General features: G+C 39.5%; 6 protein-coding genes across 22 annotated transcripts; 2 read left to right on the forward strand and 4 right to left on the reverse strand.

The window, feature by feature from the left end:
- Nucleotides 1-8387: 8387 nt before the first annotated feature.
- Nucleotides 8388-16575, reverse strand: MEIG1 (meiosis/spermiogenesis associated 1). Its single transcript, XM_014855949.3, has 3 exons — nt 16458-16575; nt 11967-12133; nt 8388-8651 (listed from the first exon to the last, which is right to left on the reverse strand). The coding sequence occupies exons 2-3, from the start codon at nt 12102-12104 to the stop codon at nt 8523-8525; spliced, it is 267 nt and encodes an 88-aa protein (XP_014711435.1). The 5' UTR covers nt 12105-12133; nt 16458-16575; the 3' UTR covers nt 8388-8522.
- Nucleotides 16576-19175: 2600 nt separating this feature from the next.
- DCLRE1C (DNA cross-link repair 1C) lies at nt 19176-55028 on the forward strand. 7 transcript variants are annotated; one of them, XM_014855917.3, is made up of 14 exons: nt 19176-19381; nt 23372-23423; nt 25657-25741; nt 29388-29447; nt 31336-31391; nt 32192-32293; nt 32664-32736; nt 32918-33058; nt 35422-35523; nt 37261-37397; nt 37934-37988; nt 41560-41648; nt 42358-42452; nt 53280-55028. In XM_014855917.3, exons 1-14 carry the CDS (start codon nt 19273-19275, stop codon nt 54203-54205), a joined length of 2082 nt encoding a protein of 693 aa, XP_014711403.2. In that variant the 5' UTR covers nt 19176-19272; the 3' UTR covers nt 54206-55028. The 7 variants fall into 7 exon arrangements, with proteins under 7 accessions (XP_014711403.2, XP_044617914.1, XP_044617915.1 ...); XM_044761982.2 differs by lacking the exons at nt 19176-19381; nt 23372-23423 and adding exons at nt 24578-24593; nt 25360-25394; XM_044761980.2 differs by lacking the exons at nt 19176-19381; nt 23372-23423; nt 31336-31391 and adding exons at nt 24527-24593; nt 25360-25394.
- Nucleotides 55029-57365: 2337 nt separating this feature from the next.
- On the reverse strand, nt 57366-81296 carry SUV39H2 (SUV39H2 histone lysine methyltransferase). 6 transcript variants are annotated; one of them, XM_070501171.1, is made up of 7 exons: nt 81101-81276; nt 78365-78510; nt 64069-64740; nt 62104-62250; nt 60473-60602; nt 59606-59698; nt 57366-58426 (listed from the first exon to the last, which is right to left on the reverse strand). In XM_070501171.1, the coding sequence occupies exons 1-7, from the start codon at nt 81123-81125 to the stop codon at nt 58386-58388; spliced, it is 1254 nt and encodes a 417-aa protein (XP_070357272.1). In that variant the 5' UTR covers nt 81126-81276; the 3' UTR covers nt 57366-58385. The 6 variants fall into 6 exon arrangements, with proteins under 6 accessions (XP_070357272.1, XP_070357273.1, XP_070357276.1 ...); XM_070501172.1 differs by having other exon boundaries at nt 59563-59698; XM_070501175.1 differs by lacking the exon at nt 81101-81276 and adding an exon at nt 80726-81083.
- A 3877-nt stretch (nt 81297-85173) lies between these two features.
- Nucleotides 85174-114980, reverse strand: HSPA14 (heat shock protein family A (Hsp70) member 14). Its single transcript, XM_014855921.3, has 14 exons — nt 114840-114980; nt 113401-113481; nt 113242-113324; nt 104656-104704; nt 104422-104527; nt 103275-103365; nt 102251-102355; nt 101039-101200; nt 99577-99732; nt 97320-97422; nt 91300-91512; nt 90712-90885; nt 88637-88707; nt 85174-87775 (listed from the first exon to the last, which is right to left on the reverse strand). The coding sequence occupies exons 1-14, from the start codon at nt 114894-114896 to the stop codon at nt 87697-87699; spliced, it is 1530 nt and encodes a 509-aa protein (XP_014711407.1). The 5' UTR covers nt 114897-114980; the 3' UTR covers nt 85174-87696.
- Nucleotides 107543-113456, reverse strand: MSANTD7 (Myb/SANT DNA binding domain containing 7). Of its 3 annotated transcripts, none has more exons than XM_044761913.2 (4): nt 113401-113456; nt 113242-113324; nt 110458-111184; nt 107543-109671 (listed from the first exon to the last, which is right to left on the reverse strand). In XM_044761913.2, exons 3-4 carry the CDS (start codon nt 111017-111019, stop codon nt 109148-109150), a joined length of 1086 nt encoding a protein of 361 aa, XP_044617848.1. In that variant the 5' UTR covers nt 111020-111184; nt 113242-113324; nt 113401-113456; the 3' UTR covers nt 107543-109147. The 3 variants fall into 3 exon arrangements, with proteins under 3 accessions (XP_044617848.1, XP_070357278.1, XP_070357279.1); XM_070501177.1 differs by having other exon boundaries at nt 110458-111751; XM_070501178.1 differs by having other exon boundaries at nt 110458-112966; nt 113401-113455.
- A 254-nt stretch (nt 114981-115234) lies between the features above and the next one.
- Nucleotides 115235-140786, forward strand: CDNF (cerebral dopamine neurotrophic factor). Of its 4 annotated transcripts, none has more exons than XM_070500952.1 (5): nt 115235-115355; nt 127378-127595; nt 133155-133282; nt 134347-134488; nt 139485-140786. In XM_070500952.1, the coding sequence occupies exons 2-5, from the start codon at nt 127430-127432 to the stop codon at nt 139661-139663; spliced, it is 615 nt and encodes a 204-aa protein (XP_070357053.1). In that variant the 5' UTR covers nt 115235-115355; nt 127378-127429; the 3' UTR covers nt 139664-140786. The 4 variants fall into 4 exon arrangements, with proteins under 4 accessions (XP_070357053.1, XP_070357055.1, XP_014711409.1 ...); XM_070500954.1 differs by having other exon boundaries at nt 127423-127595; XM_070500953.1 differs by lacking the exon at nt 115235-115355 and adding an exon at nt 115375-115502.
- Nucleotides 140787-143654: the final 2868 nt, after the last annotated feature.

The following is a 143654-nucleotide window of genomic DNA, read 5'->3' on the forward strand; positions in this document are numbered from 1 at the left end:
GAGCTCACATCCGTGCCCATCTTCCTCTACTTTATATGTGGGACACCTACCACAGCATGGCATGCCGAGCAGTGCCATGTCTGCACCCAGGATCCAAACTGGCAAACCCCGGGCCACCAAATCGGAATGTGTGAACTTAACTGCTGCGCCACCGGGCCAGCCCAACCCCAGCTTTTTAACAGTGCTTCCCATTAGAAAACTGACCCTATAGTCTGAGATACTCTCTGATTTCAGCAAAGGTCACAATGGTGCCCAGTGCAAGCTCCCAAGATGATGACTCATTAGTCCATCATGGAACACACCTGCAAGACAAAAATGGCAGGGCCACAGGTTACTTCCAACCTCTAGAAGCTCTGGGATGGGCTAGTCTACCTTCACCACCATTACAGCACAGTATGGCCTCACCCTTGCCCCATCACTGCATTTCCCTTTGGAGTTTCTTGGTGTCCTTTCTTGCCTGTCAAAGAAGTTCTAATAATGTTGAACTTCAAAAAGATGGAGGCTGCCCTCTCCTTCTAGGAGGTTTCTTGGACCCTATAAAAATGTCTCCACTTCTTTCTCTACTAGCAGTGACACAAAGTAAGGATTATCGGGAGAGCAGCTTGCCTTAAGTTAGAAAAGGATTATTCCTTCCTTAGGGCCATGGGTGTCTATCTGTCTCTGACTTAACTAAGAGGTAGGGGCCATTCTAGTGCTTTCTCAAACAGCCAGCAGGCTCCTATTTCCCAGGAGCTTTTCCTAAAGGTCTACCTTACCGGTCTCTTCTCTCTCTCTCCCCTCTCCTTTCCTCCCTTCCCGCCTCTCCTTCCTCTCCTCCTCCTCCTTGCTCTCCTCTCTTCCTTCTTCCCTCTCTACCTCTTTCTAAGTATATATATGCTAATAATGTTAATGAAAGGAATCAGTCGTGCTTATATGCCTAGATTTTAAGTCATGAAAGAATTTGATCTTTATAGTCACTCATCTTGATTAAATACATCCAGAAACCTGAATTTATGAACCTTAAAAATTAAGGAGCCACTGATTTCTAACAGTTATTCCTGCTAAATATAAAATCCACGGTCAGTCAAATTGCTCACTGAGTCCTACACTTTTCTTCCTTGATAGATATCAGAATGAAGGAAGCTGCTTTTCGCAAGAGGTAGAAATACAGGACCAGATTCGGTTACCACTTCTCTGAATTGAAGAATATGTTGACTTTCACGCCTTCTGAGAACGACTTCAGGCATCGCTTCCTATGCCTGAAATGGCAGTAGTGAGAAACCTATGCATCCAGCACTTTCAACAGGAAGTCACAAAATTCCCTGTGGGATGGTTTTCGTTTTGCATAATTTATTTGTGTCTTGGTCAAGAAGTCTCCTTCTGAGATACTTGCAAATTGCCTATTACCTTTAAGGCAATATGGCCATGGAGCAAAGATGTTGAGCAGTAGCTAGGAATGGGCATCCAGATGGCTCTCATAGTGGATTTCACTAGTGTAAACAATTTTCATTGTTGTTTTATAGATTATGTGCAATAACGAAAGGAACTTAGGTAAACCAGTAAAAATCACCCCATGAAAGGCGTAAAATAAAATAAATTAAGCATAATCAAAATACATTTTCCTCAATGCAAAAAAATCTGTATAGCTATAGTTTAGTATGAATAGAAAGGATCTAGTGTGTGCTTTGAATCCAGTGTGTCTGGGGCCATATCCTGGCTCTACCATTCAATGAGCTCTGCGGCACAGAATCTCTCTGTGCCATGCTGGGTTATTGTGAGAATTTGTGAGTCTCAAATGTTAGCTATAGTCCTTTTGATTAGAAAGAAATACACCAAAATTGCAACATATTTTTTTCTTTGGGCATGGAACCATAAATGACTTTTAATTTTCCTACTTAGGAAAATTTCCTAAATGGTCTTTAGTGAGCAGGTATCATTTCCAAATGAGGAAAAAAATCCAATGATTTCTAGTTCATTCTGGTAAGAAGTTATTCCTACTTTTATATCATGGGGCTCAACTAAAGTCTTAATAATAGACTTCTATTTGTGAGTCATTAGTAGAATGTATTATTCATCCATCTATTCACCCATCCGTACTAGAACGACAATGGTGGGAGATACAGAGACAGATAAAAAGTGTAGATTTCTGCTTCTTGGTGTTCACAGTCTTGTTAGGAGGCTCGGCATGGATAAGAAAACAGGTTTTTACGACAGCATGTGATCAGTGCTGAAATCAAAATGCTGTGAGTTGGGTTCTATTCAAGATGGCAAGGTAGGAACATCCCAAACTCACCTCCTCCCACAGACACACTGAGTCCACAACTGCATATGGAACAATTTCTTCTTAAAAAAACAAAAGCCTGGGGCTGGCCAGGTGATGCAGCGGTTAAGTTCACATGTTCTGCTTCGGTGACCTGGGTTCGCTGGTTGGGATCCCGGGTGCAGACATGGCACCGCTTGGCAAGCCATGCTGTGGTAGGCATCCCACATATAAAGTAGAGGAAGACGGGCACAGATGTTGGCTCAGGGTCAGTCTTCCTCAGCAAAAAGAGGGGGATTGGTGGCAGATGTTAACTCAGTGCTAATCTTCCTCAAAAAAGAAAAAAGAAGCAAAAGCCTGGCTGAGTGACAAGTACACAGTGGGCAAACGAAAAGAAAACCTCATTGAGGCAAGTACGAGAGGCTGGGACACAATGTTGTGATAAACCCCACTCCCAGCACAGCAAGGCACAACTGGGAAGGAACTCAGACCCGGAGCTTCTCCCTGAGAAGGAAGGGGTTCAGACCCCACCTCGAGCATCCCAGTTTTGAGGATGCACATTTGAGAGACAAGCCCCCAGAACATCTGGCTTTGAAAACCAACAGGGCTCATGTCCCAAGACCCACAGAAGCAGCCATCTGAGAAGCTGCTCATAAACAGCTCTGGCTGAGACTCACCCCAGCGCTCAGCTCAGAGGCAGCTGGTTACCCAGACTTAGGTGAACAAGGCTTGCCTGCTTATGTTAAGTCCTCAGCTGGCGGGGCAGGTATCTAACTTAACACGCACATTCAGGAGCCTGCTGGAACACTCTCAAAGTCAGAGTCCGGCTGGCACCTTTCTTCCTGCTCTCCCTCTGCGTGACCCTGAGCACTGGTGTCTCCTGGAGGGACCTTTATACCATCTGTTTTTTTTGGCTGCCACACAGCGGACACTGCTTGATCACCTGCCTATGGTGGTGGTGGAGCTTGCATTCCTGGGCTCAACAGCACTGTAGCCATCTGGGATACAGTTCTTGGTAGGCTGTCACCCCCAGGGCACTGCACAGACCAGAGCACACACCCAAGTCTTTCTGTGGAGGAGGCCTCTGCCTTTCCTGGAGCTTTGACTTCAGGGGCAGGCTTCAGGTTTTATACATATTTAGTGGCCTAGGAGCTTCTCTCTAGAAAGTAGGCTGTGGACACCATCTTGGTCCTCTCCCTCTGCCCTGATCCAGCTCACTGCTGCCCCCAGGAAAGAGTTTATGCAGTCTTCTGGAGCACTGATTTCTGCAACTGCCACTCAGGGAATGCCTCCAGATTGCCTTGATGACCAATGGGGCTTAAGCTTGCAGTCTGCAGAACAGTATATATTTGTGTATTTTGAAAAGCTGAAGCCTGGGGATCTGGCTTCCAGTCAGCCTGAATCTAGGTGTTGAGATCTTCCCCTTTGGGATGCTGACAGGTCTCGGCACACCCTTGATAGTATGAGTTATTAAAAATAAAATATGCTGCTTGGACAAACACAAAGTTTTGAGAGACAACCAAGAACTGAGGCAGAATTGAACAACACAGTTCATCTTCTACATGAGGCCACACCTTCAAGACGGGGGTGGGTGGTTGTTTGATCTACTGTATAAAAACAAATACACAGAGTCAAGCAAAATGAAGAAATGCAGGAATATGTTCCAAAGGTAAGAACAAGATAAAACCTCAGGATAAAACCTTAATGAATTGGAGATAAGTAATTTACCTGATGGAGTTCAAAATTGCAGGTGTACAACATTATAATTAGACATCTGTACACACTACAAAGTGTCACCTCCAAAAGTCCAGTTACAATCCATCACCCTACTGTTGATCCCCTCCACTCCATTCGTGTACCCTCCAAACCCCTTTCCCCTCTGGTAACCACGAATCTGTTCTCTGTATCTGTGAGTTTTGTTGTGTGTTTTCTTTTGTTTTTAGACTCCACATATGAGTGAAGTAATACTGTACTTGTCTTTCCTGTTCTGACTTATTTCACTTAGCATAATACCCTCAAGGTCCATCCATGTTGCTCCAAATGGCAAACTTTTGTTCTTTCTTATGGCCGAGTAGTATTCCGCTGTGTATTTATACCATATCTACTTTACCCAATCACCTGTTGATGGATACTTAGGTTGTTTCCATATCTTGACTATTGTAAATAATGCTGCAATGAACATAGGAATGCATATAACTTTTCAAACTATATAATAATAATAATAATAATTTTTAAAAGAGTTCAAAGTAATCACCATAAAGATGCTCACTGAACTGAGTAGAAGAATGGATGACCACAGTGAGAAATTCAACAAACAGATGAAAAATATAAGAAATTGCCAAATAGAAGTCCCAGAACTGAAGGATATAAGAATTGCACTGAAAAAATACTCTAGAGGGGTTCAGCAGCCAACTAGATGAAGTAGAAGAAAGGATCAGTCAACTCGAAGATAGGGCAGTGGAACTTAGAGCAGCAAAAAGAAAAAAGAATGAAAAGAAGTAAAGATAGCTTAAGGGACTTATAGGACAACATCAAACAGCCTAACTTCACATCATGGGCTCTCAGAAGAATAGGGAGAAAAAGGGGCAGAAATCTTATTTGAAGAAATAAGGGCTGAAAACTTCCCTGACCTGGGGAAGGAAACAAACTTCCACATCCAGGAAACCCAGGGAGTTCCAAATAAGATAAACCCAAAGAAACCCACACCAAGACACATTATAACTAAAACATCAAAAGTTAAACACAGACAGAGAATATTAAAAGCAACCAGAGAAAAACAATTTGTTACATACAAGGGAACTTCCATAAGATAATAAAGAGATTTTTCAGCAGAAACTTTACATGCCAGAAGGGAGTGGCTCATTATATTTAAAGAGCTGAAAGAAAAACCTTTCGACCAAGAATACTCTTCCCAGCAAAGTTACCAGCTAGAAGCGAAAGAGAGATAAAGAGTTTTCCAGATAAGCAAAACTTAAAGGAGTTCATCACTAGTAAACTGGCCTTACAAGAAATGGGTGTTTTTTTCCCTAAGATTGGCACCTGAGCTAACATCTGTTGCCAATCTTTCTTTCTTTTTTCTTCTTCTCCCCAAAGTGCTCCAGTACCTAGTTGCATATTCCAGCTGTAGGTCCTTCTGGTTGTGCTGTGTGGGACGCCACCTCACTGTGGCCTGATGAGCGGTGCGATATCCATGCCCAGGATCTGAACCAGTGAAATCCTGGGCCACTGCAGCAGAGTGCACGAACTTAACAACTCGGCCACAGAGCCGGCCGCACAAGAAGTGTGAAAGCAACTTCTTTTAGCTGAAAAGAAAAAGGGTGTTATTAGTAACAAGAAAACATATGTAAGTATAAATCTCACCAGAAAGGTAAATATATAGTAAAGGTAGTGGATTAATCACTTATGAAGCTAGTGTGAAGGTTAAAAGGCAAAAGTAGTGGGGCCAGCACAGTGGTGTAGTGGTTAAGTTTGCATGCTCTGTTTCAAAGGCCTGGGGTTTGCTGGTTCAGATCCCAGGTGCGAACATTGTACCGCTTATGAAGCCATGCTGTGGTAGGCATCCCACATATAAAGTAGAGGAAGATGGTCATGGATGTTAGCTCAGGGCCAGTCTTCCTCAGCAAAAAGAAGAGGACTGGTGGGTGGATGTTCGCTCAGAGCTAATCTTCCTCAAAAAAAAAAAAAGATAAAAGTAGTGAAAATAGTTATGATTTCAATTATTAGTTAATGGATACACAAGATAAAAAGATGTAAAATGTGACATTAAAAACAAAAAGTGACGGGGGCTGGCTCCGTGGCCGAGTGGTTAAGTTCGCGCACTCTGCTGTGGCGGCCCAGGGTTCGGATCCTGGGTGAGGACATGGCACTGCTCGTCAGGCCACGTTGAGGCGGCGTCCCACATCCCACAACTCGAAGGACCTGCAACTAAGATATACAACTCTGTATGGGGGCGGGGGGGGGGGGATTGGGGGAGATAAAGCAGAAAAAAAAAAGATTGGCAACAGTTGTTAGCCCAGGTGCCAATCCTTAAAAAAAAAGTGTGGGGGAGGGTAATGTTCAGCTTTAGAATAGGATCAAATTTAAGTTGTCGTTAATTTAAACTAGACCGTTATAGATATTAGTTGCTGTATGGCCTATCCATTTTCTAAAAAAGATTGGCCTGATGTGAAAGCATCAGCTGTGCTCTCCGCAAGACGAACTGGGAAAACACAAATCACACAGACTCAGGGAACCAAAACTGTGTCTGATGGTCCCGGGGGCCGTGTGTCTGAAGTGAGTCTTGCTGCAGAAAGATAATCTGGCATTTAGAACATTCGAGCTAATTACTAAAAATGCTCCAGGCAAAAACTGCCTACCAACTTGTTTGGAATGGCTCTTACCTGTAACAAAATGTGTTCCATGGTCAAAAATGGCAGACCATGACTGAAGCTCACGTTGACTCCAACTCTACGGGTGGTTATTTGCTTCACTGCTCTGTGTAAATCTATGTTTCCTCTTACCGCCATAACAAGTGACCACAAACCGAGTAGCATAAAACAGCACTAGTTTATTCTCATATAGTTCTGGAGGCCAGAAGTATGAAATGGATCTCATTGGGTAAAATCAAGGTGTTGGCGCGGCTCTGCTCCTTCTGGAGACTTCGAGGGGGAATTCATTTTCTTGCTTTCCCAGTTTCTAGAAGCTCTATGCATCTATGCATTCTTTCCCTTTTGGCTCCTTCCCTGCATCCCTCAGACCTCGGCTTCCATCATCGCATCTTCTCTAACTGACTCACATGCTGCCCTTTTTAAGGACCTAGTGACTACCTTGGGCCCACCCAGGTATTCCAGGATAATTTCTCCATCTCGAGTTCTTTAACTTAATCACGTCTGCAAATTTTTTTTGCCAGGTAAGGTACCATATCCACACGATCCAGGGATAAGGATGTGGCTGTCTTTGGGGGCAATCATTCTGCCTATCACAGTGTGTTTAAAAGAAAGTAGTATCCAATTCAGAATACTTCTTATGCTCAGCACCTGGGGGTCTGCCAAATCTGGAAGATGATGGAAATCATGACTAGAGAGGTACAGATGAATGACTTGAAAGTGCCAAGTAAGGATCTCAAGCAGTAGTGGGAAAGGCATAAAACAGGCTTGCCGATCTATTTACCCTTCCCCTTATGTGTTTGTTCAGAAAAATAAAAAAGTGCTGAAGATGCACGACTTTGAATTGATAAGCTAATGGAACTTCCTTGTGAGAACAGTTCTGGAAGACAGGAGCCCAAGTTGAATGAATTGATGGATATGAGCCCTTTACCCAAAATTCTATCTAAAGGTCAGAGCTTATAAATGGTAACAAATGAAAAAATCATATCAGTGAAAAAAGCTGCAATAAAAGGATATCTTTCATCTATTTAGTCTCAAAGCCCTCATGACTCCCTCATGTGGAGGGACTTCTTAAGTCTTAGAGGTCAATGCAATCATTGACCTTCCTCGCTTATTAGCACTTAGGCTGTTTCTGCGGTGATTCCAGGCACCATTGTAATATAAGTTGTCTGGGTGGGGAACACAGAAGCCCACCCTGGGACAAGGCTTCAAATACAAGGAGTTGACTCGGGTGGAAGGGTCCTTGGCAGGAGCGTGGGGGCAGTGGCAAGGAAGGGGGCCATGCAATAGATTATGCAGCAGCCAGATGCGGCTGCAGGTGACGGGAGCTAACTCCTGCTGGGGATGCTCTGGGTACCAGTGTGAAACACACACCTCAGTCTGATTCCTCCCGAGGTGGCAGGCTGCTGGGCCCTCTATACACTTCTGCCACATCAGTCATTGGCTGAGGGGTGCTCCCAGGGGCTGTCCTTCTTTGGCATTTCCCATCTACTCAGCAAGAGGCAAAGGACACCAAGGCAAGAGAAAGCCCTTGAGCCACACAATGCAGATGTGGCAGTTCACAGCGATGGTCTTGTAAAGTGGTAAAGGCTGGGGTGTGTGTTGGGGGGTGAGGGGGGCACTAGCATAACCACTGGAACGGTTTCCAATGGGTCTGTTTTTTCCCTGCCTAATGGTTATGCTAGCACAGTTAAAGCGTCAGGAAGAACAGGACCAAGACTAAGATGGATACCACTTTAATGCTTCTGCAGTTATATTTTAGAATAGAACAGGATTAAGTTTGATGGCTTTTGTGTTTCCAAACATTCAACTGAAGTTTTGCATTTTGAATTATTTTGTAGAATGACAAACATTTACATAAGGTAGGATGAAACAATGAATTCTTAAAAGATGACATCAAATAATACAAAGAAGAAAGGCTAGTAAGCATAAATTTTCACTTTGTGGACTTCCTTGTCGTCACATTCCCTCTGTTTGTTGTAGTAATAGAAAGTATTGTCCCTTCTCTGAAGTTTCTTCACATATCCTGTCTCTGGCCACCGATCTATCTGCACATATCAAAAAGCAGAATACAAACTTTGAAATGCCAGTTTTATACAATATTTTACTATCAAATAGTTAAAAGTACAACTCATGTCAAAAAATCCAATGTAAGGGCCTGGCCCCATGGCCAAGTGGTTAAAGTTCCATGCACTCCACTTCGGTGGCCTGGGTTCATGGGTTTGGATCCCGGGGGTGGACCTACTCCACTCACTGGCTATGCTGTGGAGGTGCCCCACATACAGAGTAGGGGAAGATTGGCATGGATATTAGCTCAGTGCTGGTCTTCCTCAAGCAAAAAAAAAAAGAGGAAGATTGGTAATGGATGTTAGCTCAGGGCGAATCTTCCTCAGGAGAAAAATATTAAATTTAAAAATACTGGAGCTCTTAGACACACAAACACACACACACACGAGACACATCAGAAGTTACAACCTTATACTGCAGAATAACTAGTTCAGTGCTTCTCTCTAGACCCCAATTTCTAGATTGAAATTTCTACTCAGTAGCCCAGTTAAAACATTCAAAATTATCTAAACTTTATTTTTCTTATGTTTACAAATGATCTCAAACATTATTGCTTCCTAATTTCTAAAAGTAATTCCCCAGGAGGAAATTAGGGCTACGCCCTGGCCCCATTCTGAAAGCCCCTCCTGCTGATTATTGACGCTATAGCAGTGACTAAAGGAAGCATCTAGACTGGAGAAAGCTAAAGGTACATGTGTATCTCCTCATGTCCATAGTTCAAGTTTACCTTGAAACTCAATTTTAATAGACATTCGAGGTCATGAATATAGTCCTCAGCAATCTTTTCTCACCTTCTCTCTACCAGTCTTTCTTGAATGTCATATTAATTTGCTTACTTTATGGTTTGGCTCGATCTAGTTTGGACATTTTTCTCCCCTTCCTTGCTGAATTCATGTTATGCCTTCTTGGTCAAGTCAATGCACTTCTCTTGTTGTTAGATAAGTTCCTTCTGGATTGTCTGAGATGTACCCTATCATCGTCAAAAACCCATTATTCAGGTTTCACGGTCTAGAAAATCAAATCCTGTTCTTCAACACCATCTATACAAGCGGCGCTGGGCTTCTCACACTTCCCACTTATAAATCACAGCTCTCAAGTGGAATAGGAAAACCCCATGAAGACAAAGGAACGCACATCCTTTATTTTCTAACAACTCATTTTCATTTTCTTCTCTTGTCTCATTTATTTAGGAATTAGCAAAAAGAGATAGCAGCGTATCTGATAAGCCTTGCCAGGCTTTCCTGCACACACATTATAGAAAAGAGTAATGCTTCCTATCGCTTCAGTCGAGCCAACCTTTTGTTGCTTCCATTGCCCTCTGCAGAGAAAGGAAGGTGTCCTCAAGATGCCGTTACAGCGCTCTTCCTTTGGGAGCCAGCAGCAGGTTCTCTTTCATTTACTAGGGCCCCGAAAACCATCTCTTTCAGTGGAGAAACAGTACAACTGCTGCTGCTTCAGAACACCCACAGCCCCTTTATATGGGATGAGCCTCCAAACAGCTATATTGGTTCTGTGTTCCTCAATCTCTAGGCATTTTCCTTTGATACCTCTTTGCTATTTCATAATTTTTTCTTCTTGGCTTTTTAGTCCATTGCTCCCATTCAATCTAGGAAACTTCATTCCTTAGTGTATGGTGGAGTGGAATGATAATGGTCCTCATATCCAGTTCTCAGTAGGGAGGGAGATGGGCATGCCCTAATAGCGCTCATGAGGGTGAGTGCCGCTCAAGCCATGCAGACCACCGGATGCTGGTAAGAGACATGCCCATCAAGCAAGCTTTCAGTTACCATCCTATCCATCCTTTAAGGCCCACTGCAAATGCCTCTGGGAGCATAAAGGCTTTTTGGAGAATTGTCCTCATACGGAAGCAATTTTTGTCTTCCTCTAAGTTCCTGTACTTTTTTTTTTAAGGTACATATCTGTGGACTTGTATAAGATTTATTTTTCTTTTCATTATAAATCTTCTATTCCAAGAACATAAGCATAATAAAAGCTATCATTCATTAAACACTGTTCATTGACTCAATAAATTATTATTGAGCACTATGACAATGTCAGGCACTTCACACACACGATTTCATTTCATTCCTGTGACCATTTTCTACAGCAGGCACTGTCATTGCCATTTTACAGCTGAGCTCAGTGAAGTTCAGATCCTTGTTCAGGATTACCCAGCTAATGAGAGGGAAAGCCAGGATGCAAATCCTGGACAGACTAATTCCAAATCCTGTACTCTTCCCACGGGTCCTCTCAATTTCTTGAGGTCAGGCACTCACTTACTGAGATTTTTATCCCCTAACGTGCTTGGCCCAGAAATTTGCACGTGGTAAATACCCCAAAATTTATACTGAATGCAAAACCTTTCCATAATTGCCAAGTCATACAGTGAACACTCATACGTTTGATCTTCCCTATGCCACACACACACACATACACCTCTCAGTTGTTTATTGGGACTTCCTCTTTAAGGATGTTGTGTTCTCTTAAATCTGATTTCATCTCAGTGACAACAGTGTTGAACATGGGTGTGTAGATGCAACATGGAGATGCCTATATAATCACATTGCCTATATGATCCCAGATCTTATGCATCTTTTAGGGGCATCTCAATCGTAATGCAAGGTATGAAGCTTATTTTTGAACAGCACTAAAACTGCTAATGGTTGTGTTTTATGTGTTTAAAAGCCATAGATGATACAGCAATGAAGACTACCTTTTGGTAATGGGGACAGAGTAAAATGTTAGTAGATGTTAGAAGATGAATATATGAAAATCACAGTCATCAAATCTTCATTTGATCGGTATTTTTAACTTCATTCTTCACCAACCATGATAATATCTGTTAAATTAATGTCCATTAAGTTCAAGTGTTTATTACATTTTAGCTCTGTATTGCCTCCATGCTGTGGTGGCGGCTCACACAGAAGAACTTAGAAGTGTCTACAACTAGACTATGCAACTATATATTGGAGTATAGGGATGGAGGAAAAAAAGGAAGATTGGCAACAGATATTAGCTGAGGGTGAATCTTTCCCAGCAGAAAAAAAAAAAAAAAGATTCATTTAACACAGCCCAGTTGCTCAACAAAAGCTGGATAGTTCTTAATGTTTCCATGCTGAGCCACCATCTCTTCCTCTAGTCTGCCTGAAAATCACTCTTGTGGGCCTCAGTCTCCTATCAATAAAATGAGAAAGCTGGAGTAGAATTCCCTTCACTTATTCTCTGGTCCTTTTTTTTAAGTTCTTTTCACCATCTAACTCATTTTGAGTTCAGCTTTGTAGAGGCATAAATCTTACCATAGAAACTTGTTTCACTTGTTTATATTCAATTTCATCCCGATATCCTGCTTGTTGAAATCTGTACAGATTTTCTATCTCTTCTGACCATTTTTTGGCACGACTTATTGATTTTGGTTTCACATCAGAACTAGCCATGGCTACAGAAGTCTTTTTACCAGTTATTTCTGAAAGATGTTAAAATAACATTAATCGATAACATGACAGTGGTAATTTTGTAAGTCCTTTTAAGAATAAACAATACTAACATTTTTAAAAATTAGAGAGTCGAGGATCCCATTAAATACATTAAATTTTAAACATTCAATTCCAAGATTGGGAAGGATTCATGCTCTATTTTGGAGATAAAATAAATCCTGAAAGATACATAGAGAACTGCTTACTTCTTCATCAAGTAAAATTGCATTCAGACTCATGGAGTCATGTCCTAAATACTGTATACTAAATCTGGCATTCCCAGCAATAGTTTACACCTCTCTGAAATCACACTCTTACTTTTAACTGCTCAATAGATTGCCAAAATGTCCCAACACCATGCCATTTGAGTATATTCAAAACTGCATCTCCCCGCCCATCAAGGGACGAATGGATAAAGAAGATGTGGTATATATACACAATGGAATACTACTCAGCCATGAGAAATGATGAAATCTGGCCATTTGTGACAACATGGATGGACCTTGAGGATATTATGCAAAGTGAAATAAGTCAGAGGGAGAAAGTCAAATACTGTATGATCTCACTTATAAATAGAAGATAAAAACAACAACACACAATCACATAGAGGCAGACATTAGATGGGTGGTTACCAGAGGGGGAAGGGGAGGGAGTAGGGCAAAAGGAGTCTTTGGGTGGTGAACATGATGTAATCCACACAGGAATTGAAATATGATGATCTACACGTGAAATTTATATAATGTTATAAACCAATGTTATCACAGTGGAAAAAAAAAACTGTATCCCTCCCCCCCCCCCCAAAAAAGGGATGTAAGATCAGTCTTCTCAATCTCCTCCCCTTCTTCTTCCTGGGAAACAACAGTTTCTTCTTTTTCCTTTTCTTGACCGCTTGGAGACATCCCAGTCACTGCAGTCCATTTACTCAGATCTCTGTGGCCCTGCTCTTGTGACAGCCCAGTGTGGGAAGACAGACTAACACAGAGTCCATGAAAGCTGTTTGGCTGTCATGATACTAAGATCACTGATTTTAAAACAATGTAGAAGGTCACCAATAGTCTTTGAAATGCAAATATTCAACTCTAGTTTATGTAATTGTCTATTCACCAAACTTCTATAGCCATTTTATTAAAGACATAATCTTGTACTTGTTTTCTCAGCTGCAGCTTATTTTATTACCAAAATCTATTAGTCACTCAACTGAAATAAACTGCCTAGGATTTTCACCACGATTCCTTGAAATCATTCTTCCATTAAAATATATTTCTATTGGCTGAAATACATTAAAGTCAGACCTTATAAAGCAGATCCTGTAAATGCATTCATATTTTTTGAATTTTTTCAATTACAATGACAAATACTCATTATGTTGGAAAGACAACAAATACATTAAAGCACACAAAAAAAGGCAAAATAATCACACCAATTAGAAATATCCATCCTTAACATCAGGTGAATATCATCTCAGATATTTGATGTTAGAAGGATAAACTTAAAAAGTTTTATAAAAAGGAGTGTTACAATAAATGCTTTTACAAGTAATAGCTTTAGCTTTACTTGGATTTAACAGGTAGAAAAACAGGAAATAAAATTGACAGAATTGCTGAATTTCAGATAAATTTTCTTCAATATGAAAGCTGTAGCCTAAAAGTTCCCTCAATGGTTCATAAAAGAAGATAATGAATGGGGCCAGCCAGTGGCTTAACAGCTAAGTTTGTACACGCCGCTTCGGCAGCCTGGGGTCCATGGGTCTGGATCCAGGTTCAGACCCACACACCACTCATCAAGCCATGCGTGGCAGTGTCCTACATACAAAATAGAGGAAGACTGGCACAGATGTTAGCTCAGGGACAATCTTCCTCAAGCAAAAAGAGGAAGATTGGCAACAGATGTTAGCTCAGGGCAAATCTTCCTCACCAAAAAAAAAAGATAATGAAGACTGTTACGAGGCTAAGAGTCATTTGTTTGAACTCCATGTATAAACCACACACGAGAACTGATGGACTCTTTTCTATGAAAAATAAAGTAATTGGTCTTATGCTTCCTCCTACCTCCTCTAGATTTTTGTTACATTACTTATTTAACATTCTAAAGGTTAGGCATTTACATTCTACTCTGAAACCATAATTTTCAGCGGTTTGGACTTAGCTCCAGATTTAATTGAATTAAAATGAAGTTATTTGAGGCATACAGTTCACTCTGATGAAAGGAGCAACTACCCAAGGGGATATATCATTAGTATTTGCATTTTTTCCAATGTTCATACCAACGTGTATATTGACTAAACCAAAGAAAATTAAAGTATTGTTAATATCTGACTTTTTAAAAACTTGATCCTTATTTATTAATTTAGGTTTAGGCTCATGTTGTATTATAAGGCAATACACTGTGATGTTATTGCATGTGCTGTATGTATTGTTATTGTATGAATTTGTTATTGTATTGTAAAATTTGGAATACCTGACAAAACAATAAGTAAGCCATATTTCAGTGAAATCGTTCAGTTCCATTCATTTTCATGGGAAGTCCGTTCCCATACAATATACTAGAATTGACCAAAAAGTGAGTTGGACATATGTGGTACAGCCTGATAATTCATTAACATATATAATTATATATAATATATATATTCCATAGAAAAAATGACACTAAGAAACATGAAAGGAAAAAAGTGCAAATTCACTATATTAAAAATACTTCCAAATTAGTCATGTTTTTATGAATTTAGTAAATTGATGAATTTCATGAATTTGGTGGCTGTATTACTTATGTTGCTTTTATAGATGAAGCACATTTAAAGTACATCTAAAAGTAGTGCTACAATTCTAATTTTTGTTTTACCCAAGCCTTCTGCTTTAGGCTTGGCTTTTTGATACATAATAAAATACTTTTATTTATTCATCTTCATTCAAAAAGTATTTTCCTGAATGTCATGCATGTAATCTTTTGTCACTTTCAAACAAAAACAATCTTGTCAACTATACATATGAAAATAATATAATTAATAGAAGAGCAGAAAATATGCTACATTCAGTTGAATTACTGGGGAAACCGCCATTTTCTTGGAAGAAATACACATCTTCTGAACGTATCAGGCATTTCAAAACTTCGTTTTCTCAAAACAGAAAAAGGGAACATGCATGCATTTTCACCGAAATAGGAACCCCAGTGGCTGCTCTAACTATGCCATACAGTGGCAGTGCAAATTTCTTTTTTTTTTTTTGTCTCATAACTAACTTTCTACTTATCAAAAACAGAATGAAACTAAAATTAGGAAAGATCAAATTTCATTGGCTCTGGGAAATTGAGTGGTAATATTAATTCTGCTAATAACATTCAGCACTTTGAAATTCAGTGGTTTCTTTACTGATAGTTATGGCAAAAATAGTTCACATAAAATACATTCGATCTCTATAATACTAAGCTGTTTCTGCAGAAACAGGAAATGGCAATGCCTGACTTTCTCACTGTGCAAAAATCGAATTTTATTAAACAGTATTAGGGTTTCTATGGGTATTTAAAAACCCACCAATATCAAATCCTTAACAATCTAAAGTTCTAATCTCATGGTAGCAGCCTTTGAGGTAGCCAGCTATCTCAAACTCCCTTCTGTGCAGACTCTTTTCAGCTCCTTTTCGCTCTGAAAAGTGCTTTTCACTTTTAGACGTCTTAAAACCCCGACAGCTTTAGTATCCTTAATCTTCCATTCCTTTCCCCATTTTTTCTGTTCCTAGACACAGCAGGCTATGGCAGAGAAGCCCTTTAAGCATGTAACCTTGCTAAAGTCAATTAACATCCCGGGGCCTCAGTTTCCTGAACTGCAAAAACGTCTCATTAGGACGGTCCCTAGAGTCCTCACACTTCCCAAAGTTCTTGGATGTTCAGTAGAAAAACAAAATTGGCTCCCAAAATACACCCTTGTGATGCATGGTCCAGGTGTGCGAACCTGCATCTGTGCAGCACAGACCACTCCTTTGGGGCGCCCACGGCTGACTGACGTGCCTACTCCGGCCCCTCAAACGTTTTTTCTGCCAGAAATCACCACTCGTGTCTGTGAGGTAAAATCTGCCTAGAGAAGGCCGAGATGGAGAAAGTATTCCAAAAACTGGGCATCAAGGGCCCATCTGCGCGAGAACTCTGAAAGGAGACCCCAGAATCGCAGCCTCTAAAGTCGAAGGGGGCGCGGGGCGGCCCAGAAACTACTGGAGAATCAGACTCCGAAACTGAAGAGGGACCAAGAAAAGACCCTGCCTGGAAAGGATGAAGGAAACAGCACAGAAGCAGGCAGGACGACTCGCCGAGACGGCGAGCGAGCACCTGAGCGGAAGGGGCGGGGCCAGGACTTCCGGGGCGGGGTCGGGGGGGCGCTTCAGCGGCTCGGCTGCTCGTCCGGAGTCCGTCTTCCTGCGGTCCTCCTGGCTCAGCTGACCCGGAGAGGCCGGGGCGCCCCGCCCGGGAGCTGGCAGGAGAGCGCGGCGGTTCTCTGTTCTCCACTCGGGATCCGTCGGCTGGGCAGCGACAGGCCAACCGTCGCGGCTTCCGCGACCCTCGCGTCTCCTAGCAACGCGTGGCGGCGCCCCGCTCACTCAGGCCCCGCCCCCTGCGAATGCGCTTTTCTGCGCACGCGCCAGGGTTGGGCAGGATGTGGCGGGTACAGTATGGCGAGTCCAAGTTGATCCCTGGTTGGGAGGGATCCTTGAAAGGCTCATCCCTAAGCAGAGGTGGAGAGCGAAGTGCTTTATTTGCTGCTGCTTCAGTCGTAGACGGAATTCCCTAAAAAGGCAGATCAGAGAACCGAGACCATTGGCGATTCTGGTCCCAGATAGTAACTACCTAACTGTCCCACCCTCCTCCTCATTTTATTGGGATTAAAGGAACCAATCCATAGGGTTGAGCATAGTGCCCGGACAATTAGTAAATTTACAGTAAACGACTTCTACAGCTTAATTTTTTCTATCATTACTTCATTATTATATATAAAATATTGACGTGACAACTCTCAAATTCATTTCCTCAGTCCAGATCTCTCTCTCAACTCAACCCAACATCCACTTGGTTGTCCCAAACGATTCCTTCCAAACGCCCTCACTGCCCTAACCTGCGCCTTCACAGCCTATCCCTTTCAGTTGATGGCCCCTAGAGTCCATTCTTTCTCTTACCTTCCAGATCCATCCATCAGCAAAACCTGTTGACTTTACTGCTTCCGCTCAAGTCCAGGCCACCATCATTTCCCCCCTCTGGGTATTGCAATAGCCGCCAACAGGTCCCTCATCTCCCATAGTCTGTTCTCAACACAACGATCAGTGAGATCCGTTTATAACAGTCAGATTGTCACTCCTCTGCTTAGAATCCTGCAATGGCTCTCCATCTTAGAGAGTAAAAACCAGTGTCTTTACAAGGCCAACAAAGCCCTACAAGATATGGCACAACCCCTCCTTCCTTGCCCTGTAGCCCCAGATCCCACTTCTGCAGCCACACTGGCCTCCTGCCCATTTCTTGACTAGCTCCCACATTGAGGCCTTATTTATAGCTGCTCCCTCTGCCGGGAATGGTCTTCCTCCAGTTTTCCCTTTGGCTAACTTCCTCATCTTCACTTCTTTGTTAATATCTCAGCTCACTCATCCCCATCCCTCTATGTTGCTCTTCCATCGTGGAGTCTATCCGCCTAACTATGTTCTAGTGTTTCTTTTTCCAATAGCACATATTGCCTTCCAATGTACTATTTAAATAGCTTATTTCTTAATTTTGCTTGTCTTCTGCAGGAATGTAATTCCCATGAAGATAGATCTTATTAACTAAATTCCTAGAAAAGTGCCTACTATTCAACAGCAGGTTGCACCAACAGTGTTAACAGAATATCAATATATATCAAATAAATGTGGTTTGCCACCATCACAGCCAATGCCAGTATGATGCTGTGGAAGTAGTATAGCACAGTGGCTAGGAGCATGGCGTCTAAGGCATGACCTTGGATTTGAATCTGGGTTCTATTACTTCCTAGCAACATGATCTTGTACATGTTACTTAATCACAGTTTCCTTAATTGTAAAATGAAGACAAAAACTGTACCTATCCGATAGAGTTGTTGTGAGGATGAAATGATAAAAATGAGCCACTTAGCACAGTATCTGGAACTATGTAAATGATAGATAGTATTATTTCCACTAGAACGTGCACTCCATTACCACATGGGTTTTTCTTTGCCTTGCTCACTGCTGTATCTTTAGTGTCTAGAATGGTGTCTGGTACATAGCAGATGGTCAGGGACAGTTTGTTGAGTGAATAAGTGAATTCTCACCATCACATTTCCTGGAGTATTGTGGCAGCTTTCTACCCAGACTCCTTGCCCCAGACTGCTTGAGTGTTCTTTTTAAATTTGAACCCAGCGGTTCTCAGAGTTTAGGATCTATCTGAATGCCCTGGAGGGTGTGCTAAGACAGACTGCTGCGCCCCACATCCAGAACTTCTGATTCAGGAGCTCTGGCCTGGGGTAGAGAATTTTCGTTTCTAACAAGATCCCAGATACTGTGGGTGATGCTCTTCCAGGGTCCACACGTTGCGGAATACTGTTTGCAAAGAGTTCCTGGACCCAAATCCAACATGGGAGGAAGGAGAGCCATTCCGGGACTGTGAGCAGAGGAGTGACATAATCTGATGTCTTTTAAACCGATCACACTTAAAATTGTTAACCCTTAGTGGTAAGGACAGTACCTTGTTTTTATTTTAAAAACTTAAGACAATGCCTGTTGTATATTTTACACTGCTTTTTGTTATGGGTTGAATTGTGTCCTCCCCAGCGCGACACAGTGTTGTGTCAGGGTTTCCTGCAGGAGCCACCCTCTTCGCGCTAGCTACACCCTTGATCCCACGCGGCTGCCTCAGCCCTGAGCACAACGGCGGCCCCACGCCAGCTCAGCTCGCGAGTTTAAACCCCTAGGTCGCGGGTGGCGGGAACTAACCAGATGCTCCTTAGCACCGCCCCCTGGCTGCAGGGCTCCTCTGATTGGACGCGGCTGCCTCCGGGCGGCCAATGGTACGGCGGCGGCGTGTTCCCGGAAGTGGCGGCTAGGTCAGGGCCACCTCGGCTTCCGAGGCTGGCTTGGGGTCCAGTCAGCTGGGGTTGGCCGGCGCTATGAGTTCCTTCGAGGGACAGATGGCCGAGTATCCCACCATCTCCATCGATCGCTTCGACAGGGAGAACCTGAGGGCCCGTGCCTACTTCCTGTCGCACTGCCACAAGGGTGAGTGAGCTGCGCGCCGCCCTCCCCGGGGCCGGGGGCTGCGGGTCCTGGCCACGCGCGGAGGTCGCCCAGGGGGCCTGAGCGAGGGTGCGCGCTTCGGAGTCCGGGGGAGAGACCAGCCGCTGCGCCTTGTCCCGGCCTGGCTCTCCAGCCTCTCTGAGGCGTTACAGATTTCTTGATCTGTACGGGGACATAGCAACTGCCAGTTGCGCACCGACCCACGCGGATTTGATCAGGTGCAACTATTCCGTTCTTTTGGAAGCTCTTCCTATTGGAAGCGGCCAATAGTCAGAGGTTGACGAGGATTACTTAATCTTCTTCCACATCCTCGCTACCGTGTTGTAAAGAAATTTCAGAGGAAATTCTGCCGTGCTCCCAAACATTTATCTGCAATCGCGCGCGCACACACACACTCGCTCACTCAAATCAAACATCCCATCTGTAAGCTCGACGAAGTGCAAGCTCTCCCTCCTTTTAGATGTTCTGTCCACTTGCAAAATGAAAGGTTCGTTTTAGTCTGGAGGCAGGATGTGGCTTACCTTATAACAGCCAGGTCAGGCAACCAGAATCCTAAAATTTCACAGCTGAACACGGTTAGGGATTAAGCCAGAAGTGTCCCCCCTAATGATAGGGTCTGCAGGCTTGATGCTCCCGGCTGAGGCTGGAGTGTCTCTCAAACGTTTCAGCCAGTCTCCAGTGCTGGAGTACCACTAATTTCACAGCCATTGTCCATTTTTAACATCTCTTATGCTAAGTCGTCACTAACTTTAGCAATGAAAACTTCAAATATCATTATGCTAATCAACACAGCCTAATTGGCGTTGATCAGAGATGAAGATAAACTGAAGCTCTCTAGTAGCTGCCTCTTGGAGTGCTGGCTTCCAGAAAAACTTGAGTACGATGTTCCCCACTACTCTTTTGGGGAGTGAATCAGAGTGTAACAAACATACCACATACCCATCACATGTTCTAATTTTAAAGTAAATTACAGATATCAAAACCCTGCCCTTCCTCCCAGGGCTGCTGTGAAGACCAGTGTTGCCTTGTGTTTGGAATCAATCACTTTAACCTAGTGTAAGTTGTTGAAGTTTCTGCTTTTGGGAAATGCCTCTCTTTTCTTGCTCAAAGCTGCCAGTTCTCTCTCTAGTGAGGAGAATCTGGACCTTCCCTCTCTGTTTGTTAAATAGCCCAGGGAGCCTCTTGGAGGGTTTTCCTGCCTATTCTGGAGAATAACCTTTTTGTCTTTGTTTTGGTTTTCGTTATGAATCTGCTGCTGGAGGAGCATGCACCTGTTTTGACTTTCTGTGTTGAGTCTCACTCGAGTTTCCGAACTCAAAACGTGATAGCCACGATTAAAGAGTGGCTGAAGGCTTGCCCTTCGTGTCTAGGAGTAGTGAGTGTGGGGGAAGGATTCATCTAAAGGAATTTGTGGAATCTTCATCATTAATTCATACATTAAGCAAGAGATGACTTCCTACTACCAAGCAGATGATAATAACTTGTTTTCTAATCACATGTGGGTCCGTTTACTCAACCTGGACATAAATTCATCAAGGGCGAGAACCGAACTTCTGCTTTCGGTGGTTTCTCACATTGCCATCTGGTGGTTTTTAGCCTTTCTGAGAAACAGACTCAGTGCTATGAACTGAATCGTGTCCTCCCATATCTTGAAATTCTAACCCCCAATGTGGCTGTATTTGGAGATAAGGCTTTTAGGAGGTAATAAAGGGTAAATGAGGGTGGGTCCTAATTCGATAGGATTGGTGGCCTTATAAGAAGAGGAAGGGAGATCTCTCTCTCTCCACACACACACCGAGGAAAGGCCATGTGAGTGCATGGTAATAAGGTGGCTGTCTGCAAGCCAGGAAGAAGGTCTTTCCGGAAACTGACCCTGGCACCTTGATCTTGAACTTTAGCCTGAATAACTGTGAGAAATAAACTTGTTGTTTAAGCCACTGAGTCTAAGGCATTTTGTTATACCTGAGATGACTAAAACAGAATATCTGACATAATCCATAGTCTCTTTTGCTAGAAAAAGTTCACATAAACAAAGGCTTGTCAATTTTGTTTATCTTTTCAAAGAACCAGCTCTTAATTTCACCCATCTTCTCTATTGTCTTTTTAGTCTATATTTCAGTTATTTTTGCTTTAATCTTTGTTATTTCCTTCCTTCTACTAATCTAGGGCTTCATTAGTTCTTTTTCTAGTGCCTTGGGGTATAAAGTTAGGTTGTTGGAGACTTTTTGTTTCTCAAAGTAGGCATTTATTGCTATGACCTTCCATCTTAGAACTGCCTTTGTTGCATCCTACCAATTTTGGTATGTTATATTTCCATTTTTGTTTGTCTCAATGTATTTTTTTAATTTCTCTTTTGATTTCTTCTTTGACCCATTGGTTGTTCAGTAGCATGTTGTTTATCTCCACATATTTGTGAATTTTCCAGTTTTCTTTGTGTAATGAATTTCTAGTTTCATACCATTGTGGTTGGAAAAGATGCTTGATATGATTTCAGTCCTCTTAAATTTATTAAGACTTGTTTTGTGGCCTAGAGTACGGTCTATACTGGAAAATGTTCCCTGTGCACTTGAGAAGAATGTGTATTCTGTTGCTTTTGGATGGAATGTTCTGTATATGTCTGTTAAGCACATCCGGTCTAACATGTCATTTAAGGGCAATGTTTCCTTATTGATTTTTCTGCTTGTATGATCTTTCTATTGATGTAAGTAGGGTATTAAATCCCCCTACTATTATTGTATTACTGTCTGTTTCTCCCTTTACATCTGTTAATATTTGCTTTATATATTTAGGTGTTCCTCTGTTGGGTGCATAAATATTGACAAACGTTATTATATCCTTTTGTTGGTTTGATCCCTTTATCATTAGGTAATACTCATCTTTGTTTCTTATTACAGTCTTTGTTTTAAATTCTGTTTTCTCTGATGTAAATATAGCGATTTCAGTTTTCTTCTGGTTTCCAAACTTAGAACTGGTTTGACTTAACCAAAGAATTTAGACCTGTTTGGTTATTTAAGTCTTTGCATGCTAAAGATTCAGAATATATTAGAATGCACTATGTATTTACTGTACTATTTTTTTTTTTTGAAGAAAGTTAGCCGTAAGCTAACTACTGCCAATCCTCCTCTTTTTGCTGAGGAAGACTGGCCCTGAGCTAACACCCATGCCCATCTTCCTCTACTTTATATGTGGGACGCCTACCACAGCATAGCTTTTGCCAAGCGGTGCCATGTCCACACCTGGGATCTGAACCAGTGAACCCCGCGCTGTCGAGAAGCGGAACGTGCGAACTTAACCGCTGTGCCACCAGGCCAGCCCCTTTAATGTACTATTTTGTTTAAATTTTACCTTTCCTTCATTGTTGTCTTTGTGTGTCTGTTTATTTGGAGGGCTGTAGAGCAAGCCTCTGTAGGTAGTAATAACCCATCTTTCAATCTAGGCATCACAGTAGGCTGAGAAGATAATGAAACTCTTCTTATTCTGGCCTAATCCCGAATGATTTCCGAGAGCATTCCATGGAAGTGAACTTGAATTTTCAGAGAGATTGTTTTAAGAATGGAATTGAATGGGTTGTAAGAGTATGGCCTGAAGGTGGTTAGAGGGAAATGAAAGATGAGAGTGAAGGAAGGTGCTGGAAGCAGTTCCAAATGAGACCCTGGTCACTCATTCTTCTGTGGCTTCTCAGAGTGACTTAGACTCTGCCCTAAGATGTAGGGGATCATTCGCCTTTACTTGGCTTCTGGTGGCTGAGAGATGCTCACCCTTTAGTGGTACCTGTCCTGTTTTCAGATGCACTCTTCACTTGCATTGGAGAGTCCATAGCACATATGAATCATTTCTCTTATCAAAGTGAACCTCGCATACATTTTCTCTTGAAAAAAGAGGCTTAAAAAGAACAAACAACTCAGTTTCCTTGGGCCAAGGAATCTTCTGAAAAAATAATGTGTTTATGATTTTTGATTGTTTTATTTTTAGATCACATGAAAGGATTAAGAGCCCCTACTTTGAAAAGACGGTTGGAGTGCAGGTAATTTGTTTTGCTGCTTATTTGTGTTTTCTTAAGTAAACATTTTAATTGAGCTATAATGTCTATGCAGAAAAGTACATACATCATAAGGGAACAATCTGATGACCTTTTACAAGTGAACACATCTGTGAAGCCTCTGCCCAGATCAAGAAATAGAAGAGTGCCAATATCCCAGAACAGAACCCTGACCCTCCCCCAAGGGTACCCTCCATTCTGACTTTTGTCATCATGGTTTAGCTCTGGCTGTTTTTGAACTTTATATAAATAGAGTCATACCAAATAGACTCTTCTATTTGTTTTATTTCACTTAACATTATATATGAATGGTTCATCCATGCGATTGGGTGCAGCAATAGCTTGTTTATTTTCATTTCTGTAAGTGTGTTTGTGAAAATGGTTGTTCCATTATAAAGAGTCATATAATGTTGTTTATCTTTTCTTGAAGCTGAACAATTGCATTCTTTTCCTGCAGCCATTGCCTAAATCCAAATTCCAAATTCTCAGGATATATATTTGGAAAGGACCTTATTGACTTTTTGACTTTTGAATTGATCTATGTCTGGCTTCTCTCCTAAGTGATATCAATAGTCTGTATTCCTTTTTTTTTTTTTTAGTAAGATTAGCCCTGAGCTAACATCTGCTTCCAATCCTCTTTTTGCTGAGGAAGACTGGCCCTGAGCTAACATCCATGCCCATCTTCCTCTACTTGATATGTGGGACGCCTGCCACAGCATGGCTTGCCAAGTGGTGCCATGTCCGCACCCGGGATCTGAACCGGCAAACCCCGGGCTGCTGAAGTGGAACGTGTGAACTTAACTGCTGTACCACTGGCCGGCCCCAATAGTCTGTATTCTTGATAATGATAGTTAATATTTATTAAGTATATACATGTATATGCCAGGCACTACATATTTATTAGTTCAGCAGTTTCTTTGAGTGCCTATGATGAGTCAAACACTGTCCTGATGTTGAAGATAGAGTAGTGAGCAACACAGATGAAAACCCTCTCTTCTTGGAGCTGATGTTCTCTTTAGAGCCTCTTGATAATCTTTTGAATAGATACTATTATTATTTCTATTTTACAGATGAGGAAACTGAGGAACCAGAGAGGTTAAATTAGTTGCCCAAGGTCACGCAGCCAGTAAGTGGCAGGACCAGGATTTCAACCAGGTCTGTCTGATTTTAGAACCTGTGGATTAGTTATCTATATTGCTGCGTAACAAGTTACCCCAAAACTTAGTGACTTAAAACAACTAATCATGTGTTCTCTTTCTCAGTTTCTGTGGGTCAGGAATTCTGAGGGGGCACAATGGGGACGTCTGGTCTCTGCCCGAATGAATGTCGTATGGGGGCTGACATTATCTGAAGGCTCACTCATTCAATGACTGACTCCTGAGTTGAGAAGACTCAAGTAGCTGGGGTTCCTTGGGCCTCTCCGTCTCTAAAAATGTCTCTTCAGCGTGGTGTTTTCAGGCTAGCTGGACTTTTTAAATGGAGACCCAGGGCTTAAAAAGTATACATCCTAAGAGAGAGTTAGCAGGTGGCCATATTGCCCAGAGACCTAGCCTTGAAAGGCCTGCAACGTTACTTCTATCACATTCTGCTGGTTAAGGTAACGAAGATCTGCCCGGGTCCAAGGGGAGGTTCAAACAGACTCTTCCTGTCGATAAAGGAATCTCTGTGTCCATTCTGTAAGAAGAGTGTGTATAGATGGGATATATTTTAGTATGACTATCTTTGGAAAATACAGGCAGCCATAGACTATGTTCCTAACTGCTAAGCTATACTGTTGAATTTTTAAAGTTTATTATGAAATTGATTTTTGGGCACTAAAAACCAGAATAGATTTATATGAAATAAAACGTAGAAGTCTTCTGTCTCCCGCACCTCCTTTCATTCTCCAGAGGTAGCTTAATGTTTGGTCTTGTTTTTCCAGACATACCTGATCCTGTACCAACACGCATCTTTCATGTAAGAATGGTGAGGGATACCCTCCTTAGGAGGTCAGAGGACACAATGTTTTCTCTCACCTTTCCCATCATCCTTTACTCTCTCAATGGGACTGAGACAGTCATTGGGGTGGCATGTTGGGAATGACTGTAACCCTTTTTGTGCCAGCCCAGTTTCTGAATAGCTTGGGATAACTGATATGTGATGAAACGTATTTCCTGACCCCCCAGATGGCATGTTGGATTGCACTGAAACCGCTTCGTTTTCTGTCTTTTCCTTTCAGCTTGAAGGTTTACTTATACTGTTCACCGGTTACTAAAGAGTTGTTGTTAACCAGCCCGAAGTACAGATTTTGGGAGAAACGGATTGTAAGTTTTATCTTTTGAATGACACTAATTCTGTTTTTCAAGTAGGAAATATTTTTTGAGGTGGATTGAACAAAGTATTAGAGTTAGTCAAAGCCTGGTTCCAAACACACTGTATTTATCCACATTAATTACAATGTTGATATTCAGTCTTTTGTAACTCAACCGTTTAGAAGAGGTTGACATCTTATTGTTGTTGACGTTGTTGTTGATTTGTCTTTCCGGTCCCTCAGCTGTTTGATCTAGCTTCTCAGTTTTGTGTTATCTCATTGAGTTTGTTGCTAAGTTGCATTTTAATACTTTAAAGTGTAAAAGATTCATTAGCATAATTGATGAATCCTTTTACTTAGGTCATGGGATAGGTTAGGAAAAGTAAACATCTGGGTTATAACAAGAACGGGATAACCAGAATAAAGACAGGATGTATAACTTTGCTTTCCGGCAGAATAAAATGGGTCTATGCAACAGAAGGTAGATTGTAAGGGGAGAAAAGCAAGCATGGTATGTAGAAAATGCAAAGATGGCAGAAAAAGTTCTAGGATAACAGTAATTACTATAAATATGAATGGAGTTAATTCAACTCTTGATCAAAAGACAAATTCGCAATTTAGGTTAAAAAAATAAGAAAGATCCACAAGTTGTAGTCCACAGGAAACAAGTAAAACAAAAGGATAAATGCAGGTTGAAATGGAAAGAAAAACAGGAGGAGATATACTGGACAATTAGAAGCTAAAAAGACCAGAGTGGCAATTTTTATATCCTACAAAATAGAATTGAAGGCAAAAAAAAATTTCCAAGTTTCTAAGAGGATGTTATTTATTGTTAAAAGGAACAATGGATCAAGAAGATACAAACAAATATGGAATTAACAAAATAGCCTCAAGCTGGATAAAGTAGTAAGTGATCACCCAGTGCTTGATGAGGGAAAGAACCACAATCAAATTAGGGTTTGTTATATGGATTAAACCTTAGGTGATTGTGGGAGCTGGTGGAGAAGTCTGAACAGGTGTTATCGAGTCTGCTTGTTTGATGTTTGACTGCTAACAGCTTTCGACTCCCACCTCCTTCTTCCCGTTGCCCCACTTGTGGGCAAGCTGACACTCCTCCCTTGTCACCGACTGTGAAGTTCGAACCACACAAGCCCCAGGCCACTCCATAACCACAATAAAAACTAGGGCCACTCCCTCCTACTCTCTCTCAGGTTGTAAGAGTCACTTGCCCCCAGCCTGGTACTGCCCTCTCTCCCTAGAAAGTCCCGTGATGTGAGTAATGCCGTGTTTTCATACCCTCTTGATGCGTTCATGGCATCTTCAGTCTCGACCTCCACCTTATCAGTTGGAGTGGGGTCCATTTCTCTTCCGCAGAGGGCCACAACAGCAAGGCTGTAACCTGGGCCTTGGTATTAGGCTTGAAGTTGCTGTGGGTCAGCCTGGCCAGCAGTCGGAAAGGAAAGCTGAGAAAGAGATGGAGAAGAGCAGAGACAGGCTGGAATCTACAAGGACAAACTGGAACCCGTGTCTGTTTCTCAATCTTCCCAGCCTTGGTAATGCTGCCACCCGTTTTGCCACTGAGTCACACAGCCGGCCCAGGACTCCAGAAGGTGAAGGAGGACGTGCAGCAGAAGATGCAGTTGCTGCAGTCCTGCCCCTGCCCTGTGTCACTGAGTTAAGCCAGCAGATCAACAATGTACACGAGCCGTTAGAATTTCTGGTGCCCTTCAGAGCGTTAAAAAATGGCTCCTGGTTCACGTCTGCCTTCCAAATGTCACTCTGATGTTTCTTGTGGCCAACCCTAACCTGGAAGGATACATGGAGAGGACTTCCAGGATTGTCCCAGCTCAGCTCAGTTGTTGTAGTAAGAGCCCTTCTCACAATCTAAGGGGGAAAAAGGCAACTCAACAGCTGTAGCTGGAGAGCTTACCACACCACTCCCAGGAACTGGAAGATGAAGGAGGTAGGAAATAAATGAAGATGAAGATTTGAATGACATAATTGATAAATGTGCGCTAAGAGAAATACAGAGCTTTAAACCCAACAGAGAAAACTAGATCTTAGGTTGAATGTGGAACATTTACAAAAATTGACTGTGTACTATGTCACAAAAGAAGTTTTAAGAAATTCTTGTGATCCGTTTTCTGACCATAATGCAATGATGTTGGAAATCAGAAATAAAAGGAGAGCTAAAGTCATCCTTTGCATATGGGAACTGAATGCATACAAGAAACAACACTTAGGTTAAAGAGGAAGTTATCAAGAAAAACATACAGTACTTAGAACTGATGGGCAGTGAAAACATGACATGTCAAAATGTGTGGCATACAGCTGAAGTAGTACTTGAAGGGAAATTGATAGCATTAACTACACTTCTTAGAAAACGAAGACTAGAATTAAATGGAATAGATTTTCAACTCAATGAGAAGGAAAAGGAGATCTAAGCATATGTGAAAGAAGGAGATAATGAAGATAAAAGAACCAATTCGTGATATAAGGACTCACACCTGCCACAGAAAATGAAAGGGAGGCATAACAAAACTAAAACAGGACTTTAGAGGAACAGAGAGAAATTTCTGCCAAGATCAATTAAAAAAAAGGAGATGCACATAAAAATACAGAATGACAAAAAGTAAAATAACTGTTAATAACAGGCAGTACATTTTGAAAAAAAATTAATATGGTAGTTCTGGAAAAGTAGGAAAATACCAAATTGAGCAAGAAAAGGGGAAAACTTGAATAAATCAGTAACCATCAAAGAAATTAAGACAATTTTCAAAGATCCCTTCTTCAATAAAGCCCCAGGCCCAGATGGTTTTACACGTGCCTTTTGCCAGATATTCAAAGAACAAATAATCACTGTGCTGGATGAGCTCTTGTAGGATATAAGAAAAAGATAAGCTGCTCAACCCGCCTGGCAAAATAGATAATGATAGCACGCGGGGAAAAAAGGCCATTTCATATGTGAACACGTGCGAACATCTTGATGTAAGAGCTAACTGAATCTAACAGTATTAAAAAATAATGCATCATGAATACAATCTCTTTATTCCAAAGATGCAAGGATGGTTCCACACCTGAACTTCAGTCCCTGTAAGTTTTATGACATCAGTGGACTAAAAAGATGAAAAATTATGTTCCTTCTTTGGTCAGCTACTTATCGAATGGCTGTCTGTGCTAGCTGCTGTCTTAGTGAAGCATGCGAGCCCACCGTGGAGCCCTCTGCCGCAGCTCGAATCTGTGAATTAAGCCAACATGTCGCGGACTCATCCAGACTGTGTCCTGCAACAGAAAACCTAAACACGTGGAGCACAGGACTGCATGTTACACAAAGAGTCAAGTTCAAAGGGAGACGGGGAGGCGCAGGGAGGAAAACTGAGTTCATGGCAGTCGAGTTGCCGTGTCCAAGAATATACAAGGTTCTAAGGCCTTTAATTCACATTGCCACGTCAGCCTCAAGAAAGGTGTTATTTTAGCTTTATCGTGTTTTCAAGCAGTTAAACAGTTTCTTATAGTGAAATCGGAAATTGTCACCCAGAAGTCTGAACCGTCTTCTCTTAGTCCGCTTTCTGTGTTTGAGCTGTGAAGGCATGTAAAGCCGTGACAGACTGAAAGTATATAATGCGATGTATACATGATCTCTTATTTTATTTTAATAGATATCAATTGAAATCGAAACTCCTACCCAGATACCTTTAGTCGATGAAGCATCAGGCGAGGTAACTAAATATTAACTAGCGTGTTTTTTAAATTATCATTTAGTGCTAAAATGATTGTTTATTTGTCTCCTTGACTTTGAATGCTACTTAATCATAAATAAAAATTATAGTAATTGAGTGAGTTTGTAGGGGGAAAAAACCACTTGTGACCTGTTTATTTTCTATCTCTGAAGGATCGGGTATGACTTCTGTCAGAATTGCTCCTCTTTAATATCACGTGCCAATGATGCAACTCCAAATCTTGATATTATTACCACGCAATGTTGTTGTCACATTTATTAAGTTTATTATAATGTTCAGGGTATAAAACGGTGCTTGATAATTTTGCAGCAAATTTATGCATATGGTGATTCTTTTTCTGAATTATTTTCATTTTCAAGAAAAAGATAACTGTCCACATGGATCCAATTTATTTTTTGTCCTTAAATTTAGAAGCAGGTACTTTTGTGTTGTGAATGTATTGTTTTCATAGAAAGTGGGATTATGGACACACCCATTATTTTTTTAACCTCAAATTGTACCTAGGGCTAGGAGGTGTTTTCCTATTTTATGGCAAACCTAGTTAATATTTGTTCCATAGCCCGATCGTCACCTGCTTTGTTGACATATTTAGCTCTGAAGGATGTCCTGTGTTGTGTAACTGATCAGACAGGTGACTTTTCCCATTTCCTCTTTGGGGAAGATCAGGCATTTGAAGTACCCTTCAACAAATTATTGTCCAAGGGGACACTGCCGAGCCAGGTTAGGATGGGTTAAAAGGTGGGAAAAAAAGGATGACCTGCTCCTTCCTAAGTGCCATCCTGCACTCAGCTAACACTTTTTGGCATCTGCTCTAATTGCCTCGCTGCCTGGTCACCTATGTTGGTGAAAGGCATTCTCAAAATTGGGCAACAGGCAGCTGTCCTTGGGCACAATCTTGCTGTCCCACTCTCATCTTTTATGTTTTTTCGTGTGCACTGTGACTTTTGTGCTGTGTGCCCAGCTTCAGCCATTGGGATCCCCCCTCCCCCCCATTTTAAGGGGCCTTTGAAGGAGTTCCCATTATTGAGTATCGAGCTGGTGTATCTGGAACTCTGCCCCATAATTCCTCCAGGCTGTGCCCTCAGAGGACAGTCTGATGTGCAGTATGGTGTCTTGAGTGCAGGCTACATAAGGCTTTTTTTTTTAAATAACAACTTTATTGAGATATAATTCACATACCATACAATTTACTCCATTTAAAGTATACAATTCAATGGCTTTTAGTATATTCACAGAGTTGTGTATCCATCACCACAATCAATTTTAGACCATTTTCATCACCCAAAAAGAAAGCCTGTACCCATTAAGCAGTCACTCTCTATTCCTCCTCCCACCAGCTCCTGGCAACTGCTGTTCTCGAAGTCTGTGGATTTGCCTGTTCTGGACATTTCATATAAATAGAATTGTACAACATGTGGTCTTTTGTGACTGATTCTTTTCACTTAGCATAATGCTTTCAAGGTTTATCCATGTTGTAGCATCTATCAATATTTCATTTCTTTTTATGGCCAAATAATATTCCATTGTACGGATATACTGCATTGTGTTTATTCATTCATCAGTTGATAGGTATTTGGGCTGTTTCTTCTCTGGCTAGTGTGAGTAACACTGCCGTGAACATTCGTGTCTAAGTTTTTGTGTGGACGTAAGAGTGGAATTACTGGTCTTATTGTAACTCCATGTTTAACCGTTTGTTTTGTGGGCGAGGTTTCCAGTTGTTTCTGGGGTTTGGAGCATGAGGAAATGAGGAGAAAAGGCATCCCACATTCTTGAGAAGTACTACATATGTTTTATTAAGGAGGGCTTGATTTAGCTGGGTCCTAATGATTATTTCTATTTTATTGTTTTTTCTTTATTTTCTTTTTAGAAGGAAGAGATTGTTGTCACTCTCTTACCAGCTGGTCATTGCCCAGGATCAGTTATGTAAGGGGGCTCATCTCTTTTGCCATTTTATTATATGTAGCTATGTATTATAATTGTAGAAATACATTTTTAGGGTCTAGAAAATAATACATATAGGGGGATTTGATTATTTTTTACTGCAGTTTCTTTAATCTTTGTTTCCACATTGAACTTGGGAGATTGAGGTGAAGGTCAATTTGAAAGGTGGCTTTTGGGGCCGGCCCAGTGGTGCAGCAGTTAAGTGCGCACGTTCCGCTTCTTGGCGGCCCAGGGTGCGCCGGCTCCCATCCCGGGTGCCGACATGGCACCACTTGGCAAAAGCCATGCTGTGGTAGGCGTCCCACATATAAAGTAGAGGAAGATGGGTATGGATGTTAGCTCTAGGCCAGTCTTCCTCAGCAAAAAGGAGGAGGATTGGCAGTAGTTAGCTCTGGGCTAATCTTCCTCAAAAAAAAAAAAAAGGTGGCTTTCTTAGAATGGAAGTCTTCCATAGCTGTTCTCCATTGGCTTTGCATTTTTCTATGATGTGGATTTCTCTCTCCATGAGCAGGAGTAATCTCAGTGTATGGTGGAGAGCGCTAACATATTTCAGGGGACATCTCTTGCAAGTCAGTAGTATCTCCATTGTGTTATTTTTTCCTACCCCAGGGGAGAGGTGGCAGCTGAGTAGCTGGTGTGGTTTAAAGCTCCTGAAATTCCGTAGAACTCTCTGTCAGAGTGGCTATGTTGGGCAGGAAACACTTGCTATGGATTTAGTATATATTTGCTTTGTTAGGTTTTGTATGAGACTTAGAAGTCACTGAGATCTATTTCCTTTTCAGGTTTTTATTTCAGGGCAATAACGGAACCGTCTTGTACACAGGAGACTTCAGATTGGCAAAAGGAGAAGCTGCCAGAATGGAGCTTCTGCACTCTGGGGGCAGGTACCCGGCTTTATATAATTCTCAAATTGAGAATGCATCATTTTAAAAGTTTTATTGCTCCCCCCCAATACAAAGCTTTGTTTCCATTAGAAATCAAACTTGATTGTAATGTTTGTAACGGTAAAGCAAACTTTTCTTCTTGAAACGGGTGATGGTAACATTCTGGAGGCTGATTGCTCAAAATTCACTGAACTGTATGTGCAAAATCTGTGTATTTTATTGTATGGAAAGCATTTCCCAACAAAGTCAATGTAACACAAAAAATTCCAAATGGAGTGGAACAGCCTGTGAAATAGCTGTTTAAACTTTATACATATTTTATTTCACATTCGATGATTAGCACTGATTTTTGTTTTGTTTTGTTTTTCAGAGTGAAGGACATCCAAAGTGTGTACTTAGATACGACTTTCTGCGATCCGAAATTTTATCAAATTCCTAGTCGGGTACGCCTCCCTGGAGAAAGGGGGTGATCATATGGGCATGGCCATATTCTAGTCGGAAGTTTATAGGAGAACAGATCAGATCCTAATTGTCCCATTGGCATTAGTATCTGTGAATGTTGGGAATGGAAAGGACAAGTGATGTTCTTAAAAGTGTTAAATACCCTTTCAAAATCCCGCCCAGGAGGAGTGTCTGAGCGGAATAGTGGAGCTCGTCCGCAGCTGGATCACCCGGAGCCCGTACCATGTCGTGTGGCTGAACTGCAAAGCCGCTTACGGGTATGAGTATCTATTCACCAACCTTAGTGAAGAATTTGGAGTCCAGGTACGGTGACGGCTCTTTCCTTCCACCCTCCCAACTTCTCCTTTCCTCACCCTCCCCACCCCCCAAAACCGAAAGCAGTAACAGACAGAGGCCCCCTATCCAAACATGTGTGTAGCACAGGTTGGTGGCCCCTCTGAGGTCATGGCATCTTTGTTTATTCACTTCCTCGTGGGAGAAATGGACAGTGGCCCAAATGGCTTAAGGAGAGCCCTTGGGTGAAATGTCCCACAGAGGAAGGATTTTTTCAAAACTGTGGGTTGTGAAATGTATTTAGTGATTGTGACCAGCATTGAAAATAAATTTAAGCTAGAAAATATCTGAGCGTGTTGCTTGCAGTCAGAATGATTGCGTTATATGAAAATTTCTGTTGGGACTCAAGCACACACGTATACATATGTGTATGTATATGGGTACTGACTTGCTGTGGAAAATTTATTTCTTACTGTGGGTCATGGTCAAAAGTGTGAGGCACTGAGCCTCCACAGTGGGTCCATATCAGATCGTGCTGGGAGGGAGTTTTCACCTGCCCTTCCAGCTGGTTCAGTGCTGGCCCCTCAGGACCCTGAGCAGCACAGCCCAGAGTGTGCGTGAGTGGCTGACACGGAGCGTGTGGCTTCTGCTCCTTTCCCCTAAGAGAAGATGGATTTTTGGTAACAACTCTGAACAAAATGAAGTGCTGGAACTAATTTGACATTTAAGTTCTACTTCGTTTTGTATCTTTTCATGTAGATCCCCCTGCTAACAAACTGGAGCCAAGAATTTAATTCTATACAATGTAGTTTAGTAAAATAAAAAAGATCTAGTTTTTCAGTGTTAGGAATTTAGAAAATTTCTCCCACCCTCCCTCCTGAAGTCTTTACTTCCTAAGTCTTCCTTTCCTTAATTTCTTCCTGCCTTAAGTCCTTCTCTCCAAATTTCTTGGTGTAAAGTTGCCGATTCTCCATTTTGAAAAGGATTCACTTTCATTCTGAGATCGTCTTTCCTACGTTTTTTGGTGTAAAATGGCCTTTTAAATTAAATCATAGTGCTAACAGGCTGTGTATGCACATGGACACACACTTTTCTATACTTTCCACTATTTTTTTTTCTTCTCTTGGAAAAAGACAAAGGTAGCAACCACTTATCAGTCCCAAATTTGTCTTGTAAATTTTAATGGTGTGTGAAATCGAAAAGACCGGAAGCTCCTGGCCTGGAGGCCGTGCAGGAGGACACCAGGGCCGGGAGGGTTTCGGGGATGGCGGGAGAGCAGGTCTGCCAGTCACCCTGGAGCGAGCCCTGTCTTCACTCTCTTAATCCCTTTGTAAGGGAGACGAGTAATTTTAGATCAGGAATTTAAAACAGGAGAGCAGTGAGATTTTTGACTAAAGGACCTCAGAGATGATCTCTGGCAACTTTTTCAGGCTTTCTTATTTTTGTGAGGAGGAAAGTTTCTATCTCTCTCTATCCATCTCAGAATTTACCCCTTTTTATCTCCTTCTTAGGTCAGAAAAGCAAATTCATTGTTGCTTCTTGTCAGTCGTTAGTAAATGGGTTGTGAGTGGAACAGGTTGCAAGATACGTAAACTATTACAATCGGATTCTTTTTAACACCTGTCTTGGTGTTAATTACCACCGCAATTTGACATTATTTTAATCCGTTTTGTGATTCAGACTTCAAAATGAGAATACTTCTGTTTTGTGCCATTTCATAATCCTAACATCAATTTAGGTACTTGTGATTTACTTTGAGGTACCCAGAAGAGAAGCTTCAAGTAAAACTGACACACTGGTTCTAACTCTTCAAAATGTGTTAGCCTTAAAATTCTAAGGCTTTTTTTGTTTTTCTCCATCTGACCTCCCCCTTTTAATCCAATAGAGGTGTGTGGTAAGGGGGATCTGGTCTCCTTCCTAGTCCAGCTGCCCCTCTACCAGCCGCCTTATATGGCATGTTGTGTGAACGTCTTCAAGACTCAGTCATTCTTGATTGTCTTCATCTTCTGTGTTGACCGCTATATACCCAATATTTAGAATAAAGCTTGACATATGGTAGGTGCACAATAAATATTAACTGAATGATTCTTGATGGACTGAATGATGGTATTAACGTGATCCAGTGAAATCTACCAAGTGAATATCCAAAATTTTTTATTACCACCAGCAGCAGGCAGTGACGCTGGCTGGTGGGAATATGATCTGCGTCCTTTGCCTGTTGACATCCTGGCAGAATACTGATGTGCATTGAAATAGCCAAACACTAGGTTTCAAGAAAGAAGACAAAGTTAGTTCACTGACTGGGTGGTTTGCCCCTGCATAATTACGCTTGAACAATTTTTTTATAGGAAATACAATTCAAATAATATACTTATACATGTTATTTTCCTCAGGTTCATGTGGACAAACTCGACATGTTTAGAAACATGCCTGACATTCTTCGTCATCTCACGACAGACCGTCGCAGCCAGATCCATGCGTGTCGGCATCCAAAGGTACCTAGTTCATTGTTGTTCTTCCTGTTTGTGTGATCCATGAAAAACAGAATTTTAGGTCCAGAAGGAACCTCAGAAATGCCAGTTTCTAGGTTCTTTTTACAAATGTAAAAACTAAGACTGAGAGCCTAAGGTCATGCAACTCTACGTTGCTGTATCCATTACCGTAAATTTCATGCTTATTAAATAGACTCCGATACTCATAGGTTTTTAGTGAAATCTATTCATACACATTTGATACATGCTTATTTGTAATGAATGATATATTTTTAATGAAATTAGTAATACGTTAGAGCTTTTAATTTAAGAAAACATATTCACAATCCATCGCTATTTTTGAGGCTCATGGCAGGTGTACATTTATAAACTTTATTTTTCTTCTGCTCACTTGAGATAAATATCTAGCTAGAACTTTGCTTCGAACTGTGAAATAGTTACACGTGTTGCTGGTCCAGTTTCAAATGAATGTTGCTAGTGTCTTTGCAACTCAATGATAATCCATTTTCTAACGTCACCCTAGAACTCCCTTACTAAATGCTCTTCTGTTATTAAGTACCAGGTATTAAGTTTTGAATTTGCCTTAAACATTTTTTTCGTTTTAATTTATATAGTCATTCAACATCACTAATACTAATTAGTGATCTTCAAATGCAGTGGTATGTGTGATCGTAGTTTTCTTCTAAATTTTAAAATATCTTAGCATTTAAATGCTGAGTAATTTTTTATTTTAGTAAACATTGCGTCTATACATTTAGATAATTATTGTGGTGGTAATATTGGCTCCTTTGGCCAAAAACCTAAAGTAAAGTTGCTCAGCCCTAAAATAAAGTGTAATTAAAAAAAAAAGAATTCTTATCCATAGCATGGAATATTCCACTTCAGACCACTGCAGGCCCCACGCCCCGTGCCCCATAAATCTTTTAATTGGCAAATTTCTTTTGCTCTGAATTTTCTCACATCCCACAAAGTAGCTTAATTTGTAACTGTGACTCCTGCTCCTGTTGTTTCCCACCTGGCTGCTTGCCTTGAAACTACTTCTAGCAGCTTAAGACATTTCTTAGGTCACAGGCCTTCAAAATAGTGAACAGAACACACCCTGCAGACCGTGAAGCTCTGTCACCCGCAGCCTCACACGGACAGCACCTAAGGCACCAGGTGACATGTCATTTGGATGGAGTGCTAATGGTTTTGAAGGGTTCCCATCCAAACCTAGTGTCTTGGGGAAAATAGCCCCATTGTTTGTCACCGTTTGAAAAACACTTTTGTTAGTTTTTCTCCAACTTTATTTTGAAAAATTTTAAAACAGTAGAGTTGTAAGACTAGCATGAAGAGCGCCGTGTACTCTTCATCTGGATTCCTCAGTTTGTTAACACTTGGCCATATTCACATTTGCCCCGTGTCCCAGTAGTGCATTTTGTAGCCTGTGGAGGTGGAGTGGGGGCATCCAGGATTTCGCTAAGAATCGTGTGTTGCACCCATCTGACCTTTTTAGTCTCTCTTGATGTCAGTCAAGTCTCTAGCCTTTTCCTTTTCTTTCATCCCCTTGATATTTTTGAAGAGTCCAGGACATTTGTTTTGCAGAACGTTCCTCCATTTGGAGTTCTTGGATTGTTTCCTCATATGTCCCTTTTTTTTCAGGTCTGAAAACGTCCCTGCGTTTGTTTTTGAGACCCTGCCTCCAAGCAGATTTGTTGAACATGTTGAACTGTTTTTCTATATTTTTAAAATCTTTTTCAGGCAGAGGAATATTTTCAGTGGAATAAATTACCGTGTGGCATCACTTCCAAAAATAGAATTCCGCTCCACACCATCAGCATTAAGCCATCCACGATGTGGTTTGGAGAAAGAAGCAGAAAAACAAATGTAATTGTGAGGTAAGAAAGCAGCGTCATAGGTCTTTTGAGGGAAATCTGGCTCTGAGGTAAATCGTCTGATTTATTTCAGTTAAATGCAATCTAGCCTAAGCCCAAGAAGAGGACATATTATAATTGTGGAAAATAACTTCTCAAATTTGAACTCAAGAGGTGCTACTTCCAAACCTAGCTAATGGCTAATACATTAGCCCGCATCCCCTGAGGTCCACTCTAGTTAGGCAGATAAGATGGCTGGAGACTGAGGGTGTCTTGCTTGGTGGGGAGTTATGAATTGGTGTCATAGGGGATAGAAGCCCATGGTGCAGTAGAGGAGTGCCATAATCATCCTATTTCAGCAACATTCCCTTCACATTGGCTATTCAGAATGTCTGCAGACATTTATATTTCTAGAAAGAGTTCCTTTCTGTCCGAGGAAGAACTTCGTGATTGTAGGGTGATTTCATACTGGAATAGCCTAAATGGGAAGGCTCAAAATTTGGGACTTAGCTTAGTTTTGATAAGTGACCTTTGAATTTTGTTTTTCCATTTCCCCTTAGGACTGGAGAGAGTTCGTACAGAGCTTGTTTTTCTTTTCACTCCTCCTACAGTGAGGTAAGAGGACTTCATGTACTCGGAACCCGATTGCCAATGCCTGGCAGCCTTCATGGTATAGACGACAGTGCCCTTGGCTTCCAGGGGCATCTCTTTTTCTATTGCTTAAGATTTGTTGAGGCTTTTCCTGAAGAAATACAAGGAAAATATCTAAATGGATGAGCTATATTTACTAAGTACAAAGGAAATTGCTATTATCACCTGTTTTCAGCCTAAACATTGAAGAATATGTATGATTAAGCTTTTCTTCCCATCTTGCTTCCTAAATATGCTTTAACTTCCCCACTTCAGTTGTTCTGTTCACCCATCATAAAAGAATTCTAACTCTTCTAAGGATTACTACAGGTAAAATCTCATTATAGGCAGCCTTAAGGTACTGTCCAGATTCATGGCTCTTCCAAAATTTGATTGCACTGAAAGCCATTTAAAAAATAGTCCTGAATATTCAATTCAGTAGTGGGGAAGAAGAAAGATGATTGAGATGCAGACTGTGTGCTTAAGAAAGATATAGTAGAGTAGAAAGAGGGCTTAAAATAGTTTCATTCTGGTACTTTTTATAGACGAAATTGACCTACTAGAATGGGAACTTGATGTGTGTAATTTTTTTGCAAAATGCTCATACATTTCCAAAGTAAATGCTAGCATCTTACAAGTACAGAGATTCAGTAATCTCAAGTATTGGAGAAAAAGCAATATAAAAGCAGACTTTTTATGATACTTTGTCATATATAATTTTAGTTTTTCCATTTCTGCACATAAAAATCCATTTCCCACATGACTGTTATTTCTGTATTTGGAACACGTGGATATAGCTCTATAGCTCTGAAACAGTGAACCGTGGATGTGTTAATGATTTGAACAGGTGGAATCTTCCAGAGCTCCAGGCATTGGCATTCTTATCAAGTCAGCCATAGTATTGTAAATGATTTTTAATCATATTATCAAAGTACCACAGTGACATCTCTATTAAATAACTGACCTTAACTTTCAGGTACAAATAGGTTATCTGAGAGCAGCGTGGAAGTAGTTCATTTTGATGGTATAATTTAGTTAATGTTTTCTTCGTCAGTTTATCCTGAATCTTAGGTTGTTTCAGAGCCCCTTCCTGGTGATGTGTCCCGTGGGTTGGCATCTGGCTCAGCGTCAGGGTCCCTTCCTGGTGATCCCCTAGTGGACGAGTGTCCTTTCTGTCTCAGCCACAGGGAGGGCGTCTAACCGGGAAAAAGGGTGGGCTTGTTCCAGTTTTTCAGTCAAAATCTTCCTGTCTTATTTCTCTTCTTCCATGTAGTCAGCTGCCAAGTTGGGAAGCACAAACCTTCCTGGGATTTTATAAGACTACCTCCCAATAAGGAGCCACTTCCCGGCTTCTTGAGTCCGAGGAAGCGGCTGGCTGGCCTCTCGCCGCAGCCTCCTTAGATGAGCGGTGGTGCGGCGCCCGCCCGTGGTGGCGTTACTCCCCGCTCTACTTAGTCACCGTCCTTCAGAGCGTCTGGTGAGACAGAGAGGCTCTCCTGAAAACTGCTGGAATTAATAGGCCTGCGTCCTCTGTATTACACTCATTGGACTACACTTCAAAATGTAAATAGTAGCTTTAAATTTCCTTTCGGTTTTTTTCTGCATACAGTTGATCGTCATTATGCGTGGATTCCTTGTTTACAAATTTGCCTTCTCGCTAGGATTTGTAACCCCAGAGCCAGCGCTAGCGGCGCTTTGTGGTCGTTCGCAGATGTGCACAGCAGGGCGGTGGAAACTGAGTCGCCCGACCTGTGCATTCCCAGCTCCGGTCGAGCGAGGGGGCGCCCTGCCTTCGTGTTCAGCTCTCATATTCTTGTATCCTCAAGTTGTCCTTTTCGCGGTCTATTTAGTGCCGCATTTTTCATATTTTTGTGCTCCTTGTCAGTGATTTTACTGTTTAAAACAGCCCCCAAGCGTGGTGCTGAAGTGCTGTGTTCCTAAGGACAAGAAGGCTGGGATTTGCCTTATGGAGAAAATACATGTGTTTGAGAAACTTGTTGAGGCCTGAGTTATCATGCTGCTGGCTGGGAGTTCGCTATCAATGAATCAACGATATATATTAAATAAGATGTCTTTAAATAGAAACGCACATAGAACAAAGTCATGTATTGATCGGTTGACAAAGATGCTGTGAGCGGGGTGCCCAGGAAGCCTGTGCTTCCCCTGGGAGCAGTAGTTCCGTGTTCACTGATTCAGTGTTGAGGTGACTTTATGGAAGGTAACTACTGCGAATAACCAGAAGTGACTGTGTTAATGAATTGTTCTAAGGCGGGCCTTTGACGAAAGGGCGTCGGCTCACACAAGTGAGAGAAGCTGCCCGTCTATTGGGTGTCTCTCTTCTCCCTGTGGCCGCTTCACCTCCGAGTGGAAGAAGTGAGTCTTTTATGGTACAGGCTGGACCTTACTTTCTTTATCCCGATTCCCTTCAAAAGCCTCAGATTCCTCCCAGCCTCAACTTTGGGTGGATTATGCAAATCATATAGGTTGTGGTCAGGTAAATAGTGGTTTCTATTTGCATGCCTGCCCTGAAAGTACAAAAGAAATTGTTTATGAAAAATATCTGAAGAATGGGTCTTCCTGTCTCTTCCCATCTTAATTAAGGGCGCCATTTTATTTTAATATGGATTATTGATAATTCCTGGGTTCCTTCCCCTTTTGATTTGGTCCTTTATTTGAAAAAGGCAGGTACTAAGAATTACTTTGTGCCTCAGTCTCCCCCTTTGCAGAAAGGAATAAAAATCTTCGTGCTACCATGACCCACTTCGTAATGGATGACTTTCTTGGCTCTTTAACCATGGGCCGGGTACCAGGCTAGGCACTTCACGTGCATTATCTCGTTTGTACTTTCAGATGAAGAATCTAAGACTTAGAGACTTAGGTAACGTGACCAAGATCACAAGCTCACCAAGACCTAATAAGTGACAAAGCTGATGCCACCTGGGTTGTAGAGATGTCTTGAGGAATAGTGACAGAGTTCCTCTGTTTAGCATTCTGAGCTTTGCAGAAAATCAAGGTAATGCATGATTGTCCTTGTTTAGATCGGAATAAACCATTCAAACAAATCAAGGAAGCTTGAAGATGCAGTGCACTTGGTATTGCTGGCAATTATTTGTCCGAGGAGAGAAATGCAACTCTTAAGACCTTGAGTTCTTGTATGGATTAAATACTCAGTTAAATTCTAACTTACTGGAAGGGGATTTGTTAAATCTGGCTCACCTTCTAAGACAAGGAGGCTAATGTCATTGAAAGAACTACAGAATCCTTGAATCCCATTCATCAGTGATCCTCAGCCCTTCCTGTGGAGCAGAATCCCATGAAGAACGATGTACTGACTCCCTGGCCCCACTGTGCTCAGTGTTAAAAGGATCTCGGGGGGCGGGGCCTGAGCATTGGGTGTCTTTTTCCTAAGAGGGGACCCTGTGTGCAGCCGGCCCTGAGAACCACAGCCGGGAGCGAGTTCTGCATCTCCTTCCCCTGGCCTCCCTTTAGCTGCTTCTCTAACACCCACATTTTTCACCCTACAGATAATTGGTGCTTTGTATGTTCCTCCTTCTAGATTAAAGATTTCTTGAGCTACATCTGTCCTGTGAATGCATATCCAAATGTCCTGCCAGTGGGCACAACTAGGGATAAAGTTATAGAAAGGTAAGTAGTTACTCCTTGTGGAACTTGGGTTGTTGAACGGGATGGATCCAGAGAATAGTTTTGGGCCTGAGAACAGGGGCAAGGACGTAAAATGGATGTGGCTGTAATTACGTTTCTGGTTGGGAGCATAAAGGCTTTCTTCAAGCGGGTGTGTTAGATATAATCCTAAAGGCTGCTGGGAATCTGGCATTCTGCAGTTGGCAGTGAGGCCCTCGAAAAAGGGCAGGAGACCCTCAAATCTTATTTCTGTGCCCTTTCATATTTTACCTTCACTGTGTCTTACCTTTCAGCCTCTAGAATGAAGAGATCAAATTGGTGAGGTTCTTGCAAGAGAGCAGTAACCCCCATTCAACAGGGAAGGAGACGCAGCTGGCCGGCCTGTGTTCCCTGAGTGCCAGAGGGTGTCAGCGTTTTCCTTGACAGTGTTTTAGGACAGGGACCTGCTTTTCTGCAGTGCAAGAGCAGAGATACAAGCTTCGCTTTCCCTCAATCCTACTACTAGACAGATACCCACCACCTTGTATTTAAGTGCTTACATTTACCAGTTTATTATATTGAAGTGAGTTTTAATTACTAAACATTGCTTTTCTGTTTTTAAAAGTAGTTATGTGATTTCCCCCATGGTCAAGTTTTTATAATCTCTGTAAAGAACGCTTACACTCCAGCAGCTTTGCCAACAGGAAGAATAAAGTATTCATGTTCATTTCAGCTTAAAGCCTTTATGCCGCTCTTCCCAAAGCATTGAGCCAAAGTATAAACCACTTGGAAAACTGAAGAGAGCTAGAACAACGCAACTAGACTCAGGTAAGAAGAATGACCCTGGTTCAGAGGTGGGGGTTCCCTCAAGGCCGCTTTTCAGGGTGCTCTTGTCTGGCGACAGCTGCACTGGGTAGAAGTGGGCCTGGGACCCACTGTCCCTCAGATTTGTCACATGGTCTCAGGAAGCGCTTTGCCTTCCCGTTTCTAACCTGTAGAGTCAGGAGCCTGCTCTCTTTCCCAGGTTGAAGACACGTGGCGAAGGGAACTGTGCCTGTGTTGAATCGTGTTCTTAGCTTTCTGGAAATAGGCCCTGTGGTTTGTCTAGGCCATAAGGAGAGGCCGAGCTGTTATCCATGAACATTTCCTTCAAGACACTGGTAGATGCTGAGAATAGGAACTTTTCTTGTCCTCCTTCCCATCAGATTGATCAGTAGGGCTTAGACAAGTGGGTTTTCTCCAGACTTCCCTACCTTCTTTCGTTGCTACTTTCATTTTCCAGCGAAGAGCAGAGGCGAGCTCTGAGGGAGAAATCAGAACTTCCGATTCTGAGCAGCGCTCTCCTGCTGTACAGCAGCCAGCTTTCGTGGTTAGGATTCTGGATTTTCCCTGCTTTGCTGGAGAGCCAGTTATGTACCTTAGCGCTGGTACGTGACGAAAACATAGCAGATAAGAAAGATACTGTTTATTGAGCACCTATTGTGTGGCAGCTGTTGTGCTAGGTCTTTCACAGATATTAGAGCTAAACCTCAAAATAAACCCACAAGGGACATCGTCCCAATTTGACCAACGGGGACACTGAATCTTAGAGTGAAGTAAATCCCCAAGGTCCAGCAGGAAGGAAGCTGTGGGCCTGGGGTTCTCATCTGGACCTGGCTTTCCCATCTCCACTCCTGCATTTCCTCCCGTTTAGAATCTAATTGAAAAACATTTAGACGCCAATTCCAGGACTGACACAGTAAGCCTTTCACTGGTGTCTGAAAGAAAGCGCATTTGTTTTTGTTTCAAGAATGGAAAGGTTCTAGAAAAACAATTCCATTAATTTCAAATGTCAAATCTATCTTGTCATGCATCTTAATCCTTTTCATATACAAACTTAATTATAGGTTTTTTAAAAACAGCTTTACTGAGGTATAATTGATATACTATAAATTGCATTTAAAGTGTCCAATTTGATACATTTTTACATATGCATATACTTGAGAAACCATCACCATAATTAAGATAATGAAAATGTCCCTCAGCCCCAGGTCTTCTTGTGCTACTTTGTAATTCCTCCCAACTGCTCCTCCATGTCCCCCCCCCATGCCAAGGCAACCACTGATCTGCTGTCACTATAGATTAGTTGGCATTCTCTAGAATTTTCTATAAATAGAATCATGCAGTATGTCTGGCTTATTTCACTCAGCGTTATTTATTTTGGGACTCATTTATGTTGTTGCACGTATCAACAGTTCATTCTTTTTTATTGATAAGTAGTATTCCACTGCATGGATCTACCACCATTTGCTGATCTGCTCCTCTGTTGATGTACATTTGGTTGTTTCCAGTTTTTGGTTATCACAAATAAAGCTGCCATGAACATTCGTGTATCAATCTTTGTATGGACGTATGCTTTCATTCCTCGGCGTGGTTCATGTGGTAGCTGTATCTTTGAGAAACTGCCAGATCGTTTTCTGAGGTGTTGGACAATATGCATTCTCGCCAGCTGTGTCGAGGAGTTCCATTGCTCTATGTTGTTGTCAGTATTGGTGTGGGCAGGCTTTTTAATTTTAGATATCTAATGTGTGTGGCAGTATCTCCTGGTTTTAATGTGCGTTTTTCTAACGACTGATGAGGTTGAACATCTTTTAATGTTCTTATCTGCCATCTGTGTGTCTTCATGGGTGAAGGGTCTGTTCAAATCTTTACCCATTTTTAATTGTTTAGTTGCTTTCTTATTACTGAGCTTTGAGAGTTTCTGGATACAAGTTTTTAATCAGTTACATGCTTTGCAAAGATTTTTCTCCCCGTCTATGGCTCATCTTTGCAGTCTTAACAGTCTTTTGAAGAGGAGAAATTTTTAATTTTGATAAGGTCAATTTGGTAATTTTTACTTTTTTTGGTATTGTAACTGAGAAATCTTCGCTTAACCCAAGGTCACAAAGATTTTCTTCTGTGTTCTGGTAGAAGTTTTTCTAGTTTTAAGTTTTACATTTAGGTGCATGATCCGTTTTTGAGTTATTTGAAAATGGTATGAAGTACAGATACAAGGTAATTTTTTTTTTTTGCACATGGACATCCAAACATTCTGGAACCATTTATTGAAAAGACCATCTTTTCTCCACTGAATCTTCTTTGCACTTCTGTTGAAAATCAATTGACAATATGTGTGGGGGCCTAGTCTGGACTTTGTGTTATGTTCTATGATCTCTGTCTTGATCCCATACTGCCCTGTCCTCATTATTGTAGCTTTATAAATCTTGAGGTTAACTGATGTAAGTTCTCAACTTTTTTGTTCTTTTTCAAAATTGTTTCGGCTATTCTAAGCCTTTGCATTTCCATATGAACTTTAAAATCAGCTTGCCAATTTGTACGAAAATATTCACCATTGGTATTTTGATTGGGATTGTGTTAAATCTGTTGATCAATTTGGGAAGAATTGACATCTTAATAATATTGAGTTTTCAGATCCACGAACATGCTGTATCTCTCCATTTACTTAAGTCTTCTTTAATTTCTCTCAGCAGTGTTTTGTAAATTTCAATGTATAGGTCTTGCAAATCTTTTGGTAGATTGACTCCTAGTATTTCGTTTTTTTTTATTCTATTGTACATAGTATTCCTTTTTAAATTTCAATTTCTGATTGTTGCTATTACATAGAAATACAGTTGATTTTTGTATTTTGATGTAACTTGCAGCCTTGCTAACCTCACTTATTATAGTGGCTTTCTTGTAGATTCCACTGCATTTTCTACATAGATGATCATGTTGTCTGTGAATATAGACAGTTTTACTTTTCCTTTCCAATCTAGATGCTTTTTTCTTTTTCTTGCCTGATTGAACTGGCTAGACGGCTACTACAATATTGAACAGAATTGGCAAGGGTGGACATCATTGCCTTGTTCCCGGTCTTCGAGGGAAAGCATTCATTCTGTCACCATTAGGTATGATGTTAGCTGTAGGTTTTTCATTGATGCTTTTCATCAGGTGGAGGAATATTACCAATATTCTGAGAGTTTTATCAAGAATGGATATTGGATTTTGTCAGATGCTTTTTCTGCATTTATTAAGATGATCATATAGTTTTTCTTTTTTAGTCTGTTGATATGGTGAATTACACTGATTGATTTTCAAGTATTAAACCAACCTCCCATTTCCAGAATAAACCTCATTTGGTTGTGACTTATTTATCCTTTCTAGCTATTATTCAATTTGATTTGCTAAAATTGTGTTTCGGGGGCCAGCCCAGTGGCACAGTGGTTAAGTTCACACATTCTGCTTCAGCGGCCTGGGGTTCGCCAGTTCGGATCCAGGGTGTGGACCTACGCACCGCTTGTCAAGCCATGCTGTGGTAGGCATCCCATGTATAAAGTAGAGGAAGATGGGCATGGATGTTAGCTCAGGGCCAGTCTTCCTCAGCAAAAAGAGGAGGATTGGTGGCAGATGTTGGCTCAGGGCTAATCTTCCTCAAGAAAAAAAATTAATTAATTAAAAAAAGTTTTTCATCTATGTTGAGGAGCCTTTATATTGGTCTGCAGGTGTTTTGACTTTTTTTCATGAATTGTATTTGTGTAGTTTTGGTATTGGGTTACTGTTGGCCTTGTTGTTGTGACATATCCCTTTATTCTCCATTTTCTGGACCAGTTTATGAAGGATTAACATTATATCTTTCTTAAAGGATTGGTAGAATTCACCAATGAAGTCATCTGGGCCAGGAATTTTCTCTGTGGGGAGGTTTTAAACTATAATTTCTTTAATAAGTAAAGGGCTATTCGGGTTATTTTTTCTTGAATAGCTTTGGGAATTTGTATCTTCCAAGGAATTTGTCCATTTCATCTAAGTTGCTGAATTTTTGGGCATAAATTTGTTCATAATATTCCCTTATTATTCTTTTAATATCTGCAGAATCTAGTGATGTCATCTCTCTCACTCCTGATATTAGTTATTTTAATTTGTGTCTTTTCTCATTTTTTCTTGATCAGTCTGTTAGACGTTGGCCAATTTTGTTGATCTCAAAGAGCCAGCTTTTTTTTTGTTTTGTTTTGTATTCTATTTCATTGATTTCCACTCTGATCTTTCTTCCTTTCATCTGCTTGCTTTGGGTTTATTTTGCTCTTCACTTTTAAATTTCTTAATGTGGGAGCTGAAGTCACTGATTTCAGACTGCCTTTTTTTTCTCCCTAATGCGTGCATTTAGTGCTATTCCCTCTTTAGTCATTATTTCATAAATTTGTTTTCCTTTTTAATTAGTTCAAAATATTTTCTAAGTTTTCTTTTGATTTCTTCTTTGATGCATGGATTATTTAGAAGTATGTTAGTTGCTGAATTTTGGAGGATTTTGCGGAGATATTCTGTCATTTAATTTTATTGTGGTCAGAGAAAGTACTGTGTATGATTTTTGCTGACCTTTATGGTCCAGAATAATGGGCCATCTCGGTACATGTTTCATGTGTACTCAGAAGAAATATGTATACTGCCATTGGATGGAGTGTTCTGTAAATAATTAGGTAAAGTTAGTTGGTAATGTTCAAGTCCATGTCCTTGCTGATTTACTTATTCTGTCTACTTGCTCAATTATTGAGAGAAAGTCACTGAAATCTCCAGTTCGAATTCTGGATTTGTCTATTTCTCCTTGCAGTTCTTCCACTTTTTGCTTCATCTGTGTGACGCACTATTATTAGGTACACACACGTTTATGTCCTCTTGAGGAACGGACCCCTTTGTCCTTAGGGAATGACTCTGTATCCGTGGTAATATTCTTAGCTTTGAAATCTTCATCAGATATTAACATAGCCACTCTGGTTTCTTCTGATTAATCTTAGCATGGTACATCATTTTCCATCTCTATATTTTTATCCTAATTGTCTTTATATTTAAGGTGGGTTTCTGTTTTTAAAGATTTTATTTTTTTCCTTTTTCTCCCCAAAGCCCCCTGGTACATAGTTGTATATTCTTTGTTGTGGGTCCTTCTAGTTGTGGTAAGGTGGGTTTCTTGTAGGCAGCATATTATATGGGTCTTGTTTTCTTATAAGCAATCTGGTAATTTCTGCCTTTTAATTGGACTTAGACCATTTAGGTTTAATGTGATTATTGATATGGTTAGATTTAAATTTACTGTCTTGCTATTTGTTCCATCTGTTCTTTATGTCTTCTGCCTCCTTTTTTTTTAAAGATTGGCACCTGAGCTAACATCTGTTACCAATCTTATTTTTATTTTACTTTTTTCTTCTTCTGCCCAAAGCCCCCCAGTACATAGCTGCACATTCCAGTTGCAGGCCCCTCTGGCTGTACTATGTGGGACGCCTCCTCAGCATGGCCTGATAAGTAGTGCTAGGTCCGCACCCAGGATCTGCTCTGGCAAAACTCAGGGCCGCCAAAGCGGAGCACGCAAACTTAACGACTTGGCCACAGGGTCGGCCTCTCTTCTGCCTCCTTTTGATTGAATATCGATAGATTCCACTTAATCTCTTGTTGGCTTATTAGCTATAACTTTTTTTTTTTTTGAGGAAGATTAGCCATAAGCTAACATCTGTTGCCCATCCTCTTCTTTTTGCTGAGGAAGATGGGCCCTGAGCTAACATCCGTGCCCATCTTCCTCTGCTTTATATGTGGGATGCCTACCACAGCACGGCTTGCCACGCAGTGCCGTGTCCGCACCCGGGATCCGAACTGACGAACCCCAGGCCGCCGAAGCGGAACGTGCGCACTTGACCGCTGCGCCACTGGGCCGGCCCCTATTAGCTACAACTCTTGTTATTTTAGTGGTTTATAGTATGTATCTTTAACCCTTCAGAGTGAAAAGATAAATATTATTCAACTTCAATTATGGTATAAGAAGCTTAGAACAGGGGCTGGCCCCACGGCTGAGTGGTTAAGTTCACGTGCTCTGCTTTGGCAGCCCAGGGTTTCGCTGGTTTATCCCCTAGGCATGGGCCTAGCACCGCTCATCAGGCCACGCGGAGGCGGCGGCCCACATAGCACAACTAGAAGGACTTGCAACTAGAATATACAACTATGTACTGGGGGGGGGGGGAAGAAGAAGGGGGGAAAAAAAAAGATTGACAACAGAAGTTAGATCAGGTGCCAATCTTAAAAAAAAAACTTAGTACAGTATAGTTCCATTTCTCTCTCTCCCAGTCTTTGTGCTATTATTGTGATACATTTTACTTCTCTTATAAACTCCACATTACTTTTGTTTTTGCTTTAAACTGTCAATTTTTTAAAGCTTTATTGAAGTATGATTTATATGCCATAAATTTCATCCTTATTAGGTGAAGAATTCCATCACTGTTACTATAACGGACTTGTGCAACCATCACCACTGTCTAATTTCAGAACATTCCATTACTCCAAAAAGACACTGTGCCCATTTAAAGTCTCTGCCTATCACCAACTCCAGGCTTAGGTCACCCCTAATCTATGGTGTTTCTCTACAGGTTTGCCTCTTCCGCACATTTCATAGCATGGAACCATACAACATGTGGTCTTTTGTGCCTTGCATCTTTCACTTAGCATAAAGTTTTCAAAGTTCCTCCATCTTATAGTATGTGTCAGTACTTCATTCCTTTTCATTGCCAAATAATATTCCATTGTCTGAATATACATTTTATTTATCCATTCACCAGTGTGGGTTGTTTCTGCTTTTTAGTTAATAAATAATGCTGCTATGAATATTTGTTTTTGTGTAGACATATATTTCACTTACTTTGGGTAGATAACAGAAGAGTAGAATTTCTGGGTCATATGGTATCTTAGTCTGCTTGAGCTGCCATAGCAAAACACAATAGACAGGGGGCTTAAACACAGCAATTTCTGACAGTTCTGGAGGCTGAGAATTCCAGGATCAAGGTGCTGGCAAAGCAGGTTTCATTCTGAGGCCTCTTCTCTTGGCCTGGAGGTGGCTGCCATGTTGCTGTGTGCTCACGTGGCCTCTCCTGGGTGCACGTGCCAGGGGGTAGGTAGGAGAGTGTGCTCTCTGATGTCTCCTCTGCTAAGGACACTAATCCTGTCAGATCAGGATCCCATCCTTATGACCTTACTTAATTTTAATTACTTCCTTAGAGGCTCCATTTCCAAATACAGCCACACTAGGGGTGAGGGCTTCAACATACAGATTTTTGGGTGGGGGACGCAGTTAGTCCATAACACAGTAAATCTGTTTTAACATTTTAAGAAACTGACAAACTGTTTTCCACACTGAACACATCATTTTCATACTTACCAGCAATATATAAGGATTCCAGTTTCTCCATATCCTAGCTCGTTTTTTTTTTTTTGAGGAAGATTAGCCCTGAGCTAACTGCTGCCAATCCTCCTCTTTTTGCTGAGGAAGACTGGCCCTGAGCTCACATCCGTGCCCATCTTCCTCTATTTTATATGTGGGACGCCTACCACAGCATGGCTTGACAAGCGGTGCTATGTCCACACCTGGGATCTGAACTGGCAAACCCCGTGCTGCTGAATCGGAACGTGCGCACCCAACCGCTGTGCCACTGGGCTCACTTTTTATTGTCTTTTTGATTATAGCCATTCTAGTGGGGGTAAAGTGTCTCTCATTATAGTTTCAACTTGCATTTCTCTATTGATGTTGAGCTTTCTTCCTGTGCTTTGGGCCATTTATTTGTCTTCTTTGGTAATAGTCTATTTAAATCTTTTGCCCATTTGTAACTTGGCTTATAGATCTTACTGAGTTGTAAGAATTCTTAATATAGTCTAGATGTAGGTCCTTTGTCAGATATGATTTGCAAATACTTTCTCCCAGTCTATAGCTTGCATTTTCACTTTCTTGATGGTGTCTTTTGAAGTGTAAACTTGTAAATTTTGATGAAGTCTAACTTATCTAATTTTTCTTTTATTGCTTGTGCTTTTGTTGTCATTTTTAAGAAACTATTGCTTAATCCAAGATCATGAAGATTTACTCCTGTTTATCACTTCTGGATCAGTTTTGACTATTCCTTATTATTTCCTCATTTTTTATACACACACACACATGAAATACACATATACACACACGCACACACATATACACACACACATGAAATACACATACACACATATATACACACACATGAAATACACATACACACATACACGAAATACACATACACACACACACACATGAAATACACACACACACACATGAAATACACACATACACACACGCACACACACACACATACACACACACATGAAATACACATATACACACACGCACACATACACACACATATATATGTATATACACATGTATACACATACATTTAAACTTTTTATTGGAAACTTTTTGTTATTCTTCAAAAACACCAATTTAATGACTGCATACTTTGCATTATGACTATATAATGGTATATTTAATCTTTGTCATTACACATTTAGGTTATTTTGAACTTTTCAGTTTTACAAATAATATCCCGATGAGTAACATTATACACATAAGTGTGTTTCACATCTCTCCTATGATTATATATCAATTCATACAGACATCAATCGTGCATGACAGTGGAAAGTATGAATTATTTATGACATTTGTCCCTTCTTTTATTGGGTTTAAGTATGTTTAAAAGCATGTAAATGCTATTAGGGACTTCAGCACTTTTATATTTATTGTGATATCTTCTCAGTGTTATATGCCTTTCCATTTTCATAAAGAAAAATTTTAAGTTTTTTATTCTTGTAACATAGAAAAAATACATAATGTCAGAATAAACTAATAGTATAGAAACTTTACTTGTTTTTCAGATACATACAGATGAGTTAATGTGAAAATGTTTTAACAGATTAAAGTGTTTTACAGTTGAAACACACCATGATACTGGCATAGTCGCTGATCCAGAAGGACAGGAAACTGTCCAACTAGAGATGATACAAAAATATTTCCTAAAAGGTAACTTTGGCATGCTAGTAGAGGAGCTAAAACAAATGTATAATTCATGGCTTAAAATAAAACCTTACCTCGGAGACTAGGATGATGACAAATACAGTAGCTAGACATCTTAGTCACCTTAAGTCTTTTAGAAAAGAAGGATCTGATAAACAATTGCCTGTTTAAACAATTATAAATCGTAATAGAACCCTGTACTTTAAAACTTGGGTTTGATTCGTGGCTCTGCCTATCTAGTTTCTTGTCCTATGTGTTGTCACACACCTTCTCTGAGCCTGTCTCATTGGTGAAGTGGGAGCTGGATGATGGTCTCTGTTCTTTTAGTGGCTTTTAAAAACATAATGTTTAGCTACACTCTTTATCACTGGGAAAATAGTTACATTTGTAAGAAGTAGGTAGCTAGAAGTTAACACCAGATTGAGCACTAGAACAATAAGTGGCTCATGCTAGTCTCATGAGCATTTAATTTCCTTCTTAGGTAGGTGCCATGAGAGGGCAAGAAAATGTTTGTTTTCCTCCCAATTCCATGCCTTCTCAATTTAATTTACGTGAATTTCATATATTACGTTATGAGAATTTCATCCTCCAAGTAAGGTTTCCTCATTTTTTTTTTTTTTTAAAGATTTTATTTTTTCCTTTTTCTCCCCAAAGCCCACCACCCCCACCCCCCCCCGGTACATAGTTGCATATTCTTCATTGTGGGTCCTTCTGGTTGTGGCATGTGGGATGCTGCCTCAGCGTGGTTTGATGAGCAGTGCCATGTCCGTGCCCAGGATTCGAACCAACGAAACACTGGGCCGCCTGCAGTGGAGCGCAGACTTAACCACTCGGCCACGGGGCCAGCCCCTAAGGGTTCCTCATTTTAAGAATTCAAGTGGACTGGGCGCACTATATGCTAATGTAGCATGCTTAAGAAAATCAGTAAAATGAATTTTGTTGACTTTTAGTTCTTGTCATTAAATGTGGCTTATTCAGTATTTTAGTTAAAGTTGATCTAATCCGTGTCCCACTCCTGCCGCCCCCAATATCTATCACAGCCTTGTGCACTTAGCCAGCTCTGGCTGCTGTAACAAATACCAGGGACTAAGTGACTTAAGCACCAGATGTTTATGTCTGTTCTGGAGGCTGGGATGTCCAACATCAAGGTACTGAGATTCGGTTCTTGGTGAGGGCCCACTTCCTGCCTTGTAGGCAGCTGCCTTCTCATTTCCTTCGTCCATGGGCACAGAGAAAGTGAGAAATGTGTCTGCCTCTTCTTACAGTGATGTTAATCTCATCCTGAGGGTCCCACCCTCATGAGCTCATCTAAACCTAATTATCTTCTAAAGGTCCTACTTCTAAATACATCTCCTTGGGGCTAGGGCTTCATATTGTGCATTTTGGGAGGATACAAAGCAGGTATCAATAAAAAGGTAGCCCACCTTCAGGGATTCAGTAGGTCTGGAATGAGGTACAGAAAGCTGTATTTTTTTTTTTTTAAAGCTCTTCAGATGATGCTAATGACCAGTCAGGTTTGAAAATCACTGAAGGCATTGTGTCCTTATTTGGGGAACATAGATCTATATTCTCAACTCAGTCTGGCATTATAAGAAATTGAAGGATGGTTAATTGTTCAGAACATCCCAAGAAGAAGGGGCCTTTTACTTTCTCCTGGAAGAGTGAACTCCCTATTATTTGCAATTCCACAAATTAAAAATGTAGCTAAATACTACAATCTGGATTTTTAATGAAAAGCACAGTTAGCTCCCTTTGCATTCTCCGTTTCCTATAAACCTGCTTTGTTTGTCCCACAGAGGTGGAGGAAGATGATCTCTTTGATGATCCTCTGCCAGTCCCTTTAAGGCACAAGGTTCCAAACCAGCAAACTCTTTACCCTGAGGCATTTCCAGTGACCGCAGTATCACAAAACCAGCCTGAAAACCTGAGAGAAAGCACAGGAGGCTTCGAAGGAGAGAGTACGCAGACCTCCCTTTGGGCCAACTTTATAGATTGTGAGGAATCCAACAGTGAAAGTGAAGAAGAACTACAAATCCCAGCTTCCTCTCAAGGAGATCTGGGTCCCGTCACTCATCACCAGCCAAAGGCTGATATGGAAGTACCACAGTGGGAAGTATTCTTTAAAAGAAATGATGACATCCCAGATGATGGTTTGGAAAACTTCCCTTCCTCCACAGAGGCGGGAGGCTCTCAGTCACCAAAGCTTTTCAGTGACTCCGAAGGGGAATCAACTCACATCTCTTCCCAGACTTCTTCTCAGTCAACACACATATCGGAACAAGGAAGTCAAGGCTGGGACAGCCAATTTGACACTGTTTTGTTATCTTCCCAAGAGAGAAACAGTGGGGATATTACCTCCTTGCACAAAGGTGGCCACAGACCAAGACTCAAAGAGAATGTTCCCGCCTCTCAGGTGGAACAAAATGTATTTTGCCTAAAGGATACTTACTGTGATTTGAAAAGCAGGCATCAAGATGTAAATATAGTTCCTGGTGTTGGAGAACCAACCACTCTAAGCAGTGGGAAACATATACCTCAGGAAAGAAGGCTGCTGCATCCTAGCACCAACGCAGACTCACAGAGCTCCTCTGATTTTGAAATTCCCTCAACTCCAGAAGCTGAGTTACCTGAACAAGAGCATTTACAGTATTTATACGAGAAGCTGGCAACAGGCGAGAGTATAGTAGTTGAAAAAAGAAAAAGCTCACTCTTAGATACTTGAGAATTAAAAATACTTCATTCCGGAGCAACCACTAAAAAACCTATACAAAGAGGTAATAGTCAAAATCATAATAGATAAATTAAAATGGAATACTTAAAAATGCTCATAGAATGTAAAAGAAGGCAGTAAAGGGGAAACAAAGGAATAGAAAACAAATAAGGTATGGTAGAACTAAATCCAAAAATGGTCTAAACACACAGGAAAAAAACATAATTATGTGCTGTCTATAAGAAACTTCCTTCAAATGACATAGGTAGGTTAAAAATCAAAGGATGGAAAAAGATATACCATGTAAACACTACTTAGAAGAAAGCTGAAGAGGCTATGTTAATATCAGACAAATTTCCTAATGATAAAAGTTTCAGGTCACCAAGAAGCCTTAATCCTAAATGGGTATGTACCTAACAACAGCTTCAAAATATACAAAGCAAAAACAACTGAAAGAAAAGACAAACTAATGCACAATTATAACTGGGGACTTTAACATTCCTCTCTCAGTATCAGCAAGGAGACAGAAGAGCTGAACAGCACCATCAACCAATTGGATCGGACACAGAACACTCCACCCAACGGCAGAACACATGCTTTTCAAGTACACATGGGACATTCACCAAGACAGACCCTATCTTGGGTCATAAAAACATTGTAAATTGAAAGAATAAACTTGGATCTATTACCGTAAACTGATGGCTACAGGAAAAAATCAGCCCCTTATTTATCTCAAATGATGTTACATCACTTAAGAATATTTGTGTGAATATAGTGGTAAAATTATAATTAGAAAAATTAGGACCTAAAAGAAAATAATTAAGTGGCAAAAGTATGAGTGTGTTCTGTGAGTCCTTCAACTTCCTTATAGTTACATGTGGACGTAATAAAGTTAAATATTCATCAACACTTTGGTATGCTGACATTCAGAGGTTGAGGAAGCAAAAGCAGAGATTTCACTTAAAACAAGTTTAGGTGGCGTCTCTAAAACACTTTTTGGGATCAATCAAACTAATAATGATATGCATTACCACCACGCTGTATGGTAACTGGACCAAAAGTAAGTATTGGATCCACAAAACTAATTAGAGTTACAAGACTTAGAGTCAGTGGGAGAGGAAAATAAAGTGGGTGCTCAGAGGAACCAATGCCAAGAGGACCCAGGAAGCCAGCCCTCTCATCCCCCCAGAAGGCAATGTTCTATCCCCAAATGTTGGGAGAAGGACAAGTAGCCCTCGTCCATTTACATGGGAGAAAAACTGGACAGTGACACCTAGACTTCAAATTTCAGCTAAGAAACTGGCACAAGAGGAGGGATGAGGGGGCGGAACTGACACGGTTCTTGAGGGAGAGGGCGGAGGGGAGGGCCTGGTCAGTTCCCCTTTGATTGGCCTTTGAGGAATATGTTGAGTCACAGTTTAAGGTAAGTGTCTGCCCTAAATTACTCAGCACTAAGTTTTATTACCATGTACACTATGTACACCAAGAGAGAGTGCTCTGAGCTTAGTCAGGTACCTGGGGGGCAAAGGAACAGAAGGCCCAACACAAGGAGTTTTAAGTGAACCCTCACCCCTTTTTTCTAGCTCAGCTGCTGCTCTGAGCTTTTGATGACACACCTCTACCCACTCAGTGTGAGAGGGGCAGGATTCCAGTTATATACATTTCATTTTTCCATCTCCCCTATGAGGACTACCACCTAAATTCAAAGTGAATATGAAATCACTGGAGAGAACCAGCAGGGACTGCAAACCATGGGTTGATATCTAATAACAACTACAATAGGCCTATTACAGAAACCAAGAGACTTCATTTTTTATTTATAGCTCTAAATGTTACACTTCATTATCATAAATCATGTAATAAATGTAACTATATACATTCGTATATGTTCACTGACATTTAAGATTTCATCTTAATAGTACAGCTTATGATCCAAGGTAGGTGTTCAAAACATGCCTGTAAACATTCTTCTGAATATATTCTTGGCATTTTATAATCACACCATCAATTTAATATTACATACTGCCACATTTTCATTGATTTATTATGTGAGTCTGGCATAGTAAATGCTGGCTGAAGAAATTTAAGGGCTAACAGCACTAGAAGACACTTTGATCAAAAAACTTCTAGTGATCACCAAAGATTTTAATGTACAGGTTTATAGTACAGAATAACTATAGCAAATGCTTATATATGGTGCTTACTCTGTGACAATGCTTAATTCTTTTACACACTGTATATTACCTCCTTTAATCCTCACAACCACCCTCTGAGGTAGATAGATAGATTATCCCCATTTGCAGATAAGGAGGCTAAGGCACAGAGAGGTTAGTTCACAGAGCTAGTAAGGGGCGAAGTCAGAACTCAAACATAGGTAATTCAGGCCCCAGAGTCCACGCTCTTAATCACTATGCAAAAATGCCTCTCAGAAAGAGCATAAAAACAGGTAGGATTAATTGAAGTAAAAATAAAGTAGCCACTGTAAGAACTGTAAAGTGTAAAAGGAAAAATGAAAAACAAAAAGTTTCAAAATACCAAGATATATCACAGAAGAAACCCAGTGGCTAGCCACATTTCCCTTAGAGAGGAATCCAAGACTTCGAAGTTTGTTTAAACTAACAGTAGAAACTGATTTTTTAAAAAGTCTGCCTAAAGCTGGTTAAATACGTTAAAAATAGTCAGATTCAGTTTACTGCCTCTGAGCTGGGTGATCTCTGGCGTGCTATCGTTACCTAGCCAGTCTAAATTTGTTTCCTTCAGTGTCCTATAGTGACTTTGACAGCACCCACCTCGTCGATTTATGAGAAGCACATGAGTGCATATAAAGGGCCTAAGACTGGCCCACAGAGTGTTAGCTCTACTTCTTAAATTCCTTTGCACTTCCAGGCAGTACTTAGCACAATATGTTTAAGTCCCTAATAATGCTAAAACATTTTAGAAGTATCCATTCCACATTATGTTAAGTGTAAAATTCTACTTTAATATTCAAATACACAACCCATGACAATGATAACTCTCTTAAAACGAAAGTAACCTTTAAAGGAATGGTAATAAACCTTTGGTTAAGCTCAATAGCAGGTAGTCAGGAATACATCAGTATTTTTCCGCTCCTTTTGTAGCCTTACTGGAGATAACAGTAAAATATTCAGAAATAAAGCTAAGTCATGATAAATAGAAAGTCAAATGCCAAATTACATTTATTTTGCTAAAGAAAAACTGTTGAACTATAAGAAAAATAAGTACAGTCTAGATTTTGCATATATAGGGAGAAAACCCTGAGATTACCAATTGTGTATCACAATACTCTCATGTAGATACTGAAGACGATGGTGTTAACGTAGCTTGTACAGTGGATTAATTTACAGGTTAAACTTGATCTAAATATTATCTTTGAATATTTGCTTTATATTGAGAGAACAAATTCTGGCAACTTAGGAAACTAATTTAAAGCAGCTAAATGTTGACTTAAAATGGTTAAAGCTCCTAACAGCTTCATTTACATAGTTTCTATTATTTTACTGTTTAAGTTCAGCTTTTTGATAACATAAAGGTAACATGGGTAATTAAAATCTCAAAGGCCCATTAAATTTCTATTAATAAGGATAAAGTTTACTGAAAACAGCCAGTTTCCCTTTGCCCTCCAGTTTACATATTTTAACACAAAAAGTAGAAAAGATCAAATTACTAGACGGTAAAACACTGATTTTTTTATAAAAAGAATGTTGACATTACATCTTTAAACCTGTGAAAAAATTATGCAAAATAATCTTGGCCACCGGAGCAACCTGTAAATCTGTGACACTTTCTTACCACACAATGTATTTTTTCCATAAACAAAACATAAGAAATGGACTAAAAAATGTATTTTTCCTTGACACCTGCAAATTTCAATTAGCAGATATACTCTGAGGCTCAAACATGTAAACAATTTACCCTATAAAACAGGAAAGTCACATGGTAGCAATATAATGAATTATAAAGTGTAGCTTCTTCCAAAAAAAGAGAGGTTAAAGATTAAGAAGATATCTGAAGTGCTGCATTCTTGAAGTCAGTTCAGGTTTACCCACACTTATTGCTGGTCATTAAAGCCTGGGGCGCTGAGCGTAGGTAGACGTTAATTCGGCATACTGAAAGGTACATTTACTTGCTTCATTTACCTTCACGTTGGACACCATAATTAGAAATCCCAGAATCAGAAAGAGATGAAAACAGTTTTTCCCAATTGAGGTTTTACTATACAGGATAAAAAAGAAAAAAAAACAATGAATATATTCCATTTCAGTCTTCATAGTTCAAGTAATAAATGGTTTCATAAATTTAGGCACATATTTTGGCCAAGCCAAGTTTAGCTTTATCACATTTAAAAAAATTCATGTATAAAATAAGTATCCATTCAAAATACAGATTACTTTTTAAGAAGAGCCTGCAGGAAATACAAAAATAATTTAATTTGATGGAAAGGAAATGTTAAAACTGCCTGAAATTCAGAAGCTGTTATGTTAGTGTACTGTGTGAAAACTTATCATTAGGTACAGCTGCTCTCAGGGGTGTCTTGTCTCACTGTTCAGACCAGAGGCACTGTGTGGCTCTAATTCATATTCGCGAGGGGCCCTTATGATGCTTCATTTCCCCTGCCCGGCACTCCAGAAAACCTTCCTGGTCCCACCTCCCCACCGTTTCAGAGAAGCATATTCTAAACTTTTAGAGCATTTTGGAGATTTTCCTTCTATGGAATTAAAAAATCTTTAAGAATTACTGGTTCAGACATACATTCATCATAATGGTCTAGATTGCTTCAAAATATGAAATCAAGCTGTAATTAATTTTTTTAATATTTAATTTTAGACTTTAAATTTCTGTATCAAGATCCCAATGTTTTAATGAAAGAAGTAGAAAATAGAGTATAATTCAGTATCACCTATTTATCTCAAATACAAGTACAGTGAGTAGTAAGTAGGTACACAGGAATGGCAGTAACAAAAATAGAACTTGTATATTTGCCCAAATTGAATTAACTCTCTCTAAATTCAAGGTGTATGGCAAGTTGAATGTTGGGTCTTAGCAACTGTTACATTATCAGTTTAACACAAACTCTGAAGGAGGCATTTCTCTATTCACATAGACTTCTTTAGTATGTATATGCTGATCTGTAAATGGTTTTCCTTTCAGGTTTGGTATCTAACCAGTAAATATGTATGTTTCACATTAGTCTTTGTGACTCTATTCCTCTCTTCAGAAGCATCACTAATACATGTGGCCCATAGTTTGAAACATGAATTTAAATTAACGTAGTGTATAATCTTGATAGTATGAAAAGAGTCCCAAATACTTATTTTTTAAATATTAATATTAGAAAAAAAGAAAACTACAATTATCATCAGCTCTATTTCCTGAAAATTCAGTTGAGGTAACCTCTGCAAGTCACAGCTCCACATTTGCATACAGTTCTGACCCTCTTTTTGGCTGGGCTGTGGTCAATAGAATCTGAAGATATATCTCCAGAACCTGAATACATAAGAAAAGAGAAAGAGGGTTAAGACAATTCAGAATGAGTTTCAAATTTTCTATCAGTTTTAAATAAATGTGAATATTCAGAGACAAATCATTATGAATTGTTGTGAAAGGATGTTGTTGGCTAGTAAGAGGGAAAGTGTATGTTATTAGCCCATATTTACAAGAATGGAATAAAACTTACTGGGAAAATTCAATATACAATCATTCTTTTCATACATTACTTAAGAGCCATAAATTGAGGTCAAGTAGTAACAATATGCAAAGGGCATCATACTTAGAAAAACAAAGGAAAGAAAACACTTATACTGTCACAGTAAAGCAAATGGAATTAAACGTTCTTTTTAAAATCCAAATTCAAGTAGGAATGCAATAAATCCATATGTGATTTAAATCATACTTTCAATCTTTTGAATATACATCCCTTAGTAAATATTCATAATGTAGGTTTACAATTTTTTAAATACAAATAGTATTGAGAAAAGATGTTGTAGTACAATTAACAAGCTTCCATAATGTAAGTTGTGAAAAAGCAGGTGGCAACGTGATAGAGAAGCGAGAGCATTACTCAGCCCAAGGTCAGGCAGGCATGGATTCTAGTTTTAGCTCTGTCAGATTAGCTTTGTGACCTTGAGTAAAAAGACAAACTCTTATGGCCTCATTTTTTCAGTTTTAATATCAGTTTGGTTCAGATGATCAAAGGTCTTTTCCTACTGATTAGATTCTTCATACTGAAACCACCAATGAAATTGTACTTGAAAACCATACCTTTCATCTGATAATCAAAAGTGAGCTCTTCTCCGGCATTTATGGTTCTCGTGGAAAATAATGCTATTCGGGGAAGACGAGTATCGAGGTTATCAATGAAAACATTGAACACCTGAAGATTTGGGTCACACTAAAAAGGAACATCAGAACCCATTTAAGTAAAAATGACATGAATGAGCTCTTCTACATGCCATATAAAATCTTCAATTTCCCAGAGTATTAGTTTTTTAAGTTCTACTGGAAATTAAGTTGCTTATTGTTTAGAAGTCTTTGAGGAATGCACATTTTTAAAAATAGGGTTTTCACTTATAGAAAATTTCAGACATACATAAAACTAGAGAAAATAACATAATCTACATGTGCAGCTCCCAACAATTAACATTTTTGCTAATGTTGTTTCACCTAGTCCTAACTTTTTAATTTTTCTGGAGGATTTCACTGCCAATCCCAGATACTATCATTTCACCTGTAAATATTTCAGTAAGGCATATTTAAAGAACTAGAGTAACTGTATTAAAAAAATCAAATGAGCACTGTAGAACTGAAATTTCATATTGCATGAGGTTTCATTCCTTAAAATTTGTTTGGAATTGTTGGATATTTTGAGAACTCTACACCAAATTCTGGAATAAGCAAGAAAAAAGATCCAGTGAGTCATACTAAGAAATCAAATAAGTGTTTAATTTGTCCTTGAATACAGTATCTTAAATTTATTATTTAAGAAAAAATTTATTATATATAAGAAAAAATTTAAAGTACAAGTTTAAGTAAATCAGAAAACTAACAAGGGAGTCAGAAGGTCTCTAAGATTTCACTACTAATCATAAACCAGTTTCTTGGTATAAAATCCATCAGAAGTTTAACACGGTCTACTCCCTTATATGGTTAGCTATATAACTTACTCTCTGAGACCCATTTTCCTTGTAATCTATAAAATGGAGATAACGTCACTTTTGTGAGCCTAATACTATGTTATCCACCTGGCACTTAGTAGGTGCCCGATTAACTACTAACCTCCTTATATTTTTGAAAATAGTTTTTATAAAGTATAAGATTCTGGAGTTAAGGTTCCAGTTGTATTCTAAGCTCTTTTCAAACATGAATTAAGAATACCAATTTATAGTTTAGAAAAACAGTCCTAAATACTTCAATACTCTACAAATTCTTAAATTTTATAAAAATGCTAACAAGTTTACATTTTAAGAAACAACAGCCATCCTTAGCTGTATATCCTAAACTTAAGCTGTGTTAACTTCTGTAAGAAACCTATATAGTTGTGTGTGATTCTTAAACATTTTACCTCCTGATTCCTCTGCTTGTCAATTTCCTTCTCTATATGAGGATAATACCTATCTTATAAAGTAGTTGGAAACTTTAAATGAAGTCACATATGTAAAGACTCCTGCAACATGCACGGTATTTGGTAGGCATCTTGATGAATTTTCCTAACACAGCAATAATACCATGACTTAACAGAAGAGGCCCTTGTATTAAAATACTTCGGAAATATTAAAAGGGTACGTAGTTTAAAAAGAATTATTCCTCAATGGAATAATGGAATGGAATTCAACAATGGAAAATCATTAAATCAGCACTAAATTAGTGCTGTCTATACTTTAAGTATTTCTTACACTGTGATTCACAAAATGAGACACATTTCCATATCGAGCTGCATCCACTGTGAATTCATCAGATTCATAGTCCAGATCAAAGAGATATGTGATTCCTTTGTTGTCATATAACTGCCCCCGTCTTTCAGCTTCTTCACTTGTGATTACCTAAAAAGAAAAAACTATAGTATATTTATACATAGTATAGGGTGTAGTTTATTTATACGTAGCTATTGCTGAACTGAAGAAACTCATCCATAAGTTAATTGATATATTAACGCCTACAAATGTGTAAAAAGAAAGAAATTAAAGTGTCATCAAAACAAACATTCATACAAACTACTTTAGAAGAGTTCGGTGGAAAGAGGTGGGAAAACAAAGGGAGGAGAAACGATGGTGCAAAAAAATTATGACTGTTTAAATAGGAATTAGGACAAGCCAACAATTAACAAGTTGAAACAGTGTACTACCTTTCATTCTAATTTGTTGAGATGTTCAAAAAGCTAGACAACTACAGCTCCTGGCTAGACAACTACAGCTCCTGGCTAGACAACTACAGCTCTCTGCAGGACATAACACAATGTAAAGGACTAATGACAAGTATACTGTATATGCTCTAAAGGCCTATTTTTCCTATAACTAATCTGTGTGCAGTTATAAATGGAGGTTTGTTCCAAATACAGGAGAGAAGCTATGTTAAATTTGCAGTCAACTGTGTGGAAAGTTCTGTTTTGTAGAAGAGGTTGTTTCCATGAAATTCTGTAGCTCAAAACCATCATCTACAGTTCTGCTCTTAAGCACACAGCTTTACCACCTGCTCAGCTTAGGAAACCAAAAATGTCTAAAGTGATTCGTGGTGTCAACCAAATTTAGCTGCTGCACTCATTAAGCCAAAAGAGAGAATACTTTGATTATAGAAGATCTAGTATTCTGAATAGTGATTTATAATAATCTGCCATTGTCTAAAACTGTAAGGATCAAAATAAGGATCCAATTTAATCTCAGATTTCTATACAATATACATAAATATAGGTTATCCAACTCCAAACAACTTTTAAAATGTCAGATTTGACAACCCCAGATATGCAGTCACACTCATATTTTTGTAGTCACAGCTGAACCCAGGTTGAGGAAGTGTGGTACAGTGGTGAAGTGCACTGATTTTGGAGCCTTAGTTTTGAATCCTGGCTCTTCTTTACTACTACTGTGTGACCTTGGGCAAGTTGCTTCATTTCTCTGGGCCTCAGTTTCTTCATCTATAATAATGGAGATAATGCTACTACCTCACAGAGTTGTTCAGAGAATTAATGAGTTAATAAGTTAATACATAAGGTGCTTAGAAGAGTATGTGGCACATGGTTAATATTATTTTTTGTATATATACGTTATATGTCTAAAAATAAATTTGCTTAGTATTTGGTGATTTAGAGAATAGTCTTTGTAGCCGACTTGCAGATACAGAGTTTGGATTTTCTTGTGGATGCAATGAATGCTTTTATGTATATTTTACAATACTTGCTCATATAGCATTGGTCTACTCTACAATATCCTTCACATTCATACAAAAGTTGAATTTTGCCAACTATACTTAACCATATTTGGTAAAATGGATGAAGTAAATTACAATTTAAAAGTTTCAAAGTCAGCATGTGTTTAGATCTGATTTTCTGTTTAGACTTTTGTGTAAAAATAGTTGTCATATTTTAAAATTTACAAATGCCAGTTTCAATGACCATGAATGGGTGTTTGTTGAAAGATGACTGTATCCATTTCATTTGTCATTCTATATATTTTTTGCTCATATTCAAGTTCATATTTCTAACTATGCCAGTGAACCCTTCTTCTCAAACTAGAAATATCCACTTATTTCCAAATGATAATATCAAAATCATAATACCACATATTTGTTACTGAGGTAAAAAGGTAACTTTTCAAAAGCGTAAACCTTCCATGCACATTATTTGCTATGTGATAAATTGAACATACCTCTCCAACATATTCCATGACAAAACTCATTCTTTTAATCTTCACAAGGGTTTTTACACCCCAGCCACAGCCATTGCTAGTTCGAAAGATGCAAAGTGAATACTGTGTGCCTTTTTGTACAATCCTATTGGGACAATCAGGTCCACATTGACACCTTGAGTTGCATTCATAAATGGGGGTACCAGGTGGGATTTTAATTTGTCGGTTTTTATTATAAGCCAAAAGAACTCCAGCTTCAGCAGGACAACATTTCTCAAAGAAGCAATCTGTGCACGAACAACCAAATGTAGCTTCATTTACTAAGCTGATTCCAGGAGCTGGTTTGTATTCATTAACGTAGTAGAAGTCTGAAGGTGGGCCCTCTAAGTCAACAGTATTTTCAACAAAAATCATTCCTTTATGATTCTTTTTTCTGTTGAGTTCATCTTGCCATCTCTGCAGAGCTATCCTTTGTTTAGCCTTCTTTACAATGTATTCAGCAATGGCAGGTTTCAAAGCTTTGTTATTGTCTTTTAGAGTTATTGCTCTGCCTTTCTTTACCTGAGATAAATAATTACGCTTGTCATTAAGGAATTGCTGAAGTAGTAATGGGCACTTGAGATTTTGCAAAGGTTCCCAAGTATTTGTAGAATCTGGCCATCCTTTCCATTTTACAAGATAATATTCCATATCCTTAAAATATAAAAGAAAATGCAAATCAGATTATGACAGTCTCAATTATTTAAAATAATTTACTATCTTAAGGAGTAAGGTATCCATTATCATTTTTCTTAATAAAGTTCAGAATATATAGTCACAGATTTCTAGCAGAAGAAGTTCAAATCCTAAAAAAACATGATTTTTCTTTATATTACATAAAATATATATAGAATTTAGATGTGGCATAATATATTTGACCATAGGCAAAAGAGTTACACCTAGAGAAAGATAAAAGTACTGAAATTCATGAATATTTTACCAAACAGTGATTATGTTAAACAAAAAAGTATTTCTTGATCATGGAAATAGGTAGTCCCCGAACAATTTAGGATCTAGATTAGTGGTTTACTTGGCCAGCAAAAATGTATGCATCCTCTAAAGTCTGTAATTTAATATTTTATGCTGGATATGAGGAGGTTCTATTTCTCAGTGTCATGGCACACATCCCCTAGATGTTCCAGAGACACACTGTCGCATACAGTCATTCCTAGCCGTGTGTATCTATGGAGCACCTGAAATGTGGCTGTTCTGAATTGAGATATGCTTTACGTGTAATGCACACTGAATTTCAAAGACAGCACAAAAAACAAATGTAAAATATTGTTTAACTTTTAAAAATGTTGACTACAAATTGAAATAAAATTTTGGATTTATTGGATTAAACATATTATTGAAAGCAATTTCAGCTTTCTTTTTGTTTAATGTGGTTACTAGAAAATTTAAAATTACACATATGTAGCTTGTAGTATATTTCTATTGGACAGCACAATCCCAGAGAACTCTTCCCTTAGTTAGATTCACCTGTGATTGGATTAGGGAGCAGGCACTCAAGCCACCAAAGGTCAAATATTTTGCTTTGCCCCTCAGACTGCTGTTGGCCCCCACGGTGCCTGGAGTCCTGCCCTCCTACCCCAGTGACTTGACTATGTTTTCTTCCCTTAAAGTCAGGGAATGCCATGTTCCCCTTAAAAAAGGTAGTCAAGTGTGTATAACAAAAAAATTCTGCAATAAAGTCTCTCAGTTTTTTCTTTGTCCTGTGGGGTGACTAATACATCGACGTGCCCTAGGGTAAAATGCCTTCTGAAAGTGATTAAACTGCATTCTGTAGTTTTTAGTTATTTTGATTCACAGATATTAATAAAAATTTAATTGGGATACATTTGCTTTCCCGTCAAATTCTTAATAAAGATTTTATGATAAAGTAAGGATGCCCATGCTGGCTGTTTTACTATCCATAATGTATTAGTACCAGACGCCCTGGAAGGTCTCGGTAATGTGGTATTAGCCATGCTGCTGAGGCTCCAATTGGGCTGAGGAGCACCGACGCAGCTCTGCAGGAGCAAGTCACTCAGCTAAGTGAGAAGCTTATCTTCTCCCCAGTGTCTTCATCTCAGTGTTTCACGATATTCCACTCAATAAGCAGGAATGCTTGTGAATTAAAAGAACTTTGCTTCTTTATGAAAATGGTCAAAATACGTTTTCTCTGTTAAAACTATGTGGTTAAATTATGGTGTGAGGACATGCACAAAAACTGTACTTCCATGGAGATATAGATTGTGATTCCAGGAAAAAAGGCCTAGACATATATTTAAATATTAGTCAAATTGACTCCCTAAGATGTAACATGGATTTCTTCCTCCTGTCAGGTAACTCCTACAATTTGGGACGGTTGTTAGGTATCTACTCAACAATAATGAAATCCACTTGACAGTATCTAACATATCTACTGCTCTTAATTATAAAAGTTTTTAATTTTTCTGATTCCAGAATAAAGCAATGAACCCTGGGTCCTCTTTTTTTCTGCTACAGTTTTTCCTACCAAAGCCCTGGGTTATGCCAAAGTTGCCAGCAAACAATGAGAGAAACAGGAACACGGCTTCAAGTCAGATAATTAAACTAAATTATCATTTAGCAAAACTAAAACACTGTGCTACTGGTTTGCTTCCAAAATAGCGTATTGTATTGTTTAATGATAAGTCACTTGCATTTTTAGTGACTAAGTTTTGTATGTTAATCACATTGGTACCCACTTAATTTATGGATGGTAAAGATATTTATGAAACATGAATGCTTTTAGCACATAGTATAGAAATATTAGTAATATTTTATTTCTACTACTTTGTAGACTTTATTTTATAAGCATACTTTACTATTAAAATCCAAAAAAGATATTTCCAGTTTTAAAAATAAGATAATTTTATACAGAAAAATCAGTTTGACTTAAGAAACAAATTCAATTAATTCAATATCCTAAAATTCCAAATAAAAGCCAAAAATTTCATAAGCCTCATATATTATAAATCAGTATCTTATTCTGATATGCAGTCAACTCTTGATTACCTATAGAAATGGAGCACAGTCATAAAAATGATCCAATAAAATCACTCCTGTATAATTTGGAATGCATCATATGAAGTTTTTCTTAAAGACATTTTCCCCCACTATGTTTGGCTTGGGTTAAATTCAAATATTTTCATATCTACAATAAGTATATGAAAGTTTTCGGTCATTAGGAGGTATGATGAAATGGAAGGCAATACTAGGCTTTAGGAGTAAAATCTTATTGGGAAAAGAAGGCAATAATATGTAAAATAAGTAGCAATGCAAGGTAGCACAATTTTAAATGCCAAAACAAAGAAGACAATCAATACAACTGGAATATAAAGAGGGAAATCAACAGAGGTCCGACAATCAGAACAGGTCACAGAGGAAGGAGAACAAACTACACCGTGAAAGACTGCTAGGACTTGCTGGGTAGGGAACAGGGCAGCCAGGATGAAAAACACCAGCAAAAGCTTGGAGCTAAGATTTGCACGAAGTATCCAGACAACAGTGAAGAGATGGATTTGGCTAGCTTTAAAGTTTAGAACATTGAAGTGAAAGATAAAACCGTTATGGCAAGGCAAGAGCAAATTTTAGACAGCCTCGAACACCGGACTGAGGGCTCTGAACTTCTGTAGGCCAATGGTTTTTACAATTCTTGGAAACCATGGTGTTTCTGTGGGAAGCTTCATTACATTTAATTCCATCTTGTTGATTAGGAACAATTTTACCAATCTTCTAATTGCCAAGCCAAGGGCTCTTCTGACTTACGCATTGATATCTTGATTCTCCCTTGTTCCTCTTCTGCCTTCTTCACTGAGACTGCTATCCCTGCCCTTCACTTAAAAACAACCAGATACTCAGGGCTCTGTCCGTGGCCCCTTTCCACACTAAAGAACTGTTTATTATCCTTTCGAAAATCTGAAGTAAGCTCTGGACCTTTCCCTAACAAAAGTCACATATGTAATATTTTGGGTAATTTCAGGATATTTGGATTCCAGGTTAGGAATTCCTGCTCTAAATGCCTCTCTGGGCAACCTCATCACTCCAATGGTTTTAATTACATGCTGATGACTCCCAAAATTTTATTGCAACCCCACATATCCAACAGCAGACTGGATGTCCGAGTTCTTAAATTAACCTATCCACATGGAACTCCCCACTCTCCTTCCATTTTAAATGGATTCCTTCTGTATTCTCCCCATCAAGAGGAATCTTACCCTGTCTACGTAGTCACACAGGTTGCAAACCAGAAGATCAGCCTTAATTCTTTCTTCTCCTCAATTCCTCATCAAGTTTCTTTAGATGCTTAGTCCTGTCCATCTCTATTATCATAGCTCTAGTTACTTCAGGCTTTCGATTCTTGCCTGGATTATTACATTAATCTCCCAACTGGTTTCTCCGCCTTGAGACTGACAACTCTCCAAACTATCCTTCTTTGTTAAAGTGTAGAGTTTCCATATAAAAAAATTATCCACCGTACCAGTCATTTTGTTATATTCTTGCTTAAAACTATGAATGGCTCCCCGATTGCCTACAGAATTAAGTTCAAACCTCCTTACAACAAAGATCATTCTTGATTGGGACCGTGCTGCCTCTCTAGCTCAATCCTCCAGTATGGCCCCATTCACACACCACCCTCTAGCTACAATGACCTGCGCTGGTACTTGAGCTGCCAGGCCTTTTCATACCTTCCTGCTGCTTTGCTCACAAAGTTCTCTCTAATTAAAATGGCCTCTTTCATTTACCTAATGAACACTTATTTATTTCAGTTTCATCTTTTATGTGTAGAAAAACCAACTCATCTTTAAAATTCAGCTCAAGTGTCATCTCTTCTGACAAGTCTTTCCTACCTCTCTTGCCCAAAGAGGACTGATCATTGCCAACCCCACCGTATTCCCATTTCCAATCTAAACTATAAGAGATTTGTAGGAAGGGATGGAATCTTATTCTTTGTAGCCCCAGAACCAAGCACAATTGCCTACCATATCTTAGGCTTTAATTGCATGTTTCTGAATTTATAACAAAAAATATGTTTACCAACATGTGTGCAATATGAAAATCACTAGTAACCACATTCATGCGTTGCTTAACGACAGGGATATGTTCTGAGAAAAGTGTCCTTAGGCAATTTTGTCATTGTGCAAACGTCACAGAGTGTACTTACACAAGCCTCGATGTACAGCCTGCTACACACCTAGGCTATCCAGTACTAACACCGTCATGCATGTGGTCTGGCGTTGACTGAAATGTCATTATGCAGCGCATGACTGTATATGAGTCCTTAAAAGAAATACCAGCTGATACACTTAACCTGGAGATAGTAATTCGTGGTTTTTCAGTATTTGTTCTATCTGCTGTCTATAGCCAATAAATGGTAGTAAGCACAAAAACTTTTAAAATATCTATACGGGAGGAAAACAACAACAACAAAAATCTATCTTCCCACTAGCTAATTTTTTCCTGCAGGTTTTGAAATAATCATCATATTCAGTGTTAGTGATAACAACAGCCTGCATCTGATCACGAAAACACCAGTGTTCTGTGGCAGCACAGTTTGAGAACTATTATGGTCTTTGGAAAGCTAATGATTTTCACTTCAGTAACTGACAGAGAGTAGGAACCGTGAGACCTGGGGTAGAGGTCCAAGAGCAACACAAATGAGCAACACGTCCTTGGGAAAGTCCTTTCTTGGAGCTTTCTTGATCTCTAAAATTTGGGTTTTAGTCTAATGATCCCTATTCTTATTCCAGTTCTTAACAAACCACTCTAAATGCAATCATTCTTTTACGAATATTAATCCATGGTTAGATGTGGAATATTCTGTTAGTATGTAGCATGTAGTATAGTGGTGGTTCTAGAGAGACAGAATTACCTGGATACTGTAAGAAGTCAAAGTTTTGGGTAATAGTTCTTTCTTAATATGTGCTTACTAAGGGAGAAGCCCCACCAGTATGCCTGGGGATTCTAGTTCTTCACTAATGAGCTAAGCATGTTAATAGAGAGTACCCATGTTTTTGTCAGAAATTTTTCTGTAGGAAGGAGTGACATGGCAAGAACATGGTGCAGAAAAATCACAGAGCACTGCGATTAACTACTATAGTATAGAACCTTTAAGTTCAACTGGACCCTGACATGACCCCTGCTGTTCCCCAGTTAGTATTCTTTCCATTTCCCAAGTTGGCTATTTCAGACCTCCTCCACCTGCTCAAGGCCTCTATCCCACTAGCTCCCCCATTTTTTTCAGTAATACAGGACCTCTGTTCCTAATGTAGAGAGAAAACAGAAATCTCCAGGAACAAATTCCACTCATCCATGGACATTAAGTAGAGAAGAAGGTGGAGGCAGATGCAACAGAAGAGGGAGACTTCCTCCATCAATTACCCCTCCTCTTCCAGCTCTCCCTCTCTACTGGTTCTCGCTAGCATTGAAACCTCGCTCATTTTTAAAAAGCAAATTAAACTAAACCTCCTTAAAGATATAAATATGTAAGGAATCTCTAAACGATATGATATATTAATAAAAGTTGAGAGACTGGAGACCAAGATAACAGGGTGGAAGATTTCTTTTCAGTATAAAGCCTTTTATAACATTCAATTTTTTAAACCACATGCATATATTATTCTAAAAAATGTAAAACTATAAGGACCCTTACAGCCTACACATCTTTTCCCCTTTCTTCAAAGCTAAAATTCTTGAAGTAGTTGTGCAAGCTACTTGACTCTACTTTCTTACTTCTGATTTATTCTTTACTTCATTCTATTTTGGCTTCTTCTCTCCATGCCACAGAACCTGCTGTAAGGGCACCCACGACCCTCGCATGGCTCAGTCTCATGCAGGCCTGGCAGTTCTCCTGTGACCCGCTGGGCACTGCTCTCCTGCTGTAAGGGCACCCACGACCCTCCCACGGCTCAGTCTCATGCAGGCCTGGCAGTTCTCCTGTGACCCGCTGGGCACTACTCTCCTGCTGTAAGGGCACCCACGACCCTCCCACGGCTCAGTCTCATGCAGGCCTGGCAGTTCTCCTGTGACCCGCTGGGCACTACTCTCCTGCTGTAAGGGCACCCACGACCCTCCCACGGCTCAGTCTCATGCAGGCCTTACAGTTCTCCTGTGACCCGCTGGGCACTGCTCTCCTGCTGTAAGGGCACCCACGACCCTCCCACGGCTCAGTCTCATGCAGGCTTTACAGTTCTCCTGTGACCCGCTGGGCACTGCTCTCCTGCTGTAAGGACACCCACGACCCTCCCACGGCTCAGTCTAATGCAGGCTTTACAGTTCTCCTGTGACCCGCTGGGCACTGCTCTCCTGCTGTAAGGACACCCACGACCCTCCCACGGCTCAGTCTCATGCAGGCTTTACAGTTCTCCTGTGACCCGCTGGGCACTGCTCTCCTGCTGTAAGGACACCCACGACCCTCCCACGGCTCAGTCTCATGCAGGCTTTACAGTTCTCCTGTGACCCGCTGGGCACTGCTCTCCTGCTGTAAGGGCACCCACGACCCTCCCACGGCTCAGTCTCATGCAGGCTTTACAGTTCTTATGAGACCCGCTGGGCACTACTCTCCCGCTCTAAGGGCACCCATGACCCTCCCACTGCTCAGTCCAATGCAGACCTTACAGTTCTTCTGTGACCTGCTGGGCACTACTCTCTCTTGCTTGCATTCTCTTTTCCTCAGGCTTTCATGATTTACTCTTCTGGTCTGCTTCCTACTTTTTTTTGCCAGTTGTCTGAGTCTCTTTGGCTGTTCTTCCCATGAGTACCCCTTGCTATTCCTCAGTCTTTGTTCTTCTTTCACATTTTCTTTGCTTGAATTATTGGAATAGCCCCTTACCACTTTCCATCCGTTCATAGCACAAGAGCTAGAGTAATATCTCCAACACATCCATCTCACCATGTCGTTCTCCTGCTCAGAACTACAAAATATTTCCCTATTGCCCATAAGAAGTCCAACATTCTTTTCTTAACCTAAAAGGAGTGGCACTTTCTGGGTCTGTCCCTCCTTCTAGCTTCATTTCAATCCCTCTTGCTGACCATATTCCACTCACACTTTCTATTCCTTGAAGAAGTCAGGCTTTCTTCTGCCTCAAGACCCTTTCCCATTTATCTTTTCATCCTTTAGCACCAAATTTAAATATCGGTTCCTCACAGATACCTGCCTAGTCTCTCCAGGATAAGTCTGAGCCTTCTCTACATTAGCACTTACCTCAACTATAATTAAGTACTTTGTGCAATTATATTTAAGCTTTTTCTATCATCATGAGAAGATAAATACCATGATTTCTGGAGTTTCTCTGTCATTCATTGCTGAGATCCCTAGTGCCTAGCACAGGATATGGTAGATGGCCAATAAATATCTACTGAGTTAATGAATGGGTAACTGTATACATTCTCAGGGCTTCAGTTGCTATCTTTTTGCCAATTACTTCAAGAGCCATGTTTCCAGTTAGTTCTCACTCTTGATTTAGAGCCACATTTCCAACTATCTACTGGTCATCTCATACTTAAATGTTTTCAACCTTCTTCTCCAAACCCAATCTAGTCCCCCTGTCCTAATCCTGCTATATTCCTGGGTCTTGGTGAACAGTATTATTATCTACACCATTGCAAGTCAGAAACCCGTTTTCCTAGATGGGGCTCCCTCACTGCCAGATCCTCACCCAACCCCCTGAGCACCAAACCACAGACTTTTAAATTTTACATCCTTGCTAATTAAAAACTTCGCCTACTGGGGCTGGCCCCGTGGCCGAGTGGTTAAGTTCGCGCGCTCCGCTGCAGGCGGCCCAGTGTTTCGTTGGTTCGAATCCTGGGCGCGGACATGGCACTGCTCATCAGACCACGCTGAGGCAGCGTCCACATGCCACAACTAAAAGGACCCACAACAAAGAATATACAACTATGTTCCGGGGGGCTTTGGGGAGAAAAAGGGGAAAAAATAAAAAAAATCTTTAAAAAAAAAAAAAAAAGATCCTAAACATAAAAAAAAAAAAAACAAAAAAACAAAACTTCGCCTACTTCTCTTCACCCCCATTGTTATACTTTGGTTCAAGCACCATCATTTTTTGCCTAGATTATTCCAACAGCCTTTCAGAGTGTGTAAGTTGTGCATGTGTCATTCCCATCCCCGCCAACCCATTTCCTCACTGCAGAGAGAAAATTCTCTGAATTACATATCTGATTGTGTCACTCTTTTTAGAACCTTTCAAGTGACTCGCCATTGCTGTAGCAGGGCTGAAAGTTCATTCACTCACCTCTCATTCTTTCCCTCCCGCTCCATCCTCTGTACCAAAGCCACAAGGAATTACAATACTTATATTTTCAGGCCCCAGCTGGATATCACCTCTTTTGGAAAGCTTTCTGTGACCAGGCCTAGGTGTGCTTCCCACAGATCTTGTAATGATGTCTGCAATAGCACTTATTATACTATACTGCAATGGATGATTTACTTCTCAATCTTTCTCACCAGGCTGTGAGTTCCATAAGGTAAGGGACAGTTCTTATTAATCTTTATTTTCCCAGTGCCTAATGTAGAACCTGACATACAGAAGAAACTCAAATGTTTATTAAGTGAGACTACAGAAAGAAGAAACAGGAGATATTAGTCAAGAGATTGCTGTTAGAATCTAAGCATGAAGCAATGAAGGTTTAGTCTAATAGTGATTGTGAAGACTGGAGAAATCACTGAAACAAAACTCAGTTCAATTCATTAGTCACTAACTAATACCCATTATTACCCATTATGTACTAGAGACTACAGTAAGACGTAGTCCTGGCTCTCCACTGGTTGACAATTTAGCAGGGAAGGTATGAAGCAAAGCTATAAAATGTGATAAGTTCTAGAATAATGAAAAGAACAGTGCTTTATAAGTCCTGAACGTGAAGCAATTAATTGTACTGGCAGTGGGGAAGGGAAGAAGGCTCCATAATAGGTGGGAACCTTTCAGCTGAACTTTGCAGGCCAAGTGGATTTTGCCAAGGAGAGAAGGGAAACAATAGTATTCCAAAGAGGGAACTGGGTGAGAAAAGCAAAAGGGCGAAAAGGTGCATGATGTATTCCAGGAATTAGAATACGAGCTATGTCTATTTTTAAGCTCTGTTCCCAATGCTTAGAAGAGTGCCTGGCCCATAGCAGGTGCTCAGTAAATCTTAGCTAAATGAAAGAATTTACAAGTATTCCAATGTGGACAGAAAGTAGGATATTTCACAAGAGGTAAAGATGGAAAGGTGGCTGGTGGCCAGGTAATAAAGAACCTCAGCCCAAATGCTCTCTTAGACTGGCAGACAACAGGAGCCACTAAAAGGTCTAAAGCCAGGCCCTAATGCAATCAGAGCTGTGTTTTAGAAACAACTGTAATGGCTTTGAGGAACAGGGTAGTGAGACAGTGTCTTTTACAAGCTAAATGGAGGGGAACACACAAAGAAAGTAAGGGTCATAAGACCTTTCACCTGCCCTGAGTATGAGAGAGTGAGAGAAAGGAGAGAAAAAAGGTACAGGTATGTTGAAGTAATGCTGGCTTATAGATTAAATACTCTGTGCTAGGCAGGAGAAGAAATGGGGGATATAAGTGGGGTGTTGAGGACATAAGTGTGCAAAGTAAGGTTGCTTATTCCAAAGAAAGAAAGCAAAGGACTGATGAGAAGGACGAAGGAGAAACTATACAGCAAAAGCTACCCAAAACTGAACTACGATACTCAGAATTCTGTATGAGAAAGAATGTTGGTAGCTCCTTCAATGTAAGCACTACTTAGTAACTCTCTCTGTGAAAGTATAACAGGAATAAACAGGAAAAGACAAACAGAGAGGCAGAGATAATATAATCTTATGACCTATTAGATTAAGCGAGTAGGAAGGAAAGAAGAATTAAAGATGAAATTACAAGGTTAGGTAACTGGGGGTATTATGATTCTGTTAACCTAGATAGGGAACACTGGATCAGGATGCAGATTTGTGGGAGGAAAATGAGTGTAGTTATGACTATTTTGAATTTGGGTACCTGTAGGGTGTGCAGTTTGAAATAAAGCCCAGAAAGAGGTCGATGCCTCACAAAGATTTGGAAGTCATGAGCCAAATAGATACAAGTAGAAACCAATGGGAAAGCGGTCATCTACAGAGCAACTTCCAGGTGAGAAAAGCGCCAAGGACAGAGCCTTAGAGATTACCTGTATTTCAGAGGAAGGACAGATAAGAGACAGTAAAGGAGATTCAGAAAGAACAGTGAGAAAAATACACAGGCAGAAAAGAGGAGTGGAAAGAGAGCTGAGTAACAATAATGACAGTAAACACTTCTATAGTATGAACATGTCAATCTCTGTGGTAAGCGTTTCACCTCTATCAACTCATTTAATGCCAATAACAATCCTATGAGACGGGTACTATATTTCCTAAGTGAAGAAACTGAAGGACAGAGAGGCTAAAAATTTGCTGAAGGCAACACAACTAATAAATGGTAGAGCCAGAATTTGAACCTAGGCAGTCTCGGCACAGACAAGAGAGTTTCAAAGAACAAAGGGTAGCCAGCAGTATTGGATGTTACAAAGAAGTAGAGTAAGATTTGAGGTCCTCAAATTTGGCAATTAGGTGACTGACAGGACAGAAATCAGAATATAGTGGGTTAAAAAGTTATTGAGAAGTGAAAAGACACCCATAGGAGGGGGCTGGCCCTGTGGCCGAGTGGTTAAGTTCGCGCGCGCCGCTGCAGGCGGCCCAGTGTTTCGTTGGTTCGAATCCTGGGCGCGGACATGGCACTACTCATCAAGCCACGCTGAGGCAGCGTCCCACATGCCACAACTAGGACCCACAACGAAGAATATACAACTATGTACCGGGGGGCTTTGGGGAGAAAAAAGGAAAAAATAAAATCTTAAAAAAAAAAAAAAAGACACCCATAGGAGGAAATTTTTGCAAACTGTATATCTGATAAAGGACTATGCATAATATATGAAGAACTATTACAACTCAATAATAAAAAGACAAATGACCCAATTTTTAAAAATGAGCAAAGGATGTGAATAGACACTTCTCCAAAGAAGATATACAAATGGCTAATAAGCACAAGAAAAGATGCTCAGCATCGTTAGCCATCAGAGAAATGCAAACCAAAACCACAGTGAGATACACTTCACACCCATTAGGACAACTATAATCAAAAAGTCAGAAAATAAGTGTTGGTGAGGATGTAGAGAAAATGAAATTCCCATACACTGCTAGTGGGAATATAAAATGGTGCTGTCACTTCGGAAAACAGTTTGGCAGTTCATTAAATGGTTAAACATAGAGATACTATATGACCTAGCAATTCAACTCCTAGGTATACATCCAACAGAAATGAAAATCTGTCCACACAAAAACTTGCACATGAATGTTCATAACAGCAGTATTTGTAAGAGCCTCCAAACAGAAACCACCCAGATGTCCATCAAGTGGTGAATGGATAAATTAAATGTGACAGATCCATACAACAGAATATTTGGCAATAAAAAGGAATGAAGTATTGATATACGCTACAACATGAACCTTGAAACATTACGCTGAGTGAAAGAAGCCAAGCACAAAGGACCACATACAAATTGTATGATTCCATTTATATGAAATATCCAAATGGGCAAATCTATGGAGACAGAAAGTAGATTAGTGGGTGCCCAGGGCTGGGGGGGAAAGGAGAACACGGAGGTTTGGGGAGGGACTGCTAAGCAGTGTGGTGTTTCTTTTCGGGGTAATGGCAATGTGTAACCATCCCCACAATCAATTTTTGAACAAGTCTGAGAGAACACCTAAAGCTTTGTACACTCTAATTTGGTGAATTGTACAGTATGTGAATTATATCTCAATAAAGCTGTTTTAAAAAGTTAATGGGAAATGAAGTAGGAGGAGAAGACAGGAAATGCTTGAGTGGAGAGGTAAGGTCCTAAGAAGATTTCTGAAGGTTAGGGAAGATCTGAATAGGTTTATCGATTGAGATAAATCAGTGGAAAAAGAAAACTTGATACAAAAAAGACATCACAGATTAAGCAAAGTCCTAAAGGGGATGGATAAGAGGAAAAAAGAAAAACGGTGATACCTCTGAAAGTAAGAATGAGCAATAGTGAGAGTTCACGCTTGAAGGATCCTATTTTCCACTGAGGTAGAAGAGCTCAGCAGCTGAATACTAGGGGGTGAGGGATAGAGTATGAAGTCTAGAAAAGTTATAAAAGTTGAGAAAACTGCTGACAAGAATGGGAAAAGAAAGCAAAAGATAAAAAGCTTGTCAAGGAGAAGTGAGCAGGGTGAGAACAGAAAGAAGGTTTAATGGAGCCAATATATGTGATTAGATGAAACTCTCAGCTAGAATGGCCAGACCGGAGTTCAGGAACTCAGATGGCAGAGGATCGGGCCGTTTTGGGGTTGAAGGTTGCTGAGAGTTTAGGTGAAGTGCTTGATCATAAAATCCCACTAGGCGGGGAAGGCAGTGATACCAAAAGAAGATGGATGTTTCAAAGAAGAACTGAATTTAATGACTGAATTGATATGAGGATGAAGGAGGAGGAAATGAAAGAATTAAACAGGATTCTGGATTCACTTATCTGGAAGAACTAACAGATCAATGACCAAAACAGAGTTCTTGGAGCGGGAGTAGGCTAAAGAGCGATGAAGTAGTCAAAAATATATTGTAATGTTTAGAGTGAAAAAGCTTCTTAGAAGAACAACGCTTGTCATTTTTAAGAGGAATAGGAATAAAGTGAGGCCCAGAGAAGTTAAATGACTTTGCTGAAGTCACAAGGTACTAGATGAAGGCTAGAAATGACTGAACTCCAGGCCATTCTCTTACACCACAGAACCTCACTAATCCTTGGAGTTTGACGTGATGGCAGGAAACACAAATCAATGCTTCCTGAGGAGGTTCAATAACACGAAAATTGGTTTTAATTTCTAAGGTTCATTTCAGGTGATAGTGGGGAAATATGATTCAGGAACAAAATGAATGACAGGAGAAGCCAATCTGAAACAAATGAAATACAACATTTGCTCTGGTAATCCACATGGAGATAATCAAGAGTTGGATGTAGAACGATATAAACACCTTAAAATATTCTAACACAAGAACAGTTTATGCTTCAAAATCCTCTCAATGTTATTTGGCAATATAGATGATAGGACATATAAATTTTTATGGTTTAGAATTTTAAACATTAAGAAGAGCTTTGCTTACTCTTAAGCTTCCTTTTATGTTACAGAAATATGAAATACTGAATTAGAGTTCGATTAAGTCTCTTTTAAGGGGCTAGATATTTGCCTTACCTTTACTACCTTGTAGTCACACAAGTATTCCACCTCATAATTGTTTAGATTCCTTTTGGTGATTCCAATCGATTTACATGTGAGCTTTTCTTTTCTACATAATTCCTGAAGAGTATCAAGTGAAACTAGGCAAGGCACACACCAAGCTACAATAAGAAAATAGAATTCTTTACTAATGAAACAGCTACTCAATTAAAACAAAAAAAAAAGAAAAGGAAAAATTTAAGACCTCTATAGCCCCACCCTTCAACTGGCAATTTTACAGGACTAAAAATTCATATAACAAGAAACTGTTTATGTGTCTTCAAGAAAAAGTTAAGCATGGAAGAACTATTTTGGTAAATTGGTCTTCTTGGATTTTCTCATGGGTCTCTATCCTACTGTGTTATCTGACGTCAATTAATTTCTACACAATGTTTCATGTCTGTAAGCTTTCTTAAGATTACAGATAATATGATGCAAAGGTCGACAGAGATAATGCTTTTGACTTTTCCATTATATTCTACCTAGACCATAATTGCTGTTTTAATAATTGTGGATCTCTAGGACATACTTATTACTGTTAGAAATATATCTTAAATATATTTTAAAATAATCTTATAACTTGTTAAAAAGTAACTTTTTCCCTTTCTCTTAGTTGCACAATAAAAACTGAAATCTAATTGAAATACAGTTCTATAGTCACATATTCGTACACCACATGCCCTACTTTTCTCACTTTGTAATGGTGCATGAAATTTTAACTCCACTTATGATTTTGCCCATGCTGCAATGTGTTACTATCAAGGCGAATAAACCCAAGAGTTACAATAAAATAATGGAGTATATTGATTTTCCTAATCCTTATTTCCTGTATTGTTTTTAAAGCCAAGAATTACAAAACAGAGTATTCATTTTACATGATCTATACACCAAGCTTGAAGAAAATCAGCCACACTCATAATCAGCCTTACAGAAGCCAGTAATTGTGCTGCAGAAGATTTTACCCTCAAATTTCTGTAAACAGTATGCCACCATACTGCATATAAAATATGTTAACACCAACCGAGGTTTAGAAATAGGTAATAAACTTGGTTTTATGGCTAGTGTTATGGTAAGCAAGAGAGAAGATTAAGGGTCCTCTGCCCCAGCCTTTGCTAGGCCACCTAGCTACATGATTTTAGCGAGGTTTCCATCTTTCTGGTTTTCAGATTCACTGAAAAAATTTGAGAGGTGGAATAAATGGGGGTTATCAAACAAAATCTATCAGTAAACTCAAGCTTTACGTGGTAGCTCTCCAAGGTAGCTGTGATAATCTTCTGTTTTGAGGTGATTTCCAGGGAAGAAAGAACACAGCAGCTCTTACTATATCCTTTCCTGACCCCAACTCACACACGGACTTCATTGTCACAAAGCCTGAAGCACGATTTCCACCACCCCCCTTCCTACAAAGGACTCATAATTCTAGACCAAGAAGTGAAAGATATTTTCCCCTCAAAAATCTGGGGGAAGGGGTTGCTTGCTTTGGAGTGGTGGTTTGGGGGTAGGAGACTGGCAGAACAGAAAAGACCCCTTAAATCCCTTCCATTGAAAACACTTCAGGATGTTTTGTGTAAATTTACCCTCATTATGCAGATCACGTGCAAAGCAGGCTCCTGTGGGGTATCTACCCAAGGTGTACTTGTCTGCCATTCCCACCATTTTTATCTAGCTGAAGGAACAGGAGGATTCAAGACACAACCCTCGACGGAAATGCAATTTTGAGAATAAGACAAACTGGAACATAAAAACTGCAAACCCTTGGTAACAATTCCGATTGTCTATAATAATGTAGAAGAATTCATTTGTAAGATTAAACATCTCATTACCACCACAAAAACCTTACACTAGTTCACACTAAGCCCTCGTGGAAGAAAAGTTGGAGGATTATGCGTTCATAAACTACGTGGAGAGGAGAAGCGCTGGAAAACATCTTTAAAATTCTAGAATGCATTGAAGGTTCCAGTCTTTGGGACAGCGCGATACCAACACGCACCCACGTTCAGTACCCAATTCTCTGGCGCCCACATAAGTAACACGCAAGTTCCCGGGGGTATAAAAATTACCGTAAACCAGAGGCTACGTCCTCAAACACCCGCTTTCTAGGCTATTCTCCAATGCGAATGTAGCCTCCTAGGGCGTCCGCCTCGGGGGTACCCTCACTTGCTTCCTTTCCTGGCGCTCATCCTTCGGCGCCCTTTCTTTCCCCTCCGATCCTGAGGTCGCATTTACCCACCGGCTTCTCAGCCGAGCGGCCACGCCAGCCGCAGACGTCCCGCCCCCGACCACAAAGGGGTCCAACCACCCGCGCGCCCCAGGCCCGACCCCCCGCCACCCGAATACCTCCGCACGGCGGCCATGCGGGGAGGGGCCTCGGGCCCGACGGGCAGCGGGGGCCGGGCCACCGAGTCCGCGGGACCTCCGCCGGGCGGGAGAGCGGCGCCCCCGACGCCGGGTGCGCGGGCCGGGCCCCGCGGGTGCAGGGCGCAGGAGGAGACTGCGGGGAGCGGGCGGGCCGAGCCGCGAGAAAGGGCAGGGGCCAGGGGCAGGGGGCGGCCCGCGGCGCCCATGTGGGCGCCGGGGTGTCAGCAGGGCGGGAGGCGGCGTGTCGCCGCGTCGCGCTCTGGCGGGCCCGCGGGTCCCGGCCCCGCTTCCCGGGCCTCGGGAGTTTGCCTAGGGCGCGGGGCACGGTGAGGGGCGCCTCTCTCCAGCCCTCACCTCCTCGCGCCTCGGCCGCCGCCATCTTGGGGAGCTTTCATTCAAACTGGCGCGGTCGGAGCGGATAGCTCAGCGGGCCTGACGCTCCGCCCCTGCCCGGCCGGCACTCGGAGTCGGGGGCCGCGGCTCACGGCTGGAAGCCGCCGGGTCCTGACGTCACCGGAGGCCGACCCCAGCCGCGGCTGCGAGCGCGCCTGCGCCCCACGTCGCCTCCCGGCGCGCGGCCGGCAGCGGGGCGGGGCTGCGGGGCTGCGGGGCTCCGGGGCGGGAGGCGGGGTGCGCGCCGGGGCGGGCCGCCCGCTCTCGCACTGCTGGTCCGGCGCCTAGCTCCGGGGTCCGCATGAAGGCCGCCCCGCGCTTTTCAGTTTTTACACAGGCACTCGGGGTACGCCGTACAAAGTCGAAAACGGAGAGCGGAGCTGTACTGTGCAGGGGATGTTTCCCTCCCGTGCCTGTGCCTCAGCCACCTGAGCCCAACTGACCATTGGCCCGTTTCCTTCTCGCTACTCCCCTGCATCCAAGTTCTCAAACTGGCTGCACGTGGGGATCATCTGGAGAGGGTGCTTTTTGGCCCCACTCGCGGAGACTGATTTAATTGGTAGGGGTGTGACCTGAGAACTGGAATTTTAGAGCTCCCCAGGTGATCCTAGTGTGCAGCACGGTTTGAAACCACCGGTCTAGATCAGTGCGTCTCACACTGGAAAGGGCATAGAAATCATCTGAGCATCTTGTTAAAATGAACATTTGAATTAGGTAGGTCTGGGCTGGGACCCGAGGTCTGCACTTCTGACGAGGTTCCAGGCTGTGCCCGATGTTTCAGGGTCGGGGCCACACCTTGGTGGCAAGGCTGCGTGAGGCCCAGGTCCTCTCAGCAAGACAACTCCAGGAGTTCTCCACGGTCTCCACCTCACCCCGCCCCCATCCATTCTTCACACTGCATCCATGGTGACTCTTCTAAACAATCCAAAGCAGAAATCTTGGAAGGGTAAATTGCGAAAACTTCGCTAGAAAGCCATTTGACAGCTTAAGGATTTTTAAAATAAATTTATGTAAAAAATTACAAAAATATTTCAAAACATCATGTATAAATTTGAAATATTGGAAATAACATTAATTTGATTCAATTATGAAATACTGTATAGCCATTAAACATTATGAAACCTTTAGTACTGGGGAGGTGTTTAATACGTCAAGCAAAACAAACAACAAAAACCTATGAAATATACAGTTTCAACTGTGTAAGAAAAAATGTACTATAGGAAGATAAATATAAAATCTCTGGGGAGTGATTTCCTTTTTGACCTGTAGTTTTGCATATTTAACCATTTCTATAATGAGCATCTTAGCATCTTATTACCTTGCTAATAAGGAATAAAGGTCCTATCCAGCCTGTCACATAGAAGCCCCTTTGTGATATGGTGGTTCCTGTCCCCACTTCTCAACCTCATTGGTCATAATTTCCTCCTATTCTAATTGGTCACTTCCTCAAATATTACCTGTTTCCTGTCCCCAGGACTTTGGTCAATCCTGTTCTCTACGTAGAAAATGCCTACTTGTTCCCCATCTTTGCTAGGATTACTCCTATAGATCCTTTAAGACTTGGAGAGAGCCTCACCTCCCCCCAGGGCATCCTTCCCATAGCTTCTCCCACCCTCTCCTCCCCAACCGTACCCTTGGCCCCTCCTGTATGTCCTAACAGCACCGCATCAGCATCCATCCTTAACTGTTTCTTTCTTGGTTTTCCTTCAACCTCACTAGCCACTCTTTACTCCCATTTTTGGCTCCTTCTCCTCTATCCAACCTAAATGCTGGGGTTCCCCAGGAGCTGGCACTGAGACATTTCTCTTCTGCCCTCTCCCTAAGTGACTGCCTCAATTCCCATGGGTTTAAAATATCATCTTTATGCTTAAGATTTCCAACTTTTTGTCTCCAGCCCTGACCTCTGCCTGAATTCCAGTCTTGACTACATATACAGCACCTAGTTGACGTATCCACTTAGGTGTTGCACAAACATCTCAAATTGAACACACCCATAAAAATACCCTTGATTTTTGCCTCCAGACCTCGTCCTCTCCACTGGAGGCCCCCAAATTTTCTCATCTCACTACACTGGCAGCACCATCTACTCATGTGTTCAAGAAGGAAATCTAGGTGTCATCTTGATTCACCCTCTCTTCATTCTTTAATTCCATTTGCAAGTCGTGTCAATTCTCTGTTCAAAGTATATCTTGATTCGGCCTCTTTTCTCTACTACTACTGCTATTACCCTGGCACAGGCTGTCATTTCTCAACTGGAGTCCTGGCAAAAGCCTACCTGGTTACACTTCCACTACTGCTCCCCTCCAATCATTCTCCACATAGCTAAAAAGTGACCTTAAAACAAAGTGGAGGGGCCAGCCCAGTGGTGTCATGGTTAAGCTCATGTGCTCTGCTTCAGCGGCCTGGGGTTCACTGGTTCAGATCCCAGGTGTGGACCTACACACCAAGCCATGCAGTGGCAGGCATCCCACATATAAAACAGAGGAAGATGGGCACAGATGTTAGCTCAGGGCTGATCTTCCTCAGCAAAAAGGGGAGGACTGGTGGTGAATGTTAGCTCAGGGCTAATCTTCCTCAAAAAAAAAAAAAAAAAACCAAACATAAAGTGAAACATGTCCTTCTCCTGCTTTCAATACTTCCAAATGTACCTAGAATAAAATTCCAATCTTCCAATGGCCTACGTGGCCTCTGTGACTGGAACCCTGCCTCCCCAACCTTCCTTCGTGCCACTCTCCCCTTTACTCACTCTTCTCTACGACTTTATTCACTCATTCAGAAATCTCTGATTGTGCATCCACTATGTGCCAGGCACTGTATATGGTGCTGGGAATGTAATAGTGGACAAGAAAGAAAAAGACTGTCCTCATAGAGCTTATAGCCTAGTGGGAGGAGCAGGTAACAAACAAGCAAGGAAATAACTTGAGGCAACTCTCAATTACTTCCTAATTCAGAGGACAAGCTTCTTGCTTTCTTTACATGGCTACCTTCTTGCCTCTCAGCTTAAATGTCACTTCTTCAGAGGCCTCTCGTGGTCACCCTATCTAAAGTAGGTACCTCCTGTCTTTCACTCTCCTTTGCACCCTTAAATGCACTTATCAAAATTTACAGTTACCTTGTCTACTTTTTGGATCTTGATCAGTTTCAGTAAGAATTTACTGAATGAATGTATTAAGCTCTTTTGTAAATCAACTGTTTCCTTTGATTTTCTACTCTTGAATCTCACTACTTCCAGGGGATAATTAGGCCTTGTCTCTTCAACATGCATCACTGTGTCTACTATCAAGAACAGTAATTCGCAAAGTATGGTACAGGGACCCTGGGACCCTTCAGGAGGCTCATAAGTTCAAACTATTTTCATAATAATACCAAGGTGCTACCTGCCTTCTTTACTCTCCTTTCACAAGTATACAGTGGAGTTTTCCAGAAGTCACAGAACTTGGATATTCCAACAGATTGAATGAAGAAGAAGATACCAGAATAGAGCTATCTTCTTAAACTAGATATTAAAGAGATTTGAAAAAATATAAAACAATAACACTCTTGCCACTAAATTTTTGTTTGAAAAGTTATTTTTCATAAAAATGTTACTTATGTTAATATGTAATTCTTTTATTTAAAAATGAATGATTATTTAAAAAATCTCTTGGTTTTAATTTCTATATGGTAAATAACCACACACACACACACACACACACACACATAACCAATATAAACACAAGCTCTTTAGCTTTGCAGTAATTTTTAAGAGTATAAAGGAGTCTTGAGACTAAAAAGTGTGAGGATCTCGGTAAACCCTGGCTCTAAATGGAGAGGGAAATCAAAAGCCACCAAGAGAGACACACTAGTGTCTTCAAGGGGACAACACAGAATTATGCTTCTACCTCCTAAGTTTTTCCCATAAAGATCACTGGAAACATGATTTCCAGAGGTCCATGGAGTGTCTCATCTTCCATTTAAATAAAATAATGCACACAGTGTGCTTAGAATAGTAAGCAATCAAGAAAAATTAAGTTTACAGGAAAAGCATCTGAGTATTAGTTCAAAATTCACCATTTATTTACTGTGAGACCTTGGATAAATTAACCTCTCTGAATCTTCTTCCACATCTGGAACACAGAAATAATAAAGGCCATATTACTCTCTACATATTGCAGCCACTCATGGAGCTGCAGGAAGATCACAATTAAAAGCAGGATAAGGACTTCAAGCAGATCAACAGTAGCAGAATTACAAATGTTAAACGGCTACTCACTGCTATTTTAGGAATCCTGACATTTTCCCATAGAACTTCGGGGCTCTGAAACTTTTTATCTCTAAAAACTCTCACACAGATAAAAAGCTTTTCAGTTTGTGATGAAGTATTTTGTGGCCTCCCAAGACTTTCACAGTATTACATATAGGCAATTCTTTCTATTTTTATATTTGGCTCTGTCCTTTAGACAATATCAGACACGTAAATAGGCAAAACTATAATTTGATATAACCTTTTGCTGTTAAAAGTGCTGAAGTTTTTAAATATATATGTGACACTGCAAAGACAATTGGCAAGTGCATGAAAAGATTATCAAGATGGTCACAAAAAATATCTTAACAGTTGTTACTCTGGGTGGTAGCATATAGGATGTTTTATATTTTCTTTTTTAATTTTAATGTGAACATGTATCATTTTATAATCAGAACAATGTTAAAGCTATTTTCACCTTGAAAAATAAAAAAAACTAGAAAGTTTAATTGGCAAATCTCCCAATTTAGAAGAAAAAACTTAACATCTGAAGATATAAGAAAATTTGGGAGAAACACTTCATTAGGCAACAAAGCACTTTTGATGACAATTTCAAGTTTGATATGTTTGGAGGAAAAAATTATGCAAAGCTGACCAATCAAGTCAGAAGTAGTGGTATTCCTTTCCTTTTTTATTGTGTTTCTAAACAAACCATAAAATATGCAAAAGATATACTTACTGGCTATTGTCCTGTAGAATACAAAGATGGCACTGTTATGTTTTCTTCCATATAATTCACTTATTCAATAGACATTTACTGACACCTAAGTTCAGGTATTGTCCTAGGGGCTGGGGCATAATGGTGACTAAGACTGGCAGTCTGCTCTCACAAAGCTTAATAATCTAGTGGAGAAAGCAGTCAAATAAGTATTACATGGATATGGAAGAAAATCAAACTCTTGAATAAATCCTTATGATATTTTAGGCTATAAGTTTCAATAATCTACCTCAGGGGTTGACAGACTTTTCCCGTAAAGGGCCAGACAATATTTTAAGCTTTGTGGGCCACACAGTGCTACAACTACCCAATTCTGCCATACAGTGGGAAAACAGCCACAAACAATACGTATACTTTGGAGTGTGGCTATATTCTAATAAAATTTTATTTACAAAACTAGGTCTGGGGTAGAACTGATAGATCATTGGCCATAGTTTGCCAACTCCTGATCTAGATCAAAGAGCTAACAATAGCTACAAAATAAAATGCTAAACGACTTTTCCAGAGCATAACTGAAAGCATTTAGACTCAGCAGTTCAACTACTAGTTCAGCTGGTATTTTCCTATTTTCTGAAAGAGCTTAATGGCTTATACATATCTTTATTTTATTTCAAACAAAGAGAGGGAAAAATTCCTTCTCAAGGAAAAGATCCTAAGAAGTATTCAGTCTTAATCAAAAGGGTATAAAACAGCACAGTTTTTAAATTTTACCACCGAATAAAGCTATTTCCTCTTCTCAAGTCTGCTGGGAAATAACGAGAGAAATGATAGACAATCCTCTCTTGGTAATAAAATCCTGAGTCTCATGGTCACTGCTCACCTCCCAGCTCTTCCCTCAATACACAGATCAGCTGTCCTGTTTTACTTAGAGGATAAGCTTTTTCATTAGTAACCCACTGAGCATCTCAATGCACTAGTGAATGCTCTCTGACAAAATGAACATGGCTAGCCCTCTCTTCAAAACACACAAAAAATCTTTTAATTTCAAAAGAAAACACGTTTGTTAGAAAGAAAAACCAAACCAAATAAAATCAAAAAAGTCAAAGCGCCTCTGGTGTCTAGCCTTCTACCCTTTTCTCTGTGTGTGTCACATGCATACCTTGGAAGAATTGTTGAGTTTGAGTTTACTTTTTTCTTTTAAGCAAAAATGCCATCTTTGCACATGGTTCTGCGATTGTTTTTCAATTAATATCAAAAACTTCACATTTTTCTCTTAGTTAATTATCTAATAAGAATTAATAAAAGATTTAAAACTAGAAGTTATAGAAACAAAAAATTTTAAAACGTTAATTTTCCAGTAAAATTTCCTTCACTCCGCTTAAACAATTTAATTCTAGAAAGCTTCACGATAGAAAAGTTCCTTATATTTCCACTAATCATGCTTCATCTTAAATGGAAAATAAAAAAAGTTGCAACACTTACCAATATATTGTAGTTTAAGAGAAACATAGATAATACAGTTCATTCAAAAAGTATTTTATATATAAACATCACTTATAAACAAAACCAAATACAGTTGATATTCTAGTTCTAAAGGATCATGGTTTCCCTACAACACTAAGATGCCACCTCAACAGTGATGGCTTCACATCTTCCAGTCTCTTGATCTGTGCACGTCACGTGTAAGGATCCATCCCTAAACAAACGGAAAATAAATAACATTTCATAAGCTGATTTTATAAAAACAGGGAGACCTTAAGAAATTACTTGAGGACTTTTGAGTAAACGGGATAATTTTAAATTTTGAAAGAAGAGTATTAAGATAAGGAAGAGAAACAATTTCAGTGTCTTTAAATTTAGTATCATGTGCTATAATCAGGTATTTCTTAAAAATTTCCTCCTAGACCACTGAGACAAAGTTGTATCCCTTTGACAACTCACGATGATAAAGATCTTAAGTCTAAGACATTATGCAAGCTCAGGATGCGTCATGCCGTTTTCAAGCTCAGGCCGAGGCCAAGCTACCTTAGTGAAATCAATATTCTTGCTAAGCACTGTTTATGGAATGAATTGTTAATATTAATTTGGAAATGAGTTACTTGTAAGACATAGTGTTATGGATGGACTGTAGTTAGAGAAATGGTAATAGTTGGATTTAATTAGTAATTTATTTCCTAGAGATTTTCTGTAGCAATTCTGAAATAAACTTATCCTTTCATAGGACAAATAATATCCCATGTAAACCTTAGAAAATGATATTTAAAATTGATAAATGTTATATCTCAAACTTGCATGGACCAGCTTTTTAGGCTGACTATACCCAAAATAATTAAAGAGTTCATAAAAAATTCAGAATGCAAGTGACTTGAGATATACTTTTCTTTGTAAAATATAGTAATTTTGCAGGGTAAAAATGTAATTCACTGATAAAGTCTTTGTAACTTTTTAATAAATGATTTTCCTAGAATAACAATGGGTGAAGAATCAATAAACTAACAAAAAAAGGTCAAGTCTCAAAGTGAATTTTCTTAAAATCAGAAGTAGTTTAATTTTGTACCTTTTCATAGTAAGAACAGCTAATATATCACGTAATCCATTTTCCTTTTTATCTAAATCCTGGAGTACAACCTGTTTATGCAAAAATAATACAAAGATAATTCAAATACAAATACAAATAATACAAAGATAATATGTCAAAGTACTTTGACATATTAATAAATTGATACATCAATTATTCCAATGGACCAATTCTTACTTATTACTGAAATAAACCTTTTAAATTAGGGCAGTTTTCAATTGTTCCACCATTTATCAGAATTGAGAGAACAGGATTAAGCTTTCTTAACTGGAAATATCTCCTCTAGAAGGAGGGCATATAAGATAACTAATATATTTATCTCTCTTAAATGTCATGTCCTAGATTCAAGTGATTGTTTCTACGAAGCACTGTTTGTCTCAGAAAATAAAGACTGCTTTTCTTTTTGGTAATTAAGCCATTACCAGTAACATGTAAATTATATTTTGGGAAGCCTTCTATACTTACTTTTTAAAATTCAAATATTTTAAATACACTTGGAAAACTTATTTAAAAGAAACATGTGGCAAATTCTTTTGTACAACTAAAATTACATTTCTAAGTAAGAGATACTAATGAATTTACTATAAAATTCCTCAGTTTCCTAAAGAAAAGTATACCAGTAAACCAAGTTTGTAAGGGACCTTTTCCAATTTTGCCAATATCAAGTTTTAGGACCTTAGGCAAGCACCAAGTACCATGGTTTACTCATTTGTAAAATGAGGATGTTATAAAAGATCTCTAAAAGATTCTCTTCCAAATTCAGTGTTATGTGACTAACTCTTCTCCTCCTGGCATCTGTAAGTTAGGATACAGTGATAGCCGCAGAGTTTCAGAGTAGTATGTGGGAAGAAAAGGTAATAAATGTACAAGCGAAAGAAAGTAAAGGAATATTAAAACTGCCATGTGAGTTTAAAATCTGGTGCATAGGAAAGTGCTTGTAACACAATATACAACAGAAACATCTAGAGGAGCTTTTGCAAACTTTACTAGTTGAAGGAGCCCTGCTGCAGTAGATTCTAAGATGTTAAGTCTGAAGTGGAGCCCAGACGTTATGTATGTGGGTGTTTTCATTATTCTTCCGCTGAAATCAGAAAATAGGTATAAAGCTAAAGATACTATACATTCTCTTTTATCTAAATTTGTTCTGGTTTACTATAGAAGTAATTCATGCTCATGTCCTGTGTTGTTTGTAAAAAACTCAGTATAAAGTGTTAAAATGTAAAAAAAAAAAACCCCTTAGTATCTTCAAATCCACCCACTGTTAAATTTTCTGAATACAGTTCAAACACCTATAGATATTTTCTGTATCTATGCATGGATATCTAAATATACACAACTACCCAAATACCATCACCCTCATATACACTCAGGCTCTCAATCTTTTTATTTAAACACAAATGACATCCTACTGTAAATACAGTTCTATCGTCCTTGTGTGTGTGCTGTAATGTAACTATAATTCTTGGGCATGTGTCCAGGCAAATAAAATGGCTCCACCTCCCTTTATAAAGGATGTGGAGGACCATATAATATGAAATATGCATGTGGTATTTTGAAAAAGCAAACTTACCCTGTATCAGAGATAGCATGACATAATGGCAAGAGCATGGCCCCAGGAGTAGCTCAACCAAGAAAATAACAAGGTCTTTACTACCATGAGCCTGTTTCTAATCACCTATAAAATGCACATCATAATGTCTATCTTAAAGCATTTTGAGATTATGTTTATAAATTACCTAATACGGTTCCTACACTTAGCAAACAAAAAAATGTCATTTTCCCTGCCACTTATCTTATTACCCAGGAGGGTCAAGAGCACAGAGAAAAAGTATAAATATAAATTGTATTTTGTTTTTATTTTCCTGTAACTCTTTCAAATTAAAATTGCCTATTTCTTCTCTCTTTCAAAAATGAAGTAGAAGTAATCCATTCACAAAAATGTCTTAGATGTCCTATATACATTTTATGTTAATTGATGTTAAACTGAGTCTAATCCAGAGGAAAAACTAAACAGTTTCATGTGACTAATTCATCATCCAATTTTGTATACTCACCTGTGCAAATTTGTTTTCCTCATTTGCAGAGTTTTTTCCCTCAGTCTCGTAGAGTTCAAGGCACACCGAAGATATACTTCCAGGGGCTTGTAACGTGTGTTGTCTACGAGCTGGCAAAGGGGTCCCTGATGGAAACAGTACTGTGAAACTGTTGGCTCCTGATGCATCAACTCCCTAATAAAGAGGAAGAAATATGCATATCCTTTGATATCTACCAGTATAATTTTAAAAAATCACTCCTATTATAAATATAATATATATTCCTTGTTGATAATCTGGAAACTACAGATAGGCAAAGAGAAGAAAACAGAAATGATCCTAATCTCAACCCATTATTTAAAATTAAAATGTAACGTATATTTTTCTTTCTGTATTAGAAACTTATGATTAAAATTACTGTTAGTTAAGAAATTAACATGGTAAATACTAACTAAAAGAATATAAGAAACTTAATAGTAAAACTATAAATCTAAATTTAAAATTTTTACCAGTATACAAAGTTTTATTGTAAAAACATGATACATATGAAAACTTATGGCAATAAATTTATACTACTTTTATGGAAAAGTAAAGAAAAGCTAAACATACCTTGACTAAAATGTCTTTGGCTGAACACTCTATCTTAAGAGAGTCTTCCACTAAAAGGTTTTCCTTCCCAATAAGAATTCCTGCTTCTATAGCTGCACCAATAGGGATAACCTCATCAGGAGGGATAGAATTTAGAAGCTCGACAGCTGGGAAAAGGTCTTTAATCAGTTGCTGTAGCCTTGGGATTCGAGAAGACCCTCCACAAAGGACAACCTAGAAAATAAAAATAATTTTCAGTTTTTTACTTTTAGAACAACGGTTGTTTCCCAAAATTAAGTGTAATAGGCTGACCTATCTTCATCACATGTAATGGTAAAATATAAAAAGCCCCATTTTAACATATTATATGTTATACTTACCAAATAAATATATATAATCTGTATTTAACATATTGTAAATATTTAACATATCTTTTACTCATAACAAAATTCAAAATGAGAGATCTAAGTATTAGAAAATATAACATAGCAACATATATGTGGCTCATGATTAATACTGGGCATATAAAGCTTAACTACAAATATTCATGAGAATAGGAAATATTAATTAACATTTTGCACTATTCTAACATTTCTAGAAGAAATGTTTACATAAATCTTACAGCATTTTTGTGACAAAATAAATATGGCAATCCCTCTATGTGAAAACTATGCCACAGAATTTTTTCTTCACCATGGAAGAAGAATAATATTTTTGAGGAAAAAGATGTTTTAGAAAACTACATTTTAAGCTCTGGGTACCATATGATTAAATCTGTTGTCTCTGAAGAACTTCATATAAACTTGCTCCTTTATGAGCCTGTCTACACGTCTAGTGCAGCAACTTTTCAGCTGCCACCCAAGGTTTTAGGCACCTAAATCACCTTGCTCTGATAGCCAACAAGGCTTGCATTTACAAGACCTATAAACTATAGCAAATAAAGAAGCAGTCTCTAAATGGGTGCAGGAGAAGCCCCGTGGCCATATACCTGAGCTCAGTGCAGAGACAGGCAAAAACACCTATCTCCCAGTTTCTCCCTAGAAAGGATTTGGCTACATACCTTCCCAGCTGCTGCCTGAGGGTCCAGGTACAAATCAGCCTGCATCTAGGTGCTCACTGCGATCTTCCCCTGTGTGACACTGATGGGTCTTGGTACCCTCTCAACTACTGGGAGCCACTAAGAACAAAGATGGTGTCTTGGACAATCACAAAGGTTTGAGAGACAACCAGAAGCTGGGGTTGGGCTAACTGATGAAGTTCATGTCCCACACAAGGCCATGCTGACAAGACTGGAAGGGGTATCTATTTTATCTAATGCACAGAAACCAATTGAGAGTCAAGATAAATGGAGAAGCAAGGGAATATGTTCCAAACAAAAGAACAAGATAAATCTCCAGAAACCAATTTTAATGAAACGGAGATAAGTGATTTACCCAAATGAGTTCAAAATAACAGTTATACAGATGCTCACCGAGGTCAGGGGAGTAACGCATGAACAAAATCAAAATTTCAACAGAGACAGAAAACATAAAGAAGTACTAAAGAGAAATCACAGAGTTGAAGAACACAATAACTGACCTGAAAATTTTAATAGAGGGGTTCAACAGCAGACTAGATCAAGTAGAAGAAAGGATCAATGCACCTGAAGACAGGGCAGTGGAATTCACCCAATCAGAGGAGCAAAAGGAAAAAAGAATGAAAAAGAGTGAAGATATGTTAAGAGACATATGGGACACCATCAAGTAAGCTAATATTCACATTACAGAGCTCCCAGAAGAAGAGAGAAAGGGGCAGAAAAGTTATTCAAAGAAATAATGGCTGAAAACTTCTCTAATTTGAGGAAAAAACAGACATCCAGATTCAGGAAGCCCACAAAGTACCAAACAAGATGAATCTAACAAGACCCACACAGAGACACATTATAATTAAATTGTCAAAAGTTAAAGACAGAGAGAATCTTAAAAGCAGCAAGAGAAAAGCAACTTGTTACATACAAGGGAATCACCATATGACTATAAGCACGAAAAAGGAGAACTAGAGGCCAATATCGCTGATGAACATAGATGCAAAAATTCTCAGCAAAATTTTGGCAACCCAAACTCAGCAATTCTTCAAAAGGATCATACATCACGATCAAGTGGGATTCACAGCAGGGACACAGGGATGGTTCAACATCCACAAATCAATCAATGTGATATACCACATCAACGAATTGAGGAATAAAAACCACATGATCATCTCAATAGATGCAGAGAAAGCATTTGACAAGATCCAACAGCCATTTATGATAAAAACTCTTAACAAAATGGGGATAGAAGGAAATTATCTCAACATAGTAAAAGCCATATACGACAAACCCACAGCCAACATCATACTCAATGGGCAAAAACTGAACACCATCTCCCTGAGAACAGGAACGAGACAAGGATCCCCACTATCACCACTCTTATTCAACATATTACTAGAGGTTTTGGCCAGAGCAATTAGGCAAGAGAAAGGAATAAAAGGAACCCAAATAGGGAGGAAAGAAGTGAAATTCTCGCTGTTTGCAGACAACATGATCTTATACATTGAAAACCCCAAAAAATCCATTAGAAAACTAAGAGAAATAATTAACAACTACAGTAAAGTTGCAGGGTACAGAGTCAACCTACAAAAATCAGTTGCTTTTCTATACTCCAATAATGAACTTACAGAAAGAGAACTCAAAAATATAATTCCATTTGCAATCGCAACTAAAAGATTAGGGGCTGGCCCAGTGGCACAGTGGTTAAGTTCGCATATTCCGCTTCTCGACAGCCCATGGTTCAATGGTTCGGGTCCTGGGTGGGCACATGGCACCGCTTGGCAACAGCCATGTTGTGGTAGGTGTCCCACGTATAAAGTAGAGGAAGATGGGCATGGATGTTAGCTCAGGGCCAGTCTTCCTCAGCAAAAAGAGGAGGATTGGCGGTTGTTAGCTCAGGGCTAATCTTCCTCAAAAAAAAAAATAAATAAATAAATTAATTAATTAATTAAAGTACCTAGGAATAAGTTTAACCAAGGAGGTGAAGGACTTATACAAAGAAAACTATAAGACATTACTGAGAGAAATTGATAATGACTTAAACAGATGGAAAGAGATTCCTTGCTCATGGATTGGAAGAATAAACATAGTTAAAAGGTCCACACTACCCAAAGCAATCTACAGATTCAATGCAATCCCTATCAGAATCTCAATGACATTCTTCACGGAAATAGAGCAAATAATACTAAAATTCATATGGGCCAATCAAAGACCCCGAATTGCTGGGGCAATCCTGAGAAAAAAGAACAAAAAGCTGGAGGTATCACAATCCCTGACTTCAAAATGTACTACAAAACCACAGTGACCAAAACGGCATGGTACTGGTACAAAAACAGGCACACAGATCAATGGAACAGAACTGAGAGCCGAGAAATAAAACCATACATCTACGGTCAGCTAATCTTCAACAAACGTGCCAAGAACATACAATGGAGAAAAGGTAGTCTCATCAGTAAATGGTGTTGGGAAAACTGGACAGCCACATGCAAAAGAATGAAGGTAGAGCACTATCTAACACCATACACAAAAATAAACTCAAAATGGATCAAAGACTTGAAGATACGACCTGAAACTATAAAACTCCTGAAAGATAATATTGGCAGTATACTCTCTGACATCAAACTAAAAAGGATCTTTTCAAATACCACGTCCTCTCAGACAAGGGAAACAAAAGAAAAAATAAACAAGTGGGAATTCATGAGACTAAAGAGCTTCTACAAGGCAAAAGAAACAAGGATCAAAACAAAGAGACAACCCACCAATTGGGAGAAAATATTTGTGAATCATATATCTGACAAGGGGTTAATCTCTATAATATATAAGGAATCCACATAAATGAACAATAAAAAAGCAATCAACCTGATCAAAAAGTGGGCAGAGGAGATAAAGAGACATTTTTCCAAAGAAGATATACAGATGGCCAATAAATACATGAAAAGATGTTCAACATCACTAATCATCAGAGAAATGCAAATCAAAACTACACTAAGATACTACTTTACGCCTGTTAAAATGGCTATAATCACTAAGACTAAAAATAACAAATGTTGGAGAGGGTGTGGAGAGAAGGGAACCCTCACACACAGCTGGTGGGAATGCAAACTGGTGCAACCACTATGGAAAACAGTATGGAGATTCCTCAAAAAACTAAAAATAGACCTACCATATGACCCAGCTATCCCACTACTGGGTATCTACCCAACCAATTTGAAATCAACAATCCAAAGTAACAAATGCACCCCTATGTTCATTGTAGCACTATTCACGATAGCCAAGACATGGAAGCAACCCAAGTGCCCACTGACCGATGACTGGATAAAGAAGATGTGGTATACATATACAATGGAATACAACTGCGTCAGATCAAAAGAGAAATTCATCCCATTTGCAATAACACGGAAGGATCCAGAGGGAATTATGCTAAGCGAAATAAGCCAGACTGAGAAAGACAAACACCAGATGATTTCACTCATATGTGGAATATAAACAAGTACTGGGACAAAGAAAACAGTTCAGTGGTTACCAGGGGAAGGGGGGTGGCAGGGGCACTGGGGGTGAAGAGGAGCACCTATGTGGTGACAGTCAAGAAATAATGTTCAATTGAAATCTCACATTGATGTAAACTATTATGAACTCAATAGAAAAAAAAAGATTGCAGTAAATGACAGTTACTGTTCTGATTATATAAAGCATTTGCACAAATAATTTTTTTAAAAATAATAAGATTTAAATGATTAAACAGGCAAAGATATGAAATTAATATTTACATACAAGGAAATGCAAAATTAAATAAAAATTTAAAAAATCCTCTAGTAATCAATAAAATATAAAGTAAAAACCTATCTTTTTTCAATTATTCAATGGAAAATTCATCTTTGAATGATAAAACTCAGAGTCAGCAAGGTAAAATGTATATTCTTAGGTACTGCTGATAGGAGTACTGGTTAATCCAACTCTTTCGGTAAGTGACTGAAGGTAAAAACAATCTAAGCCAATTATACTCTTTAACACAATAATTCTACTACGGGAACCTATTCTAGGAAATAACACCAATATTGTGAAAGCCAATGTTCAAAAGATGGGCTTTTCTGGGGAAGGGGGAGACCCAACCTAGGTGTCCACAACAAAACAATGAAATAATCTATGGTGCCTTTCTTTTTCTAGAATATTAAGAATCTATTTAAAACTGTATTTATGAAGACTATGCAGTAATATGGGGCAAGGAATTGATTACAATATTATATAAAGAAAATAAAATTCAAAATTGTACATACAGATTAGATTAGTTAGAAATAATCCAAAATATAAGTGGTTGCCTTTTGGTATTTTCTAAATTTTCTCATATGAATACTTATTATTATTTTAATAATGTAAAAGAAAAAGTTTATATACATGTTAAATGAGTAGAAATAATCTTGAGGAAAAAAGAAAACATTACAAATCTGAATGTTTTTGAAAGTCTCAAAATATATTCTTATGCAAGCAGAGAGAAGCAGTATAGTACACTGATGGACAGCAGACTCGGGAACTACACTGAGTTAAATCCTGGCTCCTCCACTAACCACATGATCGCCAGGAAGTTATCTATCTCTCTGTACCTCAGTGCCTTCACTTACAAAATGGGGATAAGTAATAGTGCTTAGCTCAGAGTTGCCAGTGAGTATTCAACAAGTTTATCCATGTAAAATACATAAACAGGGCTTAGCACACAGCAAACATTCAAATATCTGTCAGTCTTTGCTTACATATTAAAAAATACACTAAAAGGATTTTTTTTTTGCTAGGAAACTGATATGTATATTTATATTATGAGAGCCATTAATCAAATTTAATCAATTTTTCTTACTCATTAACACAAGCTCAGAAAATATTTAAATTCATAAAAATATTCTTTCAGTACCAAGGGATTATATTCCTTAAATTCCATGTCTGAAAATACTCCTAAAATAAATGATAAAAATATAAAAAGTATTACCTTGTTGATATCATCTGCTGTAAATCCACTTTGTTCTAAGAGTTCTCTGATTGCTTCTATACACTTATTAAAAAGTGGAGAACAGAGAAGTTCAAATCTTGCTCTGTATACACACACACACACACAGACATACACACAGAGAAGAGAGACAGAGAAAAAGGCTTAGTACAATTAAACATCTTAAGACATCTTTTGCTTTTGAAGAATAATACCAAAACCTAAACTGATGGTTCTCTTAAGAATAGGTTTATGATCAGAACAGGATATTTAACACCCAGCAGTGCAATACCACTGGGGGGAAAACACCTAAGTTATTCATCTACAAATATATGAAGACATTTAACATCAAGTTCAGGTGGGAGACTCTTACCCATGGCCTACTTATAATCTTTCAATAAACCTAAAAATAAATATTAAATGTGTGGCATTCCCAACCATAAATCCACTAATCTAAATCAAACCATCATTCAGAAGTTTTTTTGCTATTTTTACAAATGTTAGAGTTTTAAAAATTATTTCTCATTATTTTTCATTATAATCTGAGACTGTTCTGTACACAAGTTTAGTTCTTATGCACTGCTTAAGATGCTTGAATGCTAGCATATAATTTCAGGAAAGATCTTACATATGTTCATGAAAAATGTATTCCCTAATTTCATATTGAGTTTCTTAAATGTAGATGACTCAATTTTAAATTTATTTGTGCTATCTCTAGATACTGAAACATACTTTATTCTTGAAATCTTTGTGATACAGACAAAATTTCCTAAATGAGAAATTACAAATACTATTTCATTCTTGATAACTGGTATGAATAAGCACACATATACTTAGTACTTGGACAAACTTAGCACTAAGTCAGGAATTCTAGAAATAGAAGAAATATCAAAGTCTCCGCCCACAGAGATTTCAATTCAATGTAACACCTTTTTGTCTTTTGGGTTGTAGCTTCAAATTTCTCTTAACACTGCTAAAACAGTACTGTCTAATAGAATTTTCTGTGAGCCACTAGCCATATGAGGTTATTGAGCACTTGAATTGTGGCTAGTGTTACAAAGTAACTGAAGTTTTTGTTATTTCTAATTAACTTAAATTTAAATAGCCACAGGTGGCTAGTGGCTATCATATTGGGCACACAGATCTAGAGTCTTTAGGAAAGCCCAGGGAGAGTGAAGAAGCTGAACTACAAAGGCCAAATGAAGAGAGAATTTAAGCAAATAAAGTCTGGAAAATCCTAAAAATAATACAATACTGTAATTCTGGAAATTTTCACTATGTTTGCAAGTTACTTGTTAGATTGTTGGGAGGTTTAAATAGTTTAGTTAATGGTAGCTATTATTATTGTTAGTAACATGTAACACAAAATGATAGGGCAACGTCCTCCCTTTGGACTTTCTGGGTAAAGGGGCAATCACTCGTAAACAATGTTTGGGATTACGTAAAAGGTACAGGCATTAAAAACAATTTTATGCACATTAAACCTGAGTTTACTAAACGTCATAAAAGCTACGAACATTTAAAATGTTGACAATGGATGACAGAGCAAACAAAACCAAGACAGATATCAATCTTCAGTATGGTGTGACAGTTACAGAGTATGAACTCTGGAGTCAAACTGGCTGGGTTTGAATCCCAGGCCCATCACTTCCTAGCTGTGTAACCTTGGGCAAGTAATGAAACCTCTCTGTGTTTCAGCTTCCCCATGTGTAAAATAAGGGAAACAACAACAGTACTTACCTCACTGGGTTGTTATGAGATTTCATGAGTTACTACATAGCAATACTTAGACTACAGCGTGCCATGCAATGTTAACTATTAAATTACGGGAAGCAACCACTGAAACATGTGCAAGCCCCACATCGAATTGTAGCAACACCGAACTAGGACTATACAGGTGGGACTGCAATTGAGTAAGAGAAATCTGAAAATCTCAAACTTCAAGTCTGCTCTCACTCTTCTTTAAAAACTCTAGCATGCCTTTTTCACACACTGCTATTTGTAGCTGTTAAATAACAGGGCAAGCAGTCACAACTGATGTCATCAAAACCATATCACAATCACAGGTGATATCATCAAAATAGATGTAACTGGGAACAGCTGACAAAACTGTACTCCAGAAGTAAAGACAGGAAAGCTCTCCTTTTATAGATGGCTAATAATCTCAAATGAACAAAAAAAAAACCAAAAGTGAGAAAATCACACCTAAATGTGAAGGCACTTGGAATTTTTTTTTAAGTTTTCTGAACTTTAGTTTTACCTGGACACATTGCAGTCAAAATCTTGACCTTCATATAATGAGTCAAGGAAACAATTGGCACTCCCCAAGGTTGACAGAGAGTGCTTTGCAATGTCAGCACTGTTCATCAATTTCATCATGGCTCGGGCATTTCCTCTCACGTCATGTTTGAAGGATCTAAATTAAAAACAGTCTTTGAAGTTTAAAAATTACTAGGTCATTTAGAATTTATTATAGCTAAAATCTGGGTAATAATAAGCTCATGAATCAATTATTAATACCAGGTTTTAGTGTCTGGCTTCAAATCTCCAAAACTTCTAAAGAAAATTCTCTGCAATTAAAAGAAGGGTATCCTCAAGAAAAATGAATAACCAATATACTTAATAGTTGGAATTGCTGCACCATGTAACTGTAAGAATAGAATGTACTTTGAAGAAAGCAGAGCAGCAGTCACCTTTTTACAGAGGAGACAAGTGGAGGCTGAAGGAGATCTACGTAACTGGGTCAGGTTTCATATCTCACCCTTTACAATCGCAGCACAATCATTGTTTAAAATGGTACAAAATCATCTGTCCAGCATTCAAAAAACCAAAAAACCTAAAAGTGCTTCTTCAAAGACATTTGATGCATAAAAAATATGTAAAATTACAGTTCCTTTATCTCCAAGATGAGTTAATTGTTAAAACTGCTTTCTAAGCAGTGATTAATGACTATTTCTAGACATGTTTAATAATCGGAATTGTTAGTAAAATTAACAATGCCTGACCTGACTTGAAACACCTTTATAATAAAAAGCAATATGTCTTTATCCAAGTGAGAAATTATCACTTTTTCAATACTTTTTAACCCAGTCAGTTTATTCAAACTTATGAAAATAGTTTCAGCTACTTTTTTTTAGAGCAACAATGTTCAAAACATAACCTTTACCTATTTGACTCTTGATGTGCCAAACAGGATTTTGAATGGAATTCAAATTCCATTTTGAATTTTGAAATGGAATAATTACATCCAGTAACAAAACTAAAGTATTCCTTGCAGCAGTAGATTAGTAATAAAACAAACACTTCATAAGACATTAATTCCCTGGAATGTGGATCTAACACAAGGTAATCCTTCTCAGATCTAAACTTTTAAAAACTGTTCAGAAGGTAGTGAGGCCTCACTGCCTGCACCCTCCTTTATCTACACATAAGGACTGCACCTGAAGAATTAAGAAATTGAACTTGAAATGCAAGTCCACACAGTTCAGTGTCTGGTGGTCCCTGATAGCAAGTGAAAAATCCAAGCACACTGCACTGGGCCACTTGGGCTCCTCTTCCTCAAAACTACCTGGATAGGACATTATAACTCTAGACACAAAAATATCCAGTGCACTGAAAATAACACATCGTCGTTTGAAGCAGGGCAATTTAAAATAAATTAGGAAAAAAAATTTGAAGAGAAACTTCAATCAAAATATATGATCAAGTCCATTAATACTCACCGCTGAAACTCGGAAGCTAGATACTGCGCTAAGGTTTCTGTGAAATGTGTACCTCCAATGTTATCGTCAGTGTTTGTTGAAAGAACACGATAGATTCCACTGTTAACTTCCATGACACTGATAGATAAGGATGTTCCTCCAAGTTTAAACACCAAAATATTGCTTTAAAGAAAGATAACATGAGTGACAAGAGAATTAAAACATTTTAAAGCTAGGTCGGACCCTAGCAGTCACAGTTTAATCTCTTTAGATCACAAATGAGGAAAGTGACAATCTCCCATGAGCCAACTAAGTTGTCCACAGTCATCACCTAGTGAGGAATCAAGCCTAGAACCCACATCCTCTGATTCTAAGTCACAGTCCTTTTTCACTTGGTTGTGCTGGTAAAATTGGATTCTTCTGAGTAACTGGAGTTCAAACACTAACTATCCAAAGTAAATAAAGAAGAGATTTGTGATTACAGTGAATCGTAAGATAATTAAGTACAGAAATTTTGTCTTCTTATTGTCAAAATTACTACTGCAATAACACATCTATAAAAATAAAATAAGCAAAAATAGCAGCTAATTTCCTATGTATCAAATTCCTAATTTCTGATATGCTACATTTATCTAAAAATAATTTCCTAGTGATTTATACATATTATTTTCTTTACTCTGTGAGATATGAAGCAGATGAAGCAATTAGGGAAAACTAGCACATCTGAATTCATCTCTCTAACGTTGCATGTGTCAGGTCTGTTAAGAAAAGTTTGACAACTAAATTGGAGTATGTCTTCCTATTTCATTATCAAAAGACATCTTAAATCCCCATGCTGGATTTCCCCCATCTCCTGCCAATACAAATGTATATAAAAGTACTATTTCTAAATATGTTTAACAACTGGAATTGGTAGTAAAATTAACAGTGCCCTGGCCTGAGTTGGAACTTGGATGGGCTTATAAATTTCAAATCTTCCTCCAATAAAGGGACAAAACATGGATGATAAGAGAAGGGCAGGAAAGCTCAGTCTTCCCTTCTGTTATGTCCCTTCTCTGTCTTCCTAGGATATCTTTCTCATCTATTTGAAAAATTCTAGGGGAGAGTGTCGCTGTCTTTTCATCCAGAAAGGCTTGGAGCGACTGTATTATGTAACAATCCCTATTGACAGAACTGCTATAATTTAAAATGTTTTCTGCACTGGAAAACTTAAAGCTGCAAATACGGTTTTACCTTTTTCCAGTGGGGGAGTCTTGTCCAATTCCATAAGCCAGAAGAGCTGCAGATGGTTCATGGATTAACCTCAAAACATTAAACCCAGCAGCTCCAGCTGCTTCCCTGTGGACAATTTGCTTTCAATGAATTTAATATCACAATAGGTTCAAGTCTAAATTTTTAGAAATGCTCTGCTAAAGATTTCATGCAGTAGCAAATAAGATTTCACAAGTAAAACATGAAGGATAATGACCTTTAGAAGATAACAGAACACAAGAAATGGAAGTAACTGTAAGAGTAGATCATTTTTTACTTAAAATAATAAAGTTCAGAGCTTATTTTCTTGACAAAGAAATTAATATGTATTTCTACTGAATAAGGAAAAGAAAGCTCTTAAAAATGCCCAAGCTTACTCACTTTAGAAAGAGATTACGACAAATTAAAAATACATTTTGGAATTTTCCAATTTCTTTAATTTAGCGTCACAGATTTTAACATCCCACAAGTTCAAGTAAATAAAGTAATCCTCTGCTCTAGATGCAACTTAGATGCTCCCCAAAGTCCCACATGGAACTCTTATCTGCAGGCTCATCATCTACATTTGCATAGTGACCTATAAAAACTAAATCCAACTTTTTGATCAGATGTTAAGATCTAAGGTGAAGAAATAATCTCAAATACTTTCTAAAATTGCCTATTTTTATATAATTCCCACATAAACCTTAATTATATGAAACTAAGGTAAAGTGATTCATAAACATCAGCTTAACTTTGTAATTAAAAACACTTCCAATCAAAACAACTACGGTACATCTAATTTCATGTTCTCTTGGCATTTCGTAAAAGATAGGAAATATTAATGATCGTTACCATACTTTTTACCATACTATCTATATATTTAAATATAGACTTGTATTTACAAATACAATTTTATTGCCTAAGCTATTTTCAAATACAATTTTACCTTTTACTATATAGTGATATTATGAAATTTGTATTTCCTTTAACTAAGCAAAGAAGATAAACCCCATATTATACTTACCCAAGAGCGTTTTTTTGCTTTTCTCCAAAATCAAAGGGAACAGTAATAACTACATCATTTGCATCTGAGCCCAAGACAGAATGTGCTGTTTCTGTATATGAAAAAATACAAAAACAAATTCTGATGACACAAAAAGTCAAGTTATACTTTCTGAGGTTTATTAATTTGAGCCAAAGATCTTCTCACTATAAAGACTCTCTAATTCTTGCCCCACCCCACTGATTTTCTTCTCTTGCTCTCTTAAATCACGCAGTGCTTTTTGTGGTTTTGCTAGTTTGTGGACGTGGAACTAGGTACTTTCCAAAGAGCCTAGCTCTTAGGCTTCAAAGTTTCAACCATCTCCCAAATTAGACTGGTTCCATCGAGGATGAGCTTCTAACGTGTCAGTGTGAAGACGAAACGGCATAATCTTAGTTCAACACATTAAAAGGCTGCCGCCCGTCCCACAAGTTCACAACACAATTCCAGAGCTGAAGGGAGCCTTATAAATAACCTACTCCAGAATTTCCCAAACTGTTCCACAGCATGCCACTTAACTTCGAGTCTTCATCCAAAATGGTGACAAACCAGAACTACTTAATCTGCCTAAATAACTGCTGAAAGAGCACTGTCAACCTTGAAAAGAGACATTCAACATTCACTCTTCACCAAACTTATTTGGCCACGTTTTTTTTTTTTTGGAGGAAGATTAGCCCTGAGCTAACATCTGTCACCAAGCCACCTCTTTTTTGCTGAGGAAGACTGGCCCTGAGCTAACATCCATGCCCATCTTCCTCTACTTTATATGTGGGACCCCTACCACAGCATGGCTTGACAAGCGGTGCCATGTCCGCACCCGGGATCCGGGCTGGTGAACCCCAGGCTGCCGAAGCAGAACACATGAACTTAACTGCTATGCCACTAGGCCGGCCCCTCACTTCATCTTAAGAAGTTTTGAAAATGCTAATCTGACTCAATCCACTTACATTACTTCTAGGAAAACCGAAGTTGGCGAGGGTAAGCCATTTAACCAAGGTCACATGCCAGTTAATGTTTAGGTCTCCTAAACTGCCCATCTGCTCATCACCTTGCTTCTCCCAAGGTAAAAAAATATCTCTAACTTTTTTTTAAGGTCAAATTCTAAAAGATCTTCTCTTTTGCTCAATACCTTTCATTTTACTAAATATCAGTCTGGCAACATCTTCTGGGTTAACAAATTTTGTTTCTTCTCCAGTATCTATTTCATATCGTAATTTCCCATTTTTTTCAATGACCTATAAAGGAAATTGTGTTAAGTAAGTAATAATTTTAATAAAAATATAAAATTTCAAGTCAATATAATAGGTTATGATCATGGAAATTACTCTGTGTAACAGAGAAATAATAATAGAATCATACTCACTAAACATTTACTTTCCATGATGTATTTCTGAGCCTGCGGATCATCAGAGCTGTCCATAAAGACAGAGACAGTTAAGTATTAAAATCAGTATTGTTGATATATAAAGGTTAAAGAAGACTATATTTTTCAATACCACTGAACAAATATAAAAATATAAACCAAATCATTAAGTGGCTTAATATTAAGAGATCTTGAAGTATTACAGACAATAGGATTAAATGGATGCAGTATTTACAATAGTTACGGTAATTCTATTAAAGTATTAATCTCCACATTTGAAAATGAATAGCTTTTACTTCTGATCTTGCTATTAACAGATGCTACACACTTGAGGGTGATTTCTCCTAATAGCAATGATTTTCTCTCATATACTCTCACATCCGTGATCCTGAAAACCCAACCACTGATATGAAAAGGACAAAAGGAGATAAGATCGCAAAGTCAGGGCAAATAATACCTAACACCATCTTTGTTACTTGGCTTCTGAACATGAATCAACACAAAACCAAAGACTGAGCAGTATGCATGTTATCTTCGGAAAGGTGCAGAGTACTACAGGTAGATAGGTCTATAATGTCCAGCACAAAGTAGGACTAATGTGTATGGCAATAAAAAAATTAAAACAATGGGTGTTACGTTGTTCAAAGTAGTAATACCAACTTATGCAGATTACAAAATGTTTTCACATCTATTACCTTATTTGACCTTCACAATTCTTAAGTGGGGTTAGCTTGGCAGGTATTATTTTACAGGTAACAGGTTCAGAGGGTCAATGATTTACAAGTTAATGAGGGGCAGAATCAGTACCTGATCCCAGATCTTCTCTATCAGGCTAGCGTTGTTTACACTTTACCAGACTGCCCTGCAGTAAGATGGGAAATAACTAAAGTTCTTTTGCCCCTTAAGCAGGGATAAAAGTCTTTCATCCTTGGCTTAATTTCACCTAGAAATTAAGATGAAGTAGGCCTTTGCTAAACTCTTCTTCCAAGGGGCTGTGGCTATTCTGTTCAGAGACCAGTCTTAAATGTTTAGTAAGAGATGAAAATTAATAGTGGCTAATTGCTGAAGGGTTACTGAACATCTGAGAACCCTAAACTGTATAAGTAAGAAGACAAAAGGGGTTTAAGATGGACTAATTGGGCTTAGAACTCTGTCTGGAATACTTGCAGATTCCTCACACTTCCTTCTCTATCACCTACAAATTGATAGAAAGGAAATAGGTAAGTAGCTTGCCCAAAGTCACATGGCTAATTAATGGCAGAACTGACTGGAATATGCTTCTTTTAAACAAAGTTTAGTATTCTTTCCAATAAATGCCCCCTTCCTCCCTTTTCCTAAACGCAGTATTTAGACTACATTCTGGACATTTTATAAGTAAGAAAAAAAGATTAAGTGTGCCCATAGTAATTTTTTTTGCACCAATATTGTATCTTATGGAATTTACAGAACTCTTAGAAATGGAAAATTATTTCTCAACTGCCATGCAGAGGGCCTCTCTGAGATGAGGACAGAAAGCACACATAGCTCTTGGGGCCATCTACAGGAAAGACCCTAAGATTAGCTAGCAGAAAAGGAGAAAACAGAGAATGGAGGTGACGACAAATGATCCCGGATATCGCCAGAAAGTAGCGGACTGACCCACAACTACATACAAGTAAAAACTTTATTTGTCCACACCAGGATTAAATTACTTAACAGGAAAAGAAAGGGTGGTGGCACGTAGGTATACAGAACACCTCATTTATGTCCCAGTCTTCAGGAGGCTGAGCGTTAATCCTACCATTGTACCACAACCTTTACTAGCAATGCCATTTTCTACTCCTCCTCCTCCCTCTTTAAATGTCTCTTGCACAGTCAGCAGGCCCTCGGACCTGGCATACACCAGCACTCATGTGCCACAGGGTCTTCTCCCCACTTCTGTCACATTATGGTGCCTTCCACGTCTGAAAGCATTTTTACAAGCATCTGTTTATTTGACACTCACAACAGTCCTGTGAGGTAGGTAGCATAGTTACTAGTTTCCCACTTTATAGGTGAGGAACCTGAGTTACAGAATGCTGAAATGACCTGCCTGAGGATGGACAGGCAGGAATGGCTGGGCCTAGACTTCAGGCAGGACTTCTGGGCTTGTCTTTCATACAGCCTCCTCTTATTACAATATTTTGCCTATTTTTCTATTTATTTCTTTAAAACCTTTCCCTTTAGTTTTATTCCCACATTAAGGTTACTTCACCCACTGGATCTTCACAATGCTATCTCCAAAGTTTAACTCCACTTCTCTTCTTTAGCACTTCTCTTATCTTAAATAAATCCCTGCCTAGGTACTTGGCTACCATTAATAGATTAATATAGTACAGGCCTATCTCTCCTTCAAGTACTTCCCTGTTCTTCCAGAAAGCCCACCTATCTACATTAGCGCTATCTGGTTATGACTAACACATATCCCTCCATATAATGACCTAAAACAACTTGAGAAAATGCATTTAAGCCTTGAGAAAGGCTTAAAATCTCCATTTCAAGCCTTAGTATGTGCTCCTTTAAAGCAAGGAATCTATGTCTGGTGTGGTGCTGACAGAAGTCCATAAGTATATTAATAAATATCAATCCATAGAATATTTCCTTAAAATACAATTGTTACCAGAATTTCAAACATACATTAATATGCTACTATGACTGAAAATATTACAATTTAAGTTTCATTTTGCTTTTTTTTGTTATGCTACATCACATAATTTTTTTAGAACTGGAGCGTAATAAAAGTCACCTACCGCAAATCTCTCACTTTAGAGATAAAGGAATTGACACACAAAAAGGGTAAGTGATTTGCTTAATGTAACAAAACTGTGACAAGATTAGAACCCAGAAGTTCTAACCAGATTCCAGTGTATCTGCCACACCAGCTGCCATCTACATCCATCACCCATTCATCAGGAGTAGCTTGCTTGCTTGCCAGCTGTTCACGCTTCCGTGTTCCCACTGTTGTTTTGACTATTTCTCTACCTATTCGTATTTCCAGCATTTTGGTAAGCACCCAAGCCTGCAAAATATAAACAGAACTTCTCCCAACATGCCCACACTTAATTCTTTTCTTTTTCAGCCTCTAGATTGAAAGAAATCTTTTTAAATTCAAAGGTTCCTATTTATATTTCCTGAAAGTACTGAATAAACCCTAAAATCCTTAAGTTAGTTTAATGATGGCCAGTAATGGCTTCCCTTCTACAGTAAATTGGAAATATGGCTCAACACCTTCATCTCCCAAAGGAAGTATGGGTGTTTTGGGGGCCAAAGGGCAGTATTTGTTGAGGGCTTATGCCCAATAGGAGTCATCTGTTGCAGGCAGTCTTTATCCACACCACTCTCAGTTGTTCCCAAAGCTGTTCTCTTCCACTATGTGCCAATAACAAGGTACACCATGTGACAAAAAGTGACTTTGGAAAGTTTCCTAGCAGGAAAGTTTTCCAGGGCTTGCCTTCTGTAACATACTAGACAGAAAAAAGTCTAACAGAAAAGAACGAAATGAGCTAAAAGCATTTGGGAAACTGATAGAATCCAAATTGTTTCCACAACGTTCAAATGCAACCCAAACTTCAAGATATATAATTATGCATATAAAGGGACTCAAATAATACGGAATGCAAAGAATTTACTTACATTTAATATTTTATAAACAGCCAATATCTCATTAAATCAAAGATTACCAATATGAACCATAACACATGATTGTGGCTCCCTGTCAGTTCTGAACGATATTGTTATAGTGATAAGAGACTAAGAACTAGTAGAATGGAAAGACGGTTTGACTAATGAGTGCTTACTAGTAGGTATGTCATAGACAGAGCAGTGAAAGTACGAGATAAAGGTACAAATACACGTTGTGTCTCTATTAGTCTAATAAGCTATAGAGGGATTTAAAAAATGAAGATCTTAAAGTCCAGGAAGTAGTCAAGGTAAGCTAGTAAAGATTCAAGCAATGAGGTCATGTATACAACCGTAATTCTATATCTTGTCAACTAAAGTGCCTCACCCTAGCCTCACCTTGGCCAAGGTCATATGATTAATAACTTACGTGTGTATAGTGCTTTTAAACTTTTAAACTCTTTCACATCTACTAGTCACTTCATCCTCACAACAACCCTGTGAGGTAGGCAGGTCAGGAGTTACTATCTAGCCCCCATTTGACAGATGAGGAAACTGGTGTAGAGAGGTAAACTAAATTGCCTCACATTACTGACAAAGCCACAGCTAACTAGCTGTCTGGACTTGGCTCCACCTATTTTCTTTCAGGCAACCTCTTACATATCTGAAAGGTCTTTCAATCAGTGGAGAAGCTCGGGAAAAGGAACTAGCATATATATTCCTACCACTCTGCATATTAATGGTTAGTCCATTCTTTTTTTCCTGAGGAGATGGAAAAGAAGCCAGGGTACCAGAAGAAAGATGTTGGAACTGGGCTTCTATCAGTTTAGGAAACACACCCTTTTGTAATCAGTTTCTAACTTTTGGTATTCGAAATTAACCTCTGAAGCAATTTTTCAAGCCCTAGCTGAAAAGCACCGGTGGCCTCTTCCACTGCTGTCGCCAAGCGTCTGACTGCGATCACGGCATCCCTGCGGAGCTCGTTGGCCGTATCTTGCTGAGCACTGGCCTCCTCACCAATAGCAATCAGCCTGTCCAATTTTTCTTCCTCACGCTTGGAAAGTTCTCGTGCCAATCTCCTGTTTTCTGCCAACTCAGCTGCAATAGTCCTGGCCACTGACCGCCTTCTTCGCCTTGCCCACCTTGGAGGGGGCTCACTGGTCAAAGGCCTGTCCTCACCAGAAACAAAAGGAACTCTGGAGGAGGAGACTGGAGGTCGCTGTGTGAAGGCCACCCCAGGAGTGTTTCGGCTGGTGCTGGTGCAGGGACTGGGCTCACCGGACACACCCAGTCTGGTCATGGGGCTGCTCTGACAGGGAGTAACTGCACCTCTGAAAAGGTGGTGGGAGCTGCTGTAGCTGGGAGTCCCTTGAGAGCACCCTGAAAAACAAAGCAACAAGGTTGCAAAGAGGACATTCCTGCTAAGGGAATGCTTGCAGCCAGCAGCAGAGTTGAAAGACAATTACAAAACTATGGTAGTTCCTAGAAAGGCCTCTTTACACAAGGGACTGGGTGGAATTCATTTCCTTAGTCTGGACATTTTGGCCCATTGCAATCTTACTGCTAAAACCTCCTCCTTGCTTTCCTGAATCCCTTTCTATGTAGCTATCCAACCCACTCTATATCCACAAATTCCTAAGTACCCATTATAAATAATGCCAAAACTAGTTTGATTCTAAAGAGTACTACCTCTACGTTTAAAAAGTTCTAGGGGCCGGCCCCGTGGCTGAAGGGTCAACTTGGCGCACTCTGCTTTGGCAGCCCAGGTTTCGCTGGTTCGGATCCTTGGTGCGGACATGGCACCACTCGTCAGGCCACGTTGAGGCGGCGTCCCACATGCCACAACTAGTAGGACCCACAACTAAAAAAATACACAACTATCTACTGGAGGGATTTTGGGAGAAAAACCAGGGGGAAAAAAAGGACTGGCAACAAACGTTAGCTCAAGTGCCAATCTTTAAAAAAAAAAAAGTTCTAATATCTTACATACATAGGGTCACAGCTTTTAAAAAGCTGCAGCCCTTTATCTTATCATTAGGTTAAAAAAGGAATAAAAGAGGGCAGGGGGCAGAAACAGGGACAATGCTGAAGAGAACACCAAACGTACACTGCTGTTTAGAATCAAGAGACTCGGGGACCCCAATCCTTCACATGCTTGGGAGTTACCTGCACCCGAGGATTCATCCCAGGAGTCCTCAACGTCACTGGTTTCTCGCATCTGGTCACTGATTCTCAGCTGACAATCCTCATCTGAATCTTTAACTGTTTTCAAGATAGGCTGATGATCTGCTGCCTGAGTCCTTTTTGCTCTCAGAATGCTGGTTCCCTCTTCCCCTGGGGTGTCAGAGGTCACTAAGTTCTGATCACAGTGCTTGGCCCAAGCAGCATCCTCCATTAAGTTGTCTGGGTCAGTCACTATCTGATTTCGGAGAAGCTGATCCAATGTATCATAAAATGGACAGTGTGGTGGATCACTCATACTTGTGGCATGGGCAACATATGCCTTTAAATACAATGCCTTCAGAACTTTAAACTTGGAGCGGCACTGACGTTCGGTGCGGCGGAAGCCTTCCTGCTGCATTCGCTTAGACACAGCCTGATAGACATCTGCATTATGATGCACAGTTTGGAGGCGCTGAATATACTCCGCCTCGCCTAGTATGGAGAGAAGAGTTCGTGTCTCCTGTCTGGACCACCGGATGCCCGCACTGCTATTGGAACTGGCCATAGTGGACTGGGAAGGAAGGCTAGCTGAAGGAAGCTCCTGGGCAGCAAGGTGCAAATCTGAAGGTGTGGGGAAGCTCTGTGTGCTCAGTGTATTTCCAGGAGCCAGTCGATTCTTCCCTCTCAGGGCTAATTGCTGAGAAGCCAGGGCCAAGGACCGAATTTCTGGCTGGAAGGCCACAGGGGAATGAGAGTTACAGGCAGGGTGGAAGGATAATTGTGGCAGCAAGTTAAGTGGTGCTACCTGTAAGTAGGTGGCAAACAGGTAGGATGCCAAGACTGAGAAAGCCCAACTTTGCGAGTTGACCCAAGATGGGTACCGGACCAGGGGCTAAAAGAGCCTTACTGACTGATAACACGGGGACTGGCTCCTCCACAAAGGGCAGAATGCTTCCAAGGCTGAGACCTGGTACAACTGTGGATCTGTAAAAATCACCACTGTCTACTAAGAAGATAGACTGAGGAGGGAAATACCTGGACCATGAAGCAGCTCATTCTGGAGAAGTGCATGCAGGACCATGGTGTAGCAGGACATCTGAAGGGTGCTCATCCTTTAATAACCTTGGCCCAAGTAGCATGCTGTGGCTATATATTAGCATCTGACTGTCACCAGTGCATTCCTTTGTCAAAAGGCAACTTTCAGGGCCAGAAAAGAGAGCTTAAGTTTTCCTGCTAATACAAAGCTTTCCGCATAGTATGGCAGAAGACAACCACATCATTACTCCAACCATCTGCCCTAAAACAGCAAGCAGGGGATAGATGTATGGAAGCATCCTGTATCTTGATTGTATCAATGTCAGTAACCTGGCGGTGATACTGTACTATAGTTTTGCAAGATGTTACCATTTGGAGAAAGTGGTAAATTCAGTAATACGCTGGATCTCTCTGTATTATTTCTTACAACAGTATGTAAATCTACAATGATCTCAAAATAAAAAATGTAATTGAAAAATATATATTGTTGGCTGCTTACAGTGAATCTAGCTTCCAAAACTATCTACAATTCCCTGTTTTTTTTCAGTTTATAATTTGAAAATTTGACACCAACTGATTTATTTCCAATATGCTCAATACTAAATTCTGTCAACAGGTAAATGGATATGGGAGTACATTTAACATCACAAAAGTCTGAATTCTTTCCAAAATACTACAGTTTGTGGCTTAATGCATAGATATCCTAAGGAAAAAAATAGATAAGTTCAGTTTAACTAAACACAGGTAAGGGACAATAAAAATATCTGTACGTATAAAAGAAATAAATATTCAATTTAATCTATAATCTCCAAATCCTAAAATCAACACCAAGGAATTCCTACTTAAATTCTCAACTAACAAAGCAGAAAGGAAAGAACCTGGGGCTGAGGGTGAGAGGTCCTGAATTGGGGTACCATCTAGTTCACCCCCTCACTAATTCAGGAACACCACAACTTCTATGTGTCTTGTTTTTCTCATCTATAAACAGGGAGGGATAAAACCTGACCTACCAATCTTAAGGGATTTGAGAGGATTATATAAATAGATGTAAAAGCACTTTGAAAATACAAAAACACTCTATCAAGTATTACTACTCCAGTGAAAACGGAAACCCCTAATTATTATGGTAATCTATAATTTGAGGAGACAGAAGTCTGGGGAAGTAAGACTCTTTAATCTTTTAATTAAAGTTACAACAAATGATTAACCTGATTCTTAAGATGTTAATTAAGCTGTTTCTCTAATGATTAAATTTGTAAGCCAACTGGAAAAGGTAGTTCCCAGAAAGTGTCACAAAAGGGCTTGAGGAAGAAAATCGATAGCTTCTACATAAGCTTCTACATAAATTATGACCAACTGCAATATATTTTGCAAAACTCAACAACAGTGCGAAGAAATCTTCAAATTCCCACAAAATCTTTCAAGCTCTCTCATTTAAGAAACTAATATAAAAATGTGCAGAGTTCCAAATTACCACCTGTGAATGACACAAATTATAAAAACTAAATGAACATCGGCATTTATCAATACTAACAGACCAGTCAGCAAAAAACAAGTGTCTGAGTGAATCCCACCCCTGGAAGACTCAGCACTAATCATCACAAGAAACAGCCTACTGGGTACTCTCTGAAACGACTCCGTCATAAAAACGATGAAAAAACAAACTGGAGTTTCTAGTCTCATTTCACATTATGCTTAGAACGTATAAACACATTTTATTACCATATGTAAAAGCATTATTTTATTCCATACCTTCTGCCAAGGATCTGCTTTACTTTCATTACTGTATTTGAAATATTTCTTATTCTACTTTGCTTTGCTGCCAATCCAACAACCTGAAAAAGAGCAAGATGTTACAATGCATCTAATTTTTACTTTTTCAAAGAACAAAAGTAAGAGGAACAGTAGTACCTCTTCATTTTCTGAGTAAGCAACAACAGCTGGGGTAACTCGGTCACCTGCATCATTTGCAACCACATCAGCCCGGCCATCCTGGAGAAAAATACACTACATTAGTTCTTCAGAAATGAAATATATGGTTTCATTAGACATATTCAGACATGTGTAGGCCAGTGCCATATATGCAGAAAGAAAAATCACTATATCAATACTTTAAATTTGTAGATTTAACGGCCATTATTTATTTCCTAGAGTTTATATAAGGCCAACATTTAAGGAACATCTGCCTCATTTTTTCAGTCTGCTCTGTATAGCCAATAACTGGAACAAACAGAATAACCAACCACCTTTCTATATATAACAACATCTCATTACATCACCCTACTTCTCCTCCTTACCTTATACAAACACGTATTTCTTCCCTTTTCTACATATGATGGAGCACTAATCCCTTCGGCTGTTCCTTAGAAATCACGCGACATTTAAACGCGAGACTAGTATCAGAAGTTCATTATTACTGTTCCAACTCCTAGTGAAGCTCTCTCACCTCCACAAAGGCCAAGTCAGTGGAGCACGTACCATCAACTCGCTTCACCCGCTTCACAGGACCAACAGCTACAGTTCCAGAGCGCGGCGGCCCGCCCATTCCTGCCAAACGTCCAGAAACCTCCCGGCCTCCTGCGGCCACGGCGTCCCCCAGACCCTCCCGGCCTCCCGCGGCCACCGCGTCCCCCAGACCCTCCCGGCCTCCCGCGGCCCTGCCGTCCCCCAGACCCTCCCGGCCTCCCGCGGCCACCGCGTCGCCCAGACCCTCCCGGCCTCCCGCGGCCACGGCGTCCCCCAGACCCTCCCGGCCTCCAGCGGCCACCGCGTCCCTCAGACCCTCCCGGCCTCCCGCGGCCACGGCGTCCCCCAGACCCTCCCGGCCTCCCGCGGCCACCGCGTCCCCCAGACCCTCCCGGCCTCCCGCGGCCACCGCGTCCCCCAGACCCTCCCGGCCTCCCGCGGCCACCGCGTCCCCCAGACCCTCCCGGCCTCCCGCGGCCACCGCGTCCCCCAGACCCTCCCGGCCTTCCGCGGCCACGGCGTCCCCCAGACCCCCCTGGCCTCCTGCGGCCACCTCGTCCCTCAGACCCCGCCGGCTTCCTGCGGCCACGGCGTCCCGCAGACCCTCCCGGCCTCCTGCGGCCCTGCAGCCCCCGGGCGCCGCGCACTTGCGTCGTCCCCACTTTCCGCCAAAGCGCAGTAGGCTTTCCGGAGGAGCTGCGGGGTATGAGGCCAGGTCCGCCAGGCCCTGCGCCTCGAAAATTCCCCGCAGTGACGCCTCTCCGCGCGACGTCCCTAGGTCCGCCACACGCGTCCACAACCCCGTAGGTGACCAAAGGACTGGGCGCCGCCCCCAGAGAACGGGTGGCCGACATTAGGCCCGTAGCCAGCCCCCACTCCCTCACCTTATAGACGGCCACGCAGGCTGAGGTGCAGCCTAGGTGAACTCCGATGGCCGCCATGAGGCGGCAGAGACGGCGGCAGCCGGAGCGAGCGGGTGCCCAGCAGCACCAGCTCCCGGCTTCGGAACAGCCCCATCAGGCACCGCGGAGACTTCACGTTCCCGCCCGCCCCTGCGTGCGGGCCGTCCGCCGCGGCCTCTCGCGTCACCGCCAATCAGCGTGAAGGTCCCGCCTTCCCCCTCGAGCAGTGGGCGAATAGCTTTAGTGCGTCTCTCTCCGCCCCGCTGGAGCGTCACGGCGCATGCGATAGAGCGCACGCGCCAGTCGGGGAGGGACAGGAAGGGGCTCCTTCGCCCCACCCCGTTCTTTGCCCCTTTCGTGAGAGCCAATAGAAACTCGGGATTGAGTTGCGTCATTTGTGCTAGCAACACCCGGCAGATTTTTTCCAACCACGCGGCTCGCTTTTCTGTGTCCCCGCGCAGCCCCCGGCGACAGCTGCGCGGCTGTCGGTGGACGCAGGTGGGCGAGGTGTTTGGGGCTGCGGGCTCAGCATGTGGTGCACGAACCCAGCCGCGATGGTGGCCTTTTGCGCCGGGCTTTGGGTCTTTAACCCGGTGCCAGCGCGGGGCCAGGAGGCCGGGGGGCGGCCAGGGGCCGACTGTGAAGGTGAGCGGTGTGAGACCTGCTTGCATGGCGGCGGCACCGCGCTGCAGCGCAGCTGTTGTGGGCTTTGGCATCTCCCAGCGCTGGCTATAAATAACATGTCACAGAGGAAACGCAGGCCCTATCCCTAGTTTCCGATCGCCTTCGCCCAAGCCTGGGCAAAAGTTCGAGCCAGGCCCGGGATGTGACTATTAATTTAAACTGCCGCAATCAAAGCTGGGGGGTTTGGATTTGGATTCGATTTTATGCAAACACATCTAGATTCAGACGACTCTGGCGCCAAATTGATTGTGCTGCTCCTAACCGTCGAGACTTGCCTCTCCTTGTGCAGGCGATGTCTTTCAAGTTCGAATTCGTTTGTAACTCCCAAAAGGAAAATAAAACCTGAGAAGTTGTCTGTGATTGAGTTGAGGTAGCATAAATCAGAGGACATAACTAACATTTATTAGACTTTACAGAGAAAAGTTGCTTTACAAAGGAGTTCGTTAACTCCTTAGAATGAGGAGGAACACAAAAGAGTGTTTGCTTTTCTGTTCACAATCTCAGCTGTGGACTTGCAGTCAGAACACGTGGGTCTAGGTGCCAGCAAGCCCTCTGGCTTTGAGGTCACGCTGGCACCCGGTTCTTGCAAAATCAGCGCGATGATACCTACTTCAAAGGGCTGTTAACAAGATCAAAGAAGATAATTAGCTATGCTAGCCCTTTCCTTGTGGACTACTGTAGCACTTACAATGATGTTTCATTCATTGAAATTAGTTTAAATGTACATCCCTCCCATCCTTCCTTGAGCTTGCGAATCTGTCCTTAACAGGAAATTGTAAGGTTCACAATATATGGTGAATGAAGGGATGAGTATAGATCGTACTATAACTAAATAAAGTCTTCATAATTGGAGCCCAGTTTTCTATCAGTCCTGCAATAATGAAACTTTTCATCAGAAATGTAAAATATCGATGTGATGTTATTTTTAAACTTTTTGTAGATATATTTATGCAGCTAAGTTACAATGTTTAAAGATCTCTTATAACTGTGTCCTATACGTTTAAAGCAGAACATGTGAGGCATGAACAATTGGTTTGATTAGTCCTCAGTAATTTAAATTCCTGGAGGGTCTACCTAAAAACATTTCAGAAGTGTCAAAGCGTCTGGATCAATTAAATGTGAAGCTTATGCCATCTTTTCTGAATTTATTACAGCATATGGTGATTATTAACTTGCATGTCTCACTAACCTGGGAGTATATATCCGTTTGTTAGATACAGAAGTTGTAGAATCACAGTGAAGGAAATAGTAGTTTTAGAATAAGAAGAACTGGATTCTAGATCTGGCTCGATTACTGCTTTTGAACCTCAGCATTAGCCACTTATTATCCCCTCAATGTATATGATTAAAATGCTTTATGTGTGTATATATATATATACACACACACACACATATATACATATATATATATATATATACACACATACATACGTATTTTAGGGCAAAGTTAAAAAAACTGATAGTCCATGAGCCACCTGGGACCTATTGATCAATTTGATGAATTTTATTAAGGTCACAAAGTATTTTGAAAAACACAAATTAATTGGCTACATTTTAAAAGTGGGAAACTTCATATTAAAGAATTCAAATTTCTGGTTTTTCTTGAAAAACCAAGTGACCTGTCAAGACTAGCCCATACGTCCATGTAGTGGGAATTGGCTGTGGCTGCTCCTTTCGGAAAGGACATGTGTTTTCCAGGTTTTGGTTGTTTTTCCTAGACTCAAATTGCTTTCCCCGTTCATTTTACCTGCCTGACCCCTGTGAATATTTAAGTTTCTGAGTCCTGTTGTATGTCACGAGAGACTTACTGAAAAGAATGTAAATGTTTCTGGATCTGTTTAAAAGGATTGTATTATGAGACTATTTTTTAAAACTTTTTAGTTTGAAATAATTATAGATTTGCTCATGGGACTATTTTTAATAAACAAAAACCCACAACACAAATAAAAAGAGTGTGGTTATCTGGTTATAGCAATAAACACATGCCAGGAACTTTAGATTACAGTTTGTTAGGTGATTTATGGTGAGATTATTCTCTTCGTATTTCCATTCTGATCTTGACTTCTCTGTGGCGTGGGACACTGCTGACTTCTTTCTCTTTCAGAAACTTCCGTCTCTTGATGGCTATGACACTGCTGCTTCTTGCCTTTGCTTCCTGTCTCTGTGCCCACTTGTTCATAGTGTCTTTGTGGGCTTCTGATTCTCTAGCCATGGCTTCAATGTTAGAATTTTCCAGAGTTCTGTCTTCTGCACGCCCTTCTCAGTCTACACAGTCTTCTGTGCAATCAGAATCGACCTGCCTATAGTCTGATTAATCCCAAATGTTTATATCCAATTCACCTCCTTTCTAGAGTCCCAGACCTTGCACCCGATTGACTACTGAACATCCCCACTTAGATATCATATACCTTAAATTCAACAGTCATACACCAAGGTCATCAGCTCCTCCCCTTCTCAATCTCCAAAACCTGTTATGCTTCCAGTGTCAGTATCTACCTGGTCAATTAGACTACACTTCTCTTTTCTCCCTGATCCCCTATGCCCATCAATCATTGTGTCCCTGATTCTACCTTCTTGTTGGCTCTGCTCCTTTCTCCTTCCCCAGCTCCAATGCCTTGTTACAGACTTTCACCATTTTCACCTTCCTTCCTGCCAAAACAGCACCCTTCCTGCCACCTTTCTTCCTCCTCTCTAGTCCCCTGGCAGGGTTATCATGTTACTCCCTTACTTAATATCTTTCATTGGTCTCCCAATTTCCTCTAGGTATCTGCCTCCCCTTCCTGTAGTGTTCAGTAATTGTTTTGGTCACCTCCATGTGTGCACTCCTTCAAAGTCAAGACTGTTTCTCTCACCACATCATCTCCAGCGGCTACCACGGTGTGGGGCGTATAGTAGGGCACTCAGTTTTGTTGAAGGAATGTATGCATACATGCCGAATAGGATTTTACGTAACTTTTACTGAGTCAAAAGTATATCTTTAAAAGTACAAGTTAGAATTCCCAACTCGCATGATCTAGGTAATATAATGGCAGAGCAACAGTTGAAGTATAAAATCATATGAAGGTGTATTGTGGGAATAGAGTAAGAGCTGTGAGGCATTTCAGCACTGGGTTTGTTTTATAGATGAGAATTGGAGGTCACTGCGAGACTAATGATAGTTTCTGCTGACTTGTAGCATTGATTATTGTGGCAGGCATCTCCTTTGCACGCTTAGTATATTTTCTAATTAAACTAAGAAAATACACATTGGCAAATGTCTCATTTTTCATATTTTATCAGTAGCACTTAACACAGCTGATCAGTCAGTTGGTCCCTGCTTTTAACGCTTTCTTCACTTGTCATCCTGGACACGGTCACTCACCCTTTGTTCTCACCCTACCTCACTGGCTGCTCCTCTTAGACTTTTTCTGGTTCTTTCTCATATTCCCAAGTTCTAAACAATAAGTTTCACAAGACTGAGACCTGAAACCATGTCTCTTCTCCACCTCTCCTTATTCTCTGGTCCCTTCTCTTAAATACCGTTCGAATGTTGATGACTTACAAATTTATGTATGTAGACCTTACCCCTGAACTCCAGAGTTATGTATCCAGCTGCTTCTCACTGTTTCCAGTTGGATATTGTATTAGTTAGCGTTCTTGAAAGAAGCAGAACCAACAGGAGAGAGAAGGAGAGAGAGATTTATTTTAAGGAATTGCCTCACCTGATTATGGAGACTGAGAAGTCCAAAATTTGCAGTGGGGGCTGGCAGACTGCAGACCTAGGGTAGCTGATGGTGCAGATGAAGTCTGAAGGCAGTCTCCTGACGAATTCCCTCTTGCTTGGGAAGGCCAGTTTTTTTTTCTATTCGGAACTTGAACTAATTGGATGGGGCTTATCCACATCATGGAGGACAATCTTCTTTACCCACAATTCACTTATTTAAATGTCAGTCTCATTCAAAAACGCCCTCCAAATAGACACAGAAAATTAATCATCACAGATGTCTAGAAGTATCTCAGACTTCACGTGTCAAGACTGGATTCCTGCTTGTCTCCACACACTTGCTTCTCCTGCGGTCTTCCCAGTTGAGCAAACGGCGACTCCATTCTCCACTTTCTCAGGCCCGAATCCTTAGAGTCATCCTTGACGTCTCTCTCTTTCTCTCTCTCACATGCCGCATCCAATCCATTAGCAAATTCTTTTGGCTCTTCCCTCAAAATGTATCCAGAATCCAACCAATTCTCCTCACCTCAGAGCTACCATGCTGGTCCAAGATGTGCAGCTATTTTAAGACCCTCAGAGCTGGTTTCTCTGTTTCCATACTTTCTCTCCTGCCACCTGTTCTTCAGACAGCCTCCAGAGGTATACTTTAAAAATAACGTCAGAAGACTGCACTCCTTTACGCAAAACCTATAATGGCTTCCCTTCTCAGAGTAAGACCCAAAGTCCTTACCATGGCTTTGGAGCCGTAGATGACCTGCCTATTTGACCTCATTTCCTACTTTCCTCCCTTTTACCCACTCTACTTCCACCACACTGGCCCCCTCACTGTTCTTGGACCCACCAGGGATGTTCCTACACCAAAGCCTTTGCACTATTCTTCCCTCTGCCTGGAGAGTTCTTCCCAAGCGGTCCACTCAAGTTGTTCTCTCACTTCCTTAAGGTCTTTGCTCAGATACCTCTTTATCTGACAGGCTTTGCCTTTATCACCCCATTTAGGAAAATACTATTACCTTGTCACCCTCTATCGCCCCTACTATGTTTATTTTTCTTCATAGCCACAAGATACTTTTATTTGTTCACTAGAATGTAATTCCTGAGGATAAAGACTTTGTTTTCTTCATTGTTGAATCTGAGGAACCTAGAATACTGTCTGGCACTTACTAATTGCTCAATAAATATTCGTTAAAACCATGAAGGCCTGGCTATTACATTTGGTGTTCTGTTCCTGTTAATAGCATTAGAAACAAATATAACTTCAAACTCTAAGAGATGACATGACTGGCCCTCCAGCTGAAAACAACTAAAAATACTGGACAAAATAAAAACATAAAAATATTTTTAAGTGTATGTGCGTAAGGCACACCCAGAGGCCCAAACCAAAGTGAAATTGGGAACCAAAAGAGGTGAAAGGAACCCCAAAGCTGGCTTTTGCCTTGAGGGCATTTTCCTCACAGGTGATCTGAGAGCTTAGGTTTTCATGGCTTTGGTAAAATGAAGAGAATGAAGACAAAGTTCAGGGTCTTCCCAAGTTGGGAGTGCAATAGTGGATCCTCCTGTCAATTAATTTTGAGTCCCAAAGAGCTAGACTTTTATTATAAAAGCTGAACTGGAAATAATCAGGACTCTGCTATCATCTTTAGGGACTAAAAGGAATTGTACTATTTGAACTTTTTACTGAGTAAAAGGAAAAACAAAAATGTCTCCACACAACTCATAAACACAATCTAGCTCACATATGGGTTGAGGCCCAAATTTACTCTACCTGGATGATCTGAAACATCTGAAACTGAGAATTTAGTTTAAAGGGGTTTCAAGCAGGGATCAGCAAATGTCAGTCCTCCCTACAAGAATCCACCTTCAATCCAGTCTTCAAAGAATTCCCACAAAGTGCTAAGAAAGAAAGCTCACATTCAGAAAAGTTATAAAGCCACGGGGAAGAAGGGCACCATAAGCAACAGCTAGTTGAGACAAGAGACAGAAGAGGCACACCTGAAAAGGCTTCAGGTATTGGAATTATCAGGCACAGAATATAAAATATGTTTATTATGTTTAAAGAAATACAGGAAAGGATTGAAAATATGAATAAAGAGCAGGAGGCTATTAAAAATGTGTGACCATATTTGGAAAAGAAACAAAATAGAAATTAATGGATTAACAGCATATTAGACAGAGTTGAGAAAAGAATTAGCAAGTTAAAAGATTGAAGAAATATCACTAAGAGATTAAGACATAAAAAAATATGAAAGAAAGGAGCAATGAGGATAAAAAGAAAAATTCCAACATAGGTTAATTGGACTTCCAGAATCAGCAGAGAGAGGGTATGGGGAGAGCAAATGAGATAATAGCTCATTTTTTTGAAACTGATGAAAGTCATCAATCCACAGATTTGCAAGTCCAATATACTCCAAAGAGTATAAATGAAAATATCTGATTAATATCTAATCATATCATAGGAGAATTGCAAAACACAGAGGAAAAAAAGAAAAAATCTTAAACACAGCCAGAAAAAAAAAAAAGACTGATAGCTTTCAAAGGAATGGCAATTAGACAAACAGATGATTCAATAATGAAAGGCAGCAAGTCACACAACTAGTAGGTAGTAAAGCCAGGATTTGGACCCAGAGAGTCTGACTTCAGAGCCCAAGCACTGAGTCACTGCCTATACTGCCTTCTGAGTGTGGCGCTGGAAACTAATTTATTTAAGGCAACGTTAAAAATAAAATTGGAACAATGAAGTAGGATACAAATTATTCAAGAAGTTCTGGCTGTTCTTAAAGTCTTAACTCATTATAACACGTATTACATACCTGGGTAGAAATCTCCCTTAGTCCTGGTAACACCCAATAATCTGGTGTCTTTTTTTTCCTCCAAAATTAAGCTGGACCAGATAGTGGGGACTGACTTCTGTTCTAGAAGGTGTAGATGGAACTATTGAAAATAATGTTCCTATCCCATGGATAGTTTAATAATTCAACAAACCTGATTTTAAACATTTTATCATTATCTTTTTGAAAAAGTTGTAGCTTTTTTTCCTGCAGGTGGCATTGTTATATTTTTCAAATACCATTTTCTCCTTTTGGGTTCTGGCTAATAATTGCTTAATTGAACTATGATTTCACTTAAAAATGTTTAATTCAATTTCATTAATATTGCCAAATATTTTATTGAGCATGTTGGGAGTTTCTGTGATAGTCAAAGATGTTATGATAAGTTTTTAAAATAAATTAGGAGGTATTTCAAACATACAGAAAAATATTTATATGATATATGCTTAGCATCCAGATTAAATGTTAATATATTTGCTACAATTCTCTCTCTCATAAAATAAAATTAGCTGCCTAAGTCTGATTCTTTTTCTCTTATCTTTCCCCCCCTTTACAGAGGAAATATTTGTTCTGAAGTAAAGGTATACTTCTCATCTATTTTTTGAGAACCTTTACTATAAATGTATGTATCCACAAATAATCTATGCATTTTCTGTGATCTTAGATCTATAGAAATTGTACATTGTACATATTCATTTGCAACTTTTTCCACTCAACATTATATTTGGGCATTTGTGCATATTGATAACTATAGATGAAGTGCATTCTTTTAAACTCATCTCTAGAATTCCTCATTATGAATGAGATACAGTTTATTTATCTATTCTCCCTTTGAAGGGCAGTTAGGTTTTTTTCCCCACTGCTACGTAATTTTAAACAACGCTGCTCTGAATATTCTCATACGTGTCCCCTTGAGCACAGGTGTGATAATTTCTCTAGATCATAGAACAAGAATTGCTGAGTCATGGGGTACATATATTATCAACTTAACTTTTTTCTATTGGACTTTGTTTTTCTTACGGATATTTAAGAGTTCGTTTATTCAGTCAAAAAATGCATACTTAACACCTAAGCTAGGTGCCTAGCTGGGGACAGAGCAGTGTGGCTGAAGTGGGAGAGATGACAGAAGCTGGGGGCTGAGAGGCAGTGGAGAGTCAGGTCACCCAGGGCTTTGCAGGACATTGTGGGACTTTGGAGCATCCTCTGAGTGATATGGAAAACCACAGGAAGGTTCTGAGCAGATGAAGCAGCATGCTCTGTCTGTCATTTTCAAAGAATCACGCTGGTTCATATTTTAGGAATCTAGTGGATCAGATTTATAGCAATCTTCTGGCCAAGAAATACTGACAATGCAGGACAAAATATAAAGACATAATAAAAGAACCAAAGAGCTGAGAAGATACAATGTTTACGACGGCAAAATTGAAGGGAAAGAAGCCATCCTGAGAGGTAAACTGAGCTTACAGCCCTTTTGCCCTGAGGATATTTGCCAGTCAGAGTAAAGATGATCTTTGCTGAGGAGGACAGAAGTCAAAGCCCAAGATTTGTTTTAAGTGGGGAGTTTGTCTACTAGGAGACTCTTCCTTGTTAGTCTGGAATTCCCAAAGGGTTACTCCATGAGAGTAAGGTTGAACAAGTGATAAACTTAACCCATCCCTACCCAAGGAGGACTATAAGGAAAACTTCCTTGGCATTGAGCAGGATAGAAGACAGAAATAGCTACATCTCTGAGAGATTATGACCACAAGAAGTCCCTCACTTGGATTTGCAGCTAAAATTCACATCGGGGGGTCCAAAAAACATCAAGCTATCAATTTAGTTTAAAGCACTCCCTGGCTAGTAGCCCCTAGACCTGATAAATACAAACACAAATCTATTACGGAAATAAGGCACCTCCATCTTAGGCCTCAGATAATCTCCACACATATGAGTCTCATGCGGGACAAAATAAGCAAGCACACAAAGAAACAAGGCACCACGGCAAGAAGCTATAGAAACATCAAAAGCAGAACCATACGAAGGCTTTAGATATTGAAATTATCGGACCGTAAAATAATTATGTTTAGTGCATTTAAAGATATAAAAGACAGGAAATAGGAAACTATGAGAAATGCACTAGCAGATTTGAAAAAGAACTAAAGAGAACTTCTAGAAATAAAAGAAAAACTCAAAATTGAAAACGCAATGAACAGATTTACTAGTAGAATATAGAGAGCCAATGATGAGATGGGTGAACTAGAGCCTTACTCCTCGTGGTCCTCGTACCAGCAGCCTTGGCCTCTCCTGGTAGCTTGTTGGAAATGCAGAATCTTGGGCTCCACTCCAGACCTAAAGATTAGAATCTGAATTTTAATAAATGATTTGTATGCACATTAAAGTTGATCTAGGAGGGGACCAGAGATTCTTTATTTATAACAAACTCCCAGGTGATATTTATGCTGTTGGACCAAGAACCACAATCTGAGTACCAATGAACTAGAAGAAAAGTTAGAAGGATTATATGTAATGCAGCACAGAGCAACAAAAGAATGAAAATAAGGAAGAGAGACTAAGGGACATGGAGAATAGAATGAGACAAGCCAACATATGTTTAATTGGAAGGAAAGAAGAAAGAGAATGATGCAGGAGCAATATTTGAAGAGATACTAGCGGAGAATTTGCCAGAACTGAAGAAAGACACTAATCCACAAATTCAAGAAGTCCAATAATAGATAAAAAGAAACCCACATCTGGGCCAGCCCTGGTGGCCTAGTGGTTAAGTTTGGCACACTTCGCTTTGGCAGCCCAGGTTCAGTTCCCAGGCACGGACCTACACCACTCTGCAGTGGCCATGCTGTGGTGCCGGCTCACATACAAACAGGATACCTTGTTTTACTCTGCTTTGCTTTATTGCACTTCCCAGGTATTGTGGGTTTTTTTCATTTTTTGCTGAGGAAGATTTGCCCTGAGCTAATCTTTCCATGCCAAGCTTTCTCCACTTTATATGTGGGTTGCTGCCACAGCATGACTGACAAGTGGTGTAGGTCTACACCCTGGATCTGAACCTGCGAACCTGGCTGCTGAAGTGGAGCATGCTAAACTTAACCACTACAACACCAGGCCAGCCCCAATACTGCGTTTTTTTATAAGACCCTCCCCACTCTGGCAAAAAGATTATGACTTGCTAAAGATGATGGTTAGCATTTTTTAGCAACAAAGTATTTTTTAATTAAGGTATTTATATTGTTTATTCAGACATAATGCTATTGCACACCTAATAGACTACAGTATAGTGTAAACATAACTTTTTATGTGCTGGGAAACCAAAAAATTCGTGTGACCTGCTTTATTGTGATATTTGCTTTATTGTGATGGTGTGGAATCAAACCTGCAATATCTCCGAGGTAGGCCTGTACTTAAAATTTATAAATTCCAGAACCAGCCCTGATGGCCTAGTGGTTAAAATTTGGTTCTCACTGTTTCAGTGGCCCAGGTTTGGTTCCCCAGGCATGGAGCCACACCACCCGTCTGTCAGTTGCCATGCTGTGGTGGTGGCTCACATAGAAGAACTGGAAGGACTTACATTTGGATATACAACCATGTACTGGGGCTTTGAGGAGGAAAAAAAGAGAGGAAGACTGGCAACAGATGTCAGTGAATCTTTCCTTGCAAAAAATTTAAAAAATAATATAGCCATTGCAACTCATCCCTCTGGCTCCCCAACATAAAAAATAATTTGTAAATTCCAAAGGAATCAGCTAAAATGGTTGAAAGAGAAAGTTTTGAGTTGGGGGGATATGGGGAAGGAAAGGCAAGAGACACTGTTTTTTACAACAAACCTTTTATAACTCATTAACTTTCAACTGGTGGGAGAGGGAGAGAGAAGAAACTTGGAAATCACAAGTATAAAAATTATTTTAGAATTTTTTTTTAAAAAGGAGTGGAGAAATGGGATGGTGTTTGGGGTGGGGAGATGTGGGGTTGAGAGAGGTTTTCCTTGTTCTGAAGAAGTGAGAAGTAACAGCATGTTGCAAGCTAATAGGAATGAAACAGGAGAGAGAGAGAGAGGTCAGAAGCGCAGGAGCTAGAGTTGATAGGATCTCCTTAGCAAGTGGAAGGGTTGTCACAGTTCATTTATAGAATTAAGGGAGAATATGTAGGTACAGGTGTGGTAGGTGCGGTGGCAAAGCAGGCGAGGGTCCTCTCCTGGTGCTTCTTCTTTTCCCTCAGAGAATGAGGAAGCAAGATCATCAGGTGGGGAGAGGATGGGGTGGAGGTGCTAGACTAAGTCTGAGGAGAGAGCAGCTGTGCAATAGCCATTTTGGGAGTGGAATATAGTGTGAGTGAGGTCAACGTAGTAGGATTGTTGGGCAGCCTTGATGGCTCACTTGAAATTAGCGGTCATAAATTTAAAGTGAGAACAGTGAGCATGACTGTGCTATTTCCTCCAGCCAAGTTTAGGGAGCATAGGTATAAAGTGGATGGACCGTTGGTTTTAACCAGGATTAGGGTTTTGCTGGGTCAGTACAACAAAGAAGAGAGATGCAAGGGAGATGAATGTGTATGCACAGGACTGATTATATTATTGAACCACAAAATCTAAGCTGGGTAAAGAAGCATGGTGAAAAGGTGGAAGAATTAATGGATTGTATGACCTGGTGGTGTCAGAGAATTGTTGGCACTGGGACCTTAGAGGACATGAGCTGGACAGATGAGGTGATGGACAGATGATGGGATGTTTCAATGGAGATTATGGAGAGGTTAAAGTCATTGTTAATGACTGCACCTAAGGGTTATGACTATAGCGATTTTTCATGTATTCTGGATATTAATCCTTTGTCAGTTATATAAGTTGTAAATATCTTCCTCTAGTCTGTGGCTTTTCTTTTCTTTTGTTTATGATTTGTTTTGCACCACAAAATGTTTAATTTTGATGTATGCAAATGCATGATCTGTGTCTTGGTATCTTAAGAACTTCTCTATCCTGATATAACAAAGATAATTTCCTATATTTTCTTCTAAAAGTTTTATAGTGATGCTCTTCCCATATGTCGTTATTCACCTGGGATTCATGTTTGTGTGTAGTGTTAGGTAGACGTCTAAGTTTACCTTTTTCTGTTGTAAGTTGTCCTAGTACCATTTATTGACTAGTCCATTTTTCCTTCACTAATTTTTAGCGTCACTTCTGTCCTATACCAAGCTCCTCTAGATGTGGTTTTGTTTCTAGACTCACTGTGTTGTTCTATTGCTCTTTTGTCTAGTTCTGTGCTGGACCTACAGTGTTTTATTTATTTATTTTTTTAAAGATTTTATCTTTTTCTCCCCAAAGCCCCCCGGTACATAGTTGTATATTCTTCGTTGTGGGTCCTTCTAGTTGTGGCATGTGGGATGCTGCCTCAGCGTGGTTTGACGAGCAGTGCCATGTCCGCGCCCAGGATTCGAACCAACGAAACACTGGGCGGCCTGCAGCGGAACTCGCGGACTTAACCACTCGGCCAGGGGGCCAGCCCCAAGACCTACAGTGTTTTAAATGCTGTAGCTTTACAAGTAAGTCTCCATACTGTTAAGGTCCACTCCCCAAACTCCTTTTTCTTCTTCAAATATTTCTTGGCTTTCATTTGCTCTTGTTTTTTTAATACGTATTTTTGGATCAGCTTGTCAAATCTATAAAATCCTATTGGGATTTTGATTGGAACAACGTTGAATTTATAGATCTACTTAAAAATAAGCGTCCATAATATTGAACATGGCATCTCTTCCCATTTCTTAGGTCTACTTTCAGGTCTTTTGATAAGGTTTTGTAAGCGTTTCCTTCAAAGTCTTGATATATATATCATTAAATTTATTCCTATTTACCTAGAATTTTTGTCACTATTGTAAATCATATCTTATTTTAAATTTTCAGTTTCTCATTGTTTATTCCTATATTAATCTTATATTCAGCAATTTTGCATAATACTCTCATTATTAAAAATGTACTTCTGACTCTTGGAATTTCTACATAGACAATCATATAATCTGCAAGTCATGGCAATTTTGCTTTTCCCTTTCTAATAGATGTCTTTTGCACCAGCTGAAACAGTGTCCAGTGTCAAATACAAGAGGTGATAAAGGACAGCTTTATTGTTAACTAGGACATTTGCTATAGGGTTTGGTAGATATCCTTTATCAAGTTAATGAAGTTCCCTTCCATCTCTAGTTTGCTAATTATCTGTACATGTATTTTTGCTTTAATCCTGGACAGAAATTAGATTTTATCAAATACTTATACATCTATTGAGATGATCATATAATAAATTACATTAATAGATTTTCTAATTTTAAACCATCTTGGCAACTAGCGAGATTCTTACTCGGTTATGATTTTTTTTTTTAAAAAGATTTTATTTTTTCCTTTTTCTCCCCAAAGCCCCCCGGTACACAGTTGTGTATTCTTCGTTGTGGGTTCCTCTAGTTGTGGCATGTGAGACGCTGCCCCAGCGTGGCTCGATGAGCAGCGCCATGTCCGCGCCCAGGATTCGAACCAACGAAACACTGGGCCGCCTGCAGTGGAGCGCGTGAACTTAACCACTCGGCCACGGGGCCAGCCCCTCGGTTATGATTTTTTTAATGGGCATTTTGTTTTCAAAAGTGAAGTTGACCGATAATTTTTGTCTCCTGTTGTCCTTGCCTGTTTTTGATATCAAGGTTTGATCGATCTCATTAAAAGCTGGGGAGATTTCTTTGCTTTTGTTTTCTCTCCTGTTTTTTTTTTCTCTGTGACAGTTTATTTAGGATAGTTTTGGTAACTTGGCCCTTTTCTCTCCAGTAGATTTTTAAATACTGATTCAATTTTTTAAATGATTTTTAGGACTGTTCAGGTTTTTGTTTTTGTTTGGATCCATTTTTGTTTGTTATACTATTCTAGGATGTTGTTCATGTTATCTATTTTCTAATTTACTGAAATAAAATTTTTTATGGTGTTTTCTTATGATTTCTAAAGTGTCTATGCTCTCTGTAATGTCTTCCTTTTTATTAAGAATGTTCTATAATTTACATTTTTTACCAAAACGTCATGTCTACACACAAATTTAAAATGTACATTTTTTTTGGGGGGGGTGTATGTTGAAAAATGTTAGACCCCTCCTCATTCCTCTCTATTTAGTGCCTCCCAAATATTTTAGCTGTTTCATCTGAAACCTATTTTTATTAACCTAAATAAATTGCTTAAAATGCTTGTTCTCAATTTTCCAGTTTTTGATATCTATTACCTTCCTACTATGGAAAATAAAGTTTTAGATCTATTATATCCACTCACATACATCTCCCCCATTTCACATATGTTTATATCACCATTTTGGGTAAATATCTATTTTATGGTTTACATTGTTGTGCCCATGTAAATACTACTCACTGCTGGGTTATCTAGTGCACCAAGACTTCATCTTTCATGGACATCTTTCTCCCCTTGAATTAATTCTGACCTCAATACTTTCTTTGATTAATGTTTGTTCTAATCATTAATACATCGCCACATTTTTTTTTTCTTTGACAACTGAAAATCATCTCTGAACACATTAACTATGTCAGGTATTCTATTCGTTTCATTTTCTTCTTGGTGACATAGTTCCTGGGACTCTGCTCCTGCTTTAATCTGGACAGGCTTCTCTTCAGCTGCTCCATTGCTGTCATCCTTGGGCTCCCTCCCCTGCCATCCTGGGAATTTCCTTTACCTCCTTCCTGTGTTTTAGCCTTTGTTTCCTGGAATCCATGCCAGCCCTTCATTGGTTCATTCCTCTATTTTGGTGAAGACTAGGGTCCTGAAAAACAGTTGATAAGAGTAAGATTTTGAGATCTTGAATGTTGAAAATATCTTTATTTACCTGTACTTTTTAACTAACAGCTTGATTGTCTTATAGAATTCTAGATTGAAAATGTTTTTTCTGTCAGAATTTTGATGACATTGTCCCATTTTCTTCTACCTTCCAGTGTTAAGAAATCTAATGATATTCTACTTTGTAATTGTTTAATAATAACAATATTAGTGCTGTTTTTTTGCTTTCTGCAGAATTGTAGAATCTTTTCTTTTTCACAAGTGTTCTAAAGATTCTTGATTTTTGTGCTTTGGTATTGATATTTTTCAACTATTGGAGGTCTAGCAATCCAAATATTCATGTTTCCAGTAATGGGGATATTTCCTGTATTGTTTCTTTGAAAATTTGCTCTCCTATTATATCTGTCTGGAACTGAATTTCTTAAATTTTATTACCCATTTTCCACCTCTTTGATTTTTGGCTTACTTTCTGAGGATTTCTTTTTTCAACCTTATCTCCTAAATAAATCCTGTGTTGAGTTTTTTCTTTAATTTTAGCTATCATTTTTAATTATTGAGAATTCTTACTTGTTCTTTGGTTGACTGTATATTATTTGATTTATCACTTGACAATTCTTTAACTTATCACTTTTTTCTTGCTAGGTACTTGTCTATTTTTACCAGCTATTGGTTTTATTGATCTTTATTTTTTCTAATTAATTAATTTCTTTTGTTTTATTATTTAATATCTTCTACATTCTTTTGGTTTATATAGTTATACTTTTTGAAACTTCTTGAGTTGAATGCTCGCTCATTAATTTCCCATTTTTTTCTTTTGAAAGGTATGCATTTGATGTTATGAATTGCCTTCTATGTACTGCCTTAGCTGCATTCCTTAAGTTTTATATATAATACTTTGATTGGAATTAAGTATTAAAAGTTGCACATTTCCATTACTACATTTTCTTTGACCCATGGATTAGTTGGAAGTGTGTATTTGAAAGTTTCCAGGCATCTGGGGAGCAGACACTGGGTGGATCATTATTATTTGCGTTACTAGTTTCTAATTATGTTCAGAGAATGTGGTCTGTTTCATACAGGGTTTTTGGTACTTCTTGAGATTTGCATTTTGGCTTAATATCTGGAAAATTTAAGGAAATATTCCATATTTTCTTGAAAAGAATGAGAATTCTCTAATTTAGAGGAGAAGGGTTCCATATATGTTTTAGGTCAAGCTTGTGAATAGTCTTGTTCAAATCTTTAATGCCCTTATTAACTTTTGGTCGATTTGATCAAATAACGGATGAAAGGGTGTTAAATCACCCTTGTTGTGAATTTGTCGATTTCTTCCTATAATTCTATTAGAGTTTTCTATATTTTTAGGCTTTGTCATTGGCTGTATACTAGTTCATTTTTTTTTTTTTTGTATTTCTGGTAAATAGTCCATTTTATGATTAGTAGTGACTTTTGTTATCCCCAAGAATGCTTTATATAACTAAACCAGATTTTGGTTAGCATTTTCCTGGCATATCTTTTCATTTTTAAATTTCTTAATTTTGTTGTTGCTGTTTGCTTTTTCAACCCCTTTCTGTAGTCTCACACTTTTTATGTAATGCCTATAAGTAGCATGTAGTTTTTTTGATAGTTATGTTAAAAATATAAGCTCAAGTTTAATATATTTATGTATATTATGATTAATGATATATTTGGATTTATTTCTCCCACTTAATTTTGTCAGTTTATAGAAAATCTTATTGTGCTGTTTCTTTCTCTTTTTTTCCCTTTCCTGCCTTCGAGTAGACTGACAATGTTTTAAAAATCCCTCTCATGCCCTACACCAATATTGACCTAGCAGCAATCTATTTATATTTTTTAGTTATTACCCTTACGTTTTTAACATACTTAACTGGCTAAAAATTAATATGACAACCGTAATGTTTCCCTACCTTCCTCTACGATGATGAAGGATCTTGGGAAGCTGAACTTGAATTCTCCTTTATTTCCCATCTTATGTTTTAGGATTGTCTTTATTTTCTTATGTTTATACTCCTACATGTTCATCATTATTGTTTATATAGTTTATTTGTATTTAGATTTTTCTCCCATGTGCCATTTTCTTTTCTCACCATCATTTCTTATAACCTGATCCTCCTTTCTGGATTTTGTCCCCTTCTTCCTGAAGTGCATCCTTCAGTAATTCTCCTCTAGTGCTTGGTATATAGAAAGTAATCAACAAATCCTTATTCATTGAATAAATTAATTTAATCAAATAAGCATAGTTTAAATTACTTTAGGTATCTAGTTTGTGTATTCGAGTGACTTGTAGATCTTGCCTCATTTATCAGACAGGTAGACAAGACACCTGATTTTTGGAGTACTGGGGACAGAGCACATTACCTGGGTTTAGTTAATACCATGAATCAAGAGGAAGGATAGAGAGAACCAAGGGCCTGAGCACCCTCCTCTCTTCCCCGCTATGTTTCCGTAGAGGTCTCTTTCTAATATCAGGGCTGTTGTTTTCAAGCATAAGCCTCTCTGCTTGCGAGGGCTAGACACTTGCCCAATTGGGAAAGCAAAGTGGGAAGGCAGGCTCCTCCTACTGCAGAGTAATCTAATGGATGAGAGTGTGGGCCCAGAGTCAGACCACCTGGGATCTAGTTCTCTCATTACCACTCACTGGGCACATCAATTGGCCTCTCTTTGACTAAGTTTCTTCATCCGTAAAATGAGGGTAGGAATGTATCTGTGTTGTAGCTCCGTTGTGAGTATTGAATGAGTTAATAAAGATAAAGAGCTTAGAACAGTGCCAGCACCTGTAAGCACCCAACAGATGTGAGCTACATTTGTTGTTATTGCCTGTGCCTCTCTTGAGCTCCATCTCTTCCCTTGCTCTGGACCCCGGAATTGAATATGATTGTTCAAATTGGGATTTCATTTCAGGTTCATGGTGATGGAACATATAGACACAGGCAGACTACCAAGAGGCCTCATTCAAGATACATATTCAGATTTTACTCTGTGCTTTAAGCTGTCCCAAGCATCATATCCCATAGAAAGCCATATTTTCTTTTAGGGTTAGCCAAATTTCGTAGGAAAATTCTCATTTTAGGTGGAACTTAGTTCCAAAGATTGATTGATTCAATAAGCTCATATTATTCAAGGCCCCAATGGCCTGAAACCATTCTTGCTTATTATTTGAATCCGTTGTCACAATTTGTTGAATCATACTTACTTTTTTATTTGGTGAGTGGAACATATAAGCGGGTGTGGAGGTGGTTATATTGTACATAAATACATTTTTTTGTTCCTTCTAGTATGTAAGGAATTCTTGAACCGATTTTATAACTCCTTAATAACCAGAGGAGTCAGCTTTTCTCTGGACACCATAGAAAAAGAATTGATCGACTTTTGCTTGGATGTCAAAGGAAAAGAACACCGCCTGGTATGGTCAATTTTCACCTTTCATTTTTCCCTTGTGCTTGAAGAAAACTGCTAATAGTTTCATTTCTCATCTTGGACTTAACGTTCTCCTGTTTAGATGCCTGCCTCAAGCATGTTCATTGTAGACAGCAAGCAGAAATTAAGCTTTCAGTGAAATGTGGTCATGTGCATTTTCATCTAGAATGTATCCGGTTTCATTTTGCTTCCTGAATAAACTACAGGCTGCCAATTCCATGTTTTCCTAAATGAAATTATACAATTGAATTCCTAATGAGAATTTACGGTCTGAGTTAAGAGTGGTAGACTTTTCGTTTCTTACCAAAACAGTCAAGCCTATCGAAACATTTCATATCATTATTTATACATAACTAAGGAAGTATCTGTATTTTGTGGTAACAGTGTTTCATGGGTAAACGTAGATGACTCGTTTCAATATACTGTTTTACATCACTAAAGACAATTTTAGGCCAATTCATGTTGCCTAAAATTGTCCTGTTCAATTTGCTGGTTAAATTTGCATTGTTGACTGTCCACCACTGACACATTGTGAAACTCTTGGCATTTATTTGTGCCATTAAGTTTTATATTTTTAATCGTAAAATGTTAGGTCAGGTAGCTTAAAAGGCAGTATAGTGTGATGGAAAAGGGCAAGGATTCTAGAAGCAAATGCTAGATTTTTGAATTCAATCTCTTTTACTTGCTACTGGGGTGACCTCCAGTTGCTTGGGTATAAAATGGGGATGATGATAGCGCTTACTTCATAGGATTGTTGTGAGAAATAAGTTCATAAATTTAAAACCCTGAGACCAGTGCCTGGCACAGAGAAAGACTTAGCAAATGTTGGCTCTTCTGATTAGTCTTGGAGCATCATGTAGATTGTAGAGCACTTCTAATTAGGATGATCATGGGAATGGAGTCATTTGTTTCCTGGTGTCTTAGTCAGCAGGGGTTAAAATTGAATAGCTGGGCCACAAAAACTAGGTTAACCTCTTTCTTGCTTCTTGAAACTACATAACTTGCTTTTTTCAGTGTCTGGGACACTAAATTTTCTCCATTCTCCTTCAGTGCTATTATCTAGGAGCAACAAAAGATGCAGCCACCAAGATCCTAAGCGAGGTCATACGCCCAATGAGTGTGCATATGCCTGCAGTGAAAATTTGTGAGAAGCTGAAGAAGATGGACAGCCAGATCTGTGAGCTGAAATATGGTATAATGGAGTCCAGTGTTTTCCCCCCAAATGTCCAAAGTATCGCCTATTCGATAAACATAGGCCGTGTTTCTAAAAAGTCAGTTTTAGAAGGAAAGGAATTCTCCATTTGCAAACAAGTTGCTGGGCTGCTGAATGGTGAGTGCCATTGGAGCTCCTTTTGGGGAAGAGAAATGAATACTGGCACAACCAGCATTAGGTAAAACTGTCAACCCAAATAGCAAAATTCAAACTCTTAAATTACCAAGGCAATGTTGACCATGTACGTCAAGGAAAGATTCAAAATATCAAGTGAGCAGCTGCTCATAACGATTTGGCTTTTGGTAACCTCTTAAGACAAAAGATTCAAAGGTGGTGTAAGGACTTTGAAGTTTTAAATGTGACCATATCTTTCTTCCTAGATTTGTCTGTCATTCTGCCAGTTTTAAATGTTAGGAAATAGGTTATTCACATCAAATCAGGTTTTCCCTGATAAAATAGCTGTATCAAGGGTGCCCAAAATAAAAAAGCAAGGAAAGGAAGGGGATGTCCTATTTTAAAATATTATCTTTGGCCTGTAAATTTCACATACATAGAACTATTCTTACACTGAGAATTTGCATCTGGGCCGGCCTTTGGGGTAGATTGATTAGGTATGATACAAGGCTGGGGGATGCCTCCCTAAGCCCATCCTTAGCACCTGAAATTCCACCAGAAAAGACCCATTTCTTGCTCACTTGCTTGCTTGCTTTCCTGTTTTTTTGAGGAACACTTACCCTGAGCTAACATCAGCTGCCAATCCTCCTCTTTTTGCTCAGGAAGATTGGCCCTGAGCTAACATCTGTGCCCATGTTCCTCTACTTTATATATCGGACACCTGCCACAGCATGGCTTGATGAGCGGTGCTAGGTGCGCACCCAGGATTCCAACTGGTAAACCCTGGGCTGCTGAAGCAAAGTGCGTGCAAACTTAACCGGTATGCCACTGGGCTGGCTCTAGACCCATTTCTTTTGCTTAAGCCATTATTTTATGTTACATACCCAGTGTAGTACTGTAAACTACCTAAGTAATTAGCACCCAACTCTGAATTATTTTAGTCTGATTTTCCAACATAGCTGTGTAGTATGCCGATGCACTATAGCCATATAACTGGCTTTAAATAAATTTAAAGCTGGAAGATACCAAAGACAACCTGTTTCCCAATTTGCCAAGGGCGGGCCCTAACTTCCAGGCTGGTGATTATGGGGCACGCATCTCTTTTATTGGTTTCCCAGGAATGAAGTAGAGGCAGGAACCACTGACTCCGTAAAAACAATATTCACAAAAGGGACAAACCTGTGCTGATTCTTTCATCGAACAAATTTATTTTGAGTAACATCTACTATGTGCCAAGGGTCTTACTGGGCTCCTTGAATAACAGAAAAATTAATCAGATATTATTGAGAAAAAATGATCACTTACTAATGTTTTGGCAATGCTGGCCACTAGAGGCCCCTGGGGAGCCATGAGCTAGGTTGGTGTCGACCTTTTCCTTGCAGTTTTAAGGTATCATAGAAATTTTCCCCCTTTTAAAATTAATGGCAGGTGCCAAGTTCTGTGGAAAAACTCAAAGAAACTATCGACACTTGCAAGAAAGTATTTTTCTCCTTCAACGGTTTATCTTGAATAGAACACTAGTTCTAACTTCTTCTTCCCAGCTTGTTGTTGGCAGGAAAGTTGAGACTGAACAGGGGCCTACGAGCTGTGGGATATTAATAATCTGGGTTATAAAAGCGTCTGCTTTTAAAGGGAGCCTGTCAAGTAAGCCATGAAATTAACCAACAAGATAAGTGTAGATTCGGATTATGTTATCAATTAGGAAGTTGTCATTTGGTTTTTGACCTGAAAGTTCTTGCTTGCTCTGTTTTTAAAAGAACAGAGATCACTATAGAAAGGTAAGGGTCTCTGGAGCACAGAGTGCAGCTGACGCTCGAAATAAAAAAAAGGCTTTAAAATTCAACTTTTATTTATTTATTTCCAGCTTTATTGAGATACAATTGACATAGAACATTGCGTAAGTTTAAGGTGTACAATGTGTTGATTTGATGCACTTATATATTGCAAAATAATTACCACCATGGCATTAGCTAACACCTCCATCATCACATCATTACCATTTCTTTTTTGTGATGAGAACATTTAAGATTTACTCTCTCAGCAACTTTCAAACATATAATACAATATTATTAACCATAATCATCATGCTGTATATTAGATGCCCAGAACCTATTCATCTGACAACTGGAAGTTTGTACCCTTTTGCCAACATCTCCCATTTCTCCCACCCCCTTGTCCCTGGCAACTGCCATTCTACTCTTTGTTTCCATGAGTTCAGTTTTTTTGATTCTATGTATAAGTGATATCATACAGTATTTGTCTTGCTCTGTCTGACTTATTCCACTTAGCTTAATGCCCTCAAGAGTCTATCCATATTGTTGCAAATGGCAGGATTTTCTTCTTTCTCATGGCTGAATAAAATATTCCATTGCGTATATATACCACATCTTCTTTATCCATTCAATTGTTGGTGGACACTTAGGTTATTTCCATATCCTTACTATTGTGAATCGTCCTGCAATGAACATGGGAGTGCAGCTACCTCTTCAATATCCTGTTTTCCTTTCCTTTGGATATATACCAAGAAGTGGGATTGCTGGATCACGTGGTAATTCTACTTTTAATTTTTTAAGGAACTTCCAAACTGTTTTCCATAGTGGCTGTACCAATTTGCATTGGTACAAGGGTTACCTTTTCTCCACATCATCTTCAACACTTGTCTCTTGTGTTTTTGATGAAAGCCATTCTAACAAGTGTGAGATAATATCTCATTGTGGTTTGATTTATATTTCCCTGATAACTGGTGATGTTGGGCACCTTTTCATGTACCTGTTGGCCATTTGTATGTCTTCTTTGGAGAAATGTCTATTCACTTCCTGTGCCCATTTTTTAATTAGATTGTTTGGATGTTTTTTGCTATTGAATTGTATGAGGTCTTTATATTGTTTAGACATTAGTCCCTTATCAGATATATTATTTGCAAATATTTTCTCCCATTCATTTTGTCCATGGTTTCTTTTGCTGTACAGGAGCTTTTTAGTTTGATGTAGTCCCACTTGTTAATTTTTGTTTTGTTACTTGTACTTTTGATGTCGTAGCCAAAAATTCGCTGTTGAGACCAACGTTAAGGATCTTTTTTCCTGTATTTTATTCTGGGATTTTTTTTAGGCCTTACATTTAACTCTTTAATCCATTTCAAGTGAATTTTTGTCAGTAGTATAAGATAGGGGTCCAGTTTCCTTCTTCTGCCTGTGGTTATCCAGTTTTCCAAACACTCTTTATTGAAGATACTATTCTTTCCCCGTTGAGTATTCTTGACTCCTTTGTCCGATATTAGTTGTCCACATATGCAAGGTTTATTTTTGGGTTCTCTATTCTGTTCCATTGGTCTGTGTGTTTGTTTTTATGACAGTACCATGCTGTTTTGATTAGTATAGTTTTGTAATATAGTCTGAAATCAGGAAGTGTGATGCCTCCAGCTTTGTTCTTCTTTCTTAGGATTGCTTTGGCTGTGAGGGGTCTTTTGTGGCTCCATACAAATTGAGATTTTCTGCTTTTGTAAAAAATGCCATTGAAATTTTGATAGGGATTGCATTGAATCTGTAGATGGCTTTGGGTAGTATGGACATTTCAATAATATTAATTCTTCTGATGCATGAACATGGGATATCTTTCCCCTTGTGTCCTCTTCAATTTCTTTCATCAAAGTCTTATAGTTTTTAGTGTATGGATCTTTCACCTCCTTGGTTAAATTTATTCCTAGGTATAAAATCCACTTTTGAATTAGAGTATGCTTATTGCAAATTCTTGATAAGTCACTTGACAATGATGTTAGGTTGTTAAAAGGTTTGAAATGCTGCATTCCATTATGCAGGGAAAAAAAGGGAAAGGACTCTGCATGAGAAGTCCTAGGCTGCCACTAATTGTTTAATAAGTAAACTTAAATGTTGTCTCCATGTTCAAACAGACACCTGGTCTTGAGGAAGGAGAAGGAGACTTTCCTTTGAAAGAGCAAAATTGCCCCTTTCTGATAGGGAAATTCCCCCTTTCTGATAGGGAAATTGCAATCATGAGTGTATTATAGATGAGCTTAATTTTTCTTCTATTTTTGGGCTTGGCAATAGAGAAGTAGCTGAGTTCTTGACATTCTCTGCAGATAATCTGTAAACAGGAAAAGAGTAGCTTTGTTAGAGGAGTTAGATGTTGGTGATGGGTATTGCTGGCAACGATGTTAGGAGCCAGATTGCCTGGCACCAAAGCCCCAGCATTAGAGAAGTTGGTGTCCCCCAAAAGACTGTAAACAAATCCTCTGATAATACAGTAATCCCAGCAGGGGGGATCAGGTGAGTTTAAGCAGAGATCCGAAACAATTGAGGATCAGTGAGAATGCTCCTAATCTTATTCACGTTTGAGTTTCTTTAAATTTGTGTTTAAAAACCCAATAGTGCTTTGTAATATGTATGCTCATCTGTTTCACTGCAGACATATCTTTGTATAAAAAGTGAACCATAACTTTCTAGTTAATTACTATCTATGGTTTTCAGTTGGCCACACACAAGGCCCTTCCAAGGAATTGCCTTTTATCACTTTCCTTCTTTTCGCCTTATCAGCAGCAATGAGGAAGCAGTGCTGTTCATTTTAGCCCTGGAGTGGTAGCAAACACTGCAAAGCTACAGAGGCCCCTGTTCTGAAGCAAGTCTAATTCCGCGGAGAGAAATCTGATAGAACGTGAATTCTCCCAATAGCTTTGTATGTCCCACATTTCCCTTAGGTATGTCTTGGTTTTCATAGAAATTGGAACTATTCCCCACTTCGGATCATAGGGCAATCAGCACCGAGATAACTAACACCATTTGCCTTTCTACATTTTCATACTTGTTTTCGTTTTTTAAAAACTGTGCTTTCCCTTTTTGTCATTTAGAAAAGAAACTGGACTTGGCCTCAGTGGACCTGTCGAAGATGAGAGTAGCGGAGCTGAAACAGATACTGAACAGCTGGGGAGAAGAATGCAGGGCCTGCGCAGAAAAATCCGACTACGTGAATCTGATCAAAGAACTGGCACCCAAGTATGCAGCGATGCACCCCAAAACAGAACTCTGACCCTTGGAGGCCAGTGCACCATTGATTGTAATGTGAGACAAAATGACCCTCTAGGATGTGGATGTGTTGGTTAAGAGTAACCAGGAGTTGCGCTGTGTATGGTCACATACTTTTTGTTTTCATGCTACACCTCAGCATTGGCTACTTGGGTTTATAAGTAAAACTGTTAATATTAGTGGTATCTCACATTTAGGGTACCAAAACCTAAAAGTGCCTTTCTCATAATTTTCTTGTAAGAACTGTGTGAATTATCATTGCCTATCTCCTAAAACTGGGAAAAAATGAACCACTGAAAACTTGTTGGAGTAAATGGATCCTAAGAAGGAAGAGAGCACTCGGAGGCCCTTTCCGTGCACTAATTTTTAATTAAATATATTGGATTAGGACAAAAGAAACAACATTTAGCTTCTCGAACTCCAAACCTGAACCCAAAATAAGAATCTGGCATAATCAAAAGTTTTTTAATTAGTAAACTTTGTATTTTTAAGTGCGGATCACTCTACGCTCTAGCCGTCTTTTGGTGTCAGAAATGGAAAGACAGGAGGCACCACATGAAATTAGTGTTTCCTGTATGAAGAAAACCTATTTAAAATCTGTATAAAACTACTTAAAGAAAATAGATCACTAATCCACATAAGTATAGCCAATGTCTTAGCAAACTGTATCAACACTTACACAGTTAACTGAACCCAACTCAATGTCTTGACCCTCCTTCCTATCCTAGCAGTCAAGCTGTTGATAGAAGATTAAAGCGTGTTAGGAGCACCTGCAGGCAACGTGCGCTGTATAGTTCTTAATGTTATTTTATCAGCTTTAAATTGTAAAATCACTTTTGACTCATTTTCTGGCCACATGAGAATAAGAAACCCACTGCAGAAGTGGCTGCCTATGCATGGCCGGTGGAGGTGGGGAACCATAGCAGAGCAGTTTGAGAGAACTTTCTGGGGTGATGGGAATGCCCTATATCTTGATTGGGGTGGCAGTTATGTGGGTGAATATGATCATCACACTCATCCAGTAGTATAATTAAGATCTGGGCATTTTCTTGTATGTAAATTGTATCTAAAAAACTGCTGTAGAAAGATTATTTGAAAATTAACTAAAATGAATTGATTGAAAACATCTTGCGTGTTTAAAGAATGGCGCTTACCAACTGGGAGTCCTTTTGGGGAGTGGAGGAGAAATTTTCCAGACTGAGAGTATACATGGCAAGCATAATTTCCACTTTTTTTTTTTTTTGAGGAAGATTAGCTTTGAGCTAACATCAGTGCCCATCTTCCTCTACTTCATATGTGGGACGCCTACCACAGCATGGCTTGCCAAGCAGTGCCATGTCTGCACCCAGGATCTGAGCTGGCGAACGCCAGGCTGCCGAAGTGGAACATGCGCACTTAACCACTGCACCACCAGGCTGTCCCCCTAATTTTCACTTTTAAATGCTGTACAGTTAAACGAATTTTCCATTGGGCGGTTGGGATGTAACAGAACTTGTCAGAGAATTAGCAGTTAGTAACCTAAAAATGAGAATTAAAAAGCTTTGTTGTAATGAGCAGCCAAAAGGGTGATTGTTTCCGGATTTTGGTAGCTTGATCATTATGTGCAAAGCACTCTATTTGGAATTATATCCTTAAAAGCCCAAAGTTAGGTTTTTTACTGTTTATAATCTTCATGTTTGTTTTCCTTTAGTGCATTTTTGAACCTATTAAGAAACTCATTTAAAAATAGTATGTTTGATGTCTGATCTCAGAATCAGGTCATATGTCTCAGGGTTATTTTTTCAGACTATAAATCTAGCTAGTAGGAACACTGCCCAGCAGAACATTCAAATCGATCATGTTTAGTGTGGATTTTTCAAAGGGCATTTGCTCTAAGTCAGTGCTACTTAAAACTTCTCAAACTGTGCGTACAAATCACCTGGGGATCTTGTTAAAATGTGGGTGCTGATCCAGTAGGTCTGGGTGGGGCCTGAGATTCTGCATTTCTAACAAGCCCATGCTGCTCTTCCAGGGACCACACTTGAAGTAGTGAGGGCCTGGCTCATCCTTCAATTGATGTATTTTTTCCTTTTGCCAGTCTCAGTCAGCTAGGTTTTTGATAGAGCTGAATGCAACAATAACAACCACCAAAAACTCCCAGTAAATACTCAAGAGTTGATTCTCTCGTGTGAAAGAAGTCCAGAGGTAGCCAATCCAGAATAAATATGGCAGTTCCACAAAGTTATTAGGGACTCCGCTCTGATCTTATTGCTTTACTTCCTAGTGGTGGGTTCCATTCTTAACCCATGGTCCAAGTTGACTGCTGGAACAGCTTGCTCCAGAAGGGAGCAGGCACGGAAAGACCCGCCCCTAAGCTGAGCCAGCTTCTTTAGGACAGCCTTCTCCTTCACCTTGCTCTCCCCTTCTCCCCGCACCCCCGAACTCTGCCTCTCCATTCCCGTACCCAAGTTCCATGACCCACTCAGTGCTCTGCTTATCCATGATCAACCAGAACTTAATCGCATGCCAAATCTAGCTGCAAGGGAGTTTGGGAAATAGCACCTTTTGGTTGAGTTCATTGCAGCCCAAATAAAATCAGGATTTTTTAGTGAGGAAGAAGGGAGAAATAGTTTGTGGCCACAAGCCATCTCTGCTGTACAGCATAACATTTTCCTTCCCGTGAATCTGAGCAATAATTCCAGGTAATGGAACCCTCAGTAACTCTCCTCTCACCTTACTATTTGCTTCTTCCTAAATGTAGTCAGTTATGTCTTTCCTTCTCTTTTGGTTTGACAAGAGGTAGCTACGGTTTTTCTGTTTCATTTTCATTTTAAATTGCTTTCTTTCTCACTATGTATGTGTGTGTGTACATGCGTTTTGTGTGTGTGTGTTTTTCCCAAAATCCATAAGCAAGATTTAGAAGTCAGACAATCTAACAAAAGTGACAGAACTCTGGACTATAAACTCTCGTCTAAAGAGAAGTTATCTGGGGCAGACTTTAGTCCTGGTCTACTCTAGATTCCAAACATCCCAAGGAGATGACCCTTTAATCTGGTTCCTAAATGCTCATGGAGACCAGATAGAACAGAGCACAGCTTAGAAGTCGTAGTTCTTCATCTGAGGATGGATATCCCTAATCCACATTCCACTAAAAAGTGTTAAATTTAGACCAAATTTGCTTGGCCCATGGGACACGAAAGTATTTGATTGGCAGATCTCTAAAAAACAGCAGGGCATTTTGTAATCCAAGAGGCCCGAACTATGGATTTGAGCATCTCTTGGTAAGTGTCTTTTCTTTTCTTTCATTTTTAATTGAACAAATATGACACGTAACATTGTGTAAGTTTAAGGTGTACGGCATGTTGCTTTGATACATTTATATGTTGTAGTATAATTGCTGATGTAGCAATATTTATCATGTTACATAATTGTAGTAAAATATCATTCTATGTTCATTATACTGTGCATTAGATCTCTATGGCTTATTTATTATCTGTACCCTTAAACACCATCAGTCTTATCCACCCCACCTCCTCCACGCCTCCTTTCTCCTGGTAACCACCATTTTACTCTCTGTTTTTCACAGGTTTAACTTTCTTAGATTCCCATTTCCAGGTAAGTGTCTTTTCTAAGCAGCTATCTGTGAGTTTCTTACCCTCTCAGCCTCATCCAGAAGAAATGATTGTCAGCTGCCCATTTTTTCACATTGTGTTCAAAATAAAACAATTCCACCAAAGAGAGATCCTCCTGGATATGCTCTCATTCTGAGTTTAGAAACTTTTTTTTATTAGTGTCAATCATTTATTTCAGTTTTTTTTTTTTTCATTTTGTCTTAGTCCGGGGATCTGTAATTTGTAGTGGCAACAAAGGATTAAAATTAGAAATTTAATTGTATTGAATTATTATTCCCCTATAAACATTTTTTTTTCTCCTGGTAACACAAAACAAAGATCAATAGAAAAGGGAATGAGTAGTATGTATTGCTAAGTTTTTGGTTTGCTTTTGGTATGCTTTTC

Source organism: Equus asinus, chromosome 29 (genome assembly GCF_041296235.1).
Source record: "Equus asinus isolate D_3611 breed Donkey chromosome 29, EquAss-T2T_v2, whole genome shotgun sequence".
Classification (NCBI taxonomy): Eukaryota; Metazoa; Chordata; class Mammalia; order Perissodactyla; family Equidae; genus Equus; species Equus asinus.

Bases quoted from the DNA above. Each gene is read 5' to 3' on its own strand.
- CDNF (XM_070500952.1), top strand. From the start codon at position 127,430: ATGTGGGATGCTGCCTCAGCGTGGTTTGACGAGCAGTGCCATGTCCGC. The intron at 133,283-134,346 runs GTATGGTCAATT...ATTCTCCTTCAG, and splicing joins AAGGAAAAGAACACCGCCTG to TGCTATTATCTAGGAGCAAC. The intron at 134,489-139,484 runs GTATAATGGAGT...TTTGTCATTTAG, and splicing joins GATCTGTGAGCTGAAATATG to AAAAGAAACTGGACTTGGCC.
- DCLRE1C (XM_014855917.3), top strand. From the start codon at position 19,273: ATGAGTTCCTTCGAGGGACAGATGGCCGAGTATCCCACCATCTCCATC. The intron at 32,737-32,917 runs GTACGCCTCCCT...AATCCCGCCCAG, and splicing joins TTTATCAAATTCCTAGTCGG to GAGGAGTGTCTGAGCGGAAT. The intron at 41,649-42,357 runs GTAAGTAGTTAC...TGTTCATTTCAG, and splicing joins AGGGATAAAGTTATAGAAAG to CTTAAAGCCTTTATGCCGCT.
- MSANTD7 (XM_044761913.2), bottom strand. From the start codon at position 111,019: ATGGCCAGTTCCAATAGCAGTGCGGGCATCCGGTGGTCCAGACAGGAG. The intron at 109,672-110,457 runs GTAACTCCCAAG...TTTGTTTTTCAG, and splicing joins GGATGAATCCTCGGGTGCAG to GGTGCTCTCAAGGGACTCCC.
- MEIG1 (XM_014855949.3), bottom strand. From the start codon at position 12,104: ATGGCTAGTTCTGATGTGAAACCAAAATCAATAAGTCGTGCCAAAAAA. The intron at 8,652-11,966 runs GTAAGATTTATG...TGATATGTGCAG, and splicing joins AAGTGAAACAAGTTTCTATG to ATAGATCGGTGGCCAGAGAC.
- SUV39H2 (XM_070501171.1), bottom strand. From the start codon at position 81,125: ATGGCGGCGGCCGAGGCGCGAGGAG. The intron at 62,251-64,068 runs GTATGTTCAATT...TTTTCTTTTTAG, and splicing joins TCATGGAATATGTTGGAGAG to GTAATCACAAGTGAAGAAGC. The intron at 58,427-59,605 runs GTTACCTCAACT...TATCCTGTATAG, and splicing joins TGGAGCTGTGACTTGCAGAG to TAAAACCTCAATTGGGAAAA.
- HSPA14 (XM_014855921.3), bottom strand. From the start codon at position 114,896: ATGGCGGCCATCGGAGTTCACCTAGGCTGCACCTCAGCCTGCGTGGCC. The intron at 104,528-104,655 runs GTGAGTATGATT...TTTCCTTTATAG, and splicing joins TCATGGAAAGTAAATGTTTA to GTCATTGAAAAAAATGGGAA. The intron at 97,423-99,576 runs GTAAAACTAAAG...GTGTGTATACAG, and splicing joins TTTGACTGCAATGTGTCCAG to AGCAAGATTTGAACTTCTCT.